We start from the raw sequence: 144,179 nt of genomic DNA on the forward strand, positions 1-144,179 counted from the left end.
TGATGCTAAAGCTGAAACTCCTGTACTTTGGCCACCTCATGCGAAGAGTTGACTCATTGGAAAAGACTCTGATGCTGGGAGGGATTGGGGGCAGGAGGAGAAGGGGATGACAGAGGATGAGATGGCTGGATGACATCACTGACTCGATGGACGTGAGTCTGAGTGAACTCCAGGAGTTGGTGATGGACAGGGAGGCCTGGCGTGCTGCGATTCATGGGGTCGCAAAGAGTCGGACACGACTGAGCGACTGAACTGAACTGAACTATGTAGATGGCCAGTCTGAGCATACATTCTAGAAAGAAAGTACATCTTAAGGCTTTAATATTCAGGTATTTTGAAGGAATGTTTGGAATCTTAATAATTCAAATTCAGTGTGTGTGCATTCTTGCTCACTTGTGTCCGACCCTTTGCAACCCCATGGACTGTAGCCCACCAGGCTCCTCTGTCCATGGGATTTCTCAGGCAAGCATCCTCGCATGGGTTACCATTTCCTCCTCCAGGGGATCTTACCAACCCAGGGATCAAACCCTTGTCTCTTCTGTATCCTGCATTGGCAAGAAGATTCTTTACCAGTAGCACCACTTGGAAAGCCCAAATTTGGGAAAGCCTATGAATAGACGATGAGTTGGCAGGAGTATCTTTCTATCAGTTTCTATGAGATTCTTGAATTCCACTAATGATTCTATTAGATTGTGTAAAGCTGAGTTTGCAGCCCTTGAGACTTGAAGATTTTTTATCAGGGCATGGTAAATAACTCAGTCTCATCCCTCCAAACTTTGACAGTCCTGATATGCTCAATAAAATCACTGGCATTTCTTCCAAGTGTTGTGGGGTCAGTGACCCAGGACATGATGTGGGACTGATCCCATGCTTACTCTTCAAACACTGCTTGAATTTGGATGAATCAGTTTGTCTCATGGTTTCTCATCTGTAAAACAGATATCGTAATAATTATCTCATGTGTCATGGTAAGAGTTACATAAAATAACCACTCACCTTTAGAGGATTTGATAAACATTAGTGCCTTTGAAACTTCCTGTGACCAGGAACTCTTTAAGATGCAAATGCTACAAATAATTCATGTTCATGGAAATTACATTTTTGGGCGGTGTCAACTCAGATATCTTACAGCTGAAAAAACTGTAGAGTACTCAGTGGTAGAAAAATCTGAGCTGGAAATCCTTGCCTCTTCTCTAGGTTAACTGGCTACTTTAGTGAAGTAATTCAGCATCTTTGGGCCTTATTAAAGACCTTGGGACTAAGGACAGTAACACTCTTCTTGTGTCTTTTTTATGGTTCCTGGGTGAGCTAAGTGAATTGTTGGAATGGTTCCAAAAGATTGTTTTATTCATCTGTCAGGGCTTCTTATACTCTCTTGATCTGAGCAACAATGGAGGAAAGGCAGAGAATGAAGCATTGAATAGAATCCATCCTTTCCCCCAAGAATCACAAATTCACATTATGGAGAAATGAGTTCAATATGCCCACCTCCAACTGACACAGAAACAATAATCACTTTGGACATAAAATACTGGGCTAGTCATGGGTGTAATATCAGCCAGAACCTTCGGACTAAAAGCTTCCTGTAAGAGTGACCAAACAATATATCCTATTTTTAAGCTAAATAATAATATTAGAATAATGATGACTATAAGGAGATGAAGAAGAGGAAGAGGGAAAAGAATGGTGAAAAGGGAGATGGGAAGGGGGAAGAGAAAAAAGGAAATTATGAAACTTATCAATTAGTAATAGTAAAATAAGAATAAGAAAGCTGTGGTACATATACACAATGGAGTATTACTGAGCCATTAAAACAATACATTTGAATCAGTTCTAATGAGGTGGATGAAACTGGAGCCAATTATACAGAGTGAAGTAAACCAGAAAGAAAAACACCAATACAGTATACTAACGCATATATATGGAATTTAGAAAGATGGTAATGATAACCCTGTATGTGAGACAGCAAAAAAGACCCAGATGTATAGAACAGTCTTTTGGACTCTGTGGGAGAGGGTGAGGGTGGGATGATTTGGGAGAATGGCATTGAAACATGTATAATATCATATGTGAAATGAATCACCAGTCCAGGTTTAATGCATGATACAGGATGCTTGGAGCTGGTGCACTGGGATGACCCAGAGGGATGAGATGGGGAGGGAGATGGGAGGGGGGTCAAGATGGAGAACACATGTACACCCATGGTGGATTCATGTCAATGTATGGCAAAACCAATACAGTATTGTAAAGTAATTAGCTTCCAATTAAAATAAATAAATTTATATTAAAAATAATAAAGTGTCATTAAAACATCAAAAAAAATATGATGAAGTAATTAGAAACCAATCACTTATGTTTCCACCACACTCATGACATTTCAAATGAGGTGTTTAAGGTTATGAATGCCCCTATGTTAATCTGTGGGTTCCTTGCATACAATTCACAATTTTTAAAGTCAGCTAGAGCAGTGTTTCCCATGATTGACCACTAAGAGTACGTTCTGTTCTCCATTTCCAGGAAAAACACCTCAGAAGATTTTAATATACAGGTATTTCTACAAGAATCTGGGCTTCCCTGGTGGCTCAGACAGTAAAGAATCCTCCTGCATTGCCAGAGACATGGGTTGGACCTCTGGATTGGGAGGATCCCCTGAAGAAGGGAAAGGCTACCCACTCCAGTATTCTTGCCTGGAGAATCCCATGAACAGAGAAACCTGGTGGGTTACAATCCTTGGGGTCTCCCCAGTGTTCATTGCAGCACTGTTTACAATAACCAGGATGTGGAAGCAACCTAGATGTCCATCGGCAGATGAATGGATAAGAAAGCTGTGGTACATATATACAATGGAATATTACTCAGCTATTAAAAAGCATGCATTTGAATCAGTTCTAATGAGGTGGATGAAACTGGAGCTTATTATACAGAGTGAAGTAAGCCAGAAAGAAAAACACCAATATAGTACACTAACACATATATATGGAATTTAGAAAGATGATAATGCTGACCCTACATGCAAGACAGCAAAAGAGACACAGATGTAAAGAACAGTCTTTTGGACTCTGTGGGAGAAAGCGAGGGTGGGATGATTTGAAAGAATAACATTGAAACATGTATATTATCATATGTGAAACATCACCAGTCCAGGTTCGATGCATGAGACAGGATGCTCAGGGCTGGTGTACTGGGATGACCCTGAGGGATTGGATGGTGAGGGAAGTGAGAGGCGGTTTCAGAATGGGGAACACATGGACACCCATGGCAGATTCATGTCAATGTATGGCAAAAACCACTACAATATTGTAAAGTAATTAGCCTCCAATTAAAATAAATAAATAAAATTTAAAAATATATCCTTGGGGTCTCAAAGAGTCGGGCATAACCGAGTGACAAAGCATGCACTGAAAGAATGAAGAGAAAGAAGGCTTTTAGCTGAAGCTCCTCTGTGGGCAACTGGGAGCCGGCGGGGAGAAGAGGAAGGTGCACCCCAGAGGGGTGCCAACAGCTGCTGTAGAAGCAGGTTCTCTCCCAATTTAAAGGAGTGGAAGTGCATACAAAATATTGGAGGGAAAACAAAAAGTCAGAAGGAAAAAGTTAAAAATCACCTCCAATCCCATGGGGGAAAGAATCAAATTTAAAATTATATTCTAATTTTACACATCTGTGTTCATAAAGAAAAATGTTTTCTAAAATTTCTTTTGAAGTACAATGCTGTACATAACATTCTCGTCACTTCTTTATTTTACACCTAGTACTTTGTAGCTCTTAATCCCCTTCACCTGTTTTGCTCCTTGTCTGGTAACCACTAGTTTGTTCCCTGTACCTGTGAATCTGTTTCTGTTTTGTTATATTTATTCAATTTATTGTTTAGAACCACATATAAGTGAGAACATATAATATTTGTCTTTCTCTGTCTGACTTATCTCACTAAATATAAAAATCTCCAGGTTCATCCATGTTAAAAATGGCAAGAGTTCATTCTTTTTTATGGCTAAATAGTGTTCCATAAACAACAGTATTCCAGAAGCCTTCTTTCTCAAAGTGCAGGTTCGTTTTTCTAAAATGTTCTGTAGCTGGAGTCATATGCAATGTCATGCTTTGTGCTTGGCTCATTTCACTCAGTGTAATTATCCTGAGACAATTGTCACATGAGAATTCTCTTTGGTGCTGACTATGTCCCATTGCATAGACACACTTGTTGATGAACACTTGGGCTGTTTCCAGTTTGGGGCTGTCAAAAATAAAGCCTCTATTATAACCTATCCTGCACAAGTTTCTAAAAAGTTTATGTTTAGCCATAAACCTGTATGTTTGGTCTCTGCCATTTCTTGCTATCTTTTATTCTTCTCTTCCAAATACACTACAGCTACGTAAATTCAAAACTTCTCTCCCTAACCCTTAGCCAGTCCAAAACCTTCTTCATCCATGGAACTCAGGCATCTTTTACTCTAGAAGCTTATGCTTACCTTTTCACTTCTGTGCTTGGTAGGGCATAGAAGATTTCCCTTCTCTAGGCTTAACTCATCTTTTAGAACCCCAATCCCTCATCATCTTTTCATTTATCCATTTATTTTTCACTGTGCTGGGTCTTCGTTGCTGCATGTGGGCTTTTCTCTAGTTCCAGCGAGCAGGGGCTACTCTCTAGCTGTGGTGCTCAGGCTTCTTATTGCGGTGGCTTCTTTTGTTGCAAAGGATGGGCTCTAGAGCTCAGGTTCAGTTCAGGTCCATGGGCTTAGTTGCCCCAAGGCATGTGGGATCCTCTTGGATCAGGGGTTGAACCCATGTTCCCTGCATTGGCAAGCAGATTCTTTGCCACTGGCCCACTAGGGAAGATCCCTCCCTGCCCCATTATCTTTACTGAAGTTTTCTACCACTATATTCACTTCCTCCATGGGACTGTAAACTCTTACATGTCAAGGTTGAGGTCTTTTTCACCCTAAGTCTCTAAGTCCTAGAACATAAATGCTTATTTGACTGGGTATTATACATGCAATGATAAGGACAATTATATAAAGTATTTTTACACCCTGAATCACTTTTATAGATGATTCATTTGTAAAAATACAATCTTTAATATTTTAAAGCATTAACCACTGCCTACAGGTTTGCACACTAATTTATTCCTGTTTCACAATCACCAAGGAAAATGCATTTTAGAATATGTCAAGTTCACCATTCTGCAGGAAGGTGGAAGTATTAGCATTCAGTGCAACTTTGTAACTCCCGTATGTCTCCTGAAACATGAGTATCCATGAGCCAGTAGAGAATTCATAGGTTGGTTGCCTTTGCCATTCTGGATCAGGCATTTTACTCCCTTTTCTTTTTGAAGCTATTCTTCTTCCCAAAGAATATTCAGAAGTTAAATTTCTGAAAAGTAGTCAAAGTAACGGAAAAGGCAATGGGACACCACTCCAATACTCTTGCCTGGAAAATCTCATGGACGGAGGAGCCTGGTAGCCTACAGTCCAGGGGGTCGCTGAGGGTCGGACACGACTGAGCGACTTCCCTTTCACTTTTCACTTTCATGCATTGGAGAAGGAAATGGCAACCCACTCCAGTGTTCTTGCCTGGAGAATCCCAGGGACAGGGGAGCCTGGTGGGCTGCTGTCTATGGGGTCGCACAGAGTTGGACATGACTGAAGCAACTTAGCAGCAGCAGCAGTCAAAGTAAAATCCATATTTGGTGGATTTTACTAAAACACTTTGTAGTTAGGGTATATGGACAATTCTATGTGAATTTTGTTTTACCTCTTCCTAAAAATGGTTCTGAGTGTGGCCCTGTCCAACCAGTGAAACAGTTAAGCTCATGGTCGCTCTGCTAACGCACATAAAATATTGTCTTTAACCATGAGTGTGTTACTTGCACCGTAGAATCCAGTTAAACTAGTATTTTTGCATTTTAACTTATATTTAATATGTTTACCCCAGATAAACAGATGCACCATATCATATATTGTTTGTCTTTTCATGTTTTAGTCTTTCCATCACAACTTCATAACTCACCAGTGGAGGAGTCAGGTTTGCAGAGGTTATAGAGTACATCCAAGTCTAGACTCAGATGATGATTTCTGACTCTAAACCCCAGGCTCTAGTGCTGTCCTAGTTCTTCCGCTGGTGCAGCCTTGCCAAACCATGAAAGGTGTTGCAGTACATTTTTCTTCAGAGGTTTTGAAACTTTTTTTATTTCAATGATTCACTGGACATTATTTGGCTAATGTCTCATGGGTGAAATGGGTTATCACTTCCTTTGTGACAAAGATGATGGCATTGAACAGATGATGGCTATTTAGCCCCCAAATCGTGGGATTCAGGTTGATGTTATCTAAGCAAGGGGCTGATTGCCGAGGTGGAATCTAAGACCCCACCACAGCAACCAACAAACCATGATATAGCTCTAGCATGGGCTGGTCACAGCCTGCAGGATGTGACCTGGAGATGCAAAGAGGAAATCCAGTGAATCATATTGTTCAAACGCTAGAAGATTTTTGTTTCTAAATCAAAAAATGAAGTTGCTTGCTTTCTTAACTTCCATCAATTGTAAATGTTTCCCAGAGAGTTTCCAGGATGCTCGGAAAGGAAATTGGACCTGAACAATGGGTAGCCAAGGCATTTATCTTTCATACCCAACATACTGATAAAAGGGAATTAACCAAACATTTCTCTCTCCACTCATTCCTCCTTCAGTTGTTTGCCCCACACACTGTTATTTTCTTCTCAGCTAAATGTCCAAGTTAAAAAGAGTCTTCCTCCCTAATCACATTATATGATGTTTTCTTCCAGAAATATGAGTTTGCTTTCAGAGGTTTCTTACTCTTAAATTGTGAGTCATCAAGATGGTTTTAAGCTGTATGGAGGTTTGTAGTGACTTTTTTCCATTTCCGTAAGCAATTTCAGTCAGTATTAATAAGAATAGGAAAGACACCTTGAGCTAAGTTCTCTCTGTGCATAAAACTTTCAGAAATCCGTTCAGTTTACTCCAGTTAAACACCTTGGCCTGGACTTGAACTTGCAGGTATGGTAGAGTGTCCAGAGCTGACCTGTGCTCTCACCAAGAAGCAGTAGGGAAGGTAGAAATTGTACATCTTCTGCTTGAAGGGTTCAGGAGATGGACAGGCAGGACTAGAAGGAGAACCAACCCCCCTACCCCCACCCCCACTGAAAAGAAGCTTTCAGAGGTGGACTGAAAGCCTGAAGGTATCTTCAGAGTATGCACTGACTCTGGGTGTAGGACCAGATGACAAAGAAACCAGAACAACCTTTGGAAACCCTGTGGATCTAGGCAACAAAGTAGGAGTCTTGAGGGGTCTCAAACACTTGATCAGCTTCTTCTTTAAACCGTTCACACGAAGGTTGAAGCAGAGATGGTAGCTGAACAACCAAGTCCTAATAGCTGCAGGTGTCAATGTCTCCATACTTAGGAGACAAAGGCCTTCCAGGGAGCCCTCTAACCAACTGTGAGGCGAGGTGAGACCCCCTTCCTGAAAGAGTGAATTACAAACGAACATCTCTATCTCCAATCACTTTTTCCTGAGGTATTTGCCAGGGACACTGTTGGGGAAGTTAAAAATTAGCAGAGCCTTGGTGATTGTACACAGCTGGAGTGACAAAATGAAGATTTGCGAGGCTTTAGAATCATAGTGAATCATCCTTTTAATAGATTTGCTACATTCTGAAGCTGTTCTGGGAGGCAGGCTAGGGACTGCAAGAAGCAAAGAAGGTCCTGCAGTTTCTGGGTACTAAGGAGGTACAGACAGAAGTCCTCAAAATCCAGGCTCTTGGCAACAGGAAAAAGCCAGATATAGATGAACTTTTACTAAAACTGAATCCCTTGATCCAGCTAAATTCATGATTGGACTCTGAGATAATGAGCCTCCAACTGGGCTTCCCAGTTGGCACAGTGGTAAAGAATCCAGCTGCCAATGCAGGAGACACAGGTTTCTATCCTTGGATCAGGAAGATCCTTTGGAGGAGGAAATGGCAACCTATTCCAGTATTCTTAGCTGGGAAATGCCATGGACAGAGGAGCCTGGCAGACTATGGTCCATGTGGTCGTAGAGTTGGACATGACTGAGCGACTGAGCACACACAGTGAGCCTCCAGTCTCTGACTAGCAGAGTCAAGTGCTAAGCCCCTCTGGTGTAAGATAATATCAACTGTCCTTCTAGAATTTTCTGTACACAATGACTCGTACACAATTAAAGTCTACTGGGTCTGTTAACACATTATTAACCTGAGACGTATTATGGCCACAGGTGTTAGTTTTGGCAAAAATTCCCTGGTCAGTAATGTGTTAAGTGTATCAGCTCTCCATTGACAAAATAAAGCTACCTGACAAATGACTGTTCAACTTTATGTCCACAACTTTTACCAAGGCCATAATTCTAGAGTCAATGAGTTAGACTGACCTCAAACAAGCAGATCTTGGAGTCTCTCCTGACTGGAAGTTGGCCAGGTGTCTGATTTGGCTGGAATAATTTTGATGCTTTGGTGGAAATTATTTATCAGTAGTTTCAACTTATGAACCTCATCTTCTTCATGGCAAAGGCAGATGAGCAAGAGAGGGCCAGAAGAAACACACGGACACTTTTCAGACCTCTATTGTGCCATTTTGCTAATATGGCTGAAACAGATCATACATCAGAGCCAGGTGGGAGAGCCCTGCAAACTCAAAAACTTAAATGAATGGACACTAAAACTGAAAAAGAAATTACATGATGTAAACAACTCAGTAAGAACCCACTAGGAAGACTTCTCTAGGGTTCCAGTGGTTAAGAATCTGCCTGCCAAGGCCGGGGACATGGGTTCTATCCCTGGTCTGAAAAGACCCCACATAGCTCGGGCAGCTAAGCCTGTGCGCAAATACTGAAGCCCTCGCATCCTAGAGCCCATGCTCTGCAATGAGAGAAGCCACAGCAGAGAGAAGCCTGCTTACCGCAACTAGAGAAAGCCTGCACACAGCAATGAACACCCAATAAATAAATAAACTTTAAAAAAAGAGCCCACTGGGACCTAGAGACATATTATCATACTAAGTGCAGTAAGCCAAAGACAAATATTGTATGATATTGCATATATGTGGAAACAAAAAAATGATACAAATGAACTTATATTCAAAACAGAAGTAGACCCACAGGCATAGCAAACAAATTTATGGTTACCAAAGGGGAAAGGGGTGGAGGAGGGATAAATTAGGAGTTTGGGATTAACAGATACACACTTGTTACTGTTGTTCAGTCACTCAGTCATGTCTGACTCTTTTCAACCCTATGCACTATAGCCCACCAGGCTACTCTGTCCGTGGGATTTCCCAGTCAGGAATACTGGAGAGGGCTCCAATTTCCTTCTCCAGGGGATCTTCTCAACCCAGGTATTGAACCAGCAATTCCTGCATTGCAGGCATGTTCTTTACTGCTGAGCCACCAGGGAAGCTCCCAGAAACACACTATATCTACTAGTAGTAGATACACACCACTATATAAAATAAATAAACAACAGGACCTACTGTATAGCATAGGGAACTATACCCAATATTTTGTAACACCCTATGAGGGAAAATAATCTGAAAAAAATAGCTATTATGTGTGTATAACTGAACCACTTTGCTAACCTGAAACTAACACAACACTGTGAATCAACTATGCTAGCTCTTTGCAGCCAGTAAATTCCCTTGTGGATCTCAGCAAAGATGGCCTGGGGCATGGGCTGATGCAGGCAAAAAGAAGGTGTTCTTCTCTTCTTGTGAGATTATTCTTAGGTTTAAAAAAAATTTTCCCCCCACTGTGTTGCTAAAATTTCTCAAGTGGGCTAGAGAGATTTCCTAGGCTATTTTCATTTGTAGGTAGCTATCTAATTGTTTATCTTTGTAGGGGGGCAAAGGCTGGGCAATGGCTATGTTGACACTTTTGTGATGTCACCCCGGACAATAGGCCTGAATATGGTTTTGAATTTCACAACTGATAGGGCTTGCTACTAGTATCTGGTAGGTAGTGTGTTAGCTGTTCAGTTGTGTCTGACTCTTTGTGACCCCATGAACTATAACCCACCAGGCTCCTCTGTCCATGGAATTCTCCAGGCAAGAATACTGGAATGATTGCCATTCCCTTCTCCAGAGGATTGGCATTGCCATTCCCAAACCAGGGATTGAACCCAGGTCTCCTGCACTGCAGGCAGATTCTTTACTGGCTGAGCCACCAGGGACGTCTATCTTGTAGGTAGAGACCAAGCATTTTGCTAAACTCCTACAGTTCGTAGGGCAGTCCTCGCAACAAGTAATGATGCAGCTTGAAACGTTGAGACTGCGAATACTGACCATCGCTGATCGAAGCCCTTTGTTGTCTCTTTCTTTGCTGCCACTTGGCACTCAATGTAGTTGTCTCTCTCACAAAGCCCCACCAGGTACATATGTGTGTGTGTTCGACAGTGAGGATGAGCACATGCATCTATATCAGTCAGTTTTTTGAGAGGTTATTCTAGGAGGGTCAAATTTAATCAAGTTGATTTCATCCTACATATTTTTACCTAAAGAGGGTAGTGACTGAAAGAGTTTATTATTTAGTATTTGGATTGTTTCTAGAAATTACATTAATCCTATAACCCATTACTAAAGATCACTATAATATCTAGTCATGGGCCTGTCTTTTTCCTCATTTGTTTGTTATGAATTTGAACAGAGCTCCGTATCACTTGGGCTTCCCAAGTGACTCAGTGATAAAAGAATCTACCTGCAATGCCGGAGACACGGGTTTAATCCCTGGGTCAGGAAGACCTCCTGGAGAAGGAAATGGCTACCCACTCCAGTGTTCTTGCCTGGGAAATGCATGGACAGGGTAACCTGGTGGGCTCCAGACACGACTCAGCAACTAAACAACAATAGCAACTGCATCACTCATCAGTAAACACGTGTTGCTTACAAGGTGTTCATTCAACTCAATGTGAAAAGGAAGATCCCATTGCTTCAGAGAGAAAGATGCTGTTATTTGCATTCCTTTCTGAGGTCGGATGTCTCTGTGTCAAGTTAGTTACCTATAATTTCGACAAATATATTTTTCATAAATGGTAGCTACAAAGAGTCCCTTCATATTGTTTACGGAGAGGTTCATCCACTGAAAATGGTCACCTAGCTCTTAAACAAATCTTCATCTGAGAGAAGAAAATAATTCTAAAATGACAATACCTCATGCCAGTTAGAAAGGGACAAGGAAGAGGGAGTTAATGACTGAATATCAGCACCGCAACAAGTTAATTTTCCTAAAGCAGAAACTAGCTCTGCCTTTAGTTACATTTTGCAACCGGCTTCATCCTTGGCTCACTCTCAGGATCCAGCCGCTTCCAAGGAGCCCTTGTGAAGGTGTCAGGACTGCTCACCCTGCCAGCCTTTCTCTGCACCTTGACCAGGAGGTGTCAGTCTCCAGCTCTGGCCTGCGCCCACCCACAGAGAGGACCAGTCTGCCCCACAGGCTTCCCTCTGGCGTGCAAATCATGGTGACATCAGAAAGAGGTAGGACTGGAACTAACTGAGAGCTTTGCACCTGGGTTTTTTCCCCATGGAAGGAAAGGATCCATGGTGCTGTTTTTATCTTGAGAAACTCCTGGGTTGAAAAATGTAACGCAGGCAGGCAGATTTGGATGATAACATATAAAGACTTATTTTACTCTCTTTCTTTTGGGGAATAAAAATTGACCTTTTCCAAAGAGTTTTGTAGGAATGGCTGACTTGTTCTAAATCAGCTGTGCCAACAACCAGAACAACACTCCCCCAGAATATCTAACCAGTGCCTAGAATGATAGATTTTATCAAACTACCCACAAGAATATGTTGTGGGGACTGCCCTGGTGGTCCTGTGCTTGACTTTACCTTCCAGTGCAGTGGATATATGTTCAGTCCCTGGACAGGGAAATAAGATCCCATATGCCTCGCTCATAGCCAAAAAACAAAGTGTAAGACAGAAGCAATATTGTAATAAATTCAATAAAGACTTTGGAAATGGTCCACATCAAAAAAAGAATATATTGTGTATTTATATTCATGAATATAAGTATTCTGATGTGGGTCCCACCTTCAATGAGTTTTGAGTTTGGTAGAAGGATCAAGACTAGTGTTTATAAAACAGAAAGGAATGCAAGAAAGTGTATAATAAATTGCTCAATTGGAAGGCAGAGCTTAAGAGACTATAGGAAGTACAGAGACAAATGACTAAAGAAAATACTAAGTTTAATTTGTAAACCTAGTTCCTTAGAATCTATGGATTCAACCAATAACAGATCAAAAATATTCAGAAAAGAAGGCATCCCAAACAGTTACAGTAAAGCATAAATTGACTTTGCCACTCACCAACTCCTATTTACATAGAACTTACATTGTGTTAAGTATTGTGAGAAATCTAGAGATGATTTAAAGTATATAGAGGATATGTGTAGGTTATATGCAAATATTATGACATTTTCTATAAGGGACTTGAATATCCCCAGATTTTGGTATTATGGGGGGTCCTGGAACCAATTCCCCATGGTGTTCAGGGACCACTAAACTCTCATTTTCCTAAATCCTCATAAAAATTGGTTACTAGTGTGGTGGCCAATTGTATTTTCCAAAAATGCCTGCAAAATGTCTCCTCTCACCCCTAATCTTCTTACAATGTGCCTTTGACACTCCTCCCCTTGAGAAATAAAGTCTTTGTTCCCTCTCTGGATATGGGTGGAATCTTGATGGCAAAAGTGATGCAATGTGATTTCCAAGGCCAGGTCATAAAATAGAGAATTTCCATCTGACTTCTCTCAGACACTTGCTTTGGGAAATTAGCCTCCTCATTGTGAGGAACTCAGTCACATGAAGAGGTCATCTTGAGATATTCAGTTGACATTCAATCTGAGGTCAACTTGTGAACCATGAGTCTTCCCAGCTGAGCTCCCAGACACTGTGGAGCAGAAACAAGATGTGTCCATTGTTGCTTTTTCTGAATTCCCGACCCACAGAATCCATGAGCATAATAAAATGATGGTTCCTTTATGCCACTAAATTTGGGGTTGATTTTTATAAGCAATAGCTGACTAGAACATTGTGTGTGTGGCTTGAATTCTTTAGCAATTTGAAATGTAGAACATGGTATGTTGTTATTGCTTTAAACTGCATTTCATAATTGCCTATTAGGCTAGTTTCTATCTTGCTTGCTTGCTTGCTTTCCTTCTCTCCCTTTTTTTCTTTCTTCCTTTCTTCTTTCTATTTCTTTCTTTCTTCCTCTCTTTGCATTTGTATTGCTTTTGAGAATTGTTTGGTTTATTGTTTAGTCTGTAAGTCATGTCTGATTGTGTGTAACCCCATGGACTGTAGCCTGCCAGGCTCCTTTGTCCATGGGATTTCCCAGGCAAGTATACTGAAGTGGGTTGCCATTTCCTTCTGCAGGGGATCTTCCTGACCCAGGGATCAAACCTGTGTCTTCTGCATTGCAGGTGGATTCTTTATCACTGAGCTGCCAGGGAAGCCTTTTGAGAATTACTTTGTCATTAAGAACTGAAATTTTGGAAAGAATTATATTCTACATCCTCACTGATTCACCAATGTTACACATATACTTCTACTAATAATATCATCAGTGGAACAATACATAACAAGAGAGTGGATGATCAGATCAGATCAGTCGCTCAGTCGTGTCCGACTCTTTGCGACCCCATGAATCGCAGCACGCCAGGCCTCTCTGTCCATCACCAACTCCCGGAGTTCACCCAGACTCACGTCCTTCAAGTCAGTGATGCCATCCAGCCATCTCATCCTCTGTTGTCCCCTTCTCCCCTGCCCCCAATCCCTCCCAGCATCAGGGTCTTTTCCAATGAATCAACTCTTCGCATGAGGTGGCCAAAGTACTGGAGTCTCAGCTTTAGCATCATTCCTTCCAAAAAAATCCCAGGGCTGATCGCCTTCAGAATGGACTGGTTGGATCTCCTTGCAGTCCAAGGGACTCTCAAGAGTCTTCTCCAACACCACAGTTCAAAAGCATCAATTCTTCGGCGCTCAGCCTTCTTCACAGTCCAACTCTCACATCCATACATGACCACAGGAAAAAACCATAGCCTTGACTAGATGGATATTTGTTGGCAAAGTAATGTCTCTGCTTTTGAATATGCTATCTAGGTTGGTCATAACTTTCCTTCCAAGGAGTAAGTGTCTTTTAATTTCATGGCTGCAGTCACCATCTCTAGTGATTTTGGAGCCCAGAAAAATAAAGTCTGACACTGTTTCCACTGTTTCCCCATCTATTTCCCATGAAGTGGTGGGACCAGATGCCATGATCTTCATTTTCTGAATGTTGAGCTTTAAGCCAACTTTTTCACTCTCCACTTTCACTTTCAAGATGCTCTTTAGTTCCTCTTCACTTTCTGCCATAAGGGTGGTGTCATCTGCATATCTGAGGTTATTGATATTTCTCCTGGCAATCTTGATTCCATTTTGTGTTTCTTCCAGTCCAGCGTTTCTCATGATGTACTCTGCATATAAGTTAAATAAGCAGGGTGACAATATACAGCCTTGACGAACTCCTTTTCCTATTTGGAACCAGTCTGTTGTTCCATGTCCAGTTCTAACTGTTGCTTCCTGACCTGCATACAAATTTCTCAAGAGGCAGATTAGGTGATCTGGGTTTCCCATCTCTTTCAGAATTTTCCACAGTTTATTGTGATCCACACAGTCAAAGTCTTTGGCATAGTGGATGATACATACCTGCAATTCAAATAAACAACTTAGATTTATCCCATGTCTCTCACTTTGCTTCACTCTGAATGATGTCAGGCAATTTTCTTGTGACAACTACACTTTCTGAGTTTACTCAGAGAAGCCATGCCAGAGGGCACATTCTCTACCATCGATGAATATCGCTTGCTTGAGCAGGATGGAGGCTGGCACAAAACAACAGATCGTGTTTTCTCAATTTGTAGTAATGCTATCTTGGTATTTTGGATACTGGAATCCTCTCTTTGTAGCTCATCTTAGTCTTAAAATGGATGCTATCCTATCTGTTTTCCTATAAGATCTTTGAGAGAAAAATGACAAAGTGAGAGAGATACAGGGTCTGAGTCTCATTTATTTTTGAATTATAGAGATAAAAATAGAAATAGAAATTTTGTATAAGATCTGACACATCTTAAACATAGCACTGTGAATCCACAAACAACTTCAAAGGTAGAAAGGATCCTGGGAGGGAGTCAGGTGGAATAAAGGTATAAAATTCACAGCATGGTTTTCTTCACTGACCCAGGCAAGATTCTGTGTTTGTGATACTGATCCTGATGACCAACTGTGTGTATTTGCATTTGCACATCCTTCAGGTATGGCTCCCTCAGTTCTTGCTTCTTGTATGGATGGCCATCTGAGGGTGTTTTAGATAGGTAGTACTTGAGGAGCTTCGAGTCCTTGGAACCAGAATCCTGTCCTGATCCTCATGTAAAGGATCCTTCTTGATCGCCTATCTTTTTCCATGGAATATAAGCTCCAGGGCAGAAGACACCCATGTGATTGTTTGTTGGTGCATCACTAGCACCTGGGATAATGTTTGTACACAGCAGGCACATAATCATTATTTAAATGAAAAAATATTATTCCAGACCATTACTACAATTCTGAACCAATCCTGAGCCTATTCAGACAGATAAACCAAGAAAGAGGATGAGATGGTTGGATGCAATCATTGAGATGATAGACATGAGTCTGAGCAAACTTTGGGACATAGTGATGGACAGGGAAGCCTGGAGTGCAGCAGTCCATGGGGGTTGCAAAGAATCAGACACGACTTAGCGACTGAACAACAATGACAAAACCAAGAAAAAGATAATAAGATTAAATAAAGTCTCTAAACAGTTACTAAGCAGTTTAACACTCATATGGACCTATTGAATATTTGCTAGTAGACCATAGCCCCCCATATTTGGATTCTCTTCTTCTTGTGGTATCACTCTGCAATACCCCTAAATCCCAGAAATCTTACTAAAAGCATGACACAGGATTTTAATGTTTTATTAGGTAACCAGGAAATTATATTTCGTTTACTTCAAAAGATTCACATTGAAAGAATTTATTTTTGGTTCTCATTGGAACTAGCCAGTTCAAGAATTCCATTATGTCACTAAGTAATATTTTGAAAGGAGAGAGTTCCAAAAGTGAATAATTATCCTGTGTCATGAGCTATAAAACATATGTATCTGAGTACACATTGGTCCTTCCAGCAAATGTAGTTTTCACTCTACCAACCTGAAGCTACTACAGATAAACGGGCTCTTTAAAAAAAACACACAGAATTAAGACTACAAAAGTAGGTATAATAGTCAATACTAATTTAAAATGTAAAAAGAAATTACTACAAGTTACACATTGATGAAAGCTTATGAACAGAAAAATCTAGAAAAGCAGTATGTTTCTAATTTTTAATTGAAACATTTTCATATTAATTTTCCCCCATATGTTTTTGGCTGTATATCCTTTGATTGCTGATTTATATTTCCATAGCATTTTCTATCAGAGTGTTAGAAAGATAAATTAGTCTTCTTCCTGGCAGAGTTGATCAAAATGTGTATCTTATTTCTCACTGTTTAGAAAAAGTTTATTTCAGCTTCACAACTTGCTAATGGTAATGTAAAGTAAATTTTTAGGATTGCTGTCAAGTTTAGGAAAAGCTCTACTGAGTTTATTTAATTTATGAGCTGCAAGGTTTGGAAGACAAGCTTCTGTCCATGTACATTTCAAATCTGTTTCTTGTACATGTGACCTACTTTAGAGTTGTGCACACTGGGCTCTGGTGGGCCTGTTCTAGTGCACGCTGACCTACATCTTTTGTGCTATAGTGACGGGTGAGTTGGTAGAGTGGACAGTAAGGTTATTTCTAGAACTCATTTCTAAACCAGGAGAGCTAGTAGACACTTAACAGTAACTTCAAACCACGTAAACATAGCACTAAACCCCCAAATTTAATGTGTCTGTAATTCAGCTTCTCCTTAGTTCCCTTAGATGTCCAGGCTGACTTCAAAGCAGCCAGGCCTTAGGGCAACTGTGATGGAAAGCATGGTGAAATGGAAAGATGCAATGGCCTTTACAAACAGCACTTAAAATATGTTTTGGGGGGAGGAAAAATAACAAATCCCCTATTTCTATTAGGTAGTCTATAGTCTAATTCTGATGCTACCATTTATTAGATGTGTAGCCTGAGGCAAGTAAGTTATCTCTTTGTGCCTTGGTTTAATATTACTACCCACCTCATAAATTGTGATAACTAAGTGATTTAATGGATATAAAATGCTTAAAACAGTGCCTGGCATAGAGGAGTCATCACAAGATGTTCTGTGCTTTTATTGTACCAAACACTGTATCTTATTGCCAGGGGGATTAAAATAGCCAACAAAATTTTCTGTTATGTTTTACATGTAACTATGAATGCAAAGATAAAATAATAACTCAAAGTCCAAGTCTCAGAAAATTAAGATGGATACTGGATATAGTTACTGGTCTGTATTACTGGACTTAAAATACTTTGTTCTTGGTTCACAAGTCATATAAGGAAGATGCTTGGAAAATTAAGGCAAAAAGTTGGGAAGCAAGATGATCTTAACCACGGAGACAACCTGTTCTGATGTGATTGCTTGAGCTCCCATCTTACACTTGATTCATCGTTTGCTGTTGACACTGATAACACAGGAAGGAAAAGGGCAAGAAGATTATGTAATGGTGCATCTTTAGGATTAAACTTAGCCTTAGTAAATCTGACATAGAGAACTGGAAGTATTAATGAGATTTTGCCAAAAATGAGTCTCCTGGGCTCCCATGTTCCATAAGCAGTGTTTCAGTTCAGTTCAGTTCAGTCACTCAGTCGTGTCCAACTCTTTGTGACCCCATGAATCACAGCACACCAGGCCTCCCTGTCCATCACCAACTCCCAGAGTTCACTCAAACTCACATCCATTGAGTCGGTGATGCCATCCAGCCATCTCATTCTCTGTCGTCCCCTTCTCCTCTTGCCCCCAATCCCTCCCACCATCAGAGTCTTTTCCAATGAGTCAACTCTTCGCATGAGGTGGCCAAAGTACTGGAGTTTCAGCTTTAGCATCATTTTTTCCAAAGAACACCCAGGATTGATCTCCTTTAGAATGGACTGGTTGGATCTCCTTGCAGCCAAGGGACTCTCACAAGTCTTCTCTAACACCCAGTGTTTAGCTTCTCTCAAAAAGATCATTACTGTCAATACACAGAAAATGTGGCTTTGAGGACTTCCTTGATGGTCCAGTGGTTAAGACTCTGTGCTTTCAATGCAGGGGCCATGGGTTCAATCTCTGGTTGGGGAACTAAGATCCCACATGGCAAGTGGCATGGCCAAAAATGAAAATATATATATTTTTTTTTTTTGAAAAAGAAAATATGACTTTGAAACAGTAGAGGAAAAAAATCAAGAAACCAAGAAACCAAGAAATCAGTTTTCTACTCAAGGAATGGGACCTGCATGTCTATTTTAGATTTGAAGACTGGCATTGAAGACCAAACTCCTAAAATTCCTTCCTTTCTTCCTTCTTTCTCATACACCTACCTCCCCAGGAGAGGGAAGATATGTGGATACAGCCTTCACTGAGAGAGAGAGGGTATAGAAAAGATAAGGAAAAATGAAAGGGAAATAGTAAGAGTTTTTGCCAAAAATATTATGCTTATTACTTTTCAGAGAAAATAGTCAGAAAAGCAAACTTTATTTTTTTAACTTCTTTTTTAAAATTATTATTTTTTACTTTACAATATTGTATAGGTTTTGCCATACATCAACATGCATCTGCCATGGGTGTACACATGTTCCTAATCCTGAACCCCCCTCCCACCTGCCTCCCCATAGCGTCCCTCTGGGTCATCCCAGTGCACTAGCCCCAAGCTTCCTGTATCCTGCATCGAACCTGGACTGGCGATTCATTTCTTATATGATATTGTACATGTTTCAATGCCATTCTCCCAAATCATCCCCACCCCCTCCTACAGAGTCCAAAGATGGTAACGACAACTCTGTATGCGAGACAGCAAAAGAGACACAGATGTAAAGAACAGAAAAGCAAACTTTAAAATGATCTTTGAATGCCTTGTTTGCTAAACTTCATGCCTAATAAGATGTTTCCAAATGGCGCAATATTATTCAAGTGCCATTTGCTTTGCAGGGGTCCACACAGAGAAGTCCTGCATTTTTTCACATGTGTTTATACTTTGAACTGTTGGTAGCCTGTGTTTATTCAACAGATGGCCAGACTGTGAGAGGATCAAACAGCCTCCTGACAAGAGAGCTGCTCATTTTGTGCAGGGAAACTGTCAAGGAGTCCTCTCCACTGGTAAATACATGAGGTGCCAGTGCTGTCCCTAGGGAAATGAACTGCAAGGAGCCACAGAGAGGAAAGAGAGGAACCAGAAGATGTAGCTGAACCCCAAAAGTAATACTGACAGAAAAACGTCTAACAAATGATGACAAAGAGCTAAAAAATAATTAAAATTATCTCCTAATCGTGTTTTTTTTTCTTAAAGAACACTTTATATTTAGAACACAAAATGGGAAATCATCATTAATACACCTTGAGTGTTTCTTTTAAATAAAGGTTAGCATTTCAAAATGACATTTATTAAATCTCCCTTAGAAAAACAATACACACAGTGACCAACGATGGCACAAGGGGACCCCTGCCTTCATTTGGAAAGACCATCAGCTCGGAGTCTGGTCTAAGGGGCCTGAGCCTCAGAGACACCTGCACGGTAGGTCAGCTTTCCTGCTGCCCATCCTGCAGAAAATAAACAAGTGAACCTATGTCAAAGTAAAAAGCTTCCGCACAGCAAAGGAAACCATCAACAGAATGGAAAGATAACCTATGAAATGAAAGAAAATATTTACAAATCACATACCTGATAAGAGGCCAATATCCAAAATATATAAGAAACTCAAATAACAATAAATAAATCACTCAGTTAAAAATGAACAAGGAATATGAATAGACAACTTTCCAAAGAAGGCATAGAAACGGCCGACAGCTATATGAAAGGGTGTTCTACATCACTAATTATTAGGAAATAGAAATCAAGACCAAATGTGAGACATGACCTCACACCTATCAGGATACCTATTATCAAAGACACAAGAGATGGCAAAGGCTGGTGAGGATAAATGGAGAAAAGGGAACCCTTGTACAGTGTTAATGTGAAAGTTAAATAGCACCACCACTATGGAAAACAGTATAGAGCTTCCTCAAGAAATTAAAAATAGAACCGCTATTATGATCCAGCAATCCAATTTTGGGCATATGTCCATTGGAAATGAAATCACCATCTTGAAGAAGTATCTATACTCCCATGTTCAATGGCAGCATCATTCACGATAGCTGTGGGTGTGGGAACAACCTAAGTGTTGACAGATGATTGGATAAAGAAAATGTGGTATATACATACAAGCAAATATTGTTCAACCTTGAACAAGAAGGATATTCAACAATTTACTGAGTTCATTTAGGAGATTCTTTTATCATGAGATTGAACTTCCCTTGCCATCTGACATGTTTCAGATTTATCCCCACAACTTGTTCTTGCTTAAGGGAAGCAAGCTCTCATCCCTTGAATATAAAATAAGGAATGTAAATGTAGTGCCGGTATATACTTCCACTATATATTTATATATTTGTGAATGTGGGTATTTGTGTGGTTGTTCATCACGTGTGAGCCCTTGTGGGATGATCTGAGACCCCTTCTTTTCATTCAGTGAAAAACTTGAGACTGTTAGCCCAAGTCCCGGGCCAACAGGTAGGCCTTTGTGCTCTAGGAGGAAGCAGATACCTGTAGCTCAGTAAACCTAAGGCTGTTGTTAGACAAGGTGTTGCATCAAGTGATGGGAACAAAAGAATATGTTTCCTCACAGAAGAGTACACGAGCTGGAAAAATAGTTCAGTGGAGTAGGAAGTGAGTCCGTAATATAGATAAACCAAGTAGAATTTTGTGTTATCATTTTGAATTACCAATAGCCAGAGATGGTATTTCTTTTAAATATTTTCTTCATTTTTAGGAAGTAGTTTTCAGTCATGCCCTTTGCAGTTTAAATCCTGCCTGCATGATATTGCTTGCTTTTTCCAGTTAGAGTGATTACCCACACTCATGATGTTTACTACATATTACACTCTGATGACACCCTCAACTATCGTGGCCCGACCCACACCACTCTTCCCTGGTGTCTGTACACAGAGGCAGTCAGGTCACACTGAAATCATACCCTGTTCGAAAAAGAAAGATTTATGTCTAAAATTGATGCAATTCTTTCCATTTGAAAATGATGGATTTAATCATTTACTGATAGCAGAAGACATGGAGTTTCAGCTCGTAGGAGGGCAGAGGCAATTGGAGAATTGCTGACTTGTCCACAGAACTGTCAAGGGGGCGTTGACATCAACATACAATGAATTCAAGTTTGACCAACAATTCTGTTCCAACAATGCCCCATAGAATACACTAATTTGACACAGGTTGGCAATGTTCAGAACACACATATACTGTAACACTGAAGCCTGCTCACTCTGATACCAAATTCTCAGACCCTTTAGGCTGAACCAGGCAGCCCCAGGGTTGATGTGTACTCGGGCTTGTAGAAAAGTTAGGAGCTTTCAACGGAGGTCTGCTGTCTAGATGCTCAATAAACATGGCCTGCTGACAGGGTGTGCCCTCTGTGTGACCAATTCTGCCTGCAGGGGATTCTGAATAAGCCATTGTTCATCTATTTTTAATGCTATTCAATCCCCTGAGGAATCAAAAAAGAGGCTTGGCTGACGACTGGGAGGATGGGTTAAGCACAGCATTAGTGGTCTCCTTCTGGGGTTACACACTGACTTCATCAGAAAAGAGATTTAAACTGACTAATTTATTACCCAAAGATAATCTGCACTCCTTCCTCATGTAGCTGCTCACAAACCACAGACACATACGCACACATACTCACACACCCTCGTTCACCATCCAGCTTGGTACAGTTTTAAAATCTGGTTATGCCAGGATTTAACAAGAAAATATTGGGCTGGCCAAAAAGTTCGTTTGGGTTTTAATGCACTTTTTGCCCTGCCCAACATTAACTCATAAACTGTTGTTTGGAGTGCAAGTGGGAAGGGAGAGACACAAGCATGCCAAGATATCTGCATCAAAGTAGTCTGTTTAACTTGTTTGAAATGTCAGTAAAACTTAAAGCAGATGAAACCTGCATCAGTAGAGAAATGATTCGTTAACTGACATATTCTGGAATATTCAGTCAGTAGACAACTGTGATGCATGTTTTAAAAAGAACAAAGAAAATATATATACATATGTGTATACACACACATAACTTGGAGATACATTAAGTGGGAAAAAAGGCAGGTTGTTCAACACACTTAGTGAATCCTGAGCTCAGAGGTGCTGTGTACTGTGTATAGGATGAGGGTGGGGAAGGTGGATGCTCATCCATGCTCATAGAATTTCTAGCTGACAGTCTACCTCTGGGGAAGGAAACTGAGCATGAAGGCTTTTAATTTTCATCTTATTCTCATCTTCACTCTTCTAATATATCTACAGACGTGGATATTACTTTAATGAATAAAAATACTTTTTGTGAAATTGGGCTCACTCTAGTATCAGCTACACCTGGGTTTTCATTGGACTTTCTTGCTAAGTACGCAACTTAAATAATTTGAAGGCTCGATGCTCCCAACTTTTCATGCATACCATGAAGTCAATTAGAGCATCTCTTTCATAAGATTGTTGTGAGTCTTAAATGAAAGAAGATATGTGGAATATTTGAAAGTGTGTTAGTCGCTCAGTTGTGTCCGACTCTTTGTGACCCCATGGACTGTAATCCACCAAACTCCTCTGTCCATGGAATTCTCCAAGCAAGAATACTGGAGTGGGTAGCCATTCCCTTCTCCAGGGGATCTTCCTAACCCAGAGATTAAACCTGGGTCTCCTGTACTGCAGATGGATTCTTTCCCAGCCTAGAAGGGCATATTCTATACTCTCAATGATAGAAGCTAAAGCTAAAGCCATTTTTATCAAAAGATGGCATCATGAGGGACTCCTCTGGCAGTCCAGTAGTTAGGACTCAGAGCTCTCACTGCCCAAGGCCTGGGTTTGATGCCTGGTCAGGGAACTAAGATCCCACAGTGTGTGTGGTGCTGCCAAAAAAAAAAAAAAGACATCATGAGAATGAGTGAATATAGGCAAAGCACCCATCACCTTGAATAGACTATCTCCTTAGTAACAAAAAGACTATAATTGTGATTATTAATGTTAATATAATAGATTAACAATAAAATGGAAAAAAGCCCCTTTAGTGTTGTTACCCAAAGTCACATGGCTAGTGATAGAATCAGGACTGAAATCAACGTGTGATTAACCCGATGCCTTACTCATGAGCACCTAAGACCAAGTACACCACACAATACTGTAAAATAAGATACAAAATGAACACAACCAAGAACAAGCAATCCATGCATCTTAGGAAGAGAAAGTCAAGCATGTAAAAGCAGAGATAAAAATATGACTATGTTTTAGGAAGTATGCATGTGGCGATTGCAAGTCTCCTTATGAAAGGACTCCCAGCAGGGCAGGGTGAAGAGTTGCTCCCGCAGCCACCTAGAGCCACGTCAGAAAGGCTCAGGGGCTTCTCCAGGGGCAGCAATCCATGTTGGATCCCAGTTCACTGGCTGAGGCTATTTTGGTTCTTTTCTAATGATTATAGAATAATCAAGCAAATTACTCTGGAGCAAATGACTTCAATCCAATAATATAATATGACTTTGAAGAATAATCATCCACCTTTCTGAATGGCCCTGTGGTCATATTCACATTTTCCTGTGGGGTGTTTTCCTCAGTGACCAAGTGGGAGCTGTCTTATTTTCCAGGTAGTCACAGAACCTGCCTAATGCCTGGCCTATAGCCCATACAAAGCAAAGGTTTAGTTGATGAATATACTGGTGAATGAGTCAATAGATCTGTCAAGGCAGTAAACACAAAACGGAATAAGCAATGGTTGGAGTTAATGTTTGCCAACCAACGTGAAGTGTCCATAACATCTTATGGAAAAACCGACAAACTTTTTGGCCAACACAGTGTCTGTAGGACAGTTTCACGTTAGTGGAGATCTTTCACAAGTCATAAAAAATTAACGAAGGGTTTGTGTGTGTCAGGGGGCGCGGGGGGGAAGGATGAGTTAGGCTGCTTGAGGTGACAAAGGAGACCCAGGGGGTAGCATCTGGGTAAAAATGCTTTCTTTGAGTAATTTAAAATGGAGAACAAACTGCTTTTAGGATGAGTGTTTTCTTCTCATGTAGCAAGAAAATACAGCTTGGCTTACCATCAGAATTTATCACCACTTTGCCTTGTCCATTATTCCTACAAAATAGGATACTGAACTGACAGATATCTCCACTGAGACTAGGAAAGAAAAACCCAGCTCCATCAAATCAATACAAAGATATACTGTCCACCACAGCAGTTTGTAGGACAGGCTTATACCAGCAGACTTGTTATGGGTGGGAGCAGGGCAGAGAACATCCATAACAGAACACAATACGTATCCAAATGGAATGCTGTGGGAATTTATCAGAGATTTCTCCAATTAGAGCTGGAGACTTGGAGCTTAGCTCTGAATCCACCTGCCAGAGAGCAGTATCAGTACTGGCTAAATAAATGATTGAATTGTCCTAAACACCCCTGACGTGCAGAGCTTAAGAAAGGTTCAGACTTTAACCCAAGGCAGCTGATGCCGAATAAGCAAACTTTGTGATTGTCATTACACACATCAACACACACCACTGTACCACCTGCCCAGAGCAGATGGAAGGTTCCATGCTGTAACAAAACTCAAGGTATCACCAATTGTAAGCTGAACATAAAATGATTCAAGCATTAAACTAGCGTAGAGGATTATCACTTGAATAATTTTAGCCTTTCTTCTATAAACACATGAGCCATTTCTCCATGTATATCCTCAGATGGTTTTCTGCAGTTAATTCAATATCAGAAATTCTGAGTTCTAGTCATCTTCCAAGGGAGCTATTTTAGATGATTTGGAATTGATACTAAGATCTATATCTCCATAATGCAAAAGCATATACATTCATCAAATAGTCATGATCATAGAAGACCCAGAACTGTTATCTGCGGGATAAGACACTGAAATAGTCAAATCCCAAGGGTTTGTAGTGTTAACACTTCCATTTAAGAGGAAATATGATATTAAACTTTAAATAAATTAGAGATTTGAAATGCTTCTCTCCAGGATGAGACAGTATTATCTTTCATCAAAAGTGTCTTATTCTAAGTGGATACTTTAGGAAAGAGAAAATATTAAAATATTTAACATATTCTACTGGATAGAATTTTGGTTGAAATTGAATTTAGGCTCTGGGGAAAACAGACTGATAAATTTGATTACATAAAGACTCAAGGCATGTGCATACACAAAATACAACAACACAGAAAACAAAGCAAAAAGCTCCCCCATACTTCAAAACAAATACTACAAGTAAATGAAAAGAGGAAATTTTTTTAAATTGCAACTTCTTATTATAAAGAGTTAATTTCTCTAATATATAATGAGCTCTAAAAATTGAGATGAGGAAGAACATAATAGAAAAATCTGCAGAGATGAGAATGACTGATTTTGTAGAGAAAGAACACAACATCTGTGAACATGTAAAACAAATGTTCAATCTCTTTTAAAAGTGTAATACAAACTGAAACTACAGTGAGATATAACTTCTCACCTATCAGATTCACAAAAGTTTAAATGTTTGATAACACTGAATGTTAGCATGACTGAACAAAAGCAGACACTCCCATTGCCAGTAGTATTGCAAAGTGTTAAAATCCTTATGAAAGATCATATCTTTCAAAATTACAAGTGAAGTTACTCCATAATCCAGAAATTCCACTCAGGGACTTTATCCTAAATGTATAGCTGCAAAAGTACAAAATAGCATTGGCACAAGATTATCATGGCAGCAAGATTTGTTTGTTTGTTTGTTTGTTTTGGCTATGTGGCATGTGAAATCCTAGTTTCCCAACCAGGGATCCAACCCGTGCCCCCTGCATTGGAAAAGCAAAGTCTCCACCAATGGACCCCCATGGAAGCATGATTTGTAATCACGTGTGTGTGTGTGTGTGTGTGTACTAAGTCGCTTCAGTCGAGTCTGATTCTTTGCGACACTATGGACTGTGGCCCACGAGGCTCCTCTGTCCATGGGGATTCTCCAGGCAAGAATATTGGAGTGGGTTGCTATACCTTCCTACAGGAGATCTTCCCTACCCAGGGATCAAACCTAAATCTCAGTCTCCTGCATTGGCAGGCGACTTTACCAGTTCTTTAAGAACCTGAGAAACACTTTGTACTCACAAAATATTGTAAAGAATTGTCCCTCTAGAGATAATCACTTAAACTATAGGACTTCCAAGGAGAAGGCAATGGCACCCCAGTCCAGTACTTTTGCCTAGAAAATCCCATGGATGGAGGAGCCTGGTAGGCTGCAGTCCATGAGGTCGCTAGAGTCGGAGACGACTGAGCGACTTGACTTTCACTTTTCACTTTCATGCATTGGAGAAGGAAATGGCAACCCACTCCAGTGTTCTTGCCTGGAGAATCCCAGGGACGGGAAGCCTGGTGGGCTGCCGTCTATGGGTCGCACAGAGTCGGACACGACTGAAGCGACTTAGCAGCAGCAGCAGCATAGGACTTCCACACACAGGAATGGAAGTTCTGAACATCTAAATATAAATTATGCTGAAGTTCTCTGTATACTTACATAGAAATTTAGGAAGTGCAGAGTGCCTAAAATCAATGTAGTAAGCCACTATTAATGTAAAGCTGGTAGAAAATAAGTAAATATATTCATATGTATTTATCTTTATATAAAGAAAAAACTTTAAAAATACATGCAAAACTAATAAAGATGATTTCTTATCTGGGCAGAAGGTATAATGAGATGGGCAGAGATAAAAATGGAAGGAAGAGTTTCCAAAATGTGCCTTTCTCTATAGTTTTCTCTGTAGGGAACAGGCAAATACAACCTTCTTAAAAATTAAATTTGCATCAAAGGCTACAGTAGAATATCCATTTTAAAAGAAAAACAGAAAGTACCTACTTTCTTTAGGTCAATTCCCCACATGGAATCCTCTCCAAATCAGGATTTTCCACGACGGTATCTCTTAGATGAATCTGTTTGCCACTTATCACATTACTCATCTATATAGAGGGATTATGAATGGATTGGTTCTCCTGTTTAAACAGTAACCATTGTGAAGCCAGTAAGTATTGTGTTATTATATAAATATTCCTATGATAAACCACATAGAGTGTACGATCATTACTTCTAACTTGGAGAATTACATGTGTGTGTTCACTGTATCTTCGGCTGGTGAGATGGTGATTTGGTTTCCTACTTAATTCTTGAGGGTACTTTTAAATTATCTACTGTAGGGATGTATTAATTTTATAATCAGAAAAAAAAAATCAGTAACAGTTGCAGTCAAGATTTTTTTTCACTGCCAACAAACCCAGTTTAAAGAAAGACACTAATAGATGAGAAGTGCAATTAAAATGAGTGTCCATGTTCCCTGGACAGGAATGTATTGAGGACCATGTGAGCCTCGGCTCTCATGTGGTGTTGCTTCCCTAACAACCTCCAGAGGCCAGCCCACCCCTAGCAGCACAGTTAGAATGCTGAATTGTTTCTAAAATCAGAGAGATTTCCCAGAAACGTCGAATACTGCGGGCCCACCAGTCGAGGCTGAATTCTGAGTCCACTATTGTGCTCTTTGCTAATGATATAGGCTGCCCATTTCCTTAACAAGCTGGGTTTGTTCACTGGAAAATGTAACAAATAATTTCAAGGTTATGTCACTCTTGGCAAGCGCCGTAACGCTGGTGAAAAAAAAGGAAGTTTTCAGAGCAAGGCAAAGACTGAAATCTTGCTTGGAGCCACCAGTCTACAAAGCCCGCAGTGGAACCAGAGTGCTCAGATTCACAGGGGTCTCTGATGCTCCCAGATATGGGATGCCAACTGGCTCTAAAAGGGATGTAAGTTAGAAGAGATAAAGTTGTTCAAATTCAGCCTCTGTAAGTAAGGAAATAGCTTTGAAATAGACATTTTATTTAGTGTGTCTTTTATTTAATACCCTGTCTTTGCTTCTAACCTCAGCCACCTTTCTGGTTGTTCACATGGCTATTTGCACTGACTTGAGTTCTGTATTTCCTTCCTCTTGTCCACTTTTGTAATTTTACTGTTTATTAGTCCTTTCTCCATTATAAAAGCAAAGAGTGGGAAATGGAGTTGAAATAATTAGTTCATTATAAGCCAATTTTGCATTCAATGTGCTCTTCCCTGGCTATAGAGGATTATATTAGCGCTTTTAGGTCAAATGTTATTATTAAATCTGTTGAAACACTTTCTCTTGTGGGTAAGAGAAAGCAGAACGGTCTTGTGCTCTGACCTCAGCTGTCCAGTCCTCCTCTTCTTTTTGTCCACGGTTCGCCTAGTGACCCTGGATGAGTCACACGCCTCATGGTCCCTTTGTGTTTCAGGGGGATGGATGCCCTGCTGATTCTATAAAAACATTTTGAGAAAAGAAATCGGGGAAGAGAATTTAAAATGCCTGTGAAATACACAAACTCCCCAAAGGAAGTTGAATATGAATTCAAGGGCACATGCAAGTAGATAGGTTTCTTCCAAAGAATCCAAAACTCTGGTCCTTGTGCATAACTACTAGCCAATTAGCCATGCATGCAAATCTCTACTTGTTCCATAGCATAAGACATTCCAGTTTTTTAAGGTTCTGTTGGGGTGTATTATTCTGAGACAAAAGCACATCACAATCAACTTTAGTTATTTCCAAAATATGATTGTATATGCTTTAGATTACAACCAGGGCTAGGGAAATATATTTTTTGGAGAATGGTTTTCTGTTCATGGCATATTCTGTAATTGCCTTAATTATGATGGTACTTGCCAATAACATTTGGCTATAGAGATGTCCTAAATCTTCGCTCTTAAAGGAATACATGACTTCCATCAGCTAAAAAGAGCCAAAAAATCATGATTTCGAGAAAGGAAATAAAAATTTTCATCTGAAAGTTTAGTTTTAGCAGAAAGAAAAGGGATATTATTAATGACCTTTTTCTAGTGTTGGCAGGAAGTAGAGAAGGTGTATGTCCATAGAAAGTGAAATTGTCGCTCTTTGTTTCCTAAGATCTGTCTTCCCCGTGCAACAAGGAATCCTGCCATCAGTGAGGATGGTGAAGCCAGTGTAGAGGATGTGTGGGACTTCATCCACTTGACAATCTGCTTTTGGTTTTTGGCTAGTGTTCTTAGATTCAAGAGCCATATATCCATGAAGCAGTTTGAGGGAACTAACTAATACATCCTGCCTTTCCACAATATGCGTATTGACAAATACCTCTCACTTCCTGGCTGAGTATTTTAGTGAACATTTAGCTGTGTCTATCTGGTTAAACTTTTTTTATTTTTTAAAAGTTTTCTTGGAGTATAGTTGCTTTACAATGTTGCATTATTTTCTGCTATAATGGCATGACACAGACCTCAGATATTTAAAATAAAAATAGGTTACCTAACACACTCCATGAGTTAGATTATGATATATAAAAGGAGGAATACACTGAGGCTTCAAAAAAATCTAATGGCTATTGATAAACATGATTTAATTTTTACGACCTGTGAAAAAGAAAAGTTGAGCCCCTTAGAAACAGACAGCACAAGGGTGTATTTATATATTTATACACATATGTGTGGAACTCCACACAACTTATAGATGTGCATATACAAAAACAAAAGGATGTCCTTTCAGGATGACAACTGGGGAAGGGGACATGAGAGACAGCCAAGTGAGAACTCATTGAGCAAAGCTGTTGTCCAGACCCTTTGTGAGGTTAAGTCTGGGAGCACCGGGAAGATTTCCTTCCTGGTGTCAATGATGTCATTGGAAATTAACCCCGGTACTACACGCAGACCTATTCAAACCTTAACTGCCTGGGTCAGGCCATTTCAATCGAGTGAACTTAACTGACCCAGGATGTTCATCAAAATCGCTCTACTGTAGGGTATAACTGATTGTGGAGGGGAAGCAAAAATAGCAACTTTGAAAATTAATTTTAAAGATGCTGGCGATCACCTGGAAATTCAGACATAGGGCATGACAGCCAGGCTTACAACTGAACAGATATTTGAAATCAGAGCTTTTCAAGAAAAATGAAGCCTCTGTCACTGCTAGAGACTTGGTTTGCTCTCTGTGTGATGTACATTTACCACTTATCCCTTTCCCATCACCACACACTGAGCCTGAGCCCAAGCTCTGTGGCTGCAGCCCAGTTGCTCACCTGTTTGCCTGATGTCCTCATACTGAAAGGAGAACCTTAAAATAGATGATCTTAAGAGGTTTTCACATCTAGAATGCATTGACTGTAAGCCCTAGAAACTCATGGCAAGAGAAGTATAAATATAAGACATATAAAATGTAAAAAAATGAGACTTTTTTTGTTTAAGACGTCAACACCTATAAATTTGAATGAGTAACATTATTATTTACTAGTTTTACTAATACTACTAATAAAAAATAAATGGTCAGACTCAAGTAGTGCTAACCATAGACTAGATACAGTCCTTCTGTATACATCCATATATATTAATCCTCATTAAAAGAAAACCCATGAAGTTGACAAACAGCACAGAGAGGTCATGTCACTTGCAAAGAGTTAAACAGTAATTGGCGGGGCTGAGAGGCAAATCTGTAGTCAAGATGGCAGAGCATGCGAGTCATAACCATGTTCTCCTGCCTCTCTCAGCAGACATCATCTGTCCTTAGATGAATTAACCATGTTTCTGGTACACATGCCTTTCTACTTTGCCTTTAGCTGTATCAGAATCTGCTTTCTTCAATTCAGTTTGTGCACAATCTGATGAGTTAAGATTATATATTTCAATTCAACTCTTGCCTTAAGAAACTTCCCTGGTAGTCCAGTGGTTAAGACTCTGCCCTTCCAAGGTGCCCGACTTGGATTCCATCCTTGATCAGGAAACTAAGATCCCACATGCCATGCAGCATGTCAAAAATATGAAAAAAACTCTAGCCTTAAAACTTTCTCAATGCAGCCATGAGGCATAGTGGTTAAGGGTTGGTTTTTCTAGAGTCAGACTTACCTGGTTCTCTTTCATATCTACATCTTTAAAATGAGGGGAAAAAAATACCAGTAATTACCTATAAGTATCTTGTTAGGATTTCATACAGGTAAGCCTTAGTGGAGAGTCTAGTGTATGAACAGGATTGAAAGTTCTTTAGCTATCTTGTCTGATTCTGTCCATCAGAAGAAACTTTCCCTCCTTTGTAGGGGTTCATTCCAGTGGTCATGTATGGATGTGAGAGTTGAACTATAAAGAAAGCTGAGCACCGAAGAATTGATGCTTTTGAACTGTGGTGTTGGAGAAGACTCTTGAGAGTCCCTTGGACTGCAAGGAGATCCAACTAGTCAGTCCTAAAGGGAAATCAATCATGAACATTCATTGGAAGGACAGTTGATAAAGCTGAAGCTCCAATACTTTGGCCAGCTGATGTGAAGAACTGACTCATTGGAAAAGACCCTGATGCTGGGAAAGATTGAAGGCAGGAGGAGAAGGAGCGACAGAGAATGAGATGGTTGTATGACATCACTAACTTGGTGGACATGAGTTTGGGCAAGCTCCGGGAGTTGGTGATGGACAGGGCAGCCTGGCGTGCTTCAGTCCATGGGGTCACAAAGAGTCAGACACAACTGAGTGGCTGAACTGAACTGAACTGAGGGGTGCAGAAATTTATTAGAACCCAAGACATGTCCTTTGGGGTTTATATATGTCATAATCGTTTTTTTCAGTCAACAAACTTTCTTAAGGATCTTTTTTGAAGAAAAAAGGAAGCATAGGAGCCATCCCTGATATGAGCTCACAGTCTGAGGCCACAAACATATGAAAAGTCTATCATTGTAAGTGCTTTGAATGCTGGACTAAGTCACTTCAGTTGTGTCTGACTCTGTGCAACCCTGTGGACTGTAGCCTGCCAGGCTCTTCTGTCCATGGGATTCTCCAGGCAAGAATACTGGAGTGGATAGCCATTTCCTCCTCAGGGGGATCTTCCAGACCCAGGGATTGAACCCCATGTTCTTTACCACCAGCGCCACCTGGGAAGCGGTAAATACTGAGACACATGAGAACAGAAGTCATGAACAATAGAGAGTAGCTTGTTTCCTGAGATGTAGAAAGAGCCTCCTTTTGGAAATGCTCATACCTGCATCAAAATCCTGCCCCCAGCAATTTCTAACTGACTTTGGACAATTTAAGTTTACTGAGATTTCAGTATCTTCATAAATGAAAGTGTTTTCGGAGTTTTTCCTAAGTTGAAGTATCCTGTTCAGGTCAGTTAAACCTGGCATTAAGCTCTGATGATTAATTCAATGGTTCTCTAGTTAGAAGCATTGTGTTTCTAATTGCTTACATTTCTAATTTTTGTGTTAGTTCTCTCAATGAATAAATAGAAATGTTGTTGAAATTCTTTAAGTAACTAAATTTGTTATAGTTAAACTCACTCAATCAGGTCCAGCTATTTGTGACCCCATGGACTATATAGTCCATGGAATTCTCCAGGTGAGAATACTGGAGTGGGTAGCCTTTCTCTTCTCCAGAGTATCTTCCCAACTCAGGGATCAAACCCAGGTCTCCCGCATGCAGGTGGATTCTTAACCAGCTGAGCCACTAGGGAAGCCCAAGAATACTGGAGTGGGTAGCCTATCCCTTCTCCAGGGCATCTTCCTAACCCAGGAATCAAACTAAGGTCTCCTGCATTGCAGGGGGGTTCTTCACCAACTGTGCTACCAGGGAAGCTGAAAATTTGTTAAAGCCCCTCCATAAATGAAAAGCAAATGACTAAATTCTACCCCCAGAGGGCTAGTTTGCAATGATTACCATTGGGCATCTTTGGGTGACTCAACCAGGTTAGACTCACAGGGCACATTGTGAAGTCATGACTCCCTCACTTCATTCCCATTGTGTAGCACTCCCTAGAGGTTTTTCCCCCATGAGACTCTCCTGTCTTTGTGAACCAAATCTATCTCCTCACGTACTGAAGCTGATTTCTCTTGGGTTTTCCTCACTGAGCCTCATTCCCATAGGATGTAAGATAGCTTACAGTGAGATAGCCACAAACATAGAGGACATTGTTCATTTTTTAAAGACTAAGAGTTAAAAACAAGAGTGAATGCTTTGATGATATTAAACCGCATGAGCTGCTTGCAAATTTTGAAGACTAATCCCTAGTCAGTCACATCATTTGCAAATATTTTCTCCCATTCTGTGGGTTGTCTTTTCATTTCGTTTGTGGTCGCCTCTGCTGTGCAAAAGCTTTTGAGTTTAATTAGGTCCCATTTGTTGCTTTCTTTCCTTAATATTTACTTATTGGCAGCATTGGCTCTCAGCTGTGGCACTTGGGATCTTCGCTGCAGTGCACGGACTCTCTAGTTGTGGCTCTAGGGCTCAGGAGTTGCAGTGCGTGGGCTTAGTTGCTCCTCATCATGTGGCTCCTTAGTTCCCCAACCAGGGTTGAACCCAAGTCCCCTGAATTACAAGGCCAATTCTTAACCACTGGACCATCAGGAAAGTCCTATTTATTTGTTTTTTAATTTCTACTATTCTGCTCAATATTATGTGACAAACTACTTGGGAAAAGATTTTGAAAAAGAATAGATACATGTATATGTATAACGGAATCACTCTGTTGTAACCTGAAACTAATACAACGTCATTAATCAACTATATAAACTCCAATATAAAAAGTTAAAAAGAAGAAAAACAAAACGAGGATGGAATGTATACAGTTGAGTCAATGTGAGATTTAAGTCAAATCCTAAAGCTCTGCGTACTTTCCTGGAGCCACACATAAATGTGGGTTCATTTTGTTGAAGCCAACCCTAATGCTGGGAATCTGTTTAGTGCTCAGTGACTCTTCTTGAATGAAGAGTGGGATACAGACAGGATAGGGCCAACTGGAAATCTCCACTCTGACTCTTTCCTTTTCTGAGGAACTTTTGATTTCTCTTTTCATGGCTGATTTTGATTTGTGAGTTTCAGCTCTCCTGGTTCCTAAGCCCACCAGCTTCTGATCTCCTGGCTTCCTGTTTCCAATTACCCAGAGCTCACACTTCCATCTCTGGCTTGTTTTTATTCTTTATATTTAATAATTTGACTTTGGAATTCATGACCCTATACTGGTGAGTAAATATTGACAACACTCAGCCCCTTAGTAAATGAAATGTAACTGAACACAGCAGACTTGCAATTGACTATTAGTGTCGTATGACGCATTACAGTATCTTTTAAAATAATGTGACAAAAAGAAAAAACACCACTAAAATAATTCATAACCTGGCTTCTGTTATGTTGAACAACATTCTGTAGGGACTGGACATAATAGTCAGCATCATTTTCAAGCCAAGTCACATGGATTAATTCTAGATGGAGAGAGAAAAAGAGATGGAGTGAATGAGTGGCAAGCCACGCATAATAAAACTTTAACAACTTAGTCGTTACCTGATAAGCAGGAGTAGGGGCAATTAGTATTTTCTTTCTACTCATGTATTTTTGAAAATTTGGGGGAAGAATTTGAATTTTTTTGGTAATGAGAAAATGCATGTTAAAGAACAAACACCTATTGATGGGTATAGCTAGCCAAAAAGAAATACTGTTAGCAAATAAATCTTCTATAAGTTGTCTAGAAACCCAGCTTTATTTTACTGTAACTAATTTATTGCATCTTATTCAGTAAGATGTTACAGAAAACCCCAAATGAACTTTTTGGCTAAACTCAATATAATAGGCCAAAGGGATAATTAAAAACACTACAGTGAGTGAGTGGACCAGTCAGCATCTCTGTGGACTTTCAGGCCACTGGACCCTGCTGCCCAGTCCACATGTACCCATGCTCCCCTCACACCTGATCGCCTCGCTCACTCTGTTTACATAGACAGATGGTAAAATGTTAGCTTATGTTTCTCTGATTATGGTTCAGGTACAGCAGTGGCCAATGGAGCTGCCATGAATGTTTTATTCTAGACAAATCATCTAAGATTTAAAAAGGAATGAAGTAAGAAAGAAAAAAATGCCCTAAGAGCCCTTATTCTTCCATTCATAGAACATGACTTAGAGGTCAGATTCCCACTGGTGTGAATGGTCCTTCCACGCCCGAGTTTCCCCCACGTTTACTCAGGCTAAATGGGAAAATCTGAGACCCTTTTCCCTGGAACACACACAGCAGCAAAAAAAAAAAAAAAAAAAATCTGTCTTTTCAGATTTTTCTATATGTATCCTCCCCCTACAGCCTGCATTTAATGTGTCACACTCATTAAAATTGATTAGAGGAGAGTTGAATGATTTTTTAAAACTCTCGGCTAATTGTTTCTTCATTAAGTTGGGTAATTTGTGATTCAAAAAGGATGTTAGATTTCTAGTCAGGTAGGACTCAGCTCACAGTTCCTGATGGAAAAAAAGTAAGCTTCAGAATGGAGTTTCAGAAATCAATGCAAAATAATAAAAAATTAAAACAGAGAAGCAGTCTATCAATAGCGCGGTCGTAACAAAGGGGAGGCTTGTTTTATATTGATTAGCTACTGTTAAATAATGCATTCCTGCTTTCCAATAGTGGAGGCTCTGGCAGGGTTGTTTATTGCAAGGGGTAGTTGGACGGGCTCAAGGAATCAATACTGGAGCCGTAAACACACTTGGAAGTGCAGTTTGGCAGCCCATGCTGGGGTAGTTTGGGGGCTATCAAGCTGTAGTGGCCTGGAAAAAGGTGAGGAGACCACTACCTGTGCATAATACTTCACAGTCCCCCACAGGGAACATTAGGATTGGTTTCTGTTAAGATGTAACTAACTCAAGATGTTATATCTGAATGCTCACCTATCCTCATCACTACATTTCATCTACAGATTCCACAGCTTATATGAGTCATGCAGAATTGATCAGCCCTTTGGAAGGTGCTAATCAGATCCACTTTCCCACTAGGCAATTATCAACTATTGCTGGCAGTGCTTTCCTTGGAAAAAAAGAATCATCCTGCAACAGGACCCTTAGCTGAGTGATTCTCCTCCAATTAATTATTCTATCATTTAAAAGCAACAGTATAGATTGGAATTGGAAAACACCATTATTATCTTCCGGACTCACAATGCTAGAAATGTTTAAAACTTAGCAGCAGTAAAAGTTTTCACTTCCTGTGAAAAATAAACACACCCCAAAAAGCACCTAGAGTACCCCAATCTCCTAGGAGAAAGTGCTAAGAATTGTGATTTCTTTGGTTGTGATGCCTAAAAAGCAGGGTTGACGCTTTTGCTACTTAGAAGTTCTATAATTCTTATAAAGTCTTTAGCTTTTTGAAGTATTTTCATCTACAAAATGAAGACAGTAATATCTTCTCTCTTCTTTTTTTAAGATTTTTAAAAATTTGGTCAGAGACCAGGACATTGGAAAGAATTTCCCACAATCTCAGGTAGTCCTTTGTGAGAACCCAAGAAAAAAGTACCTTTATTTAGTAACAAGAATAGCTACAAATTTTGTTTGCAAATTAGATAAAAATTCTCCTATCGTTACTGTGTTAAAAAAAAAAAAATCTTCATTTTACGTGTGTGTGTGTTTTCAGACTTGCCTTGCCGTGTAGGGCAATATTTTATGTCCTTATCATGAGACCAACTTTTCTACAAGTGAAGAGAAATAAAAATTCCATGATGCTGACAAATTTTTCTATCCTGTCCTATAAGCTGATTTAGTCTAGCCAGACAAATTTGGTTTATTCTTCAGTTCTCTTTTCTGTTTTTAATATAAGTGTTATTTGCTCAGACTAGGGTGTCAGTATCATTGGAATTTCAGAAAAGGAAAAGCACTTGTCAACACTTTTACTTTCTTTCATTCTCACTCTTTTATGCATCACAAATTCCCCCAGTCCCATCGGAAGACAAACACAGACACACCTATCTTCCCTGCCACTCACATGTAACACTCAATTTCCAACTTCATCCTTTACTCTGCTGTTAAACTACCAACCATTCACACTCCTGATGAAAGAACACTGCTTAAAATATTGGACAATCATCAACTCTGCCTCTTTTCCATTACAAAGGGTAGTGGGCAAAAAAAGAGATCTTTCAGGAGTTTGCCAAGTGTGTTACTAACTAAAGGGATACAATATATATTTTAAAGCATTATTAGTTGAAGAAAAACAGTATGAACTTGTTATAAATTTTTTAAATGAAGAAATGTATTCCCACTCAAAAACTGTAAAATAAAATTATACAACAAAAAGATAATGACTGCTAGTACTTTGACCAAATATTAAAATTAACAAGGTAATAAAAATAAAAATTAATAAAGTACAGTGGATTTTAAAAACATAATATAGAAATACTGTGTACAAAACACTGAGTAGTAGAGAGTGTTGGAAGTGGTGGCAACCTAGAGGTTATGTGTCTATTCTGAACAGCATACACAAATTTCATGTAACTTTGGCTTTGTGGGTTAAAGGTGTACAGAAATTCTCAGGACTTACAGACCTCTTTAGGGTTTCCCAGGTGGATCAGTGGTAAACAATCTACCAAGCAGGAGACGTGGGTTGGATCCCTGGGTTGAGAAGAGCCCCTGGAGAAGGAAATGGCAAACCACTCCAGTATTCTTGCCTGGGAAATCCCGTGGATAGGGGAGCCTGGCAGGCTACAGAGTCCATGGGGTCACAAAAGAGTCCGACATGACTTAGCAACTAAACAATATCTCTTTATATACACCCAGGAATGAGCCTTTAATTTTACAAAATATTATAATATGGATGTTATTTTGTAAAGGATTTTAGTTGACAATATCATGGATGTTTGTTTATAGTATTGGCTTTAAAGTTTGATTTTTGGTTCATTGATGATGGAAACAGAGCTTATTACTTCCTAAAAAAAAAAAAGTTTTAGTAGAGAATAAACCAAATAATCTGTGATTATGTGTGTATTAGTTGCTCAATCATGTCTGACTCTTTGTGACTCCATGGACTGTAGCCTGCTGGGCTACATGGGATTTCCTAGGCAGGAATACTGGAATGGGTTGCCATGCCCTTCTCAAGGGGATCCTCCCAACCCAGGGATTAAACCCTGGTCTCCTGTATTGCAAGCAGATTCTTTACCATCTGAGCCACCAGGGAAGCCTAATGATTTATGATTAGGATTTATGATTAGGAAATTCCAAATTCCTTTGTCATTCAAAATATTGCTATACTGCCTACTTTGTGATAGGAACAAGGTTGGGTCAGAAGGCTCACATTTTATGCCTCATATCCCATAAAAGAAAAAAAATGGGCCACTGATGAATCACATAGAAAGAGTGAGTGCCACCAAGTCTTCTCTTGATACTTGTCTGGAGCCTCCCAGGAACTGTTGATTGAGTTTACATTAGAATGAGGGGTGGATCTGGGTGCCTGATAGTCCTGTCTTCAAACAAATTGCAGATGAATTGGGAGACAGATGCAAAATAAAAAAATTTAAAAATGTGAAATAAATGGGCTCAAGACTCTTTATGGGTAAAATTGAGGGAATTTGATGGTTGACTGGGTGAAGATGAGTTTTTCAAGACTAAATTTGAAGTTTACAGCTTCAGAGACTCAGGGACTGAATGATGAATGGATAACGCAGATAGAAATAGTGCAGATCTTGTGGGAAAATAAAGACCTCACTTCGGACTATGTAATTTTAAGATGCCTCAGGTAACAACAAAAAGATGCCTGTAAGAGTTCTGGGGAAAAAAGATCCTGTGGGTATTTAAAATTATAGTTCTAGACTTCAAGGCCATTCAGACTTGGAACCAAAAGATCCATTTAACTGGGGCGTAATGATGAAGAGGCAGAATCTAGAGGTAAGGCAGGAATCAGATCAAGATTGATTGGATTTGATGAGAGAGGGAGGGAGACCAACCTGAACAGATGCTGGGGAAGCCACACTGACTTCTTCCTGGAGAATTAGGGAATTATGAAGAGGCCATCATGTTAATCCGGGGGAAATTTTACTATGGTTCATGAGTGGAAACAGTGAGAATGAAAAGAGGTGGATTCGTTTGAAAGGTACTAACAGTTGGTCTGGAATAGCCATGGGCTTTTCCAATTCCATGGCTTTAATCAGGTGCAATATTGGGCCCCAATACATTTTTTTTTCCTAAATAGAAATCTGATTCTGTTCCCAATATATTGCCTGTAGGCTTAGCGGATTAGCTCCTGTAGTCATCACAGCCGTCACTAATTATGCAGCTCGGCTCTCAGGACCCCAGAGAGCATGAGAGCAAATGAGTGAGAGGGTGGTTCCAGGACATCCCTCAACCAGGAGCTGGAGATGCTTGCTTATGACGTTTATTTTATTTATATTTTCCATTTGTTTTTATTTATTTATTCCAGAGAACATTGTTGTTTTTTGTTTTTCTTAATCTTTATTTTTATTGGAGTATAATTGACTTACAATGTTGTGTTAGTTTCTGCTGTACAGCAGAGTGAATCAGTTGTACATATACATATATCCACTCTTTAGATTCTTTTCCTGCTCGGGTCACTACAGAATATTGAGTAGAGTTCCTGTGTTACACAGTAGGTCTCTATTAGTTATTTGTTTTATGTATAGTAGTGTGTATATGTCAATCCCAATCTCCCAATTTATCCCTTCCTTCTTTTCCTCCTTGATAACAATAGCTTTGTTTTCTACACCTGTGACCCTATTTCGTTTTGTAAGTAAGTGCCTTCGTACCGTTTTTTTAGATTCTGCATATAAGCAATATTATACGATATTTGTCTTTCTCTGACTTACTTCACTCAGTATGACAATCTCTAGGTCCATCCATGCTGTTGCAAGTGGCATTATTTCATTCTTTTTGTGGCTGAGTAGTATTCCATTGGGGCTTCCCAGGTGGCCCTAGTGGTAAAGAGCCCACCTGCCAATGCAGGCGATATGAGACGCAGTTTTGATCCCTGGGTCAGGAAGATCCCCTGGAGGAGGATATGGAAACCCACTCCAATATTCTTGCCTGGAGAATCCCCTGGACAGAAGAGCCTGGCAAGTGATAGTCCATAGGGTTGCAAAAGAGTTGGACACGACTGAGGTGACTTAACACGCACCATATTCCATTACATTAATCTTTGTAGACCGCATCTCCTTTCTAAAGCACCACACGATTATTGTCATGCCTCTTGTGCTCAGGTGCCTGAAGGAAGCTGTGCAGAGGACCCTGGCTGCCTTCTGCAGTGCATCTTGTGCCACAGGGAGATGAATCACATCCTCTCTGCATACTTCTGGTCAAGCATATGCAAGCCTGTGGCTGACACACTTCATCCCACATGGCAGAAGACCAACAAAATGCAAAGCAAGTTTGTAACGACAGATTTTAGGAACCCCTGGAAATTGATTAGAAGCATCACATTATAGAATTAATTTCCAGGGGACTTCCTTGGTGGTCCAATGGTTAAGAATCTGACTTGCAGTGTAAGGGGATGTGGGTTCAATCCCTGGGTGAAGAACTAAAATAACATGTGCCATGAAGCAACTGAGCCTGTGCACCACAACTAAGGAGTCCCTGCTTTATATATATATATATATATATATATATATATATATATATATATATATATATATATTTGCATATATATATAATATTTTGCATATATATCTGATCCCTCCCAGCATCAGAGTCTTTTCCAGTGAGTCAACTCTTCTCATGAGGTGGCCAAAGTACTGGAGTTTCAGCTTCAGCATCATTCCTTCCAAAGAACACCCAGGACTGATCTCCTTCAGAATGGACTGGTTGGATCTCCTTGCAGTCCAAGGGACTCTCAAGAGTCTTCTCCAACACCACAGTTCAAAAGCATCAATTCTTCAGCGCTCAGCTTTCTTCACAGTTCAACTCTCACATCCATACATGACCACTGGAAAAACCATAGCCTTGACTAGACGGACCTTTGTTGGCAAAGTAATGTCTCCACTTTTGAATACGCTATCTAGGTTGGCCATAACTTTCCTTCCAAGGAATAAGCATCTTTTAATTTCATGGCTGCAATCATGAAATACATGCAAAAATAAATATATATATATGTATTTATAAATATAAAATTAAAAAATGAGAATAATAAAAATTAAAAAAAAGAATTTGCACTATCAAATGTGTGATGAGGCAAAAATGTGTCAGTGTGTTCTGACAATTTTGTACTTGCCAGGGCTCTAGTAATGTAAATGTGGCCTTTCTAAATGCCATTCAGAATTGTTATTTTACCTTCTGGCTCCACTTTGTCCCATATCCACTGCTTTAAAAAAATTTTATTTTTAATTGAAGGATAATTGCTTTACAGTATTGCATTTGTTTCTACCAAATATCAACATGAAACAGCCATTGGTTTATGGCTGTTTCCCCTCCCATTTGAACATCCGTCCCCATCCCACCTCTCTAGGTTGTTACTCAGCCCTGGTTTGAGTTCCCTGAGTCATGCAGCAAATTCCCACTGATTATCTATTTTACATATAGTAATGTTTATTTCCATGTTATTCTCTCCATACCTCCCACCTACTCCTTCTCCCCCAACTTCCTCCAGTCTGTGTCCATAAGTCTGTTCTCAATATCTGTGTCTCCATTGCTGCTCTGCAAATAGGTTCATCCACTGCCTTTTGAATCTGTGGTCCTCACAGGTCTGCCTCTTCCTCACAAAAATCCACTCTTGAAAGTCAAGTTCATCTCGACTTTCCCACTTCTGTCTCCTCAGCTGTCCAGTTGCATCTTCTCCTTGGAGAGAAATGGCTGTGGAAACTGGGGTTTTTGCACTGGTTTTATGGCACCTTATTTTCTGAAACGAACTCTGAAATAAATGAAAAGACAAACTAGTCAAACATTGAACTCTCCTTGAAAATCAGAATATGTGATTTTCAAAATACTTTCTCATGCAGCTGAATTGCAAAGATTGACCCTTCTCACACAAGAGCAACAGAAATGCTGGCCTTCAGGGTTTGGGCAAGGGACACAGCTGGACCAATCACAGTGGCCCAGAGATCGAAGGGTCCCTTTTATATGTTTTGCTCTGTTTTGCCCACCTGGATTTAAAAAATAAAAGAAAGGTAGACAGGGAACCCCAAAATGACAGGTTGAAATTCCTGCTAATCTAAGAGGGGCCTGGAATGAAATTCCTGGGGGGAAAACTGATTTAAAGAAAGATCATCTGTAAAGGCAGAGTTCAGTTCAGTTCAGTCGCTCAGTTGTGTCCGACTCTTTGTGACCCCATGAACTGCAGCATGCCAGGCCTCCCTGTCCATCACCAACTCCCGGAGTTCACTCAGACTCATGTCCATGGAGTCGGTGATGCCATCCAGCCATCTCATCCTCTGTCGTCCCCTTCTCCTCCTGCCCCCAATCCTTCCCAGCATCAGAGTCTTTTCCAATGAGTCAACTCTTCACATGAGGTGGCCAAAGTACCGGAGCTTCAGCTTTAGTATCATTCCTTCCAAAGAACACCCAGGACTGATCTCCTTTAGAATGGACTGGTTGGATCTCCTTGCAGTCCAAGGGACTCTCAAGAGTCTTCTCCAACACCACAGTTCAAAAGCATCAATTCTTCGGTGCTCAGCCTTCTTCACAGTCCAACTCTCACATCCATACGTGACCACAGGAAAAACCATAGCCTTGACTAGACGGACCTTTGTTGGCAATGTCTCTGCTTTTGAATATGCTATCTAGGTTGGCCATAACTTTCCTTCCAAGGAGTAAGCATCTTTTAATTTCATGCCTGCAATAATCATTTGCAGTGATTTTGGAGCCCCTAAAAATAAAGTATGACACTGTTTCCACTGTTTCCCCATCTATTTCCCATGAAGTGATGGGACCGGATGCCATGATCTTAGTTTTCTGAATGTTGAGCTTTAAGCCAACTTTTTCACTCTCCTCTGATTTCACTTTCATCAAGAGGCTTTTGAGTTCCTCTTCACTTTCTGCCATAAGGGTGGTGTCATCTGCATATCTGAGGTTATTGATATTTCTCCTGGGAATGACAAACGACTTCAGTATTCTTGCTTTGAGAACCCCATAAACAGTATGAAAAGGCAAAGGCAGAGAGATGTCTGCAAATAAAGATGACTCCAAAAACACACATATATAGAATTCATATGTTTTACCCTATTTAAATATCTTCCAGTTGTGTTGAAGTTTGAATAACCAGTCATTGATTTCCAGAAAATGAAGCAAAATAAGTATAAAATATGTTAAAAGTTAATTCAGCCTGTTGAATTAAGTCTAGCTTTATTTTCATTAATTTTTTTATCAGATTTATTATTTGCCTACAAGAGACAAAGGAATAAGAGCTTAAAAGATTTCCTGGAATGGAAGAGTCAAAATATAGAAAAACAAAAGGGATCTCCCTGACAGTCCAGACGCGGTGCTTCCACTGCTGGAGGTTTGATCCCTGGCCCGGGGACTAAGATCCTACATTCCTTGTGGCACAGCCAAGAAAAACGAACAAACAACAACAAAACACAGATAGCTTTTATTCTTAATTCTATGGGGATGAAAAGAAAGTAAATATTAACAGCACCATATATTTCCTTCCACATTCTCATAGTTCAATTAGTCTTCATTTGATTAACTTATTAGATCCATATTCTTAGTCTTGGGTCCCAATACATTTCTTTGACATCTTCTCAAGACAGAATTGTTAAACTAAGTATTCTAAGCAGTGGTGGGGAGAGGGGAGGGGGTTGGGGAGGGGGGAACCTTTTTTCTGCTATGAAGAATGTATTTTACTTGTATAAAGCATTTTGATTTTGTAACTTTGCAAAGCCAAGTATGTGGAGATTAGTAGGTTCTTAAAAAATTAAAAGTATTTTAAGATGTATTTGGTTAACAGAGTACCTTGGTTTCCCTCCCAGTTTTGGCATTTGCCTCATTCTTCACAAACCACTGCTCTTAAATTATATGCCATCCATTATAGACACGGGTATAATGGACAGTTGGTCACAGCAGACAAAAACAGATTTACCCAGTGACTTGTTACATTCAAGACATTCTTCTCTGTTTATGACAAACAGAAACTTTGGCTGCATCTGACTAGTTCTGACTTCTTCGTTAGAGTGATATTGATTTGAAAAAAAAAATAAGTGTGTTTTTAAGGATAGCTGCAACAAGAGTGATGCAATATAATTTGATTTTACATAGTACACTTAGGAACGAAATTATAGTAACTCTACTTTAATTTGTGGGAGACCATGAAGTTATGTGCAACTTTCCAAATTAAACCAATAGACCAAATCCTGCCACAAGATCTTGGCTTCTCTCAATAGATTGCAAACTCTCCAGCACATGACTCCTTGGTGGGGCAGCATTTATAATGAAACATGTCAAATTCTGGCACTGGAGAACCATCATAAGAAAACCTATGCCATGACTGCATGACAGTGGTCTGCATCTCTGCCTTTGAATTTTTATGGTTCATAGAAAAAACGACAGTATGGCATCCCAGAAATGCAGATGAGCAGAACATTGGGAAAGCTAAGTGCCAACCCATCCACCCACCAACTAGCTGTCAACTTGGTGCAAATCTTTGCATTTTTCTTGACCTCATTTTTCTCTTCTGTATAAATAAAGGGATAGATTCCATAATGCCTATACTCCCTTTCAGTGTTAAAAGTCGAAGGTAAAAAATGGCTATATAAGCCAGTTATCTGGCTTCTAAGCACTTTACATATTTCATGTATGAACTTTGTCCTCAGAACCATCCTATAAAGTAGGCATTATCTTATTCCCATTTTACAGATAAGCAGAAGTATTATAAAAAGTTAAAAAGTAAATCTTCCATCTCTACAAATGACCCAATTCCATTTGTTTTTGTGGCTGAGTAATATCCCATTGTGTGTATATAGTATACGTTGGGCATTTGGGTTGTTTCCATGTCTTGGCTATTGTGAACAGTGCTATACTGAACGATGGGGACTGATGTATACACACTGCCATGTGTAAAATAGATAGCTAGGAGGAAGCTGCTGTTTAGTGCAGGGAGCTCAACTCAGTGCTCTGCGATGACCTAAAGGAATGAGATGGGGGTGGTGATGGGGAGGTCCAGAAGGTAGGGGATACATGTATACATATGGCAGATTCACTTTGTCATTCAGCAGAAACTAACACAACATTGTAAAGCAATTATACTCCAAAAAAAAAAAAAGTAAGACTGACAGTTATGTGAATGCTTTAACTGTGTGACTTTGAATTCATTCCATCCCCTCCCTGCCCACCCCTAACACAGCCTTATCCACTTTCTCACTCTTCCACACAGCCCTCAGGTTTATATTCTGGATTGCTAAAACTTGGACAGAATGAAATTCAGAAGAGATTTGGAGATATTCAGTAGAGATTTTTTGACTCATCAGCTTCCAGGAGGATTTCAATCCATGGCTGGGGATAAACTCTGCCAAAAGGATGATACACTTAGGAAACAAGATTCAGGGCAGGAAACACCAACCATAAGCCTGAGAACAAAAGGAAAGCATGGAGATGGCAGTTTCCATCGCCAACAGCTGTTCTGCCTCCACTCCCAGGAAGAGAATTATATTCCCTGGGAGTCAGGCTCCATCATGTGACTCGCTTCCACCAATGAAATGTGACAGCAGTGAAGTGGCAGAAGCTCTAGTGGCTGTTCTGTTCTTTTCTGGGCTCACTTTTCCCTCTGCCACTGTGACCTGCATGCTTCAGAGAGGCTGGCCCGGCTACCAGAAGAGAATGAGACAACACGATGACTGCACAGCCTCCCTGAGGGATCAACCTTTGTTCTCTTCGGCACTGAGATATGAAGGCACTGAGGAGAATAAGAAGGAGGACCCAGAAGGATAAACGCTGAACAAAGGGGAATTGTGTCACCAAAGTCCACATGAGCGAGCCTGGGGAGAGAAGTCAAGAGTGCCAGATGCTAAAAGCCATGGAGCCAGAGAAGACAATGTGAGCGCTTCTGATCTTACAGAGAGCACATTCAGCGGAGGTAGGGGTTAAAGTCAGACGGCAGGGGTTGGTGTCAGTGCAAATGCATGGAAATGAAAACAGTGATGCAGAGAACTATTTAAAAAACATTCAGGGCATCAGAGAGCTAAGGTTACACAGGGAGAGTTGGGCAACACTGGAGCACTGTGCACATGTGGGAAGTGGCAGGGCATCTAGTATTTACTGGGCAAGCATCCCACAGAGCAGGGACTTCATCATGACATTCAGTGATTGAAGAGGATGATATGCAAACATTAAAGATGGTGGCGCTATTTGGATCCATGTTTAGTTCACAATCCACCATTTTTTTTCCCCTAAGCACACACATCTCTTCCATTGAGTTATGGATGCTCCCAAATCCCTCCCCAACATAGATCCCACCTCATAATTTTTGGTAGGCTTACCTTTAGATAATGCACTGTGGGTATAGACGGATGCGGCTACAATGTAATAAAGTTGAGAAAGTGAAAGTGTTAGTTGCTCAGTTGTATCCGACTCTTTGCTACCCCATGGATTGTAGAATAGGTTAGTGTAGCCAGCTAGACTCCTCTGTCCATGTAATTCTCCAGGCAAGAATACTGGAGTGGTTTGCCATGCCCTTCTCCAGGGAATCCCTGTCCTGGGGTTGGAACCCAGGACTCCTGCATTACAGGCAGATTCTTTACCATCTGAGCCACCAGGGAAGCCCACTAGTGAAGTTGCTTGACCTCTTTTTATTTATTTATTACCTCGCCTCAACCAACACACATACACATTTGTATTTATATAATCCCATTTTAAAATGGAAAGCTTATTACCATATGCCCCCATTTTTTTCCATTAGAAAATCTACATGTCTTTAAGATTGTTCACTGGTAGAAAGTAGAGAAGAAACAGGAAATTTGCTGAAAATGCAGCTCCTACAGGACAAAGGCAGCCATCAGTGCTGGAGACCCTCAACCCTACTCACACTTCCCATGCCCTACAAGCACATGGAGGGAACCAAATGGATCAAGTTTTTAAACTCCTGAATAGGAATCCAGAATGAAACATGATGGGAAATTATTTCCTCTGCTGTATGGCACATGAGGAGAAGGCAATGGCACCCCACTCCAGTACTTTTGCCTGGAAAATCCCATGGACGGAGGAGACTGGTAGGCTGCAGTCCATGGGGTTGCTAGAGTCGGACACGACTGAGCAACTTCACTTTCACTTTTCACTTTCATGCATTGGAGAAGGAAATGGCAACCCAATTCAGTGTTCTTGCCTGGAGAATCCCAGGGACTGGGGAGCCTGGTGGGCTGCCATCTATGGGGTCGTACAGAGTCGGACACGACTGAAGCGACTTAGCGATTAGCAATGGCACATGGAACTCTGCTCAATGTTATGTGGCAGCCTGGATGGGAGGGGAGTTTGGGGGAGAGTGGATATGTGTATACACATGGCTGAGTCCCTTTGCTGTTCACCTGAAACTATCACATCATTGTTAATCGGCTATACTGCAATACAACTGGAAAACAACAAAAAAAATAGTCATGCAACATTTTGGTAAACAGTAGAGATTTAATCCCACGGGCAAAAATTCCTAAATTTTATGACACACTTCTTCCTTTTTCTAAAATATATTATATGACTAATTTTTAAAATGACATGAATTTAATGTAGGATTTCCCTGGCAGTCAAGTGATTAAGATTCAGTGCTTTCACTGCTGTGGGCTGGGGGATTGATCCCTGGTTGGGGAATGAAGATCCTGTAAGTTGCTTGGTGCAGCCCTAAAATAGAAATTTAAAAATAGGTGAATTTAAAGTAATTTTAGCTTTTGAGCATCTCAACCTTGAAACATGTGGAAGCAGAGGTGACAGGGCAGCAGCTTTTGAAATGGGTTAATTGTATTTGGTGCTAAGGAAAGAATGACCTGGGTTTATTGAAATATTTGAGAACAGAAACTGAGTCAAAGTATTTTGCTGCATTTTCCCCAAATTTACAACTAAATTTTGACTTTAATAAAATTCCAATATTATAGGGATATTTTAGACCCTGCACACATCACAGAACCATCACAATAATTTTAATGGAAAGATGCTTTAGAAACCATTCTGTCCTTTTCGTACAAAGACACGGAGACCCAGAATTATAGTCATACTTAGAAAAATATCAGTTATTAGGGCTAAGTGTAACACAAACAACCACAAATAGTTTTACTATTTCAGTCTCATTACTGGTGAATTATCTCACAGATGAGGCTATATTTATAGCCCAGCTTTAGTTTCCAGTCTTAGCTTTTTCAGTTCTCTTCTCTTCTTTCGCATAGAGAAAGAGCCCAAGTTTACAAGTCGATCTGGACTCACGTAAATGACATTCCTTTCTTTAAAAAGTAATTTTATTTGTTTATTTATTTTTGGCTGTGCTGGGTCTTCATTGCTGTGCAGCCTTTTCTCTAGTTGCAGCTGTGTAGAGTTCTCACTCTGGGGCTTCTCTTGTTTGCAGAGCATGGGTTCCAGGGTGTGTGGGCTTCAGTAGTTGTGGTTCTCAGGCTCTAGAGCTCAGGCTCAATAGCTGTGGCGCATGGACTTAGTTGCTCTGCAGCATGTGGGATCCTTCTGACATCTGCGTCTCCTGCATTGGCAGGCATTCTTCACCACTGAGCCACCAGGGAAGCCCTTAACGCTCCTTTTGTGTGTGTGTGTGTGATTTTACCGCCTTTCTTCAGACAGAAGTCTCTCATGAACGCCCTGGGATGTTGTGCACACTTGATGCATTGAGAAGGGTACTCTTATTTCACCCAATATTGGTGAGTTCATGACCAACAGGTGCTTAATTTTAAGCAAATAAACAGAGCATGCATTATGGAACAATAACCAAACACACGGGTAAGTAACCTTCCCCACTAGAACACAAAACACAGAAAAGATAGGGGATGGGGGGTGGGGGCCACCATAAATAAGTCCCCAGTTGCCCATAATGTCAGAATACCATCAGGCATGGGGATGGGCTGTTCACATCTATATGCATCCTTTTTTTTTTTTTTTTTTAAAGATTTTTGCGTGTGTGGACCATTTTAAAGTCTTTATTGAATTTGTTACAATGTTGGGTTTTTTTGGCTGCAAGACATGTGGAATCTTAGCTCCCCAACCAGGGATCAAACCTGTACCCCCTGCGTTAGAAGTTGAAGTCTCAACCACCAGACAGCCAGAGAAATCCCTGTATGTGTTTTTTCTATAAGCAAAAATCTGATTAATAAAACATATCTGACATATTCTCTCTCCTATAAACCCTCCCAGAGAGTGAAATTCAAATCACAAAGAATTATTATTATTGTTACTCGTTAACTATTATGAAGAGTTGTCAAGATAGAAATGGGAGGTGACAAGATGGCATTTGATCTATACGCCCATTCTCTGAAAAGAAAACTGTGCAGATAGGAGGCATTGAAGGTGTGCGGGTCCTTTGTTACTTAGGGTCTGTTTCACTCCGAACGAAACAAAGTGTTCAGGCCCATACACTGCTTGAGTGTCCCTCACAGACGGCCAATTAGCATCAGTGCCCAGTGGCGGCCCAGCTCCAGCGCAGCCTGGAGGCACTCACCCATTACACTCAGCAGGAAGTTGTATTGCTCTAAAACCGCAAGCCACTGCTTTGATGGTTCAGGAGACCTTGGCCTTTTAAACGTATAAACAACCTTTCTTTTCTAATCTGGGCCATTAGAGGGAAATGCTGTGAAAGCCTGTATTCTGAAATAACCAGGTTTGCTCAGAGTCATGACAGATTTCAATCTTGCTGCCTGTGGCAGAAGAATAGAGTTCAACTAAAAATAACGTGGGTAAGACTGTGCCTTGGGCACCTACTGAGGCCCAAAGGGTTGCAGATTAATTTGAAACCTAGCAAAAGTGGATTTTCTCTCTGCTTTGGCCCTTTGGTGGGTGTTTTAATCATGGGGAAAATTCGTCTGTCTAATGAGCTCTCAGCACAGAAAGAAAAGAAACTGTTCGAGACTCACGCACTCATCAGGAAACCAATGGCTTTTGTTTCCTAGGCTGTAACAAGCGCTTATTTATTGATTCTGTGCGGGTCCTCAGTAAGAGTTCTCTCCTGTCTGCGGATATTTATTTGCAGTCAAGCGCCGTAATTAAAATAAATTAATAGATGCAGGTTAGGTTTCAATGCTTTGGAAGGTGCTCGTAAAAGTAGACAGCTAATAAGAATCAGATTCTGATGCTTTCTGACAGATTGCTTACAGTGAATGAAGTTGTAACTTTCAGACTCATTTGATTGCTTTGGGGTCCATGGGTTGAGCTGATAGATGATCATTTACGTATTCAAATAAGTCTCTAAATGTTCGGAAAACCCCTGAAACTTAAGATGTTAAAACTATCATTCCAAAATTAGAGCTCTTTTATAACTCTCCTGTCACTCCCAAGAATTCCACTTTCTAATACTTGCATTTACCAGACCTCTGCCTTGTGTATATTAAGAAATGAAAGAAAAAAAAAAAAAAACACTAGACCAAGTCCTTCTAAAAGCAAAATGAAGCATAACCCCAAACCTGACGACTAGGCTCTAAAGCAGGACAGACCGAACAAGAGTCTGCAGAAGAATGATCTGCTCCTTTGGGCTAAATGTGAGATTTCAGTTTCACAATTCAAAGCCAAATTTTTTGTGGCACAGCAGAGGTAGAATGAGAACATGACCCCATATTTTAGGGCCACAGAACCATTGCGTATGAATCTCAGCAAAAAGCGTACCCTCTGTCTAGGCCCAAAATTGACTAGGTGCAAAGAAAGAAGTTTTTATAGCCTTACTGTTGTTGGTCATTTAGTGCTGTTTATTTCATTGGTTAGTTTCCTGTGTAGGACCTATTTATTTCTCTTCAAAAGATATGTCAAAAGAACCCAGGATTTCAGAAGGGCTAATGTATATCATTTGTTTTATTTCAATTTCAGATGGTTGCTGCTGCTGCGTCTGCTAAGTCGCTTCGGTCGTGTCCGACTCTGTGTGACCCCAGAGACAGCAGCCCACCAGGCTCCACCGCCCCTGGGATTCTCCAGGCAAGAACACTGGAGTGGGTTGCATTTCCTTCTCCAATGCATGAAAGTGAAAAGTGAAAGTGAAGTCACTCAGTCGTGTCCAACTCTTAGTGACCCCATGGACTACTGCCTACCAGGCTCCTCTGTCCATGGGATTTCCAGGCAAGAGTACTAGAGATTTAGAAAAGATGTTAAGATGTTCAAACAGGCTATGAGGACTCATCAGTTTACAATGCAGAAACACATTTACCCAAAGACTTAGAAATAACTAAGGGCTGAATATAAACTTTTATTTCACTTAAACCAGGGTTGAAAATCTTTCGTAAATAAGAACAACATTATGAATGTGTGTCTTCATCATCTCTGTACATGTGGAATTAATACAGTACTGGCAAATATTAACAGGAGCTTATTAAGTTAAGCAATTATTTTTTTTTTGATGATCAACATTTGCAAAATGTCTCAGCATACATAATATTGACTTAAATTTGCATTTTCTTATGCAACACAAGATTGAATATCTAATATCTCATTTTTTTTCCTATGTCGTTATTTATTCTTATAACAACCCCTGCAAGTAGGAAGGGCAAGTTTTGCTTTCCTATTTTGGATTGGAGTTGATCACAAATAGTCATACAGAGCAATTTATGCTGAGTTTATATTGAGAAGACATTTAACATCAATTTGCTTTATTTTTTCCGTTTTCCTCTTAAATTTGATCTATGAAAATATAGACCAGTTAATAGACCACCTTCACACCTCCCTTCAGTTAACAGAGTTTACTGTGCAATACACACCCCCACACCCTCTATAATGGTCTATGATAGTAATCCTCAAGCTTTTTAATCTTAGGTCCCCTTACCACCTCTAAGGATTCTTGAGGACCACAGTCAGCTTGAGTTTATGTGGATTATACCAAGCAAAATTTATAATATTAGAAATTAAAACTGAGATATTTAAAAATTATATTAATGCATTTAAAATAAAATGATAAATATATTACATGAACACATTTTGAATGAAAAATAACTATTTTTCCAAACAAAAAGAATTAGGGAGAAGAATGACATTGCTTATATTTCTGCAATGTCTGGCTTAATAGAATTTATCAAAGTTTCATTGTCTACTTCTGCATTCAATCTGTTGTAATATGTTGTTTTGTTTAAAGCATATGTAAAACTCAAATTTCACCTATATATATTTTTAAAAGGAAGCGCATTTAATGACTACTAAGAAATCTTTATGGAAATTTTTCTTAGATATTGCATTAAAGCTTGCCAAATGGTAGTTTCTTAAATGTTAATTGCACAGTGGATCTGAAACCCTTTCAATCAGCTTCTGCCCTCACTTACATTAAAATCCAATGGTCTGTCTCACATTTTGAAGGAGTCTTTAAACTCACACATGATTTTGCAACATCAAGCATTGGTAATTTGGAAAATATTTGATTGCTAAGTTACTTCCAAATGTTGACATAGTTCACTGTTTAGTATTTCAAAATTACAGTTGTTAAATTTGCCACTGATCTCATCAGAATAGTCTTTAAATATTGGGAACCAGTTAAGCTCACAGTGGCAGACACAAATTTTTCAAAATTCTAATTTTCACTTGGAAGCTTCTGTCGTTGGCTACAAATACTGTCAGCTATTTTCTTGAATAGATTTCCTTCTTTCTTCCCCCCAAATGTCAGCCAAACATCCAAATTAAAAGTGAGGTAATGGATGCACTAATTAACTTGATGAGGGGAATCCTTTGACAATGTATACATGTATCAAATGATCACATTTTACACTTTAAATGTCTTACAATTTTGTCAGCTGTAATAAAGCTGACAGAAAATTCAACTTTAAAAAAAATCACCATAGTTTGTCATTCTTTCAAGTAAGACAGTGTTTCATGGGGGGAAAAAAAAAAACAAAAACAAAAAAACTGCTAGTTCAGCTCACAACTCCATCACTCAAGTGCTTTTCCTGGGGAAAGAAAACCATCATTCTGTGTTTGGCAGCAGAGTTGCTTTATGAGTACTTTCCATTTGATCATATGGAATATTGCAAAGACATGTTCTCAGATTTAATAAAATTTATCGTTATCACTGCTCCATCAAGGGCATTCTTAGATGAAACTGGCTTTCTACATCCCTGTGAGTGTGTGGTGGTGAAACATGCAATGAATACTAGTACAGTTTGGTGCTGCTGCTCACTGATTCATGCTTAGGTGCCAGTAGGGTCATAGCTCCCTCCCCCTGCATTGCTTTTGCATCATCATTGCAAATGTCAACACTGTGAGAAAGACAAAGATTTTGTATTATCAGGAAGAGAGTTTGACCTCATGAAACCACTGAAAGAGTTCCACAGAACACAGTTGAAGAACCCCTGGTCTATGAAAACAAAGAAGTCTTTATGAGGGAAATGTAATGTAGCTGAAAGAATTTGGGATCATAATAACCTGAATTTGAGTCCCAACAGCATTTCTAACTAGTTAGGTTATTTAGAGAATGTTTCTTCAGTGCTCTGGGACGTAGTTATTTCATCTGTCAAATGAAATAATGAATGTAACTGATAGAAGGGTTGGCAAACTATTGCCCATGGGCCAAACTTTCTCTACTACTTTTAAAAATTTAGGCTCAGAATCATTGATATAATCTGGATTTATGGTGAGCTCTCATGATTGTCAGTACAATGTAATTTACAAACTGGAATGCATATTTCCATGATACATAATTGAAAGAGAGAGAGAAAGAAAGAAAGAAAGAGATGAAGATAGAAAGAAAAAGAAAGGGAGGGATGGAGGAAAGAAGAAAAGGAGAGAAGGAATATATTAGGTGTTCCAACTTCTAGAGTTATGCTGTCAAGTATGGTGTATGGTAGTCACTAATTACTTGTGGTTATTGAATATTTAAGAAATGTCACTAGTCCAAACTGAAATACATGCTACCAAATAATCATATATTTCCATACAGCTCTGTATTGCTGTCTACCACAACTGCGTTTCCACTGGAAAGATTCTCTTCGGTATTTCTTGCAGAACAGATCTATAGTTGTAATGAACTCTCTCAGCTTTTATTTATCTTGAAAAGTCTTAACTTCTTTATTTTTAAGGACAGTTTTGCCATATACAGTTTTCTTAGTTGATAGTTTTTTTTTTTTTTTTTTTCTTTTTCTTTCAGCAGTTTGAATATATTATTTCATTCCTTTCTGGACTGCAAGGTTTCTGCTGTGAAATCCACTAGTAGTCTTATGGAAGCTCCCTTTGTATGTGATCAATCACTTTACTCTTGCTGCTTTCAAGATTCTTTCTTTGTCTCTGACTTTATGTGTACTCAGACACTCAGTCACTCAAGTCCTACTCTTTGCGACCTGAGAGCCTGGAGTCTACCAGGCTCCTCTACCCATGGAATTTTCCAGGCAAGAGTATTGTAATCTGTTACTATTTCCTTTGGTTACTATCCAGGGGATATTGCTGATCCAGGGATCAAACCCATGTCTCTTGTATCTCTTGTACTGCAGGAAGAGTCTTTATGACTGCACCACCTGGGAAGCCCCTTTGACGTTACACAGTTTGATTACACTGTGTCTTAGCATGGTCTTCTGTGGATATTTCCTTGTCTATTTCTTTGAGCTTATTGAATCTCTCCATTTCATTCCCCCTTCGGATAAGCTCTCTGCCCCTTTCTCTTGCTCTTCTTTTGTAATCCCCATAATATGAGTTAGGTCCACTTGACAGTGTCACATAAATCTCATAGGTCTCTTTGCTTTTTTTTTTTTTTTTTTAAGTTTTGCTCCTCTCTGAATGATTTCAAGTGACCTATCTTCAAGTTCACTGATTCTTTCTTCTGCCTACTAAGTCTGTTATTGAACCCCTCTAATGAGTTTTTCATTCAATTATTGTACTTCCCATTGCCAGATTTGTTTTGTTCTTTTATACAGTTTCTATCTCTTTGTTGATACTCTCATTTTATTCATTTACTGTTTTCTTGTCTGTCTGCACTCTCTTTTAGCTCATTTAACATCTTTATGAACACCTTTATCTTAAATTCTCTGTCAGATATTTCATAGATTTGATTAGTCAGTTTCTGGAGTTCTATTTTGTTTATTTCATTAGACAAGACTAACCCATTTCCTTCTATACTTTGTGATCTTTTGTTGGGGTTTGGGAACTTAAAAAATTCTTTGTACAGGGAAAAATAATTTTTCACTCATCAACCCAGCTGGAGGTTCTAGGACCTCTCACATCTTGCTCGCCCTGGTATCTGTTTGAGGAGTAGCAGTTCTAATGTGCTGCAAGCTTACCTCTGTTTTAAGCAGCTCCCAAACTCGCACTGGTGACATCAATGCTCTGAGTCAGGTGAGACAGAAACCAGTCCCTCAGGCAGCCCTCAGAAAAGGAGAATACTGGATACATGGTTCATTCTTTTGTTTCCCTACCAAAGAAGAGCCCTTACAAAGGGTTTCCCTCTAAGTTGCTCTGCATTAGGCTTCTGGGGGAAGGGAACAGAGATATAACAAATGATGCAAATTTTTCCTACCTCTTTCGCTGGAATTTTTATAATGGCCTGGGTACTATAGTTTCTCAAATTATCTCTAGAGCTCTTCTCACAGAGGTATTCTTGCTTATATATTGTCATTAATTGAGTTCCTTTTCTGGAACTCAATTGGCTTCCTTTTCTGTCACCTTGCTGATGTCATCCCCACTTACTTTTATAAATAAACTTTTATTCAAATATAGCCAAATGTAGCCATATGTATTCATTTTCTTGTTATCTCTGGCTGTTTTTGATACTGCAAGTGCAGAGTTGGGAGATATGACATAGACTGTCCCACAAAGCCTAAATGCCTAAATGCTCTTCATGGAAGAAATTTGCAATGCTTGAAGAATGATGCAGACTTTCCATTCCTTTCAAAATATTTTCCATTTACCACAAGCTCTCTGAAGCCTGGTTTATGTTATGTTTCTGACCATATCCCTCATTGTCCTCCAGTTGACTCTGACCACACCTGACCACACAGCTGTTCTTGCTGTTCTTCAAACTCCAGGCACATTTCTACCTCAGGCCTTTGGCACATGCTGTCCCACTTCCTGGAATGTCCTTCCAGTGAATATGTGGCTAGCTCCATTGCCTTAAGATCTTTACCCAAAAGTTATCTTCTTGGTGACTATGAAATCTGAAATTTGAACTCCCACTCTTAACATTTCATACTTTATTTGCCCCCTAACAGTATTATTTACCACCCCTTTTAAATCCTTCTATCCCCTATAAAGAATGTAATTAAGACATTCATATGTTTTAGTTACTGTTGTTGCTGTTCACTCACTGAGTTGGGTCTGACTCTTTGTGACCCCATCGACTGCAGCAAGCTAAGGTTGCCCGTCCTTCAGCATTTTCTGGAGTTTGCTCAAATTCATGTCCATTGAGTTGGTGATGCTTTCTAACCATCTCATCCTTTGTCACCCTCTTCTTCTTTTGCCTTCAATAGAATCCGTAATACCTAAAGCAGTGTTTGGTATATACTAGGTGTTACCAAAACTATTGATTTAATAAATGAACGAATTTGAGAATATACATATTATTAAAGGGGCTGATAAAATTTGTTCACTCATTACTATAGTCTTGATTCAATATGCCTTAACTGTAAACAGGTTATAATATATGTTGGAGCAGTTAGCCCAGGAAAAAAGCAAACTCAATTTTAAGCTCAGTTTTAGTTGTTTTTGAACTAAAAGTATCTATTTATCCAACTTATAATTTAACAAAAGTTCCAAATCAGATCATCACAGCCTTATCCAAAGAGGGAAATTTTATTTGGGTTCCACTTTTTACTCACCCAAAATAAAGCAAGTGTTTAATCTATGGGAGTAAAATAAACCTCTAAAACAAGGGCTGTGACTTAATTACTTGTATTATATATTTTGGATATTACATCTGTTTGTATCCTGTACTTCTTAATGTCATCTTTGGCATCTGAAATGGTCAGATTTGTTAGGATTTCTGAGAGAGTTTCAACAAAGGCATGTGCATTCAATTCTTTTTTCTCAAAATATCACAGTGTTCACAGCTGAGCTCCAACTATACATCCTGCAATCCATTTACCCCAGACCTCATAGGGCCCACTATGTTGTGTGAGGCTTCTCTTACAATCCAGCCATTAAACTTCAATAGGTTTTTCCTTTCTTTTTTAATTATTTGTCATAGGTTTAATTTCTGTTTAATTCTTTATGCATATTGGATTCTGTAGGAGCACTCTCATTTCTGCAATGTGTCTACCATCTCTTTTTATGAAGAGAACGTATTTTTATAAAGGAGAAAAAGTATTCAAAATTGCACTTGGCATTTGGAGCACAGCAAAAGGTAGCTATAGTCCTGTTTTATTGTACAACAATCATGTAAACTCCAGCTGTCAAGTCGTCTGATCAGTTCTTCAATAGGAAAAAGGGGCTCAGCTAAATCCTGCCCACATGCTGATGTACACCCGCCTCATAACTGTGTTTTCCCCTCTTTATGAATTTCATTTACAATTATTCTGGGACTTTCAAGGAATTTCTTGAAAGAAAGACGTGCCTGGAATTGCTAAGTAATATTATTTTCTGTTAGGGGTGTCGAGAGAACACAATCTGTTTTAGACCATACCACAGTGGTGAAATTGATCTGCTGTCCTTGGGGCAGTTTCCCAACCTCGTCCTCAAAGGTCTTCTCTTTCTTTGAATCCTAGCAATAAAGATCTGTTAGAGACTGACCTTAAGACATCAACAGGATTTAGTTGGCAAACAGACTTAATTAGAGGACATGATCTTTGAGACTTAATGGTTAAAGAAGTCCTCATTAAGTAAAAAACAGAAACATGGAACTCAAGTAACTGTCTCAAGAACCCCCAGAATTTGCTGAGTTTTGTTCCAGATCTGACAGTCAGAGCCAAACTTTGAGGATTACAATTCAAGTCCAGTTCCTTGGATTATACACACACACACACACACACACACACACACACAGATACACACACCCCGTGTGCATAGACACAGGTACTACAAAAATATCTTTGTCATTGAGAAATGAAAGGAAAACTGAAATAAAAGTATTATTGTTGCTACTGCTGTTAAATGTTATCATTAAGGGATAACTGTCTTGGAAAATAAGAAAGAATCGTCATCATTCCTGAAGATTTAGAGCATCTGAAGGCAAAGACACAGTCTTATTTACTTTTGTGTACAAAGAGACTACCTGATATGACACAGAGTACATTGTGAATAATGTGAACACGTGGTGGGTCTTAGCCATTAAAAACTTTTCACTTAGAACAAAAGTTGTTTTAGTTGACGTAATTAGAATTCAGTAGAGATTTTTACTCTTTTCCTTATTATAGATTTGTATTCAGTGACCCAAGTAATGCATAATACTAATAGTTAGGGAGGTTTTATTAATTTATCACCAAGCAAAATCAGGACATTTTCCATGGATATTTTAGTTTCTAATCTTTGGCAGCCATCTAAGCTGTTGCCTTGCCTTAAATGATGAGTGGTTTTATAAGTAATGTAGTTACGTGGTTATTTTACCAATTTCCATTAAGTGAGGCTCAGCAAGACACTAAAGCAATTTTTTTTCTCTTATTAATTTTCTTCTCTAAAGGAAACTGTGATAATTTTGTGTGGGCCAAAGTCATGCAAATGTAACCTGTTGATAAAGAAATCCCTGTCCATGCAAGAAATCTATGTCAATGCAAGAAGGGATATTAGGCAGTGATGAATCAGCAAAGGAAAGATATTGAATATCTTCTATGGGCCCTTCCTTTCAAAGAATTCTTCAAACTAACCAACATTTAAAAATCAGTATGACTTAGTTTCATTTACATTTTGGAATATGATTAAAGTCATGATACTGACTCCACAAAAATCTATTGTGTTTTCATTTGGATACATAAGTTAGTATGTGACATTCTGATCTCCAGATATGCTATGCTGGTTTCTAGTTACTTATGAAATTGCATTTTTCAGTTCCTAGAAATTCTACAGTCCACATAATCTGAGCACAAAAGGTTGTCTAAATAACCTATTGCTGACGGCAAAGAACCTCAAATTTTGGCACTAATTTTCATAGTTTCAATTGTATTTTATAAGTAGCCATCTGAACAGCAAGATTTTCAAATGATGCTAGGAATATAGGAACTATAAAATATCACATGTTAATTACTTTACTCTTATATGATGTCCAATTTTTTGTCATAATTTCATATTCATCACATGTACTTTTGTAATTTATAGAGTTTGAAATATGTTTCCTCATGTAAAATAAAGTAGCCATAGGTACATTGTGCTATGGAATTCCACAGAGATGGTATCATCCTTAGGTTTTTATTTCAAATAAGTTCAATAAAATCCAAAATTATCCATCTAAAATGAAGAAATAGCTTTAAGACATCCAATTCTTATGGACCCTCAGCATTGCTTAGGAATGGAAATTATGTTTTCTAGTACTTTGGTCATGCTTGTGTGGTATTTAAAAACATTTAAATATTATGCCAACTATAAGATTTCTATGACCTTAAATGACATGGTCATACACAACTCCAATCCTAGGGTGGCAGAATTATGTCTCCAAAATAATCTTGAACCCCTGAGGGGAAGCCTCTGCGAATAAAGCGTTGTGGATTTGTAAATCAAGGGAATTTCCTACTAAAGCAGTTTTAGTTCTTTAATTTCTCAAATAAAACTGGATTAAGCTAATAGAAAATTAAATTTGTTTGCAGTAGGATAGTACTCATCATGGATTGCAAAATTGGAAGTTCCCCTCTCATGGGCAACTGATTAAAGTTAACTTTACAATATCTGTAATGATCACGTTCTTCAGGGAAGGATAGTTTCGTTCAAAGAAAACTTGATGGTGTGTATTAGACTGTTAAGAAAAACAGTATATATAGATGTATATAGATTAAATATATATACAATTTAATATAGTTTAATAAAGATATATAGATTAAGATTTAATCTGAATACAGATTTAATATAGATTAAATAAAGATATAGATTTATAGATTTAATAGAGATTTAATAAAGATTATTATACAGAGTGAAGTAAGCCAGAAAGAAAAACACCAATACAGTATACTAATGCATATATATGGAATTTAGAAAGATGGTAACAATAACCTTGTGTACGAGACAGCAAAAGAGACACTGATGTATAGATCAGTCTTATGGACTCTGTGGGAGAGGGAGAGGGTGGGGAGATTTGGGAGAATGGCATTGAAACATGTATAATATCATGTATGAAACGAGTCGCCAGTCCAGGTTTGATGCACGGTACTGGATGCTTGGGGCTGGTGCACTGGGACGACCCAGAGGGAGGGTATGGGGAGGGAGGAGGGAGGAGGGTTCAGGATGAGGAACACAGGTATACCTGTGGTGGATTCATTTCGATATTTGACAAAACTAATACAATATTGTAAAGTTTAAAAATAAAATAAAATTTTAAAAAAATAAAAAAAAGGGAAAAAAAAGATTAAATCTGTATATAGATTTAATAAAGGTATGATTTTCACTCCTTCACTTTGGAAAAGGTAAACTGAAGACAAGTAACCATCTTAGTTTAGTTATGATTAAGCTCAGAAATAAGGATTTCTAGGGACTTGCCTGATGGTCCAGGAGTTAAGACTTTGCCTTTCAGTGCAAGGGATGTGGGTTCGATCCCCGGTCAGGGAGCTAAGATTCCACATGCCTCATGACCGAAAAAGAAAAACATTAAAAAAAAAAAATACTGTAACATTTAATAAAAGACTTTAAAAGTGGTCCACATTTTAAAAAATGTTGAGAGAAGGATTTTTAGGCCAATTGTCCAGTATATTGTGGTTGAGTCCATCTCTATCAATATTAAAGCTTCATAATAAGCCTTCCTTGGGTTTGAGTTTGTTTCCCTCAAAACCCTTGAAAATAACTGAATAGAGAAGAAAAATGAGAACTAGAGCAGAGAAAGGAAACATTGATATCTGTCTCCTCATGAGAAGTAGATGCATGCAAGGATGGGAGATAGACGAGCAGCCTCCAGTCAAGAATTTGCTGTGTGACACAGGGAGCTCAGTCCACTGCTCTATGGCAACCTAGAGGGGTGGGAGGAGGTGCGACATGGGAGGGGCTTCAGGAGGGAGGGGACATATGTATATCGGTGGCTGATTCATGTTGATGTATGGCAGAAACCAGCACAACATTGTAAAGCAAATATCTTGCAGCAAAAAACTTAAAAAAAAAAAAAAGATCTTTCTTTGGTAGCTCAGTTCAGAAATGAGATTGAGGTGTTTTTATACCTGTGACAACGAGGGAGGAAAGAGTGAAGAAAAGCAGCTGAGAAAGTGGGACATCCAAAAATAAGTAATCAACATTGGTGTGATGACCCGATACAGAAAACTGAAAATGGGAAAATATTATATGTGTGTACTCTACCTTCTGCATTTACCTGGACATTTAAAAATTCATTTTAATTTTAAATTAAATATAGATTATACAAATTTTGAGACTGGTCTTGAGCCAATGCTTTTTCAAATCCACTGGTGGTGAACATACATGTAAAATACAAGTGGAAATTACTTCTTGTGCAAACAGAATCCACTTCAGCACAAAACCAGTGGCTGCTTTTGCAAAAAGAAACAAGTGTGGAAACAAATACTTCACAAGTAGCTTTCTACACACCTCCTGATATTCCTTTAACTCATTTGCAATCTTATTTAGAACCATACTTGGTCTCACAAGGTAAGGTCAAAACTTGGATGACTTTCTCTCTCTCAAATATTCATGAAGGCAAGGTATTGATACAAATAACTAAGAGATGATTGGGCATCATTAGTGACTCTTATTCTTTGGCTTTTTTCAATTTATATCTTAAATTTTTCATCAATTTTTAAACCAAAATATTTTAAAAAGTAAAGAAAAAATGATTTGACATTCCAGTGTTCAAAATGTGATAGATGGTAAAAGGGGGCAGAACTCAAAAGATGGGCCGTGAGAAGTTACAAAGAGCAGTAGGGACCTAGATTACACCTATGTGCCAAGAAGTTTATGGATGGGTCTCTGGTATGTAACCCTCATGAAAATAGATAGGATCTAAGATGCACCTTTCTCATGGCAAGTCTTACAAAGACTGAGAAAAGCAAAAAAGGAGAAAGAAAAAAGAGCTAATAAGAAAAGAGTGATTTTTTTCTTAATATATCGAGTAGTCCTACCAAGCAATGCTTGGATGACTTAAAAGCAACCTCATTAAATATCCTTCATTTCTACTTTACCTTGAAGGCATTTACATTTAAAAATTAATGGTGCCTGGAAAATAAATTTGGATTTTTCCCAACTTAACATATTTAGGAACTAAAAAAAAAGATTAAACCGGTAATTTAAGTTTATTACTAAAAAAGGAAGTGGGGAAGAGTCCACATTAAATAAGAGTACTTTCTGTTTCTAGTCAGATTATTTTAACATTTTACTTTTTTTTAATTAGGCATTTCTTTTTGCGATGTTCACTAGCAAAATGCCTGAGTGTAAATGACTATTGCATCATTTTTACTATTCATCATCAAATGAACTTCTAGTTGCCTTTTGTAAGCCTTTCCAAATGCTCCTGAATGGTTATTACAAATTATCTTAGGCATTTACAGTTCACTTTGAGACATTTGACATACAAGAGTTAAAACTTGATTTTGGAAATTGAAACAAAACTGAGACCAAGATGAAGCACTGACAGGAATTCAGAAAGGGAGAGAAAGGAAAAATCTGGGAGACAGTGAAACGCTAAATTTATTTTTCATAAGACTCTTAGAAAAATAAAGTTTTATGTTGCACAGAATGTGATTTCAAAAAAGGAAATGACAATGCTCCCCTAAAAGAAATAAATTCCTCTGGGTAGAAATTCCGGAGAAGGCAATGGCACCCCACTCCAGTACTCCTGCCTGGAAAATTACTTGGACGGAGGAGCCTGGTGGGCTGCAGTCCGTGGGGTCGCTAAAAGTCGGACACCGCTGAGCGACTTCATTTTCACTTTTCACTTTCATGCATTGGAGAAGGAAATGGCAACCCACTCCAGTGTTCTTGCCTGGAGAATCCCAGGGACGGGGGAGCCTGGTGGGCTGCCGTCTATGGGGTCGCACAGAGTCGGACACTGAAGCAACTTAGCAGCAGCAGCAGCAGGGTAGAAATTCAGATTCTAAGAAATTTCAGCTGGGCTCAGGCAACTTATACATAGATCTGACCCTCGTTAAAGGACTCGCTTAAAACAAGATAAGATGTGAGTAAAAGTTCTCACTGGATTGTCTAACTGCAGGTGGGCTATCTGGTCCTCCCATTGAAACACCAAATGAGGAGGGAATCAAAGAAACAACACCTTTTGGTTGCTTACAGTTCTTCATTAGCATGCGTGCCCATTCCTCCCATTTTTTTCCTTAGTATCTTTTTAATCTCAAGTCCATCGGTGCCTAGGGTCTCCCATATGGGGGACCCTTGTGGAGCATAGTAGGTTTCTACAACTACAGAACAGCACTGGGGAAGATACACACAACCCAGAGAAAAGGCCCACAGAGGCAGGGTTACTGACCCCTCCAGGAAGAGGAAGGCAGGTTTACTTTGCATCTTTCGCTTGTCACGTTCTAACGTTCTTGCTGGAGTGTTCAGTTCAGTTCAGTTCAGTTCAGTTGCTCAGTCATGTCCAACTCTTTGGGACCCCATGAATCGCAGCATGCCAGGCCTCCCTGTCCATCACCAACTCCCGGAGTTCACTCAGACTCACGTCCATCGAGTCGATGATGCCATCCAGCCATCTCATCCTCTGGCGTCCCCTTCTCCTGCCTCCAATCCCTCCCAGCATCAGAGTCTTTTCCAATGAGTCAACTCTTCACAGGAGGTGGCCAAAGTACTGGAGTTTCAGCTTTAGCATCATTCCATCCAAAGAAATCCCAGGGCTGTTCTCCTTTAGGATGGACTGGTTGTATCTCCTTGAAGTCCAAGGAACTCTCAAGAATCTTCTCCAACACCACAGTTCAAAAGCATCAATTCTTTGGCGCTCAGCTTTCTTCACAGTCCAACTCTCACATCCATACATGACCATTGGAAAAACCATAGCCTTGACTAGATGGACCTTTGTTGGCAAAGTCATGTCTCTGCTTTTCAATATGCTCTCTAGGTTGGTCATAACTTTCCTTCCAAGGAGTAAGCATCTTTTAATTTTATGGCTGCAGTCACCATCTGCAGTGATTTTGGTGCCCCCAAAAATAAAGTCTGACACTGTTTCCACTGTTTCCACTCTTTCCCCATCTATTTGCCATGAAGTGATGGGATCAGATGCCATGATCTTCGTTTTCTGAATGTTGAGCTTTAAGCCAACTTTTTCACTCTCCACTTCCACTTTCATCAAGATGCTCTTTAGTTCCTCTTCACTTTCTGCCATAAGGGTGGTGTCATCTGCGTGTCTGAGGTTATTGATACTTCTCCCGGCAATCTTGATTCTAGCTTGTGCTTCTTCCAGCCCAGCGTTTCTCATGATATCACTGGCCACTAGACTAGTTTCTTTAAAAAATTTTTTATTGGAATATAATTGCTTTACAATGTTGTGTTAGTTTCTGCTCTGCTATGAAGTGAATCAGCTATATGTATTCCTATACCCTCTCCCTCTTGGACCTCCATCCCAAACCTCTGGGTCATCACAGAGCACCAAGCTGAGCTCCCTGTGCTTTATAGCAGTTTCCCACTAGCTATGTATTTTACACATGGCAGTGCATATATGTCAATCCTAATTTCCCAACTTATCCCACCCTCCCCTTCCCACTGAGTCCACACATTCATTCTCTCTGACTGTGTCTCTATTCCTGACTTACAAATAGGTCCACCTGTACCGTTTTTCTAAATTCCACATATATGTGTTATATATGATATTTGTTTTTTCTCTTTCTGACTTCACTATGTATGACTGCCTCTAGGTCAATCCATGTTGCTGCAGATGCAGTATTTCATTATTTTATGGCTGAGTAGTATTCCATTGTATATATGTACCCCATCTTTCTCCATTTGTCTGTTGGACATTTAGGTTGTTTCCATGTCCTGGGTATTGTGAATAGTGCTACAGTGAACACTGGGGTGCAGTTTCTTATTTAACACCACACACAAGCATGGCCTGAGAGAGTCTTGGATCACACACAAGGACAAGGAAGGATGCAGAGGCCCATGTGAACAGGATCCTTCTTTGTCTCCGCAAGCTTCTAGAATTACCTGCCTCCATCCAGGAAAGCCAGATATATTTTTTGACTCTCTTTTTAAAAACATTTTTGTATTTTTTGGCTGTGCTAGGTTTTCCTTGCTTTGCTCGGGCTTTCTCTAGTTGTGGTGTGTGGGCTTCTCATTGCCATGACTTTTCTTGCTTCGGAACACAAGACTCCAGGCACACGGGCTTCAGTAGTTGTGGCTACTGGGCTCTAGAGTATGGATTCAGCAATTGTGGTGCACTGGCTTAGTTGCCCTCAGGCATGTGGAGACTTCCCTGACCAGGTATCAAACCCATGTCCCCTGCATTGGTAGGCGGATTCTTATCCACTGTGCCACCAGGGAAATCTTGTATTAGCTATTTTAAGAATTAGGAGTAGTCTAGAATTTGGAGCCGATTGAAATACAGGCTCATATCAGCTGATGGTTTTCTCAGGAATAGGATGAGGATGATAAAATAAGTCTGTGACACTTTCCTGAGATTATCAGTAATTACGTTCAGCTCCTGGCACGAAGTCTGGCAATTGGTAAGTAGTGGCTGTCGCGCCTCCTCTTCCTGTCCTTACTGCCAGGACTGTCTGTCACTTCCACTACTAATCATGTTAACAAAATGACCCAAGTCATACAGGTTACACTTGAAAAAACACATTTGACCCTAAATATTAAAAACCTGTAGTGGCAACTCTGAAAGGATCAGCAAAGATACACTTGGCTCATTTCAGTTTGCACATAGGATCTGAAGTCAACACTTAGCCAAGTGACAGAATTGAGCAGCCTCCTTGGAGGGCTGGGTGGGAGGGCTGGATGCCCATGTCTCATTTGTGTAATCACTTGGTGTGAGGTCTGAAAACTTAAGCTTTCCTCTCTGAACCTTACCAATGGAACATTCCCCAAAGTAAAGAGGTTTGATTTCATTCCAGCATGAGCAACTGAGAAATGGCCTTAGTGGAAACTCTCTGAAATGAATGTGCACAGATCACTTTGGATTAATTTCCAGGAAAATGGAGTGCACTGGATCTAGCCATCATCCAGAAGGTTAAAGGTTGCTTCTCTGCTAGAGGTTATCCTAGGTGAAGATCAGTCTGATTTATATCCAGCCTCAGATTTATCTATCTTATCATCCACTGGTCAAATGTTTTATATAAACCAAAGGGGAGAACAAGGATGTAGCAAACCAGAAATTCCTGTGTAAATCAGTTTGTAAGATCTACGAGTAATTGCACATGGTCAAATTGTGGAAAATATATAAGAATTAGGTATTTTACTGACAAGTACATCATTTTGTGTTCCAAATCAACAAAAATAAATGTATTTTTAAATATTCTTATGGGTCTAAATCATAGACCTACTATAACATTTTCCCATTTATATCTATCTTGTTATAAATTAGTTTAACCTACCAAAATTCTATTTTTGTGTATTTTTGAAATATCCGGATAATTCCATTGTGTTTAATGGATAATCTATTCTTTAAATTCCTATAGCTTTAATATTTTCAATCCATTTCTATCTGGTTATCTGTTTACTTTGAAAGGAGAGTCCTATGAAATTTGTAGGACAGATAGTTACTTTCTCTGTTTAATAGGCTCTTAGAGATTGAGTCAGTTGCTAAAGATCACCAGCCAGCTGGGCTGAGGTCAAGTCTACACACAACCATTCAGTTCAGTTCAGTGCAGTCACTCAGTCGTGTCCAACTCTTTGCCACCCCATGAGTCGCAGCATGCCAGGCCTCCCTGTCCATCACCAACTCCCAGAGTTCACTCAGACTCACGTCCATCAAGTCAGTGATGCCATCCAGCCATCTCATCCTCTGTTGTCCCCTTTTCCTCTTGCCCCCAATCTCTCCCAGCATCAGAGTCTTTTCCAATGAGTCAACTCTTCGCATGAGGTGGCCTAAGTATTGGAGTTTCAGCTTCAGCATCAGTCCTACCAATGAACACCCAGGACTGATCTCCTTCAGAATGGACTGGTTGGATCTCCTTGCAGTCCAAGGGACTCTCAAGAGTCTTCTCCAACACCACACTTCAAAAGCATCAATTCTTCAGTGCTCAGCTTTCTTCAAAGTCCAACTCTCACATCCATACATGACTACTGGAAAAACCATAGCCTTGACTAGACGGACCTTTGTTGGCAAAGTAATGTCTCTGCTTTTCAATATGCTATCCAGGTTGGTCATAACTTACCTTCCAAGGAGTAAGCATCTTTTAATTTCATGGCTGCAGTCACCATCTGCAGTGATTTTGGAGCCCCAAAAAATAAAGTCGGACACTGTTTCCACTGTTTCCCCACCTGTTTTCCATGAAGTGATGGGACCAGATGCCATGATCTTCGTTTTCTGAATGTTGAGCTTTAAGCCAACTTTTTCACTCTCCACTTTCACTTTCATCAAGAGGCTTTTGAGTTCCTCTTCACTTTCTGCCATAAGGGTGATGTCATCTGCATATCTGAGGTTATTGATATTTCTCCTGGCAATCTTGATTCCAGCTTGTGCTTCTTCCAGCCCAGCGTTTCTCATGATGTACTCTGCATAGAAGTTAAATAAACAGGGTGACAATATACAGCCTTGACAAACTCCTTTTCCTATTTGGAACCAGTCTGTTGTTCCATGTCCAGTTCTAACTGTTGCTTCCTGACCTGCATATAGGTTTCTCAAGAGGCAGGTCAGGTGGTCTGGTATTCCCATCTCTTTCAGAATTTTCCACAGTTTATTGTGATCCACACAGTCAAAGGTTTGGCATAGTCAATAAGGCAGAAATAGATGTTTTTCTGGAACTCTCTTGCTTTTTCGATGTTGGCAATTTGATCTCTGGTTCCTCTGCCTTTTCTAATACCAGCTTGAACATCTGGAATTCACGGTTCACGTATTGCTGAAGCCTGGCTTGGTTAGGATTCCCCAATAAGCAGACTTTTCACTCTACCATTTGCCCTCCCAGACACTTTAGACAACACAAAGTAAGTTCTCTAAATGAATTGTTAATACTCACTGGGGCTGTTGTTTGTTGTTGCTGTTTAGTTGCTGAGTCATGTCCAACTCTTTCTCGACCCCAAGAAGCCCAATAGGCTCCTCTGTCCATGGGATTTCCCAGGCAGTACTGGAGTATGTTGCCATTTCCTTCTCCAGAGGATCTTAGAAGAGTCATTTGTCACTCCATTGGATTTGATACTCCAATATGGTGGCAATCCAAAAGAAAAGTCTTTATTGGCACCATCTTCATAAGAGCAGTGCAAAACTCTCCTCCTCAAACACAGAAACACACATATGTTTGACATCAGTAAGTGAGCCATGACATAGCCCCAGCTTGACCTACTCTCAGGGTCAGAGCCTAGGCTGACTCTGCACAGAGCCCACTGGAATAGACTCTAGGTCTGTGCTCAGGAACCAAGGGCCAGCCCTGTCCTGATGTGTGTGGTGGTCACCAGGGGCCCAGCAGGTTGCTAACCAAGACAGGGGGTCAGGTACCAAGGACACGAATGCCTCACTGCTCACTGCGCTTCAGCAACCGCTGGCTAAGGCATTTACCTTCAAATTGTCTCAGGGAAGGCTCAGTCCGCAAGCTGACTAAGGCATTTACCTTCAAATTGTCTCAGGGAAGGCTCGGTCCGCAAGTTCAGGCATGACCCAGGGTGTTTCTCTTTTGTCCTTTAGGATACACAGAGACCAGAACTTAACTGCCTTTCCCAAATTACAAGGTCCTGGATTTGGATCTGTTCTTCTGCATTCAGAATACCTCCCATGAAGCGCCAAGGCCACATTCCAACACCTCAGCGGCTTTGGTTACATTCCTGGGGGCGGGGCTTGGGCTTCACCAGCCACTTGATTCCTACCAGAGTTCTGTGTTTTCATTATCTGAAGCTAAACAGATTAATATACATTTATGAAACCCATTCGTGTTTTGGAAAATTTGGCTCAAGAGAATTTTAATAATCCCTCCGGATTGTGGCTTAAATAACCAACCCTTGCATCTGTGCCTTGGCGAGCCAAGGAGCAAGGCAGAGAAGAAGAAAGAAATGTCAGCAAACAGAGCTGTCTCTATTTTGGGGGCTTTCGGGGGACAGCTGCTCAGTGTCATATTTTTATCTAAATAATAGCCCTCCCATGCTTTCTCATGAGGAGCAAGAATTGCTATACTCCAAGCAGATAGAATGTACCAAAAATCAAGAATAAACCTTAATGTCAGAACTTGCTAATTTCTAATTGTTTAATAAATGCAGTGAGGTAATGATATATTTTTACAGGTTTCATCTATAGAGAACAGGCTTTATAGGAAATGTGCCCTGGAATTGGGCAGGAGGTAAGGATGAGAAGAAGGAAAAGGGGAAAATACAAGCAAAGAATCCTTTGAACCTCATTCTGAAATTTCTCAATCACTTCTTTGATAAATTGAAGCTGGATAAATTAGAAGAAACAGCATAGCGATGTAAATAAATTTAGTTATATGCTATAAAAGTCATCTTTATTGAAAAGATATTACATTGAGACTGTTCCATAGTTCATGAACTTTGAATATGAGAAGATTATAAAAGACACACATCATGTTAACTTGAAGCAAATTGCACACTTTGGATTTCATTGACTATTTCACTGACTATTGACAGGTGCTAAGTTGCTTCGGTCATATCCCACTCTTTGTGACCCTACAGACTAGCCTGCCAGGCTCCTCTGTCTGTCCATGGGATTTCTCTAGGAAAGAATATTGGAGTCGATTGCCATTTCCTTCTCCAGGGGATCTTTTCCACCCAGGGATCGAAGCAGTGCCTCTTCCAGTTCCTGCAGTGCAGGTGGATTCTTTACTGCTGAGCCATTGGAGAAGCCCCATTCATTGACCATACAGAGCTTCATTCCAGTTTCTGAGCTTGTGTCTTAGGGGTTGAAAGAGAAAGGTGCGGATGGCGAATGAAGGGCACATGATCCTCTACTATGAGTCGGGAGGGGACAGAGCTTGTCCAGATGCTGGAGTGACACATCCAGCCCCCTGAGCCAACTGGCTCCCATCATTCTTGGCCTCAGTGTTTCCATCTGTGGATGAGGGGACTGGCTTTGCTCATCCTTAGCTCCTCTTCCACTCTACTGCCCATGACTGTGGCTGAACCCACACTGGGGAGGTGGGAAACCCCAATCTTTGGTGACTTATCTCATTTGTATCACCTAACAGATTTAATTCTGGTTCCCCTTGTGTGGCCCCCTGAGCAGGAAACCAAAAAGTCTAGGTTAAGAGGAAGGAAATCACCCCCCATGTTATTCCTCTGAGTTATTTTTATTATCCAGATGCAAGCATGGAACAAATAAGTAATGCTAACTATTTAAACTGTCAATGAAGAGGATTCTTCATAAAATTTTATTAAATTTTAGTAAAAAAAACCATCATTTACTGTCTCATTCAAAAATCTTTCTATAAAGCTAGAGAGAAATTTTCTGTTTGTGTTTAAGTTAAGGAAAAATGTTTCTGCAGACTTATATGCATGCAGTCATCTGTCAGGAAAAAGAATCTATGCGAGATGACATGTTTTCTCTTTCACTTAGCAGCCGGGAAACTGAAAGTTGAATTCAGTCATGAGCTGTGTTAATCAGACCATCTCAAGCACCTAGTTGTATATTTCCTCTCTGCTCCCCTCAAATTATTAATACATCAATCTATTTTTGTTCCTAATTGTCCTGTTTTTCTTATACTTAATTTTAATTATTTCAATAAATATATTGCCTGGCAGGCAAAAGGAGAAGGGGGTGGCAGAGGATGAGATGGTTAGATAGCATCACCAACTCAATGGACATGAGTTTGAGCAAACTCTAGAAGATAGTGAAGGACAGGGAAACTTGGCATGTTGCAGTCCATGGGGGTCCCAAAGAGTTGGACAGGACTTAGCAACTGAACAACAACAGATTTATCTTAAATACATTTGGAAGAAGACAAACACATTGTAATTATAATAAAAATAACAATTAATTGAACAAAATATATAGTTAACATTTCCAGTAAGCTTAAATGATAATACTGATGGACATCTTGAATTCAAAACATCATGTAATTGGAGAACATAACCTGAGATACATAAATCATCTTTATAAAGACATTTTGCTGCATCTGTCTAAGTCATAATGACCAGAAAGCAGGAACAACGGTCATTTCTGGACTTAAACTTAAGGCACAAGATACTTTAGATTACTTCGGCACAACTGAACTCATGGGGGAGGCAGGAATCCTGAAGGACTGACCCTTGATTCAAGCCAGGAAAGGTGGAGAGTGAGACATAGATACTCAGGAACAATTCAGCCCTGAATTGTTTGTTGAACAATTTCAACAAACAGTGGCTTGTTGAAAACACAGAAAAGGAAGAAATTCTTTTTTTGTTTGTTTGTTTTTTGAGTTTTCCAGACATCACTGGCCTAACACAGGACGTGATGTGATCCAGATGTAGGAAGGTGGGTGCCAGAAGTAATAGCAGACCCTCAGAATCACATGCTGGCATCACAGGCCTGACAGTAACAGAGCTCTTACTCTTTGTGGGAAAAGTATCCTATGACTGAATAACGCAGTGTAAAAACAGATGTAAGAAAAGTTGTAATAGAACATACAAAATGAGGAATAATGAATGAAACTCAGGGGGGAAATAATAAGAACAAAAAGCCTATCCCAGTTTGGGCCTCACCTTCTGATAACAAACCACTTTCTGAACAGTTTACTGTTCTCTGAACTGAAAAATGAACCTGACTTAGAAAAATTTTAAGGAAGTTCAAGTAGTATACAGAGTGGACAGTAGTCTAAAAATTGTCTCCCTGGATCCATGTACACAGCCTTTGTAAATGAAGCTTTCTAAAATTCAATTCCAGTTTTTAATTCTACATTTATGCAAATATTTGGAAGCATTTTATTAGATACTATCGGAGAAGGCAATGGCAACCCACTCCAGCACTCTTGCCTGGAAAATCCCATGGACAGAGGAGCCTGGTAGGCTGCAGTCCATGGGATCGCTAAGAGTCAGACGCGACTAAAGTGACTTAGCAGCAGCAGCAGATACTGTGGGAAGAAAGAAAGAGAGTGAGAGAGGGAGGGAATAAGAAAGAGGAGCCAAGCAGGTCATCAACCTTCTCCTTGAGGGGAACGCCAAATATCTATGTTGAGAGTTTGTTTGCTTAACTACATACATGCTTTCACTGGGGTTGGATTTTCCAGGGTTTCTGTCAATGGGAGAGGGGTTTTAGGTCTAGGGGGAGACAAGAAGTTTACTCTTCATGTGTCTCAAAATGGTGACTCTTTCAGAGTGTCTGTGGAAAAAAGTGACCTCTGAAGACTCAGATTTTAATTTTTGTAATCTCTCCTGCTTTGCTAAGTCACACATCACTCCTCCAGCTTTGTCCAAAATTAGTGTAAAGGTGTTGCTTGCTAGACATCTCCCTATTGACTTTAAGGGTTAATAGATTAAAAAAAAATTCTTTGCTGTAATTTTATTTGGGTTTTGGTAGGAAGAGGAATGGAGAAGGCAATGGCACCCCACTCCAGTACTTTTGCCTGGAAAATCCCATGGACGGAGGAGCCTGGTAGGCTACAGTCCATAGGGTCGATAGAGTCGGACATGACTGAGCGACTTCACTTTCACTTTTCACTTTCATGCATTGGAGAAGGAAATGGCAACCCACTCCAGTGTTCTTGCCTGGAGAATCCCAGGGACAGGGAAGCCTGGTGGGCTGCCATCTATGGGGTCGCACAGTCAGACACGACTGAAGCGACTTAGCAGCAGCAGCAGGAAGAGGAAATTGACACATGTCAATACCCCATTTTTAACCAGTTTAAATTTGACCTGCTACAGAGTCTAGCAATATTTTTTTTTTCAGAGTCTTGCAATATTATCGTGTTTATATAGTTAACTTCTCAAGAGACTGTGAAGTCCAGGGATATTAGTATTGCAGGTAATAAAGATGAACCTTAAAGAAGACACATGTGTAAATTGAATACCTATGTTCATGAATGTTGAGCATAAAATGTTTTATTTATATAAATCCAGAGTATAAAATATGTTGTCTCTTTTCATCCATTTCCAATTTCAAATGTTTTTATCTCAATTATCTAGTGGTTGAATAAAAGGGGAGAGAGAGAGAGAGGTGTGTATTTTGTGAGTCTCACTGCTGCTGAGACTGTTTGAGCGTGGCAGAGCTATTCTTAAAAGACATGAATAAAAACGTAGATAGGTGAAGACATTCTTGTCATGGCTGTCAGTTTCCGATTGGTAGATGAGAAATATAGCATAAAATTAAGTTGTTCAGAAACTCACTTCTCTCTCCCAGCTAAGCTGAAAATGGTAGGCTAAAGGAATAGAAATAATAAATGGTGCCAAAGATGAACTTGGAACTGCAAAGCTTCCCTTAGTGGGTTGTACAGCCATTTCACTCCAAACACAAAACACAAAGAACTCTGGGTGTACAACTGTGTACACAGAAAAAACTGGATATGTCATTATGAACACAAAGAACATTGGGTATATCGTTAAGTACACAGGGAGCCCTGGGTATATAACTGTGTACACAGAGAACACTGGTGTGTAATTATGTTTGCATTTGGCTCCCTTTCTCTTTGTTCTTTTTCTTGGCTTCAGACTGTTTGAGAGTTAGAATGTCTTCGCTCTTTTATTTCTTATGATATTCAAAATTGGCAGAGTTTGTAGATTCAGGACTGTAGAACAAACCCTAGATTAACTGAGCTGTTGAACGTCCCTTTGTGAGAATATAAAAGGTTCTATTCCACCCATCAAAACAGATATTAAGTACCTTCCATGCATTAAAACATGTCAACATCTTTCTGTAAGGAAGCACAATTAGGAATCAAGTCCACTGATCCTCTGGTTACAAAAGCAGTGTTTACCCCCTGACAAGATATTTAGATGTTCGTAATATTTAAAGCAGGTTTCCAAAAAAGAATCCAATTAAAGTGCAGAGTGAATTTAAAGATTAGTAAACATCCAAGATACATCTCTATAGTAATGGGGGGCGTCTTCTCAGGACTAAACCTTCAGTTCAGATAACTGAAAATTATGTACAAACCAGAGTAAGTGGAGAGAATTGAGTTACTCTCCCAGACTGTGGTCTTAGAACTTGTGGCAAAATAAAACCTGAAGTTTACTTTTTAAATGGACACATATTTTTATATATGTTTATAAACAGATAAAGTATGGTTTTAATATTGAAATACATCACAAAAGCTATCCTGAAAAGCTAGTTCTCTCTTAGGCCAGATCAGTTTAGATCATTCCAAGGCTGTTTTGCAAATGAATACTAGTCCTTATAGTTCAAGTGGCCCTGCAGCATAGGAGATTGGAAATTTTTCCGCAAGTCTTTCAGGCAAGCTGATTCTTAAATTCCACATAAACTAGGAGCTATATTCTCACAGTTAAAGGAGAAGATTGCCTTTTCTGAAAATTTTCCATAGGCATTCATAAAGTTCAGGCTCACAGGACATTTTTTATTTTACTACTGTCATAGATTTTTTTTTCTTTAAATCATACAGCCTATGCCAATGAAAAGGAAAGAAATCTAATAACTCTGATCCAATGTTTGTACCATTAGCTTTAAAGTACTTTGCATCACTAGCCTGAAACATTTTGATCAAATAAAGGATATATAAGAAAAAATGTTAATGAAAAAATAATTTTTCATTATTTAAAAAATTATTTTAAAAGTATTTAAATTATTAAAAATGATTTTAAAACAAATATAAATGTGAAAGTCATTTAAGTAGTTAACATTCAACTTTCACCTGCTTGGAAAACACATGAAAATGTTCTTATTTCAGTTAAATTAGTTTCCAGAAATATAGATGGAAATTCAAGAAACTGGCACTATTATTCTACAATTTAAGACAACCAATTCCCAAGAGACTTTGGGAGCACTAAGCATCAACAGGGTTAATTTGTGCTCCAAAGTGTCTTATCCTAGGCCTAAAAGGGCTGTTCTATCTAAAAGCTCACCCTGGTTATTTTCACTTGTGATTAGACAACTTAAAGGGCTAGAAGTAATGGCATTTTATATATACCTCTTTTCAAACATTGAAAGGGTTTCTGAGAGAGTACAGGGCTGCTTCCAATTTGTAAACTAAGAAACCTGGGCAAAGTCGTAAATCGTGCACTGTAGCCAATGTTCCTTTGAATTGCTTTGAATTCTGTTTAGCTCAACCAAGGAAAGTGGACAAAACCCTGTGAAAGTGATGACTACATATAGCAAGTTCAGTGTCATCAAAACAGTAACATAGATGTTTGCTGCTTATTTAACTGTGTTGAATAAATGTTCCCAGACAGCCGGGGGCAATTGGAGAGAGTGGGAGAGTCAGTTCCACGGAATACAGCAAAAGTTATCTATGCTGGACGCTGTGTCAGGTTGGAGCTCAAATCTCAGTTCTGTTCCTGACAAATTGTATGGTCTGGGCATGTTTCTTAACCTCTGCAGCTCTGTTTCCTAGAAAATGGGAAGTAAACCTACTACCTCTGTGATGGGGTTACTTACTGATGGAGCCAAGTGCAATTGGTGCAGTTGATGGCTTAACTCGGACATTGTCAGCAACCTGTAGATGTTGGTGTTTAATTATTATAGTTTTACATAAACTGAGTATTTACAGCCGCATGGGAGAAATAAATTGGGCAAGATCCCCTTTTTCAGAGCCCCTAAATTCTAGCCCTCCCTCCTTAGAGGCCATTGGTTGAAACAGGTGTGAAGCTGAATTCTCAAGTGGACACCAACAGAGGAACTCCTAGGTGGAAAACAAAAAGAGATATATCAACAAGGATCCGATTAACTTTGTGGCAATTCAGGAATCTCTCTGGCTCAGACCATCCCTACGAGTAATTTATAAACTAAACCAAGAGTTTCTGCCCAGTAGCCCATCTCCTGCTGGGCACTCCTAGATCCTTCTTCTCCAACAAGGACTACCCCAAAATCAAAATGTATCCTTTCTTCTCCCCAAATTACTTAGAGATAAATGATTCAGCTATAGTGTCTACAAGGTGTCTGTGTGGTTGGAGCGAAGCTCCTCAGCCAGGCAGCATTCAAGTTTGGTTATGTGTGGCACTAGTGAGAAAGAATCCACCTGCTAAGCAGGAGATCTGGGTTCGATCCCTGGGTGGGGAAAATCCTCTGGAGGAGGGCATGGCAACCTGCTCCAGTATTCTTGCCTGGAGAATCCCTTGGACAGAGGAGCCTGGCAGGCTATAATTCATAGGATCGCAAAGAGTTGAACACAACTGGAGCAACTTACTAACCATGCATATAGGCAAGTACCAGAGGGAGGAGACCTGTCTGGTAAATACGGGGGTTCTCCCTATAGGGAGAGCCACTCCAGGTTTGTGCACTACAGAAGAAGATTTGTTGTGGTGGTTGTTGTTCAGTCACTAAATTGTGTCTGATTCTTTGTGATCCGATGAATTACAGCACACCAGTCTTCCCTGTCCTTCATTATTTCCTGGAGTTTGCTTAAACTCATGTCCATTGACTCAGTGATGCCATCTATCCATCTCATCCTCTGTTTGAGGAAGTTCATTTTCAAATTACAGGCAACTACCACATATTCATCTTTATTTACTGCACTGATCCTCATCAAATAATCTATGGTCAGAATTTATCACCATCCCTATCTGAAAAAAGCATGCTAAAAATGTGGCACGGTATCAGTGATACAAATATAAAGGCGAAAGTTCCATTTAAACATGCCTCTCTAAGCCCATCCAGGAAGAAGGACGGGTTCCTTCCTTCTTTCTCTCCTCCCAGTCACTAGAAAATGATGATTTTCAGTCTCAGATGGTATGAAAGAATTTCTGCTATATTCAGGATGAGATTCCTTTAAATACTGTCCTTGGAAATTAACATTGCACCTCCTTTGATGACCACAGTTTAAATTACTAAATTTTCAGCACTAATTAGAATTTTTCATGGAAGTAGGTTGCTGGGTTGTTTTTTTTTTTTTTTTTTCCTCAAGCTCTCTTAATGATCAGCTTCCTGTGAAATTGTTTCTTCAAGCAGCCAACCGAAAAGCACACTTAGCAAGCCCCTGTTATGAGCTGGCTACTTTCTGGGGCTAGTTAAGTACTTAAGAGTAGCACTTCTCAAACTTCTTTAGGGATTCTGTGAGAACAGATTCTAACTCAGAAAACCAGGGGGTGGCCCAGGATCCTGAAGAGTTGATGCTACTACTGCTGGTCCCCAGACCACCTAATCTGCTCTGTGAACTTAAGGGAAGATGGCTCCAAAGAGACCCAGCTGAGCATTTATAAGAAAACAGAGCAAACTCTAAACAGAGTCAGATTTTCGTTGGATTTTTCTATGGATATTTAGCTAATTTAATGTAGTTATCGGAAAGAAGGCTCGAGTGAATGAGTGGGAAATTCTGAAAGGAGTTCTGTTTTTAGGCTACATAGAATCATTATCTAACAATTAACAAAGTGCAGCCAGAAAAGCTTTCTTCTCTTGGATCTCATGAAATGGTAAGATTTACATTTTTCCTCTGTATGCAATGACATTTATTCAACTTCAGTTGCAAAGTGACTAAAATTTGAATGGTACATGAACCACTGAAACTGTGTCTGCTTTCTGAAAATTGCATATCATTGTTTAAGGTTTTTTTTTTTTTTTCTATTGGCATATTTGAAAACAAAATTGAATGTCCAGAACTGCTCTTTGTTTTATACCTGTATTTATTTTTATCTTTTATATTTCTTTTTAAATTAATTTTATTGTAGTATAGTTGCATACACACACACACACACACATATATATATATATATATATATCTCCCCTCTTACTTTGATTTCCTTCCCATTTAGGTCACCTCAGAGCACTGAGTAGGGTTCTCATTCTCACTAGTTATATATCTTACACATAGTATCAATAGTGTATATATAACAATCTCAATCTCCCAATTCATCCCACTACCCTCTTCCCCCCTCTCCTTGAGGTCCAATGTTTGTTCTCTACATTTGTATCTCTATTTCTCTTTTGCAAATAAGATCACCTATATTATTTTTCTAGATTCTATGTATGTGGGTTAATATATGATACTTGGTTTTCTCTTTCTGACTTTCTTCACTCTATATGACAGTCTCTAGATCCATCCACAGAATCGCTCTTTGAAAACACAGATCCACTTACCAGAAGTTTCACAAGGAGGGTTTTCCATCTGGAAGGTGATGTTTGTCAAGCAAAACCCCAGAGAACATAGCATGGAATGATTCAATACATTTCTAGTTTACCACCCAAATGTCCAGCCTGGAGACAACTTTGTTGGAAATTTTGCAATCCTGAAATGAATGCCGAGTACAGCACAATTATTTCCAATTTTTTGGTGGCACTGCAAAACCACCCGGCTAATCAAGATAGGGTCAATTTGATCTCAGTTTGATGAATTCTGCCTTTTTTTTTTTTACACCAAACACTGCAGTCTAGCTCCCTGAAATCCATGATTTTCACAGCTTTTATGGGAGAATAAAAACTCAAGGAGATACTAGCTAATCTGTCCCTGAGTTTACAAGCAGAATGATACCTCCAAATTCAGATTTTCTCTAAAGTGATACAATATTATACTTTTACATATATACTATAGAATTTTTTTTCAGTGTAGCTGTACACGATTCTCTACACTTGTAACATATACTGAATACTCTCAGATTTTCAATATTTTTTGGTGCTTGTGTTTCAAATGCTATCTAAAACTAAATAGCAGCCCCAAATTTGGAACTGTATTTTAAACTATTAAGCCTATAGTTGTTTAGTCACTAAATTACGTCGAAGTCTTTTGCGATCCCATGGACTGCAGCTACCAGGCTTCTCCATCCATGAGATTTCTCAGGCAAGAATACTGGAATGGGTTGCCATTTCCCTTTCCAGGGACTCTTCCTGACCCAGGGAACGAAGCTGCGTCCCCTGCATTGGCAGGCAGATTCTTCACCACTGAGCCACCTGCGAAGCTACTAAGCTCATTGTACTTGTGCTCAGTCACTTCAGTCGTGTCTGACTTTTTGTGACCCTATGGACTGTAACCCATGAGTCTTCTCTGTCCATGGGATTCTCCGGGCAAGAATACAAGAGTCAGTTGCCATGACCTCCTCCAGGGACGATTACTCAATTAAAAAATTATGTTTCCTTTCCCTTAAATTCTTCCTTGGAGCATCTAGCTGTAGTTTTAAAGCCCATGCCCTACACACATTTTCTTATTTATCAAGGAGCACCTTTCATCAGCTATGTCCATCTCCAAAGTGACAGAATAAAGGTTGCTTATTTCCAGGTGTCAGATTTTCATGAAGCCCAATATAATGGCAAGTCATGTTTGCCATTCCTCTAGCAAATGTTTATCAAAATTGGCTACTGTCTGAGAACAACTTTAAAATATGCTAAAAATGATACGCCCACATTTTCCTGTATTCATTCTGATGAGGGAAAAGGGGCTGTACAGTCTTAGCCAGCTTCTTCAGTTTTACTGTGAGAATTCCCCTGTGCTGTAGGTTCATTCAAAGCCAGGAGTATCGCTTTACACAGTTTCTCATTGTACTCAAGGGAAGTTTATGGAAATGTTACAGAAATAAGCTACGGATGGAAACCTGGCCTTCTGCCAAACGGCATCTCCCTCTCCTGCTCAAACGATATTTCTTTTCCTCCTCAGTCCTTAATGTGTTCTACAGCACAGAGAACATTTATCTAGGACTAATTTTAGAAATGGAAGATATAGCAATTACATCCCAAACAGTATTAATAACGGATACTTATATGGTATAGCTGTGTGCCAGACATCTTTCTAAATGTATTGCATTTATTAAATGTAAATTTTTTTTTAAAAAAAAGCCTTACATGGACTAATGCATTGAATCCCCACAAAGACCTATGAGGTGGTGACTGTTAGCACCCTCATTTTACAGATGAGGGTGCTGAAACACAAAGAAGGAAAAGATATGCCCTTGGTCATTAAGTGTGTCTGCCATAGACATAAGCGGGAGCCCACATGGTCATGTGCCAGAGCCTAGGCTGCCTCAATCCCCACCATTACTGTCCATGGCAATTTCCCTCTGTCCACAGTAAACCTGAATATGAGAACTACGGGACCACAAGGGCGAAAAGGATGAGTCTAATTTGCATTTGACTTGCCTTATATTATCTAGATCTTACACTATAAATTTTTAAGCAATTATGATGCAATTTTTTTCTAAGATAGATAAATGTTTTTTTTTTTTTTCATATTTTTGATTTGTGCCATATGACCAAAATAACACATACTACAAAATGACTTTAGAAATTAAAAAAAAATGTGACATCTATTTGGAGGGCCTTCATTTTATAATCACAATGATTTTCTTTAAAGGGTTGACCTCCATGGATTGAAATGCATTTTTAAGGAACAAAAATAAAATAATATAATATAGAGAAAAAAGGAAGAGAAAGTAAAACTATTTTTCAAAATTCTGATCCACATGAATGTATGACACTGGAAATACCTGTGTGATGTTTACTGTGATTCACTTACTTATAAAATTGAGATTGGAAACAGAAGTTCTCATGAGATTCTGGGCCTTCCCAGTTTGATAGGAAACATGAAAACAGGAATATATCCCCAATATGCTTTTCCCCTATGAGTTTCATTTAGTTGAATGGAAGATTCACAGCCAAAAATTCCTGAGTGGCACTCCCAGTCCTGACACTGACTTGTTCAGTCACCTTGGCAACCTGCCAGGCCACTGTGATTTCATTTCCTCCTCCGCAAAATTAGCAGAACATTTACCTACATCCCAGATGTTAGAAGACTTAATTAATGTCAATGTTTGTGTAAAAATGAAATGCTGTTTACCCAATAAATGCCAAGTAATCCAGATTTTTTTACTCCTGCTCTTGGCAGGCAGCAGAGAGTAGAAAGGAAAAAAAATAATTGAACTTAACTAAAATGGTTGGGGTAATAACAAGGATTCTTGAAGCTTTGTTTGCAGTTTACTAAAACTGGGCAATCTACTCTAGCAACGCTGCTGCTGCTGCTGCTAAGTCACTTCAGTCGTGTCTGACTCTGTGCCACCCCACAGATGGCAGCCCACCAGGCTACCCCGTCCCGGGGATTCTCCAGGCAACAATACTGGAGTGGGTTGCCGTTTCTTTCTCCAGTGCATGAAAGTAAAAGTGAAGTCGCTCAGTTGTGTCTGACTGTTTGCAACCCCATGGACTGTAGGCTACCAGGCTCCTCCGTCCATGGGATTTTCCAGGCAAGAGTACTAAAGTGGGTTGGCATTGCCTTCTCCAACTGTAGCAATAGTGATCATCAAAAATCACTTATTAACTCCTCTCATAGTAATGATTCTCTTCACATAGCTCCCTAAATTTGGCATAAATTGCAACAGTTTGAAATTTACAACTAGATATGTCAATTATATACCTCCATAAAGACAAAAAATGTTCATCCTGGTCTCCTTACTCCCTGTGCTGATGAGGATAAGGACTTGGCTTCTATACACAGTGATCCTGCTGCCCCATCTTCTGAAACCACAGACTGGACATTTATACCATCATCCAGGCACTCTGAACATGTATGCAGTTACTTCCAGGGAGACTTAAATCAGTGGATCAGCAGGACTGCGTCCACTTTTCTGAAAAGCAACTTAATGTCTCTGTCTTACTGTTGGCTTCACCCTCTTGTGCCCACATGAGCTCAATCGCTTGTTCATCCGTATACTTGTGGGTGCTTTTTTTGCCATTCCTCTCACCATGTGGGGTCTTAGTTCCCCAACCAGGGGAATTAAGTGCCCCCTGCAGTGTAAGCTCGGAGTTCTGACTACTAGACCACCAGGGAATTCCCTCATTTGTATATTAAAATATATGTTTACTGATGATCTACCATGTGCAAAGGAAGAACTAGGAGTATGTTGGTGAGTGAGACAGAAACAGTCCTTGGTGTTAAGAAACACACTCTGAAATGGAGCACAGACATGAAGTGAGTGTCTTTAATCAAATATGAAGTCATGGTGATGGGCAAGTTCCCATTTTACAGACACCTGGGAGTATCTTTGCAAGGAGATGTGCTTCAGCTCCAATTTGACATTGAAGAGAGTGTGGTCCAGGCAGAGAGAACAGCGTGCACCATGGACCATGAAAATGAGCCAGAACATGAAGTTCAGTTCAGCTGGATGTCATCCTGAAGTGATGTGAGGATGCAGAGCACTTACTCCTAAGAGACTGGGACACTGTTGCAAAGTTTTATGCAGACAGCAGTGGGCTTGGGGAAAGGGGCCAGTTACTCTTCTGCTCCTCGGTGTGGAGCCAGTCAGGAGCTCACAGTCAGCTAACTCCTAGTGCCTTAATCAGGGAAAAGATAGGCTTTAACCATCCATTGGTTTGGCTTGTCCTAGACAGGCAAGTTCAGTTCAGGTGCTCTGGGGTCAGGAAGTCCACCGTTGCAATACACAATCTTACCTGAATCTCAACTTTCTTCTTTTGCGAATTTAAACTCCATCCACCAAAATTTTCTCTTTCTCTCTTCCACCATTCTTTCCATCTCTTAAAATTTTTAACTAAAGATGGTCTTATTTGCTGAGCCTTCTAAAAATCTCAAAATAGTACTAGGTGGGAATAACTACCTTCAAGACGAACGTATCACTGAAGCAACTTTGAAGAAACTTGCTTGATAATTACGCACCAAGAAAGGAGATAAACAGACATGTGAAAACTAATATTGAAAATATAAGTAGTTAACTATCATGCAAGAGAATGTTTATGACACATAATTAACACAGTTTGGTATCTGCAATGAAATTCTATTGTGAGATAAATGGACATATTTGAATTTTTGGCAGCCTTTCTAGTCTCCAAAAAATGATTAATTTAGCAATAAGCCTCCAAATGTCAATCCTAACTTTTTTGCCTTGAATTGTGGAATTTAAGCATATCACTTCATGGCAAATAGATGGGGAAACAGTGGAAACAGTGGCTGACTTTATTTTTCTGGGCTCCAAAATCACTGCAGATGGTGACTGCAGCCATGAAATTAAAAGATGCTTACTCCTTGGAAGGAAAGTTATGACCAATCTAAATAGCATATTAAAAAGCAGAGACATTATTTGCCAACAAAGGTCTGTCTAGTCAAGACTATGGTTTTTCCAGTGATCATGTATGGATGTGAGAGTTGGACTATAAAGAAAGCTGAGTACTGAAGAATTGATGCTTTTGAACTGTGGTGTTGGAGAAGACTCTTGAGAGTCCCTTGGACTGCAAGGAGATCCAACCAGTCCATCCTAAAGGAGATCAGTCCTGGGTATTCATTGGAAGGACTGATGTTGAAGCTGAAACTCCAATACTTTGGCCACCTCATGCAAAGAGTTGACTCATTGGAAAAGACTCTGATGCTGGGAAAGATTGAGGGCAGGAGGAGAAGGGAACGACAGAGGATGAGATGATTGGATGGCATCACCAACTCGATGGACATGGGTTTGGATGAACTCTGCGAGTTGGTGATGGACAGGGAGGCCTGGAATGCTGCGGTTCATGGGGTTGCAAAGAGTCGGAACATTACTGAGCGACTAAACTGACTGACTGAAGGGTATCTATCGATAGGTTTCAGATTATTATGAATTTAGCAACAGATCTGTAGCTGTTGTTTTGGAATCCATCCAAAAAATTTTCATTTTGACCTACGGAACAATGATTGAGATATAAACAAATTAAAAATTAGCATCAAAGAATGTATGGTCAATTTGAGAATCAAATATGTATTAAAGTTTTGATGATATGTATTAAAGTTGATCTTACTACTAGCCAAACTTTAATTTTTCTTTTTAATAAGGTTAAATTGATAAAATATAACTTCTAAATGTCTTCCTATAAAGTCTAAGTATTCTGATAGGGTCTTGATTAAAAATGCCTTTAATAAACTTTAATAAATTATACAAATTTAATAATACAATTATTATTTCTATTTGGTTCAGATTGATTTTATTATATAAAAAAAAACTATTTTTAAAGAAGTTTGAGGTATTTATCAAGCCAGAAAGAAGTGTCAGGTGCTCTCCTTTCCCTCAGTTTGCTCTTATCACAGCAAAAATTCGAAACAACAGACCAGTGTGGCAACTTGGTTACAGCTCAAGATTTTATTAAGCAGACAGCAGATGGTATACCCCCAAGACATGAGGGCAGGCCAGACCCAAAGATGTGGCTTTGACCTTCTTTGCTTCCCTTTTTATACATCTGTCTCCTCTCCCTGGAGCCTGATTGGCTCTGTTTTATGGGATGTACCCCCATCGATCAGGAAGGGGCCATATTTTTCCCATCAGAGGTTCCCACTCTGGTCCTTAGATTTTCTTCTTTGGTCTCTTTTTGCAGGCTTTCTAATCACCATTTTGCACTCCTCTTTTTCCTATTCTGGCTACCTAACAGAAATAAAATACATATTTAAAAACTATAGGAGCTCCAAAAAAAAAAGGAAAAAATAATTCAGTCCAGTTTGGTCAGTTATCTTAATGATGCAAAAGCTATACCCTCTTTTATTCACATTCTCTACTAAAGGCATCATTAATTGTATTTTTTTTTGTTTTTTTATATATAATATGTAGTTAGGACCTATGTGTCTTAATCATTTTTTTCTTGTGAAAGAATTAATTTAACAACAAAAAAGGTGTGTTGGGATATATGATATAATGATATAATTCTTTAATTTTAGCAAAATGTATGAATTAAATATGGATCAATATTTTTATACAACTAGGAGCACAGTTTCTCATAATAGCTATAAAATTGTAAAGAATTTGCCATCATTTTAAATTAGTATTTATATGCAAATCAGATTTCCTTTTTAAAAAATGTTCGGAGAAGGCAATGGCACCCCACTCCAGTACTCTTGCCTGGAAAATCCCATTGATGGAGGAGCCTGGTGGGCTGCACTCCATGGGGTCATTAATTTTGGTTAAATATTTTACTATATTGGAGGGTAATATTTCAAGTGTTAGTCCTTCAGTTGTGTTCAATTCTTTGCAATCCCATGGACTGTATCCCCCAGGCTCCTCTGTCCAGGGGATTTTCCAGGCAAGAATACTGAAGTGGGTTGCCATTCTCTTCTCCAGAGGAATCTTCCCAACCCAGGGATTGAATGCATGTCTCCAGCATTGCAGGCAGATCCTTTATCATCTGAGCCACCAGGGAAGCCAAGGTTGATGTTAAATGGCAATCTCAATGTCTTTATTACAAAGAGAAAGCTTCACTAATTCAATGACTTAAAGATATCAAGGTAATTTTACCAACTGTAGAACACACAGATAAGCTCCAGGTCATGTTTGATACGTTCCTTTTGGTCACTTTATTCTAAGTTCTTGGGTTTGCCTTCTCCCTGATCTTTGATGCCTGGAAAGAATTAACCAGTGTAGCAACTAGGCCAGTCTTTAAATCAAGCCCCTCATAAGTGCGCTGCCTAATATGTAGTTGTTCCTGACCTCCAGAAACTTAAAATCCAGACCTTAGAATTAATCAATTAGACCTTCTTATTTCCTGTAAAAGTTCTGCTCATAAAAGTCACTCATTCCTCTCAGAATATGTATTTGAATTAAAAAAAAAAAAGCTTTAAAAAATCAAAATGTATGAGTAACTCTATGTCATATTAAGCCAAGTCAACTAAGTTTCCTATTTCCTTCATATTTGGCCATACTAGAGTCTTCTGTGTATTTAAACAGTCTGAGGTTGAAATTACCTTAGTTTGTCTCTGCTGCTGCCAAGTCACTGCAGTCGTGTCCGACTCTGTGCGACCCCATAGATGGCAGCCCACTAGGCTCCCCCGTCCCCGGGACTCTCCAGGCAAGAACACTGGAGTGGGTTGCCATTTCCTTCTCCAATGCATGAAAGTGAAAAGTGAAAGTGAAGTCGCTCAGTCGTGTCCGACTCCCAGCGACCCCATGGACTGCAGCCTACCAGGCTCCTCCATCCATGGGATTCTCCAGGCAAGGGCACTGGAGTGGGGTGCCATCGCCCTCTCTGTTAGTTTGTCTCTAGATAATATCAAAACAACCAATTTAGTAGTCAACAATTTCAGCAAGCTCTTTGATCATATACAAACTATGAGTCAAACTATAGTTAGCCAAATTATTTTATATTCAGAATGACATCAGCATTTATAAGCATTTTAGATTGAAAATATTAAAGCTTAAGATAGTAAGCCAATTAAAACACTAATTTTTTTTAATTTAAAGATTTATTTATTAATTAATTTTTGGCTGTGCTAGGTCTTTGTTGCTACATGCAGGCTTTCTCTAGTTGTGGCAAGCAGTGGCTCAATTATTCAACTTTAGCACTGGGCATGACTTCAGGGCATTTTAACAATATCAACTCATAGAAACTTGTATTTTTTTCATGAAAATTGGTTTCAAGTACCTTAGTAGCATAAACGACAACCAAGCATTGGGAATAGCAAAATGCCATTGGACTAACTGAAACAAAATACAGTTTAATTGGAATATAGAGAGGAGATTTGAGGTTCAATTCCGTTCATTGTTCTAGTTTAAATTTATAAAAATCTCCAAAAAATAATAGGGAATTTGAAACTATTTTTTAAAAGCAGGTTTTCAATATCTCTGTGTGTTTCTTCCCAAGGCACTGTCAGGCATTCATTAGTGATGGAATGTGAACTTCTCAGCTCCCACCCACATAGGACCTGGTTCATGAAAAGGATGCTTATATGAACACAAAGGTGACAGAGCTGGTGTTTATTGCACATTCAGATATCATATACATTCGATTTGGGTTTTAGGAAGCAATTCAGACAGTTTAGAAACCCCCAGGAAGATAAATCAGCCTTTGAACTCCTGATGTACACCCATTAAAAATATTTTACAGCATATAAAGTGCAAAAATAAAGTTGACTGAACCTTCACTTAACATTTTGTAAGTAGGAAGTTTGCCACCAGGGATCTGAAATTAAAAAGTCCTATTACAAAAAAAGAAAAAAACTGGGTATTTGAATCTATTTCACTAAGGGAAAGAGTGAAAGTAAATGAAAATGTGAAGGAAAAAACTGAATTCAGTAAAATAACTAATAAATCAGTGGTTTGATCCAATTTTTCACTTTCTTAATAGCTGGATTGACATCATGTAGACACAGACCATGTGTATGTGACAGGTATATGACTTACCTAGGCTTAACAAACTTTTTTTTAATGTAGAAGAAAAAATGTCACCGTTTCAAAGTGCCTTAGTTTCCTGAAAAGCTGACTCCAAGTGGATTACTCAATTGTGCAAAATACTACCCAACACAGTCTCTGATTCATTTCCCAGAGTTTCAGCTTCAAAAAGCAAGGATAATTACAAAGGGGGCTGAAAATATGAGAAATTTGTTTGAAAAGAATACACTTTTCACAAAAAGTTGAAGTTTAATCAGTTTTGCTAAATAATTAGTAATTACTTCTACAAATATACTAATCTTTTCAGGTCTTATTATGATCTTCTGATCATCTTCCTGAAAGGAAATCACTCTCATAACATAACAGCAAAGATGCACAGTGGGAAATCATAGAATCTTAATATTTTCATGAAAATATCACAATTTTATGAACTTCTTGAAAGATTCCCTACCATGCCCAGGGGCCCATTGGACCAGGCTTTGAGAACTTCTGGTCTAGGGTTTTCATGTTTTAACCTTTCTCAGCATATCTGGGGCAAAGAAACTTCAAGGAGAGGGACTTTTCCAAGAAGGGCTACAGTCAAGGAAGGCTCCAGAGGAAATACAGAAATTTGGAAGACTTTGACCAGATGAGATTCTGAACAAGGTCCCAAAACAGAAGATGAGAGGGGGAATTTTGAGTTGATTGGAAATTGGTTCCAATATCTTTGACTTTCCACCTACACAATGAACTGTTCTAAAGGCAGCAGGGTTGAAGGGAGGTGGAGAGAGAGGCTCTGATGTTCATCACAGTCACCTCTTCTCCTGTACAAATTCAGGAGGCTTCTCACGTAGGTCTAATATGGTCCTTGTTCCCCTGTCTAGGTACCCATCTGGATAGTACTTTTACTGTAGCCTTGCAAAATCCATCCTCTGACCTGGAGGTCAACAAACTTTTTCTATACATTGCCAGATAGTAAGTATTTTCTATTTTGTGGGCATCCAATTTCTATCACAACTCTTCAGCTCTCCCCTTGTGGCAAGTAAGTTTCAAAAACTTCATAGACACTGAAATTTTGATTTCATATAATTTTTGTGTGTTACAAAATATTAATCTTTGAATCTCTTTCCAACATTTGAATAACATTCTTAAATTTCAGGCTGTACAAAAACAGCAGTTGGGTTGGATTTGGACAGTGGGCCATAAGTAGCAGAACTTACTCATATAGAAAGGCTTCCCAGGTGGCTCAGCTTCAAAGAATCCACCTGCCAATGCAGGGGACAGGGGTTCGATCCCTGTGTTGGGAAGATCCCCTGGAGGAGGAAATGACAATCCAGTCTAGTATTCTTGCCTGGAAAATCCCTTGGACAGAGCAACCTGGCGGGCTACAGTCCAGAGAGTCACAAAGAGCTGGACGCGACTGAGCATGCATGCACTCTAATAGAAAAGAGTCTAATGAGAGAAATTTGGCATACCACGAAGGATAAGTTGGATGAATGAAGACCTTTTAATAGTCCTTGATTTCTATCTTTATTTCAGGCTGACCTTATGGTCTCATCAGCTAAGTACTTGTGGCATTGTTTTTCTAACATTGCTGATAAAAGTCACAAGGTTCTGTAACAAAAAAGAAGTCATGGGATATAAAATATACAACACAGTGTAGTTTAATTTGTTGTTTAGTCACTGAGTCCTGGGTGACTCTTTTGCAACCACAATGCAATATATTATGATAACAAGACAGTTGAAGTTTCTTTTATTAAATTCTGCTGGTTTTCACCTATAAAGCTGTTCCACAAAGTTGTATTTGCACCCAAAAAGAAGCTAAACAAAGCAACCCTCTGAATGTGGCCTCAGGTAAGATCAAAAAAAGTAAAAACAGAAATATGAATTTTTCTAAGTATCTCAGTTTGAAGGATCTAAACTGTTAAATATGCTGTTGTGGAATAGATTAAGTAATTGGATTTGCTTTATCCCAGGAATACTGTCCTTGCTGGCCTGGCCTTTTCAGAGTTCAGAGCCTCTTCAGTTCATTCATGTCCGACTCTTTGTGACCCCATGGACTGCATCGTGCCAGGCTTCCCTGTCCATCACCAACTCCCAGAGCTTGCTCAAACTCTTGTCCATCAAGTCGGTGATGCCATCTCATCCTCTGCCTTCATTCTTTCCCAGCATCAGGGTCTTTTCAAATGAGTCAGTTCTTCGAATCAAGTGGCCAAAGTATTGGAGTTTCAGCTTCAGGATCAGTCCTTCCAATGAATATTCAGGACGGATTTCCTTTAGGATGGACTAGTTGGATCTCCTTGCAGCCCAAGGGACTCTCAAGAGTCTTCTCCAACACCACAGTTCAAAAGCATCAGTTCTGGAGTGCTTGGCTTGCTTTATGTTCCAACTCTCACATCCATACATGACCACATCCATACATGACCACTGGAAAAACCATAGCCTTGACTATAGGGTTGTTTGTCAGCAAAGTAATATCTCTGTTTTTTAATATGTTGTCTAGGTTGGTCATAGCTTTTCTTCCAAGGAGCAAACATCTTTTAATTTTATGGCTGCAGTCACCATCTGCAGTGATTTTGGAGCCCAAGAAAATAAAGTCTGTCACTGTTTTTATTGTTTCCCCATCTATTTGCCATGAAGTGATGGGACTGGATGCCATGATCTTCGTTTTTTGAATGTTGAGCTTTAAGCCAGCTTTTTCACTCTCCTCTTTCAATTTCATCAAGAGGCTTTTCAGCTCCTCTTTGCTTTCTGCCATAAGGGTGGTGTCATCTGCATATCTGAGGTTATTGATATTTCTCCCAGAGCCTCTTCAAGTTCCATTCAATCTTATCTTCTCTGTGAAGCTTTCCCTTGTCTAAAGCATCTCTTATATCTGAACTCCTGGCCATTTATTCATGGTACTATTTATATGACAGTCACATTGGTTAGTAGAGTCTCTTCCAGTGTTTTCTTAAACTGTTCTTTGACTCTTGAATGTTTAATTGTAAACTCCTGGAGAATCACAACCCTCCTCTAATTTCTTGTAATTTCTAGGTCCCTTGGCATAATGGGTTAAAAAACAATACATTACGTACACAGGTTTTTACAAAACATATTACTTTCCCTAATGGTACAGACAAAACTAACTGTGGTAATATTTGATGAAAAATATTAGAAAGTCAGAGAAGTAGACTTTCACTTTTTATTCAGAGCCTTTGTTTTATTATGTGTTTAAAAATCACCTACTATATACCTATCATGAACATTAAATTTGAACTTACGGCAGCACGTGGCAAATAAAAGATGTGTAACAAATGCCTATTTCTTTTTCCTAACCCACATGTCTAGTCACTACTCTATTTTTCAAAAAACATTCAAAAGTAGAAAAGGCATGAGCTGTGGAATGACTCGACATCCAATCTGTAATGCTATTCTGCATATTTAATTTGCAAGCCTATATTTTTCCCTAGCCATATGCACAACTTTTTTCTTCATTTTCTAGGTATCTTTGAAATTACTAAACAAAATAAATCTGCATTGGAAAGTTTTTTTCTTTTAAAGAATCTTCTAGATTAACTACAGTATATCTTTAGACGGCTTCCCTAGTGCTTCAGTGGTAAAGAAGCTGCTTACCAATGGAGGTGACGCAGGTTTGAGCCATGGGTGGGGAAGATTCCCTGAAGAAGGAAACAGCAACCCACTCTAGTATTCTTGCCTGGGAAATCCCATGGACAGAAAAGCCTGGCAGGCTACCATTCATGGGGTCGCAAAAGAGTCAGACATGACTTAGCAACTAAACAACAACAATAATATTTTTAAACACAAGCACTTTTTGAAAATAGTCTTACTGATATTATTTCTTTAGGTAAAAGCAGAGTTATATGATGCTGGCAGCCTGATGAGAAAATAATATTTCATCTCACATCCTAAGAGCCTGGTTAATTCAAAATAAAAAATGTCCTCACCAAGCCCACATGAAAGAGAACAGAAGTAAATAAAAAGGGAGTCGGGGGAGGTGGGCAGAAGGAAAGAAAGAAAAATCCTCTCGTCTTGGGAGGCCAGCATGATAAAGGCCAGAACAGAAGTCAGATGTGTTAGGGAAAGTATGATCCATTCCATCTGCATTAACTCTTGCTATACTTGAATTATTACCTTTCTACTTGAAGATATTTTTACTGATAAAAATATGGATTTTTAATTATTTAGTCTGCTTTGGGTCAGCTGTCAGAAATCATGATGTAAATCACCTAATCTCAGTGTATTTCTATGGCAACCATTGAAAACCAAATATTATTAAGCCTTAAGTTATTCCAAGGCACTAAGAATAGACTTAGACGCTGTAGATATGAACCACACTGCCATGTGTCTACTGCCAGCCGCACCTCTTGGCAACAAGGAAGGCATTGTAAAAGCAGCCTGGATTCCTCCAGAGCCTGCATAATGCTTTCCTGGAATGTAGGTGGACAAATCCTCATAGATATACGAGGTTTCATCAAACTAAACCTCTGCTAAGGCATGCTCAGGGTGAGGGGGGAAATCGAAAAAGCAGCCTGTCGAAATCCTTTTATAAAAGGGCACAACCTGATATGGTCATGTTACAGAAACGGACTTGCCCACTCTTAGAGCTGGAGGGAAAAAAGACCTACAGAAGAAATCTCTCACACAGCCCTTTTATTTCATGACTAACAGGGCGGGAATTTTACTGGTTTGACAAAGTTGATAGAAGTTAATGTATCTAAGAAGAGAACTTAAGAGTTCCATGACATGACGGAAAGGTTATCTGTTAGAGAATAAATTTATTCTCAACTACTCTAATAAAGGTCATTATGGAATGCTTGGAGTAATCAAATCTAGAGCCAATCCTAAATCCTGTTTGGGCCCATCTGACTGCTTCTCTCATCACCCACTTATTACAGCCACAGTGCCGATATGGATTTGTTGTTGCTGTTTAGTCACAGAGCTGTGTCTGACTCTTTTGCAACCCCATAGACTGTACCCACCAGGCTCCTCTGTCCATGGGATTTCCCAGGCAATAATACTGGAGTCGGTTGCCATTTCCTTCTTCAGGGGATTTTTTCCAACCCAGGGATCGAACCAGCATCTCCTGTGTATCCTGCATTGGCAGGAGGATTCTTTACCACTGAGCCTAGAGGGAAGCCCCAACCTGAATTTACTCTTCTTCTTTTCTTCATGATTTGAAACTATCATGATTCAAAACACTAGAAAGGAGGTCATGGTCTAATGAGCATACTTTTGAAAGATGGGTATGGTAGCTGTTAGAGGTCTGTGTGGAGCGCTATGGCCATACAGTGCAGAGAGCACTGATTTATCTGGGGAAGGGGGTGTCACAAAGGCTTCCTGGAAGGGACATTTCAATGCACTTTGTAGAGTAAGTAGAAGATAGTCATGTAGACAAGAGAGAAGGATATCCAAGTAGAGACAACAGCATGTGCAATGATGACCCAGAGACATGCACGTCTTCATGAAAAATTATATGATAGCATAAGTTACAAAAGAATAATCCCAGGTGATAAGATTAGAGAAGCAGGACAGAATATACAAAGTTTTGGTTGCCATGTTCAATTTCAACTTGATCTGAAGGTTGCCCTGAGATGTTTATGTGTGCATGTATGTGTGTGTTTTAATTTATTTGGCTGCTCTGGGTCTTAGCATGCAAACTCTTCGTTGTGGTGTGCAGGATCTAGTTCCTTGACCAGATATTGAACCTAAACCTTCTGCATTGGGAGCAGAAGTCTTAATCACTGGACCAGCAGGGAAGTCTTCCTGAGACTTTTGAAATGGTCATTCTGCAGCTGTCTGAATGATTTGGTAGAACAATTAACAAGGCATCTTTCTAAAGATCACCAAAGTGAAGTGAGATCAATACATAACCTAGGGACAAGTGAGTGTGATTAGAGAGAAATAATGGTTTTGAGGTAAGTCAAAGGAAAAACATGAATAGCAATCAGGTTTCCTTGATGTGGGCAATGCATTTATAAAGTGGGAATATACATAGTGACGATGGATTAAAAAGCCTTTCCATTTTCACCTCCTGCTCTACCTTGGGTTATAGAACCAGAAGAGTTGTCAGTGTAGTCACATATTTACTCAAAGTTTGCAGAACTTTCATAATTTTGCATTTTAACATCTTCAAGGGCTTTTTAAAAGAAAGTCATGAGAAAGAAAATGATTTGTTGCTATCCATTTGCCATTTTAATGTGAAAGTTCCTGTCTATCCTTTCCCTATTTTTTTTTTAACTCCTTGCCAAACCAAATGTTAAGTTTCTATTTTGTGGGCAAAAATATTATATAAATTTCTATTTCTAGCATAGCACCTTAAGTAATGTATAGTATTAAACTCTTTCTTTGAAATTTTGAGGGGCTATTTGGGAAATGGAAATCTGCAGAAGATATTCATCCAAACCTCTATACTAGAAAAATAGCTTCATGTCATTCTTTAAAGCATAAAAGTGATATGGTACCTGTTTGGCTTTCTCTTCTAATAAGTCATCAGGAAGTCTAGAGCAATAATGGCGTCCACCTTTCTTAACTGTATCAAGTGGTGGGATGGGTATTTGTATATATTCACTTTCACACTAATTGACTCTTTTTTTCACTCAAGTTCATTCAAAAGTTTTTTTAAAATATTTTTTTGATGTGAACCACTTTTAGTCTATTGAATTTGATGCAATATTGCTTTTGTTTTATGTTTTGTGTTTTTTTTTTTTTTTTTTTGTCTGAGAGGCATGTGGGATCTTAGTTCCCCAACCAAGGATTGAACTTGCAACCCTCTGCATTTAAAGGTGAAATTTTAGCCAGTGGACCACCAGGGAAGTTCCTCATTCAAATTTTTAAAAATCTTGGGTTTGTATAAATTGTCTCAAAGCCTTTATGGAAGCAGAGGGGTCTAAACTATGAAATAGACTCTGCATACTGTAACATTCAATAAATATTCATGGTTAGTGATCATAGAATATGAGTACAGCACCAAACCCAAATAAGAGAAAGTAGGGCAAATCTTGGTCATGTTCCTTCCTAGTGGCCATCACTGCACTTGTCTATTCAAGGAACTGTTTCCTCCCATTCTGCTTCACTGAAATAATGACATACCAGTCTTAGAGTTTCTTCCAAGGAAATTTCCTGGACTAAATGGAATAATTAAATATGCTGAGTTTGCTGAGGTTATCTGGGCTTTACTAATGAGCAATTTGTCTGTTTTTTCTCCTTAAAGTCTAAACCTGTTTCAGCTGAATGGGGTTACAAGTGTTATCACAAGCCTTCCCTTTTGAGTTCATATGAAAATAAAATATACCCTCTGCTAAATCAGAGGGAAGATAAATAGTTCCTTTGCCACTTCAAGGGCTGGTTGAGGCATCTGAAATGAGAGAAAAGATGCTATTACACTTCCCAGAAAATGAAAGAATATTAAAAATTAGTTTAGGCCACTGACCTTAAAATTCCTTTGCAGAATCACCAAAGCTCTAATTTTATTATGAGCTAGGAGTGATCTCCATCTGTTCTTTCTTTTCTACTTTTTCCCCTATAATAGATGACTTACTCTAGTGTACGGTATGGTATGTCACCAGGAACCATCTCTCCCAGAACTGAGGCATTCATTCTCCAAGCTACTAGGAATATTGGAACTCTTTGCACACTCAGTCATGCAGTCGTGTCTGACTCTTTGTGGCCCCATGGCTTATAGCCCCGCCAGGCTCCTCTGCCCATGGAATTTTCCAGGCAAGTATACTGGTGTGGCGTGCCTTTTCTACATCAGAGGATCTTCCCAACCCAGGGATTGAACCCAAGTCTCTTGCATCTCCTGCATTGCAGGTGGATTCTTTACCACTGAGCTACCTGGGAAGTTAGATGGGAATACCAGACCACCTTACCTGCCTCCTGAGAAATCTGTATGCAGGTAAAGAAGGAACAGTTAGAACCAGACATGAACAACAGACTGGTTCCAAATTGGGAAAGGAGTATGTCAAGGCTGTATATTGTCACCCCGCTTATTTAACTTATATGCAGCGTACATCATGCAAAATGCCGAGCTGGATGAAGCACAACCTGGAATCAAGATTGTCAGGAAAAATATCAATAACCTCAAATATGCAGATGACACCACCCTTAAGGCAGACAGCAAAGAGGAGTTGAAAAGCCTCTTGATGAAATTGAAAGAGGAGAGTGAAAAAGCTGCCTTAGAACTCAATATTCAAAAACAAAGATCATGGCATCCAGTCCCATCACTTCATGGCAAATAGATGGGGGAACAATACAAGCAGTAACAGACTTTATTTTCTTGGGCTCCAAAATCACTGCAGATGGTGACTGCAGCCATGAAATTAAAAGACGCTTGCTCCTTGGAAGAAAAGCTATGACCAACCTAGACAACATATTAAAAAGCAGAGACATTACTTTGCTGATAAACATCCTTATAGTCAAAGCTATCGTTTTTCCAGTAGTCATGTATGGATGTGAGAGTTGGAACATAAAGCAAGCTGAGCATCCAAGAATTGATGCTTTTGAACTGTGATATTGGAGAAGACTCTTGAGATTCCTTTGGACTGCAAGGAGATCAGACAAGTCCATTCTAAAGGAAATTGTCCTGAATATTCATTGGAAGGACTGATCCTGAAGCTGAAGCTGTAATACTTTGTCCACTTGATTCGAAGAACTGACTCATTGGAAAAGACCCTGATACTGGGAAAGAATGAAGGCTGGAGATAAGGCAGAAAATGAGATGGTTGGATGACATCACCAACTTGATGGACATGAGTTCGAGCAAGCTCTGGGAGCTGGTGATGGACAGGGAGGCCTGGTGTGCTGCAGTCTGTGAGGTCGCAGAGTCGGACACAACTGAGCAACTGAACTGAACTGAACTGACCGATATCTGGGAAGCCCAGTGGGACTCATGCGCCTGTAGCTCTCACCAAATCCCCCTTGAGAAATTAATCTCAGCTGGACATCAAAGGCAACAGTGGCATCCAGGAGCATTGGAATGATATGTTCCAGGACTGAAAGTAAATAACTACCACCCTAGAATTCTGCAGTCTGCCAAATGATGACTCACAGAAATGGGCAAACCACAGAAGTTCAGACAAGTAAAGACTGAGACAAGGTATGTTTAATGGATCCTCATGGAAAGAATAGAAGGAGATACAGCAAGAAAATGAAAACTGAACTCAAAGCAGGGAGTGAGATACAAGAACTGATGAACGGTGGTAACCATGTTAGAGAATCTGCCCAACACAACAGCAACACGATGGCCATGTAGTGAGTGTAAAGAAATACAATGGAAAGAAAGTGCTGGACAGTATCACATAAGGCAATGGGAGGTAATTAGACTCAAGTGTTCTGAGGTCCCAGTGTCTGTTGGGAGCTGGAAAAAGATAGTGATTAACTTCAAAGGCAAATAAGTCAAGTATGCATATTAAAGATGGAAGAGTAGGTACTAAAAATATTGAATGAAAAATTTTCCAGGTAGTAGGAGGAAATAAAATAGGAAGGAGGACTTGATGAATCCATCAGAGAGTATAAAAGGAGACATACAGCAAAAGTAAACTCTTGTGGGTGCTGTTGGAGCCCCAGGGCCTTGCAAGACTGAGGAATTCTCTTCTTCATGCGCTGAAAGTGTGGGCTGTGGATAGGCCACTCTTTTTTTTTAAAAAACTTTAAAACAGTATTTATTTATTTATTTTGGCTGCGATGGGTTTTTGTTGCTGCATGCAGGCTTTTCTCCCTAGTTGTGGCAAGCAGGGGCTACTCTCTAGCTGCAGTGCACTCATTACAGTGGCTTCTCTTGTAGAGCACAGGTTCTAGGGCTCAAGGGCTTCAGTAGTTGCAGTGCGTGGACTCAGAAGTTGTGGCACACGGGCTTAGTTTCTCCAAGGCATGTGTGGGATCTTCTCGGAGTAGGGATCGAACCCATGTCCCCTGCACTGGCCACCAGATTCCGAACCACTGGATAGAACCCATGTCCCTTGCATTGGCCAGCAGATTCTGAACCACTGGAAACCAGCGAAATCCTGATGGCCCACTCTTGAAGGGAAACAACCTTTCACAAATTTACACCCTCTCTCTGTTGACAGTCCACCCAGTAACTGGTCAAATCAGAGATATAAATGTCCAGCTCATTTGACTCAAAATAATATGAATCTTAAGAGCCATCTTAGCTCCAGAACTCCATGGAGGATGAGCTGAGGCTTCTGCTGCACATGCATCACAGTTCAGTTCCCCTCTTTGTTCAGCCCCCCACCCTCCTTTCCCTTGCATGTATTGATCAGAGAAGCCTCTCTCCCTTTCTCTCTCACCCAGTAAACTTCTGTGCATTTATCTCTAAGATTCCTTGGAATCTTATCCAGGAACCTGGCCTCAAGTAATTATCACATATGCGGTAGGCTGTGCTTAGTTGCTCAGTTGTGTCCAATTCTTTGTGACCCCGTGGACCTGCCAGGCTCCTCTGTCCCTGGGGATTCTCCAGGCAAGAATACTGGAGTGGGTTGCCATGCCCTCCTCTAGGGGGTTTTCCCAACCCAGGAATTGAACCTAGGTCTCCCTAGGTTCATTGCAGGCAGATTCCTTACTATCTGAGCCACCAGGGAAACAGAACACAAAGATGAGCAGGAGATAAGGTGTACCAAAGGAGTTGCAGAGCTAATTTATCATAATAGACTTAGGTTCTGGATTCACAATTGCCACTTGCTGCCTGTGTGACACATATGGGCCTCCTTGGGCCTCAGTTCCTTCAGCTGTAGAATAAGATTGCTAAGTGCTAGGGATTGACTGTCCCCACAACGTCTGTATGTTGATACCCTAATCCCACACATTATGGTATTTACTGATGGAGCATTTGGGAGGTCATTGGGATAATTAGGTCACGAGGGTGGAGCCTTCCTGGTGGGAATAGTGCCCTTATAAGAAAGGGCTCTCTCTCCAAGAACACAAAAGGGAGGTCATGTGAGCACACGATGCAATGGTGATCACTTACAAGCCAAGAGAAGACATCTCAGGATAAACCTCCCTTCATCCTAGACGTCTCAGTCTCCAGAACCGTGAGAAATAAATGTCTGTTGTTTAAGCCACCAAGTCAATGGTGTTTTGTTACAGCAGCCCAAACAGACTAAGACACTGTGGTCATTAAGTAGGACATGCTCAGTAGTACTAGGTAATATTCATCTATATGAAAATATAATATTGAGGGTATTAAAAGAAAAAAAGATAAAAATGGAAAGGCTTTGCCTTCACAGATTTTGAAAAGAGCTGATATTGAAGTTTGAGTTTGAAAGATGAATAGGACAATGTCAGGGAAGAGCTGAGATAGAATGCAAGCAGAGGGGAAACCTAAGCCAAACCACAACTGCAGAGAATCCACCTGGGATGTGCATGGATGAAGGTGGTAGGAAGTGCAACAAGAAGGTGTGGAGTTAGCCCACACAGTTTGGATTTTAATCTGTAGTAAGCAATAGGCAATTCCAAAGCCTTTATAAATGAATGTGTGACAATTAGATTTGTATTTTTATTTATTTATTTAAAATATTTATTTATTTTATTTTGGCTCTGCTGGGTCTTCATTGTTGTGTAAGGGTTTCTCTAATTGTAGCAAGTGGGGGTTACTCTTTAGTTACAGTTCCCCAGCTTCTCATTGCCATGACTTGTCTTGTAGCAGAGCACAGGTTCTAGGGTACACGGGCTTCAGTAGTTGCAGCACGTGGGCTCAGGAGTTGTGGCTCTCAGGCTTTATAAAGCATGTGGGTTTCAGTAGTTATGGTGCATGGGCTTAGTTGCCCCATGGCATGTGAGATCCTCCTGGACCAGGGATTGAACTTGAGTCCCCTGCATCGGCAGGCAGATTCTTAACCACCTGACCATTGGGGAAGTGCTAGATTTGTATTTTTAAAAACTAACAGTCTGACCCCAGTGGCAAGGATATGTTAAAAAACCATGGAGAATCTGAATGCCAGGAGGCATGCAAGCAGCCTATTGCATTGGTCCCAGCACAAGAGAACAGGCTGCACATGATTAGTTGCAGAAGAAATCAAGACTGAGTGATTGACTTTAAAACACTGAGGAGGCAAAGTCCAGAGGATTGGGGTTGCACAGGTGAGAGGAGAGGAAGGTAGAGGACTCAGAGCCCATCTCTGAGTGTTCTAACCTGAGTGAGAGATTGAGAAATGGAGGAGAATAGCCTTATCTTGAATATGATCAGTTTGAGATATTAGATTAGCAAAGAACTGGGGAAGAGGACTGGAGTGGAAGGGCTAAATACAGCTCACAAACAATGCTTGAACAGGGGCATCATTGTACTTGGGGGAACTATACTCATCTGTCAGGGTGTCTGTAAAATAAGTTTCTGCCTGGTTAGATCCACATATGGAAAATATGTGTTTCTTTTCCCACAAATGCTTAGGCGGTGAATACATAACTAGTCACAGTACTTCATCCTGAATACCTGAATGTGGATTTTTCAATGGACGATTCAGACTGCATGTCATACACTGTTCACCAATAATTTATAATATGCATAAATAGCCTTCTCTATTAGATTTATATCTTTGCATTTGAATTCAGATCCACTTAGTCTGATGCCTCAGAGTCTAGCTGAAAATATGCCAAAAGTTTGGCTTTCAAGTTTTCAAGCTTTTGGGGGGATTAATTCATCCACCAGAAGCACTATAATTCCATATGTCCAAGTTTAGATATATTCGCTACTTCTGAAAGAAACAATGATGACACTATGTGGACTTTCAAAATGAATCAAATAAAAGGGAAAACCTAATTCAAAGCCAAATTGGGATTCACTTGCACACATTGCAGACTTAAAAAATTTTTGTTATCATTTGACTGGAGCTCTGTTGGAGACTATTTATAAGTCATTTCTAGAGAGTTCTTTTTAGGATACTCAGCTTAAAATTGCACCAAAACCCTGTTTTCCTTTCCCTGATCATGTAACCAACCAAGGGACTGACTTTTTATAATTTTGTCTCTCAAGCCGTGTCAGCAGGAAGACTGCAAAGCCATCTTTAAATCCAGTAAAAACATGAAGCCTGAGATGAAATTTAGCACTTGAACTCCCAACTCAAGAGATCCTATTGTAAGAGAAGATAGAGTAGAATTGAATTATAAAACATTTTCTGGACATAAAGCCATTCATTCTTAAGACCTCAAAATGGCTGCCTGGGAGAAATTATAGCTCTAAAATTTTTAATAGCACTCTTGAATATCAAACAGATTTAGTGGCAAGTCTACAGAAGATGTGAGTATTTAATGACAAACAAAGTGAACTTTACTGTCAGATTGCCTTTATTGGTATTTTTCCATTCATTCAACAATGGATCTCCTTGAAAGGTCACATTGTACCACCTGTGCTGTTTCTCAAAAATGAATCAGAAACATTCACTGAGTTCCTAGGGATGCTGTAATATTCTTGATAAAATGAAGGTAGTATATTTTTATGACAAGCATATAAACACCTGTTCCATTTAAGAACAGTAGACTGTATCAGATAAAGACAAAAGCAGGGAGGGGTGGGCGCTCTGGCAAAGGCGAAGCTACGTCAAATCAAGTGCATCCATCTTTATATACCTAGCCCAGAGTGACCCCCTAGGGCCATTATGCCAAACAAACAGTGCTGTTTTTAGCAATTTTAAATTGCGCATTTTACACATCTAAAAGATACTACTTTATTCTGTATTTCTCTGATTTTCAGTCTTGAATAAATACTGTCATGTCATGTGATACTGATACACGTCATGTGATGTCAGCACACCCATAGAAGTGTGACTCATGTCCCAGTTCTTTACTTTTGTCTCCTTGAGAGGTGGTGTCAACATCCGCTCCTAAAATCTGGGCTCTGCTGGCTTGATGAATACAATACTAGTGGAGGTGATGGTGTGCCAGTTTCTGGGCCAGACTTGAGGCAACTGGGAATTTCCAATTTCTTTTTTTTGTCATACTCTTTCTTGGAACTCAGACATAATGCTCTGAGGAAGTCAAATGATCCTATGGAGACCTCTACATGAAGAAAAATCTCCAGTCAGAAAAAAGTACATACTACATACTGCCTTAGTTGAGTTCATCTAGCCAATGTCAGGTGGAATGGAGATGTGATATCTCCACTGCTACTGCTAAGTCACTTCAGTCATGTCCGACTCTGTGCGACCCCATAGACGGGAGCCCACCAGGCTCCCCCGTCCCTGGGATTCTCCACGCAAGAACACTGGAGTGGGTTGCCATTTCCTTCTCCAATGCATGAAAGTGAAAAGTGAAAGTGAAGTTGCTCCACTGGGCTCTGCTAAACTGAAGGGTCATGAAAAAAGTTATCAAAGTATAAAAATTACTAGAAATATCAAAACAAATAGAATACCTAGAAATTATATATGTATACACACATTCAACATATATATGTGCAATATATAATGCACATTTTATAATGTGTATATGTATATACGTATATATATACACAGTGAAATTTAAAACCCAATAATTTGTTAATTAAGGACTTCCCTCTAGCTCAGTTGTTAAAGAATCTGCCTGCAATGCAGGAGAACCAGGTTCGATTCCTGGGTTGGGAAGATCCCCTGGAGAATGAAATGGCAACCCACTCCAGTATTCTTGCCTGGAAAATTCCATGGACAGAGGACCTTGTTGGGCTACATACAGTCCATGGGGTGGCAAGAGTTGGACATGACTTAGAGAAAAACCACCAACAATTCATTAATTAACTAATTAGATACAGTTGAAGAGAGGCTTAATAAACAAGAAGTTAAAAACTAGAAAAAATGGCATCAAATGTAACATATAATTGAAAAGGAGGTAGAAAACATAAAGGAACACTAAAGGAAAATGGAGCTTTGTGGTGATGAATGAGGAATAAGTGATATCTGAATGGATAATGGTTGAAACCTATCCAGAATTTAAGACAGGTATTCTCCACTAAAATGTCCAAAATACTAAGAGCAGGATAAATAGAAGAAAGTACACTTTCAGAATATTTTATATCTAAGTACAAACCATGAAAGACAAAAGGAAAATTTTTAAAGTATCCAGAGGAAAAGTACAGTTTACTTAACAGTGAACTAAAAAAACTAATAACCTACTTCTCAACACCAGTAATAAAAGACAAAAGATGGTGATAAAGCTTCTTCCACATTCTAAGATAAAAATAACTATCAATATAGAGCTGCAGTCTCAAAACAGAATCATTCAAAACTAAAAAGAAATTAAAGCAAAAAGAAACTGAAAGAGTTTATTATTATTAATGGGAATGACTATTTGCTCACTTGTGATGTATCATTCATTCATTCTAGCATCCTCCAAAGAGATCTAAATTAGTGTAACTCTAGACTGCCTTCTTTCACTTTAATCAAGAAAATTCAGGCAAATTCAAGGGAAACAGCTTTACAGAGTTAATATTAATATCTCTTACTTCTTGGGAGCAAGTTGCCCACAGAAAGCTGTCTTCTGTTCAACTCCACCAAGAACATCACCTTCACCCACTGTTATATAACCTCTCTTGTAGTAAAGGAAATATTGTCCTTTATAAATATTTATCCAATGTTTCTTTCTCAACTGTCAAAACACAGCAGGGAAAAAGTGTGCAACTTACTTGAGGCACTTTGAAAACTTCAAAAATCTCCCACATCCCCTAAGAGAATCTGAAAGGGATAATCACAAAATGACCCCCAAAGGGAACTCTTGGATTCTGCTAATAGAAGGAATTGTGAGTAAATTAAATTATTTAAAATAAATAGTAAACAAATGTTGACTATACAAATAAATTTTGACAATATTTAGTTGATTGGGCCTAAAAAGATTGCCATATATTTTAAGTCTGAATAACATTATTGTTATTTAGAGTAGAAAGGAGAAGGTGGCTGGAATGAACATATCTTAAGGTTCAAGGGGGAATAAGGATTCTGATTGGTTTTATGCATTATAAAGTACTCATCTTATAGTTTCAATGGCAGTGATCAAAAGAATTTAAAAGAAATGATATCTTACAAATATTAATAAGATATATTAGTAAATATATTAGTAAATAGTAAAATATAGAATCAGAAAAAAATGACAGGGAACTCCCTGGTAGTCTAGTGGTTGGGACTCAGAGGTTTCACTGCAGAGGAAGGAGGTTTGATCCCTGGTTTGGGAACTAAGCTCCCTCAAGTCACGTGCTGCAGCCAAAAATGAGAAAGAAAATAAATGTATTAAAAAAGGATAAATCCAAACAAAGCCAAGAGTAGAAAATAAACATAGAAAAAGGGGGATAAGAAAGATGAAAATAAAAAAGGTTAAATGGATATAGAAATGTATAAGCTTAAAAAGAAAAGGAAAGAGAAAGAAAAAGAAATTGAGAGTATGACATGATAATTCACACAAGAATTCTGGGAAGCCTTACAAGTCTCACTTAAACAAAACTCCTTCTACATGATTATGTATTATAGCAAAACTACATGATTATGTTACATTGAACAAGCACCTGCCATGGAGATGAGTAAGTCTTCACCAGAATTTATGCCACTGTCTTGTCAAGAGGTTTCTCATTCCATCACACAGCAAATAACCAGAGATGTAAATTACTCTACTTGGGTGGTCATTCAAAATCAATAGTATCTTCTGCACATCCTGACTTGTAGACTCAATCCAGTAACTGCTTCCTCAAGAGTAAAAGGACATTTACCACAGATTGAATGGCATGATGAACACTGAAGTCTGTGGAAAAACAGGAGCTTTCCTCTTAAAACATTAAATAATAAAAATCTGATTCATTTGTGGACTAACTAGAAATACTAAGCAAAAGCATTCAAAACTCTGATTTTTTCCCCCATCTTATTCCCAGCACAGGCAAGCATATAAGCTCTGGCACTAACCTGATAACTTGCACCCAGAGGCTGACAATACATCTTACTGTGTTACAAATAAATAGCAGACGTAGTCCACAGACTGTCAAATCTCTGCTGCAGAACAAACAGGGCTATGATTGTGCTCCCTAAAATAAAATAGTGCCCAAGGAATGAACTCAACAGAGGCAACTGCCAGTGCAAATCTGTAAAAAGCCTCAGGAAACAGAAGTCCAAAGTTATTATTTTATTGGGGTTGGGTATCTTGGGGGATTAGAGATAAAAGATTTATACCTCTAGGTTTTCTAGCTTAAATGAACTGAAAGCATGAGTAACTTTAAAAATATTAGAAGACAGATTGTGTTGTTCTAGTACTTAGATAAAGATATTTATTTTCTAAAAAAGTGTGCTGCTTTCTCTGCTTCATGCAAGCCTTGGAGGGTTTATTAATAACTGCATAGTTTCCTGAGAAGTATGAGAATTTAGAAAACTTCTTTTCAATTGAGAATTACTCAAAAATGTTAATACTCCAACCAAACCTGTGTTGAAACATGGAAACTTTATCCACAGAAACAGTTCTCTGGACACAGGTTGGGTGAGTAGGTCATGTCTTTTGACAGCAAATGTTTGGCTAGGAACCCCACCATAACTGAATTACATTTCTGTGAGATATCTAATCAATAGTTCTCAGTCAACACTAATTTAAATTTTTATGTAAGTCCAGTAAGTTGTAAAATATTTGCCATGGTGACCATAAGGTATAAACAAGGAAATAAAAAAGTCTACAAACTTGGAATTTTCTACTGCCCTGGTCAACTCAGACAACTGGCATCCTTTCTGTGTTTTTGTTGAATAGTTTGATTCACCTTTTGTGCATTTAATGTAATTTTTCCTTCTTTTTAGAAAAGTTTTTAATTCTCAAGGACTAAAACCCTGTCTTCTGTCTTCTCAGTGGTTTTTTTTCTCCAGCACATAGTGAATAATCCACACCCAGTTAATTAAGGATTACATAAATTATAACCTCATAGTAGCTTTTGGTATAATTATTTTTTTCTCTCTTTAGAACACTAATGAATAAAAATGATTTGCCTATGTTTAGAAAAGAAGGCAGAAAACTATGAAAAACCAATATAGCAATGCATAATTAATTCATGCTCATTGTTAGGAGGAATGTGCAGTTTGAATGAATAGGAAATAGGAATCATAAAATATTTAAAAATATATATAGTATTAGTTCTTTCAATTACATGCTGTATTTTAAAGCAGGTAATGAAATAGTACCAAATTCTTTATTTTTTAAGGAAGATGGATAAATTTGTTTTGTAAAACAGCATAACATGAAGGTCTCATAGGCGTGGAAACCATCTCTCTTTAGTATGTTAAACATTAACCAGCGTTATTATCTTGTCCTTTTCCAGTTCTGTTGCCAGCATGCCACATTCTGAATACCAGTCTTTGTGTATAGTAAAGAAAGCAAATTATTTGGCAAATTAATGCTAAGTTTTGTTTTCTTTAACCATTTGTAGGAGAGAAAACAAGATAAAAGACAGAAAACAATCAATTGTCAGCAAACTTCTCCTGTAAAGAGCCAACTAGTAAATATTTCAGGCTCAGAGTCTCTGTTCAAATTGATCAATTCTGCTGGAAATGAATGAGCTGGGTTCTAATAAAATTTTATTTGTGGATGCTGAAATTTGAATTTTAAATAATTTTCATGTTCCATGAAATAGAATGCTAGATGTCCACTGACAGATGAATGGATAAAGAAGATGTGGTGCATATATACAATGGAATATTACTCATCCATAAAAAGGAACAAAATTGAGTCATTTGATGTTGATGTGGATGAACCTAGAGTCTCATACAGAATGAAGTTGCTGCTGCTGCTGCTAAGTCGCTTCAGTCGTGTCTGACTCTATAGAGTCAGACGGCAGCCGACCAGGCTCCCCCGTTCCTGGGATCCTCCAGGCAAGAACACTGGAGTGGGTTCCCATTGCCTTCTCCGAGAGTGAAGTTAGAAAGAGAAAAAAAAAAAAAAATGACCGTAAGCCTTTGACTGTGTGGATCACAATAAACTGTGGAAAATTCTGAAAGAGATGGGAATACCAGACCACCTGATCTGCCTCTTGAGAAATTTGTATGCAGGTCAGAAAGCAACAGTTAGAACTGGACATGGAACAACAGACTGGTTCCAAATAGGAAAAGGAGTTCGTCAAGGCTGTATATTGTCACCCTGTTTATTTAACTTATATTCAGAGTACATCATGAGAAACACTGGACTGGAAGAAACACAAGCTGGAATCAAGATTGCCGGGAGAAATATCAATAACCTCAGATATGCAGATGACACCACCTTTATGGCAGAAAGTGAAGAGGAACTAAAGAGCATCTTGATGAAGTGAAAGTGGAGAGTGAAAAAGTTGGCTTAAAGCTCAACATTCAGAAAACGAAGATCATGGCATCCAGTCCCACCACTTCATGGGAAATAGATGGGGAAACAGTGGAAACAGTGTCCGACTTTATTTTTGGGGGGCTCCAAAATCACTACAGATGGTGACTGTAACCATGAAATTAAAAGACGCTTACTCCTTGGAAGGAAAGTTATAACCAACCTAGATAGCATATTCAAAAGCAGAGACATTACTTTGCCAACAAATGTTCGTCTAGTCAAGGCTATGGTTTTTCCTGTGGTCATGTATGGATGTGAGAGTTGGACTGTGAAGAAGGCTGAGAGCCGAAGAATTGATGCTTTTGAACTGTGGTGTTGGAGAAGACTCTTGAGAGTCCCTTGGACTGCAAGGAGATCCAACCAGTCCATTCTGAAGGAGATCAGCCCTGGGATTTCTTTGGAAGGAATGATGCTAAAGCTGAAACTCCAGTACTTTGGCCACCTCATGCGAAGAGTTGACTCATTGGAAAAGACTCTGATGCTGGGAGGGGTTGGGGGCAGGAGGAAAAGGGGACGACAGAGGATGAAATGGCTGGATGGCATCACTGACTCGATGGATGTGAGTCTGAGTGAACTCCGGGAGTTGGTGATGGACAGGGAGGCCTGGCGTGCTGCGATTCATGGGGTCACAAAGAGTCGGACACGACTGAGCGACTGATCTGATCTGAACACATATATATGGAATCTAGAAAAATGGTACTGATGAACCTATTTGCAGGATAGGAATAGAGATACAGATGTAGAGAACCGACATGTGAACAGAGGTGGGGAATAAGAGGATGGGAGAAACTGAGAGAGTAGCACTGACATATATACACTACCATGCGTAAAATAGATAGCCAGTGGGAAGCTGCTGTATTGCACAGGGAGCTCAGCTTAGTGGTCTGTGATGACCTAGAGGGAGGTCATCACAGAGGTGGGGTGGGAGGGAGGCTAAAGAGGGAGGGGATACACACACATATATATATAAATATGCATATATATACAGTTGATTCATAGTTGTACAGCAGAAACTAACACATTCTAAAAGAAATTATATTCTAATTTTTTAAATAAATTTAAAAAATGTAAAACCCGTCCTTAGTTTATAGGCCATATAAAACAGGAGGTGACTAGGACTGGCCCTGGAGGCCTATGTTTGCCAGTAGACTTCTAGCCCCTCATATATATATGCATAAAATTCCAGCATTTTAGAAACAAAAAAGACAACAAATACACAAAGACAACCAAAGGAAGGACTGAAAAAATATAGAAGATGGCATCGAGTGATTAAACATATATGTGCAAATCAGATGTGCTGAGTTTTATTTTGCTATGGATTCCCATATCCAAGATTTTGGTTTCTTATTTTTTTTAATGAAAAAAATAAACAACTTTTTACCAGACATTGTAATCTTACTGAACTACTTTGATTCCCTAGGAAACAAGAATAAGCAAAACATTTCTAATACATTTAGCTTTTAAAAAATCCATAATAATTGCTGGTCTAATGCAGTGTTCAGGAAACTTAAGTGAAACTCACTTCGATGGGGAAAAATATCAGTTTGTTTTCACTCTGAAACCAAGACTCAGTTCTTAAGTGCTGGCAAAACAAGTCGGGATGAGGAACATCTCTGTACCAGGAGACGCCCAGGGCTGCCCAGCGGTAGTCACTTTCCTTACATGCTTTCTTGGACCTTAGCAGGAAGAGCAGGTAAGACTCTCCAGAGACTTCCCTGGGGGTCCAGTGCTTAAGAGTCCACCTGCCAATGCAGGGGACACGGGTTCAATCCCTGGTCTGGGAAGGGGCACGCAGCGGGGCATCTATGCCTGTGCACCCCAGCTACTGAGTCTGCACCCTTTAGCCTGTGCTCTGCAGCAAGAGAAGCCCACACATTGCAACTACAGAGTAGCCCCCTTCTCCACAACTAGAGAGAGCCTGTGCACAGCAACAGAGACCCCAGTGCAGCCAAAGATAAATGAATAATTTTGTTAAAGGCTCTTCAAATAGCCTTATTCTTGGTCTTATATTCCTCTTCTTTCTTTGATATCTTTAACCATTTTAAACACTTGTTTTATAGCTTCAAAAAGCTTTATTTGAAGTTCTTGGAAGACAATGCTACTGTTTGCTATGTTTTCTGGCTCTTGTTCAGGGTGTATCACCCAAGCAAATTTTTCATAACTTTCCCCTCATAAGTTCATCTTCAGTGGCATTTTGTCCTTTGAATTCCCAACCAACCCAACCTGAGGAAGTAACCTTTAGCTTCAGGGATTATCCCTATCGTAGAACCATGTGTAATTATCTCTCAGTTTTGAAATCCAAGACAGTGAGGGGTATATAAATCAGAATCCACAGTCACAGAAGGCAAAGGCAAGAACTCCAAACCCTCAGCAAAAGCTTTTTAGTTTTTTAAGAAAATCCACTTACTACATAGAATAAGGTGAGCTTCTCCTGTTTTCATTTTCACCCTGTGTCTCCAGGAGAATTTTTCCAGTGCATAGTTCGACAGATGTTTAACCCTTCAGAGGTCTTGGCTTTATGTGAGGATATTAATCCAACTCAGGGGTTGGGATCCAAGCCCTGAACGTCTCCTAATCCCAATGACCAGCAAATCTTGCTAGAGTGCTTGTTTTAGCTTTGGTGTTTTATTCTCTGTTCTATATTTTCCAGGCTCCCAGTCTTATGCCCCATGAGAATCTTGTTTGTTTCCTTAGCAGCTCAGCCATTCGTTTAAAAGAATTCTTAAATGTAATTTAATATTTTATGCAGATTTTCTAAGTGTGCTAGCAGGAGTTGTCTTGGGTTATCTATGCTCCCAGTGTCCTCCTCAGATGAGTAACATCTCTTAGGTGTATCTTAGAAATGCAGAATCTCAGGCCTCACCCAAGACCTGAAGAATCAGAATCTGCATTTTAACAATACCTCTCAAGTAATTTAAAGTTCAAAAAGTACGTTGCCAAATAATGGCTAAGTCTGGTCACAGCTCTCCTCCAGGAAACACAACAATGTCTGCCCATCACCTGCAGTGATGTTTGGATGTATGTGTCTGTCCCTCTGCTGGAGCTGTATCCTTCCACTCTTTCTCCGCCTCAGCCTCCAAGGTACACACAAAGGCTGCTTCCTTGGGCTGTCCTTCCCACTGCCAAGTCAGGTGGCCTAGTAGCTTCTCCCTCAAGCTACTTTTATTACATATTGCAAGTACAATAACTCCCTTTCCAGTCACCTGTAAGACAGGGACCGCCTTTCCTCAAGCACTGAGCTGGCCACATTGCAGGATTTGATAAACCCATAAGTAAAATGATACTGCATCATCTAGTGAATTTAAGTAAGGAGTGACCTATTGAGTCAAATGGGTTTCCCAGGTGGTGCTAGTGGTAAAGAACCTACGTGCCAATGCAGGCTCGATCCCCGGGTCGGGAAGATCCCTTGGAGAAGGAAATGGCAACCCACTCCAGTATTCTTGCCTGAAAATCCCATGGACAGAGGAGCCTTGTGGGCTACAGTCCATGGGGTCACAAAGAGTCACACATGACTGAAGCAACCTAGCGTGCATTGAGTCAAATGCTTCACTATTGGCTCAGCAGGTAAAGAATCCTCTTGTAATGCAGGAGACACAGGAGACGTGGATTTGATTCCTGGATTGGGAAGATCCTCTGGAGGAGGAAATGGCAACCCAGTCCAGTATTCTTGCCTGCAAAATCCCAAGGACAGAGGAGTCTGGTGGGCTACAGTCCATGGGGTTGCAAGGAGTCAGACATGACTGAGCACAAGCATGAGTTACTGAGTCAAAAAATATAGAGCAGAATTGTGGAAAGTGATGTACAGAAGAGCCTCAAATTAGGTGGTCCTCTGTGGCTGGTTGTAGAATAACTATCAATCCATTCACATCCTACAACTATATCGAGGAAAAGTACCTCTGAACTTCATATGTGCTTAATAAATATTTACTTATAAACATCTTTAATCTTTTCTTCTTCGATATACATTTGAGAAGGTGTGAAGTGCTGGTGTGCATGTAGTTGGACTAATGCTACTTCCGCATTGTTCTAGTTTAATATGGATCAAAGGGCACGTGGATCTTCAGGAAGAAGGAAAGGAGGACAGAAGTTTCGACCTCTCAAGCATCCCACCTATTCTTCATGTGTCTCAAAGAAGACCCTCTTTTTAATGAGTCCCAGTCTAACGTCATCTTTCCAAGAACGGGCTATGAAGACAGTGGCAACAATTTTCTTTCTTTCTTTCTTTCCACCCCCCTTCCTTCCTTCCTTTCTCTGTATTATTTTTTATTTTAACCAAAGCATAGTCTAAAGCCTCCCAGAAAAGATTTCTGTTTTGTTCTCTAATTTGTGTTACAACTTTTCATCAGGGTGTTGATTTTGATTTTAACTTCCACTGAAAATGAAGTTAGACATTGCTAGCTGTGAGCTTTTGCCGTCCGTGGAGCCCTCAATGATGTTTTAATGACTCTTTTGCAATGAGGTAATAGTCCTGTCTCCCTCCTCTGGGGAAAGAAACTCTCTTTCAGAACCCAGTGTCTCACAGTGGATTTGCTTCCTCTCATTACCCTTATCCCGTCACCCCGTTTTCACTCTACTGCTCGGCATTCTAACTCGGTGTGCCAAGGCAAATAAATAACACTGCAGAATTCCCAACGGCTCTAGCCTCATTACCCTACAGCCACCACATTTGAGACATGCCATTCACCAGACACAGAGCATCTCACTTTTTCTTTCTTTCTTTAATTTCCTGAAGGTCTCTGGCGGTTCAGTCTGGAAAAGCCAAAGCTCTTTACCCCAAAGACACTGAGTCATTTTAAGCTCCCCTTTCAGATGGTCTCCAGCAAGAAATGGAGCAGAGGTGGGAGGCGGGGAGGGGGCGTGACTCCAGCTGTTGGAAGCAGTTTTGGCTGGGAGAAGGATTTCTAATCCCACTGCTGCACACTGGGAGCGCTGCAGCTGTCAACATCCGCCGAGCAGTTCCACCCAAGGCCGAATACCCACTGCCCCGGCTCCTCCTGAACAGTTCTCATCCTTGTTCCTCCATGCAGCAGGATCCCTTCTGCAGGGGCTGGAATTCAAACAACAGGAGGCGCTGTCAGCAGCAGTCGAGCCTGCCTCTTGAATCACTTCTGTCTCACCCCTGCAAGCCTCACGCCTCAAATGTGGGAACCCACTGCAAACCCTGCTATGTGAGCCCTTTGATTGGATTCAGATGGCTTCCCTTTCCTTCCCTCCATTACGTGAAGGGTGCTGTGCTGTACTGTCTAAGTCACTTCGGTCGTGTCCAACCCTTTGGGACCCCATGGACTGCAGCCTGCCAGGCTCCTCTGTCCATGGGGATTCTCCAGGCAAGAATACTGGAGTGGGTTACGCCCCACCCCCGCATGCCCTCCTCCAGGGGATCTTCCCCACGGAGGGACTGAACCTGGGTCTCTTACCTCTCCTACACTGGCTGGCGGGTTCTTTACCATTAACGCCACCTGGGAAGGTGTGAAGGGTACTCTTTCTGAAAGGCAGATTAGCAGGTCAACCACTCTGACTACCTTCGACTCAAATCCCAAGAGATTCCCATTAAAAAACCCTCACCGACTTTGGAAGCTGCTATTACAGAGTTGCTACTGTGGTCCGTTTTTCTTTCCTGAAGCCTGGACCAGTGGCTATGCTCTGGGTCTAGTGCAGTCCGGCTGGTGAGGGGCCCCGAGGAGTGGCACCTTACGTCTACCAAGCTCAGCCTTCCAGATTTTATCATGCCGTTCGAGTGCACTGGCGATGTGAGGGCTGGGGATGTGAGGGCTTCAGTTTCTGCATTTTTGCCTCTTCTATCAGCTGCTTGCTCTCTCACCACGGCCACAACCAGCGTCTCCACTGGGAGGCTCCGGAGCGGACCGCACCTCCAGCGGAAGAGCTGTGTGACCGACAGCCAGGACGCCCGAGCATCTTCCAGTAGAGCGGCAACGCCTCAGCTGAAGGTTCCACTGCCTGCAACAGATGTAAAACTCATCTCTTCCCTCCAGAGTCCAACAAAAGAGCCAAACCCCCAGAAACCGCGCTGTATTTTCACCCTGCCCAGCTCGAATGGGCTGAGGGCTGTAAAATAGAGAATATAGTTCCCATTTGTCTTTTCCGCGAACCTCTCTGACAGGGGAAGAGATCCCTCCACTTCTGCAAAGGCAGAGAGAAAAAAGGGAAAATGTGGTTCTTTATCTGGCAGGTTCTGCTACAGCCAAATGGCTCCCTGCTTTAAGAACTCTGGGTCAGTGAGGAAGAGGAGAGAAAAAGCATTAATTGAGCACCATTTATCCATCAGACGCTGATTAGGGATTCGCTATGTGGCAAGCAGTGTGCCTCATGTGGCGGGGCGGGGGGCGGGGGGTGGTTTCTAAGACTTCGTGTGGTTTTTTTTCTTTGGAGTAACAGGAAATTTTGCTTTGGAGTTAAAAATGAAGCAAGTCAAAGGCTAACAGTTTTGTCAAGAGAACACATTGGTCATAGTGAATACCCTCTTCCACCAACACGAGATGACTCTGTACATGGACAACAGCAGATGATCAACACTGAAATTGGACAGATTATATTCTTTGCAGCCAAAGATGGAGAGACTCTATATAGTCAGTAAAAAATAAGACCTGGAGCTGACTGTGGCTAAGATCTTGAGCTCCTTATTGCAAAATTCAGGCTTAAAAAGAAAATGGAGAAAACCAATGGACAATTCAAATATGACCTAAATCAAATCCCTTATGATTATACAGTAGAGGTGATGAATAGATTCAAAGGACTAGATCTGGCTATTACATTGTACAGGAGGCAATTTAATCCCCAAAGTACACTCTGTTCTAGTTTCAGGCAAGGATGGTTCTAGGCACTGGTTGTTCCAGATGAGGAAACTAAGGCTCTTTCAGGCCACGCAGTGTGTGACAGGGCAAACATATGAAGCCAGGCATGTTTTGATTTCAAAGTCTGTAATTTCTAGCTCACTGAGATGCTTTTATGGCAACATAACAGAATAATGTTGAAAATCTATATTACTCTTTTACTGAGTTGTAATGTCAGTTAAATACAACACAATCATGATGGTGACATAATCCAAAGAAAAAAAAAATGCTAGTTGTAAAAGTCATGGACAGTTATGTGCTCACTAATTACCATTTTATTATTAGATATAAAAATAAAAGAAAGAAAATAAAACAGCACTGATGTTTGTTGTGTATCAAGCATCCTTGGTGCTTCCATGATAACTGGGAAGAATCAAGGACACAGCCTCATACATGACAATAAAATCACATCACAGAAAAGGACAATCTAATCAACAACTTCACCCTTTTGGATCCTAAAAATATGAATATTTCTAATTCTATAGGTAATTAATTATGAAATCTTGATACACAATTTTAAAATCTTTAACTGAAGACGGCATAGAATACTCATTTCATTAACCAAATAGTTAATGAGAACCTATTCCATATCAGAAATATGGAGTTGGCCTTGGAAATACAGAGATTCAAGATATTCTTAGTAGTCTGAGGGGAATCATAACTTATAAAAGGTTTAGCAACAAATTTACTTTCAATAGTCTTTAATAAATGTGCTCCAACTGGGTCTTGGTTTGTCACAAGAACTTTGACTCTTGGCAAATCAAGGCAGCATGCTGGAAAGGCTGTCACATTGGGGTTTTAGACTGTGGACCTCAATCCTCACTAGTCTTCAATAAATGGTGACGGTTCTAGTCCTAAAAGTTGTTGTTCAGTTGCTAAGTCATGACGGATTCTTTTGAGACCTAGTGGACTGGAGCCTGCCCAACTCCTCTGTCCATGGGCTTTCTCAGGCAAGAACACTGGAGTAGGTCGCCACGTTCTTCTCCGGGGGATCTTCCTGACCCAGAGATTGAAACCATGTCTCCTGCTATGGCAGACAGATTCTTTACCACTGAGCCACCAGTGAAGCCCCAGTCCTAAAAGTAAGTCCCATTTGTATTTTCAGGTCATAATTTCCTCTTCTATAAATCGAGAGGTATGGTTGATAGGAATGCACTCTTAGAGCTCTAGTATCTATAATTCTCTGAATCTGTCTTTTTAAATAGTCAGGCTCACCCCTGGAAGATTCTAAAGACTGTGTCATAATCAGTCACCAACATCAGGGAAAGAAAAGTAAGTTAAGACTAATTTTTCTACTGCAGCTACTATTCCTAACAGATAATAGAATTTATTCCCTCCTCTCTGCCCATTGTACCTCCACAAGGCTGTTAACCAGACTTCAATTTGACAGGTTGAAAATTCCATCTCGTTTCTTGTTCACCCTAAGCTCAAGTACCTAATGAGCAGAAAAATGACCAGAAGACAGGAAAGAGGATAAAAACCAAATGACTAGGGTGCTAACAGAGAAAGTGACAGCTGAGAACTGGCTGCCACATGTTGACCTTATCAGGGAGCTTCTTGAATAAATACATATAGTTTAATTTTTTAACAAGATTTATTTTTTAAGACCCTCACCCACCAGGATAGGAAAAAAAAGGTTAAACGTGATCCTTTATTAAGATGGTTTCAGGCATTCAAAATCAGAAGAAAGGAAGATGAAGCATTAAAAAAAAAATCTGAGCACTTTTTAGAAAGACAACATACAGGGAAGTTTCATGCTAAGTCTGTTCCTGGCATGAACTCAACCTGCTGTCCTCTGTAACTGTCCTAGGTACAAGCCTGAAGGTGGCTCCTATCAGTGACACCCAGAACACCCTTGGTGGGAATGTGGATCCAATGGAGCCTCCCTACTGCTGGTATTGCCCCTGGTAGCTATCCCATCGCCCATGGCACTGCCTTATAATGCATCACTGGTCGAGGTTATTAGCTCTCCAAGAACCTGTTCTTTACTCTAATTGTCCTTTGGTTCCCTTCATCCCGAAGCTGTAATTCTACATGATGCAGTTCTTCCCAAATCTGCACACCCCCGCTCCCTGCCCCGCCCTGCCCCAGCCCTGCAGAGTGACTCTTCAAGGACCTGTAATGTTAGAATGCTAGCTCTGGACACACACACACACACACGCACTTTTTTTTTCCACAGGGAAGCTGAGCTTCTGCGACACAGAGCGCCTTGACTCAACTGAGTGCACTGTCCCCTCAGTGACCACCCCACCATGTGCATCTCCTGAGGATGGTGAATTTAAAGGAGCTTCTTGGAGAAGCAGCCTCAGTACTCAACAGAATTCCACTAGTGGGGCATGTGGCGCTGCACTCCTTGTTCCTCCCCCCTTCTCTCTTTTGTTGCTGGAAAGAAGCAACCGCAGCCCCATGCGGGCCACAGGAAGTCTTCCAGGGAAACATGAAGGCTGTGTGGTCACTTCATAAAGGCCATGTCTAAACCTGGATGCTAAAGGACAAAGAGTGGTAGAAAGCGTGGTACGGACATAGAGAATAAACTGGTGGTTGTCAAGGGGGAGGAGGTTGAGGGAGGGAGGCAGTGGGAGGTTGGGGTTAGCAGATGCAAGCTCTCATATACAGAATGGATAAACAACAGGGTCCTACTGTAGAGCACAGAGAACTACATCCAATATTCCATGAGAAACCATATGGAAAAAATATTAAAAAGGGATGTATATACATGTATAACTGAATTACTTTGCTGTATAGCAGTAATTAAACATTGTATATCAACTATATTTCAATAAGAAAAAGTGTGATGCTTGGCAACAGAAGGTTACGTCACTCCTACTGTTGTTTTGATAAGTTTGTATAAGTCATGCAAGCATTGTAGTGTTCTAAGGTTAAACTTGGTATATGCAAATCATTTGTAAACAGTGAATGTGTTAGGAAGAGTGGATTAATTAAGCAAAAGCCCCACTTTTCTCCTTTTCTGTTTCTCTACCACCCCTCTCCAGCAGAGCTTCTGAACCCAAGGAAAAAACTCACATCTCTTGCATCTCCTGCATTGGCAGGCAGAGTCTTTACCACTAGTACCACCTGGGAAGCTATCTTCCCTGGTGACTCAGAGGGTGAAGAGTCTGCCTGGAATGCAGGAGACCTGGGTTGATCCCTGGGTCAGAAAGATCCCCTGGAGAAGGAAATGGCAACCCACTCCAGTATTCTTGCCTGGAGAATTCCATGGATAGAGGAGACTGGTGGGCTACAGTCCATGGGGTCGCAAAGAGTTAGCCACAACTGAGTGACTTCACTTTCCTCTCCAGAAGGAACAAAAAAAGCAGATGTGGAAACACGTTCAAGGTACAGTCCTGAATGCTGTATCATCCCCGAGCTCGTCACGCAAACTAATTCCAAAATGGACCCAGAATTGTAGAAAAGTGTGCTTTTTAATCATAGCAGTTTGTCAAATGCACTCTCACCATCATTCAGATTTATGCAGCTCTTTAGAGCTTACAGAGAGCTTTTTCTTTAATGAATTGCAGTCACAGCATAATTCAGTAAATCTGGGCTTGAAACCAGATCTTCTCAGTCTTATTCTAGTACCTTTATCAGTTCATCAGTATCTAAAAATTGTGGTGGGAAACTGAAATAGATTGTAAAATAGAAAGGGTGTCCATGTGAATTTAAGACTGTGGTTTTTGAGTAGACCAAGCAGAATGTTAATGGTCAAAGGCAACCTTCTACTACTAGGAAGTCAGTGCCATATTTTACACAGAGATAAATGGAAGACTGAGTGGGAAAATGACGTTCTCAAGTTCAGTAAGAATCTAATGCCACATCCTTGGCTATAATTCAGTTACCTAGATGCCAGGGCTATAGCCATCCTGGGCATATGAACACCTTCCTGCAGGCACACAGATCCCTGATTTAATCAGATACCCAATTCTCTCCAACCAGGGAGTGGCATCCTGGCCAACTAACCTGGAAGATACCATTTTCCTTACCAGTAATAAACAAGTGTATTGGCATGCAATGTAATTTAGTCCAAGAAGGAGTGAGGAGAGATGTGATGTGGAGCCTTGGGTTAAAGTTTCCTCACAAGGACATAGGATAGAGATACAAGATAAAGGCAGCACTTTCTTCTGTCTCTGCCTGTTGTTGAGTGTAATGTGAGGGCTGGAACTGCTACAGCCAGGTTGCCACCCTGAGGAACCCATCTTAGGATGAAAACAATTTAAGAAAAAAAAAAATTAACCCTGCATTATTTACATTTAGAGCTTTGTCTAGGCAACATATGTGCCTGCATGCTATGTTGCTTCAGTTGTGCCCGACTCTTTGAGACCCCACAGACTGTAGCCCACGAGGCTCCTCTGTCCATGGGATTCTCCAGGCAAGAATACTGGAGTGGGTTGCCGTGCCCTCCTCCAAGGGATCTTCCTGACCCAGGGATGGAACCTGCATCTCTTGTGTCGCCTGCATTGGCAGGTGAGTTCTTTACCACTAATATCACCTGGGAAGCCCATCTAAGCAACATCATACACTCTTATTATTCTAAACTACTTTGAATTGTAGTTTCAGGCATGGTTCTTAAATAATCTATAAAAGGATAAAATATCTAGATGAGTGAATGGATGCATGGATATGTAGATTTATAATAATTATATAACTGGGGCTTCCCAGGTGGCTCAGTTGGTAAAGAATCTGCCTGCCAATGTAGGAGACATATATCTATCATTTAACCTTCATGATAATCCAGAGTGGAAATCATTATTATGTGCATAGGACACAAAAGGAAATTTAAGCTCAGAACATTGGATGAGTTGCCCAAGGTCATACAGTTATAGAGTAGCACAACAATTCAAATCCACCTTATGTGACACAAAGTCTATATATTCTACTGTTCCCTAATACTACCATTTAGAGATATGGGGATGATCTGAACAGTAACAAATTGTTTTGATTTCAAAGTCTAATGGTACAAATAGTTATTTCCTAACAGAAGCAAGGGTAATTAAGCAGAGAATGGCTTGTGAACTCTCTAAATTAAAACTAATTTCTCTTACTGATTGAGAAGTTATCTAACAGTTCAATGGGAGAGATAGCGAGGGGGACCACGGTGATCTAGTTCAGAACACTCTTGAAAGTGGAGAGACACATCATTAAGCCACCATGACAGGCATACACACTCAGATAGTTTTGGGTTAAGTGGGCTCTATGGTCAACCTGGAGTAAGCCAAGGAGAGCACTCCCAGCCTCCCTCACTGCTAGAAACATCACCATAAAGAAAAACACATGAAATGATGAGAATGTCTCATTCTTTCCCTGTGTCACTGAACCACTCTATTCCTGTACGCTTTCATATTCCATTTAATAATTAATAATTTCTTCTGAAATTGAGAGGGAAAAAAAATACAGTTCAGGAATTTGGAGAGGGGGGTGACTTGAGGGTTGGAAGCAAATAGCTCCAGACCTCAAGCTAGAGAAGCAGTAATAACAGTACTTATCATTTTACCAACTGACAGAGAAGAACAATGTCGGAGAGGGGAAACTGTGCCATGAAAAATTGAAATAAAGAAGAAAACAAAATAGAGAGAAAATACAAAAGAGCTGGTCCTGAAAGAGAGCTGGTATCCAGGAGAGTGTTTTACTTGCCCTATTTCACCATAACCCTGGGATACTTTTAATTACTTGGCTCTTTTACAAACAGCGCCTGACTATTTTGTCAGAGGGTCAAGGATAACAGCGGGACCTGCCCTTTTCTTGTGCTTAAAGGGACACCACCCCATATTCGTTCAGGGGCACCCAACCTGGAACGGCTGTCAAGGACACGCAATTTTCCAGGCCGATCTTTCCCCCAAAAAAAGCCTCTTCTGGAGACGGTGCTTGCTAAACCCGTGAGAAAAGTCGGTACCATCAGACACTGTTTAATAACCCAGAATAAGATATTGTCTGAGGTGCAGCAAATGCCTAGTTGATCTCATATTTAATACTCACACTGAGACATGTCCAGACAATGGAATTAGAGGACAGAAAAAAAAAAAAAAAAAAAAGGAAAACCGATGGATAAAACACTGATGATAAAAAAGAAAAATTGAATTTGGGGGAAAATAAGACATAATTTTTTTCTTTTAGTTTTTTTACTCCCAGTTCAGGACATATGTTCTTTAGCTTAAATGATGTTGATTACACTTTCCCCACTAACCCATTAAATTAAAACATTCATTTAATAGTGCCACAAAGATGTAATCTGAGAATTTATTATACACTAGAGCTAATTAAAAATATGCTTGTGTAGAAAAACCCGGGCTGTTTCCCCCATAAGACTAAAAAAATCCAGTCCACAGGAGGGTTAAAAAGAAGGATCATTTTCATATTTGTTATTTCTTCTTTAAATTTTATATTTTGCTTGTCTCCTTAACTGTAAATCTTTAAGATTGCATAACCCTAATTAAGAAAAATAAAAAGCTAATTGAGAGCCAGTATTCACAGAGGAATGCTGTTGGCTAAGGCCCCAGATATTTTTTGTATCTCCAGTGAATTGCTTGTAAAATTTCCAGGAAGTTTGGGAAAACTTTGCATTGACATCACTCAGCAAACTTGGAAAAGTTTTACCAAGGGGAAGAGTGGAGGCCAAACTGACCGTCTGGGGTACTGATCCTGTGATATTTGTAGATTCAGTTAATGCTGATGAATTTTGCAGAAATCTTCATTCTCTCCCTCCTGCCTACATTTCTATTCTCTTTATTGAGGAATAATTTAACCCTGTTTTGTTGTATCTTTGCTCCAGATTTTCTCCTTTCATAGCATTTCCTTGTTTGTCTATGTCAAAACAGATACTTTTGTATTATGATACAGAAAAGAAAAGAAAGTGAATTTTAGATTTATTCCCCTTTAAAGTGTAAGAATATATTGTCAGCCTACATCATTGATCAGTTTATACATGAAAATACCATGAATGACTTTTTATGCTTAAAATTATTTTGTTGGGAGGGGGTCTGTCTATTTTAATTTGAAAAGTCATTTTGAATCACCTTTTTACCTGGATGGGTTTTTTCCTCTCCTGTATTTCCATTTTAATGGGTCCGATTCATGTCATGTTTCACAAGAAATCTTTAAGAATTTTTTAAATAATCTTATAGATTAATTTAAAATAAATTGTTAGAATAATATATTGAACTACATAAAAATATGCTAGTGAAATGGAGAAAGAAGGTGGCCTCTTTTAAAATACTACCCTTAAATGTGTGTCTCTTGGAGAACTATTATAGTAATAAGAATATATTTTGGAGGAAAAACATGTAAACTAAAAAAATTATGAGCCCTTATATATTATAGAGTTCATTACTATTTGTACTTGGTCAAAGATTTTCTTTAGTAATAGTTTTATTGAAATATGTCACATATCACACAATTAAGCTGTGCAATTCAGAGGTTTTCATTATATGTGCACATATACACAGAAAGGAGACCAAACCAGTCAGTCCTAAAGGAAATCAACACTGAATATTCACTGGAAGGACTGATGCTGAGGCTGAAGCTCCAATACTTTGGCCACTTGACGCGAAGAGCCAACTCAATGGAAAAAAACCCTGATCCTGGGAAAGATTGAGGGCAAGAGGAAAAAGAAGTGACAGAGGATGAGATGGTTGGATGGCATCACTGACTCCATGCAAGTTTGAGCAAGCTCTGAAAGATAGTGAAGGACAGAGGAGCCTAGTGTGCTGCAGTCCATGGGGTCACAAAGAGTTAGACCCGACTGTGTGGCTGAGCTACAACAACGTATACACAGATATGAGACCCATCACTGGAACCAAACATAGAATATTTTCAGTACCTTAAAAAGAAATTCCATGCCTTTAAGCTATGCATATCTGTCTCCCATCTGGCCTCCATCTTCTGGTCCTAGGTAACCATTTGTCTACATTCCGTCTCTATAGAGTTGCCTAGTCTGGACATTTCATATCAGTAAAATCAGGTAATGTGTGGTTTTTTATGACTGACTCCTTTCCCTTAATGTTTTCAAGGATCATCCATGGTGTGGTACGTGTTAGTACTTCATTCTTTATAAAGGTTGGATGAAAGACTTTTTCAGTATCTCAATTTGAATTATTTAAGCCTCTTTATTAAAAGGCTTAGCATAAAATTCTATTGAGCTTCTTTTCATCTTGGGATACAATGGTTCTTCAGAAAACAGACCATTTTAAAATTTTTAACATTTTAAATATTTCTGTATCTTGCTAATTCTTTAAAAATATACAATGTATAAGTCAACTAAATTAACTTTTCATTCTGAAATCAATTGGCAAATCACTCAGTATTCAGTAAAACTATATATGACTGTTCAATACAATTGGAATGTATCAAGTGAGATTTACTAGAGATATTCTGAGAGAAAACTTTTACAACTGAAAGGATTCCATGTGTGTTTTATGTTCTGACATGAAAGTTATTATGTATTGAGTGTTTGCATGTGAAATGCTTACCCTATGGCTGTCACACAATGTGCAAACCTCTTTACATATTCATGTTATTTGAGTAGAGCCTGTGCTCAGTTGCTCAGTCGTGTCTGACTCTTTGCAACCACATGGACTATAGCCCACCAGGTTCCTCCTCTGTCCATGGAATTTTCCAGGCAAGGATACTGAAATGGGTTGCTGTTTCCTACTCCAGGGGATCTTCCTGACCCAGAGATGGAACCTGGGTCTCCTGCATTGGCAGGTGGATTCTTTACCACTGCATCACCTAGGAAGCTCCGTTATTTGAATATTAATGCTTATTTAATCCACGCTTTTAGTGATTATATGTCAGTCTCTCTCTCAGTTTACAGATTGGAGAACTGAGACTTGATAATTTTCTGAGAGTTTCTCAGGATCACATAACTAGCAAGTAGCAGAAACTAGATTCAAACCCCAAACCCCATTTCACATCTTAGTTTCAAAACCGAGTCCAAGCTTTTATTCTCCGAGGTTTAGCTATGAAATTTTTCTAACATATAGAATGGCTGAAAGAATTTTACAGGAGATGCTAGCCACCTAGATTCTGCAATTCACTTTATAGACTACCTGGTTTATCACAGTCTATCCATTTACCCATCCCTCTGGCCATCCACCAGCCCATATTATTTCTTAAACAAATTTTGAAGCAGAGTCCAGGTTCTGGTATCCGGCAACTCCAGCCATAAATCATGGCTCACCTACTTTATAACATCTTAGTATATGTCTCTGTTTCCTCTTCTGTTAAGTGGAAACTGTAATAGTACTGGGGAAGATTTATTTATTTATTTTTGGCTGTGCTAAGTCTTCACTGATGCTCTAGTTGCAGATTTTCTGTAGTTGGGGTGCATAGGCTTCTCAGTGGGGTGGCTTCTCTTGTTGTGGGGCACAGGCTAAATAGTTGTGGCACATGGGCTTACTTGCTTAGTTGCACGTTGGATCTTCCTGGACCTGGGATTGAGCTCATGTTCCCTGCATTGGCAGGATTCTTAACCACTAGACCTTCAAGGAAGTCCTTACTAGGTAAGGTTATTTGTAACCTTGGTCATGATACTCCTTCTGGATCTGTTCCCCATTAATAATGTGATTTTACAACTTTCCTACCATGAGGTGGAGTCAGTCTCCCTCCCCTTAAATTGGACTGGCTTTGTGACTTGTGGCTTGCTTTGGGCCATAGACAAGCAGAAGAAATGGTCATTTGCCTGCTCTGAACATAGACTTCGAGCATCTTTTGTTTGTCCATTCTTTCTCTTAAAAACCCACCCCCTGCTATGTGAAGAAGCTTAGGCTGAAATGCTGAAAACCAGACACCATGCAGAGCAGAAACAACATGGCTGAGGACACGCCAGCTCCCAGAGGACCCAGAAACTGACCAGAGGCTCATGAAGGAGCCCCAGGGACCTGAAGAATCACCCATTGCTTCCAGCTTGACTTGCAAACCCATAGACAGCCATGAGCTCAACAAATGGAGATTGTTTTAGCCAATAAGTTGGGGATAGAATGCAACAGAAAACTGATTCAAGAATCTATTTCATAGACATGTGTAAGAACTAAAAAATATAATCCATATAAAATGCTTTGAGCTGTTTCTACCATATGGGAAATTATCAATAACCATGAACCTCAGCATTTTTACTATTTAGGCATAAATAGTTAAATATATTTTTTGGCTTCACTGCACAGCGTGTGAGATCTTAGTTCCTCCACCAGGGATAGAACCCATGCCCCCTGCGGTGGAAGCATGGAGTCTTAACCACTGGACTGCTAGAGAAGTTACTGCTATCTTTTTTTAATGGCAACTCTAAAGTCCACTTTCTCCCTGACTGCACGGTTTTCCCTTTTCTTCTTTCTTAGAAAACATGTCATGGCTCAGTTCAAATGTCACATCCTTGAATAAAACTCCTTTGAGTTACCTACCATATTAGTTTGATCCTCTCTTAAGTACTCTATTTCACTCATCCCATATGCTACTGTGTGCGTCTATGCATCTATATTAGTGTGTCCCCCAGAATCCAGACTGTATCTCATTCACATTTGTGACCTCAGCAATAGCACAGTATTCGGTTAGTATATACCGAATTAATGGATAAAAATAAAAACATGTAAAATTCTGTTTTATGCCAGGAACTCAAAGTCCCTATTTGGTGTCCTTGTTCTATTCGTATGGCATATCCCCTTAGTCAGTTCATTTTTTTCAAAGGGAACCCCTTCTTCAAATTAATGACATGTCAATTCCACCTCCATTTTGCCTGTATAAATACATCACAACCTACCTAAAGATTTCATCAGAGCCCACCCATCCTTTAAATTGCATAAAAGATTTATGCCATAAAATCCAATATTTGCAACTGAAGGCCTCAATGGAGCAACGTGTGAAAGTATTCATGGGTTGTTAAATGAAGCTGTTCACGCCTGTTCAGGCAAGAACTGGTTTATTTACAGTTAGACCTGGTCCTTTCCTCTCTGGAGATGAAGATACCTTGGTTATTTGGTAAATATTTGTTGATTAAAAAAAATTAGTAGAGAAGAAATGGAGCCTAAGTCATTAAAACTCTGGGGAAAAAATATTGATTACAAATCTCATACAGTTCTTCTGACTTGTCCGTTCATCCATAATCATCTGCCTTTACTTCCCTTCCCTTCTCCTACTCTAATTGTCATGTGCAACCAGGTAGCACATTGAAGCCTAGAAAATACGTTCAAATGAGAATTAAGTCAAGGGGGGTGGGGGGAGGAGATGGAAAGTACAGGACAGTGTTAACTAAGGATTTCTGAAAGTAAGCTTACAACACCTTTCACATGTAATACATGTGCAGAAGTTGTGTTTCATCTCTGTGGTTCAATATATACTTTGGATGACTCATGAGTATAGACAGTGGAAATCTGGGGCAGGAGTTGTACCTCCAGGGTTCAGACTGGTTTATCCCGGGGGGGCCTGGGTAACCTTGACTCTTCTGTGGCTCCATTTCATGACCGTCACTTGTCTGACTGCTCTTCATGATCCCATGGAGCATTCTGGGTATTACATTCTCCCCAAACTCTCATCTAAAATATGCCTGATTGATCAGGATCTCTCCCCTAACACCCCTGCTAACTCCTCAATGTACCAGTAGGACTGTAATTGTTTACTCTGCTAGTAAAGCAAGAGATATTGATTGTAGCTTGCTTTTGTTTCTTTTCATTTTTGTTTCCCTAGCTCTCCTCCAACACCTCAAGCAGAACATTATTTGGTAAATCATGGGGAGATGAAGGAGTGAGGGGTATTTAGTAATCCAAAGCTTTGTGAGGGATCCAAAGTGTTTCCATATGCTCAGGAATGCACAGTCTGGATGGGGAGACAGGACATACCCGTACATAAAATCGTGTAACTTCGTATATACATGTCTCTTGACTTTCTTCATGTCTACCAAATGCATTGCTTAGGATCTTACAATTCAATTTTGATAAGGAGATAACATACTCTTAAGTTCTAGGAGACAGGCTTAATTGGTTCTAAAACTGCTGTCAAGTTCGGTAGGCTATATCTAAATGTACAAACTAATTATTTAACTGGGTTCACTTTATCGTTGAAGTAGGTTATTGATTGTTAAGTTAATCGATAAAGTCAATATGGTTACAGCAGGTAGCAAGTCTTATGGGCAATACACAACTCCTGTTTCCTACCCACACAACAATAAAAAGGGATTAGATCAGCATTACCTGCCAAAGCAAGAAAGCAAAAAGAATATGTCTCCCATGTATACTTTGAAAATTCCCCATGTATACTTTATTTTTTATACCATTTTAACTAGTATTAGGTATACAATATGGTGGCATTAAGTACATTCACAATGTGTGAATATGTGATCTTCACCACTATCCATCTCCAGAACTTTTTCATGGTCCCAAACTGAAACTCTGTATTCCTTAAACAATGACTCTTTATCCCTTTACCCCTCCAGCCCCTGGTAACCACCATTCTGCTTTGTTTCTATAAATTTGTTAGATTCTTGGTACTGATATGGGCTTCCCCATGGCTCAGGGGTAAAGAATCTCCCTGCAGTACAGGCGATGTGGGTTCGATTCCTGAGTTGGAAAGATCCCCTGGAGAAGGGAATGGCTACCCACTCTACTATTCTTGCCTGGAGAATTCCATGGACAGAGGGGGCTTGGCGGTCTACAGTCCATAGAGTTGCAAAAGAGTGGGACACAACTGAGCAACTAACCAACAACAATCAGCCAGGTACTGATGTAAGTATCAAGAATTATGTATTTGTCCTTTTGTGTCGGGCCTATTGCAGTGAGAGTATGTTTTCAAGGTTTATCCATGTTTGTAGCATGGATCAAAATTTCATTCCTCTTTAAAGCTGAACATAGACCACATTTGCTTATCCATTCTTCTGTGGATAGACATAGAGGTTGTTTCCACATTTTGGCTTTTGTGAATAATGCTGCTGTGAACACTGGTGTACAATGTATGGCTGAACCCCTGCTTTCAATTACTGGGGGTACATACTTAGGAGTGAAATTGCTGGATCTAGTAATTCTGTTTCATTTTTTGACAAAGTACCATACTATTTTCTACAGTGTCTCTACCAATTTATACTCCTACCAGCAATGCACAAGTGTTTCAGTTATAGTTCCCAATTTTTTATTTACAATTGCTATTCTTATGGATGTGGTGTGGTATCTCATAGTAGTTTTAATTTGCATTTCTCTTATGGTTAGTGATGTTGAGTAACTTTTCATGTACTTATTAATCATTTGTATACTTCTTTGGAGAAATGTCTATTCAGATCTTTGGCTATTTTTCAACTGAGTTATTTGGTTTTTCGTTGTTGAGCTGTAGGAGTTCTTTATGCTTTTTGGATACTAATATCCCATATCAGATATGTGATTTACAAATACTCTGTCCCATTTTGCGGGATGTCTTTTCATTCTCTTGTTAGTACCCTTTGATGTCCAAAATGTGTGATTTTGATGAAGTCCACTTAACCATTTTTATTTTGTTGTCTATGCTTTCATTGTCATATACAAAAAATTATTGCCAAATCCATTGTCGTAAAGATTGTCCCCTATAATTTTGTCTAAGAGTTTTACAGTGTTTGATTTTTGTATTTAGATTTTTGATACATTTTGAGTTAATTGTTGTATACAACATAAGGTGAGGATTCAACTTTATTCTTTTGTATGTTAATATCCAGGTTTCTCCATACCATTTGTTGAAAAGACTGTTCTTTCTTCACTGAAAGATAGGTCTTGGCAGCCTCAATGAAAATCATTTGACCATACATAAGAGAGTTTATTTCTGGGTTATCTCATCTATCTGTATCATTTTTTTCTTTTATTGTTTTCTAGGCATCCAGAAATTACATGTACTGGTACTATGCAATGTGGAAGATAGAAAATCAAATAGAGAAGAATTGGAACTTTAAAAAGATGCAGAGGTGGTGAGAAGAAGGTGTCTGTTACTTTTTATTCTGGAGAATATCCAGAATAGCATCATTGCACATTCCATAGACTGGAAACAGTAAAGAAGGGACTCTCAAGATGAATGACTCTATGAGATCATTGAGAGTTGCCAAGTATCCAAATCTTGGCCTGAAAAGTTGAGTTCATTGCTCTTCCTGTATTATTTTTAAAAACTGTTTTTCAAGGATAATTACACATGAAAAACTATTCCCTTACTGTTTTCTGCCACTTACTTCCTATATTATTCTACATCATGAGAACAACTTGTCCTGACTGATTATAAGCATCTCCAATGAAAATAAGATACACATGAGAGGAGCAGCACAAAATTTAAACTGTCTTTATATGCCTTTATTTCTCTTCCCACCACCAATATTTTCATTTACTATATCGCTTATGTGTGTATGTGTATCTGTGTGTGTGCACACATGCTTAGTCATGTTTCTTTGTGACACCATGAACTATAGCCCATCAGGCTCCTCTGTCCATGGGATTATCCCAGGAAGAAATGCTGGACTGGGTTGCCATTTCCTCCTCCAGGGCAATCTTCCTGACCAAGGGATTGAACTCACATCTCCTGCATTGACAGGCAGATTCTTTACTACTGAGCCACCTGGGAAGCCCCATTATATCGCTTAAGCAGTTATACATGTGGAGACAAGAAAGGACAATTTTACTCAATTTATCATAACTCATTTCACATAGCATCCTTAAGTCTATTATCTGAGAAGAAGACTGAATTCTTCAGCGTTGTGTTTGATACAGAAATTCTGACTCTTAATGTGTTCATTGCTATTCTCTCTGGCCACACAGGCTGGAAACCCTGGTGTAGTTGACTAAAGCCAGCCTGGTTAGGATTCTGCTGGAAATCTTAACCATTACCCACAGCATCCTTCTCCCTGTGGCCCGAGCACTTCCTACCTAAATAATCAGCACTTGTCAAACACTAGAGTCAATTTCACCCTTGTCTGCTGGTTCACAGGCTCACACACTCAGAGTGGTTGTCACCCTTTATGTCTTACCATATGCTTCTCCACATTTCAGAAGAATTTCTCCAACATTTCCCATCCAAAGCCATTGTTCAAAGCCCACAGGTGGCTTGGCACTCAGCACACAGTGGAATTTTAGATTCCTCGGCTCACTTCCTTCCCTTGAGTGCACTCTTGACCTAGTCCTGGGCAGACAGCTCCTCAAGGCTGGGATTGTGCTCATCTTTGGCACAATTTCATCCATTGTGCTTGGCCCTAGATGTCTCTGCCCTTATATAAATATTAAATAATAACAAGACAATGACTGTTCTTTCCTCTGGAGGGAAGGGGATGTTTTCCACTCTTTACTTTCACCTTCCTCTCTTTTCATTTACACATTTCAACTTTAATTTTAAAAGTAACTGAAAAGCACACTTGTACAAACGACATCTAATTTTCTGCACTTTGTTCTAGTGCCTTTAAGACCAGTTCTATTTTCTGTTGCATTCTGGCAGATCATCAGCTATTCTGCTTTAGATACTTAAAAAGATACTGGGGAAAAAAAAGCAGAAAAGAAAATATTAAAAATTAAATGTAACTTTTTATAACAGTCCACGAGTACTCCATACATCCTCTCGAGACCTGGGCATTCACTGTTGCAAGTAAAAGCAAAATTAAGAGGTGTGGAGTTCGTTTTGCTCACTATCAAGAAAGGAACATAGGTCTGAACTAAGGGAGGAAAATGTGAGCATTGTGAAATGTCATGACTTCCTGTCCCTGGGAGATTTATTTATTGGAATTATATTGCGAGGAAAAAGTCTAAATAAATTAAGTCCCTAGTTATTATGTCACATGTAACTGCATCGTAGACTATAGCCACAATTTTGCACTTATGTAAACTAAGCTGTCAAGGACTTGTTGTTTTAAAGCTGGAACCAGGCAGCTCCCCTGGCAGGTCTGTGGTCCCAGCTTCCAGTTTGATTCATGGCCGGCGCTGAGACACAGGAAGTTCGTGTCTGCTGTAATCTAAACACCATGAAAATGGAACAGAAGAAACAGTGCAGAAAGGTAAAAATAGGCGAAACCCCATAACCCAGACAAGAACCATGTAACACACTGGGAGGAAGAAGGAAAAAGTAAGACAGTGAACCACAGCATCACTGCACAATTAGGGAGACCTAATAATGGTTGGTCCAAGATTTGCAAGTCTCAGTGCAAAGTGAAATAGAAGGGCTCCCTGTTCAAAAATGGTTAAGAATTTCAAGACAGGGACAGCAGAGTATTAAACCAAGTGTGAAGGCCTCTCCATGCGGGAAGCCGGGTGACTACACAGATCACAACCATGTAGCTGGCCCTAGGGGTACCTTTAAACAGCCTTTAAGAAGCCATGAAATGGCATCGCCTCTGCTGGAAGGAAACAGTATCCATCATCCTTATTTTGTTTTGACAGTGTCATGCATTTAAAAAGTAAATACCTAATGATATGCATTCTATACATTTTAAAGTATTTTTTTTAAACATATGGTTGTACACCAAATGCTTACAGTTTAATACTTTCCGTATTTTTCTTCTCAGACACAGTAATCTGGATTGTCCCTCAATTCAACAGCAATAAAATCTGGACTCAGTGTTTAGCTGGAAATCAGGACAGTGTTCACTGCTCCAAAAACAGCCACTGGGGGAAAGGGACTATTTAAGATACACCGCTATAAATCTGTTTGATTGTTTGTTTGGGGAGAAGGGAGTTTGAGCATTCCTACCCTGAGGCTGGCGGGCTGCAGTCCATGGGGTCTCGAAAGAGTCGGACACAACTTAGTGACTAAACAACACCACCACCATCCTAAATAAAGTCAAGCTCTGATTTATTTTTCTATAACAGCAACAACAACCAGAAGGTATATTTAGCTCCTCATTGAAGAGGAAATTACCCTCTACTGTTATTATTACACTGTGCAAACAAAGAAAAGGGGACAAAATCTTGTCTTTAATCCAAAGCAAGAATTTACCAAAGGGAAGAGCAGAGGAATCTAGAGCAACAAGTCTGATCCTTAAAGCATCTCTTTTTAGCAAGAAGGTGAGTGTTTAGCACTCTGGGGGCCTCTCTGTGCAGCTCAGAGACTGGGCGCCCCTCAGGAAGCTCGCTGGAACCGTAACATTATCTGCCATAATTCGCACACCAGAGGATCTGTCAACAGGCAGTGGTGGGCCGTTCTGTTTCAACTGAAGTAATTAAATCTCTCTGCTCCCATAAAAGTAAAATAAAATAAAAACACAACTGCTTGCTGCTGGTCAGTGGAATTACACTGAGTGGAGGTAAATTTTAATTTCACGGTGCAAGTGTTAAATTATTGCCCTCTAAGCTGACTGCCAATTCTGCATGAAATCTCCCCACATTTTAATAATTTGTCTTTTGTTTAGGATGGAGAGAGACTTGGAAATAACACATGTGTTATGATTTGGAAGGAGATTTTATGTGCAATTAGGGTCCTGAGAACCACAATAGCATAACCACATTTAGCTTTCCTAATTGGACCAAGAGGAAACTATCATTTCTGAAATAATTCGGGGGCCTTAACCTTTGTTAAACTTCTCTAAAACACTTGGAATTATTTTGAGAGTGTCTGCTTAGTTTTAAGGTTTCAATTCAATTTGAAAACTGTGCCCTTTAGAGATGTGCATCTCCATTAATATGTAAAACTGGTTAATGATCAGTCTTTCATTACATTGTGAAATTGTGAAGAAAAGTCCTTTATAAGTGATTCTATGTGATAATTTTTTGAGTTATTTTTTAATATAACACTGACAGAATCCCACTCTGCCAAAACTCAGAGCCAAATTAAGTATCAACTGGGAAATTATTTCTGTACGACTCATCAATAAAAAGTTGACCATTTAGAAAAAGTCACTTTTGAGATATTGAAACAAGTCTCATAGATTCTTACTGATGGGCATTGAAAGCGTCTCAAATATTTCTCATCACTTTTGCATATCTCTATCTAACTAGTGAAATCAAATGTTAAATGACTTTAAGTGAAGAAAGTGAAAAAATTGCTTTAGTTTGTTTTAATCAATATTTTATATCTTGCAAAGCACTCTGACTGCTGTGTTCAAAATCAATGATTCAATACATCCCTTGTAGTTCAATTGATTTGCTGCTCTTAGACATTCTGCATAGCTATTAATGGAAAATGGAATGAAAATAGAATGTTGTGCAGTCAGACCTGAATAATCTATACATAGTTTATCCTACACCCCAGGGTATGTGAAAAGACTGCTCAGGGGGTGAATCAACCTGACATCCTCCATATGCTATTGACTTGTCGAATCCCAAATTCTTTAATCTGGTATAAAAATAGCATTTTAAAACTGACTCACATTGGAGAGGTCCAGCTGCATCCAAGTCAATAAATCCTCAGAGACAGAAGAATGCATACTAACCAGATAGAGGATGGTACACAAGGCAGAGGTGAATATATATATGTATATTTAAATATATGTTTGTGTGTACACACACATATACATATAAACGATAAACATCTAGATAACTAGAATTGAATTTACAAAATCTTTGGAATTGGAATTGGAAGAAAGTACCCTATGTATTACAAGTAGGGGTGACAAGTGAAACCTGGTAAATCAGTTCAGAGTAAAATGTCCTGAACCATATACCAAACTTTACTCATTAGAGTTTTACATTTCCAGGCAAGGAATGATAACCTGTGTTTATTTCAGAGTTCCAAACTATATCCTGACAGATGCTTCCATGTTTCATATATGTTTATTTTAATCATTTTCTTCATCTTCATTGCCTTTGATTTTAGGAAATTCAAAGATAAAATATTAGAATGGCCATAAGCTTAAATCCAGTTTAGATGCCTCAATGCCCTATAGCAAATCATCTCCATTCTTTAGCTCCTCACAATAAAATAGGACCCACAGAATATAAAGGCAAACATGCACAAATCTGCATAAGCATGTATGTGTCTGTATCTATGTATATGTATGAGCACATATGTATATAGGCATATCTATATATATATTTTGAATACATATTCATTCAAGGTCTACTAAGCAACAAATTTAAAAATCATAGATCCAGAAGAAACATCCAGAAATCTTTGGACCTATCATTTTCTCTTTTTTAAAATTTTAATTAAAAAAAATTAAGTATAGTTGATTTACAATGTTTTGTTCATTTCTGGTGTACAGCAATATATATATATATATTATACATGTGTGTGTGTGTGTGCATGCATATTCTTTTTAGGATTCTTTTGCATTATAGTTTATTGTAAGATATTGAATATAGTTCCCTATGCTATATAGTAGGATCTTTTTGTTTATTTAATGTACAGTAGTTTGTATCTGCTAATCCCAAACTCCTAATTTCTTCCTCTCTACCCCCTGCCACCTTTCCTCTTTGGTAACCATAGATATTTTTATGTCTGTGAGTGTGTTTCTATTCTTTAAGTAAATTTATTTGTAACATTTCTTTCGATTTCACTTGTAAGTGATATCATACGATATTTGTCTTTCTCTGTCTGACTGACTTCAATCAGTATGATAATCTTGAGGTCTGTCCATGTTGCTGCAAATGGCATTATTTCATTCTTTTTTATGGCTGATAGTATTCTATTGTCCGCATTTTTTTTATCCATTCACCTGTTGATGGACTGGACACTGATAATGTCATTCTTATTATGGACACATCAACACATTACATTGTCTAATGTTATGGTGTATATGTAGCAGAAAATCCTTTATACTCATTTGGCTCTTAGTTTCCTTCAAGTTTGGGCTCCTGGTGTTCAGTTTGTCTGTTTAATGGATTTGTTAAGTCAAATATCATACAGGATGGATTAATCATAGTTGCTACAATCTCTTATAAACCAAGTTAAATATGTTTTCAAAACTAAATTATGTTGAGACGACTTCCCTGACAGTCCAGTGGTTAATACTTTGCCTTTCAATGCAGGGGGTGAGGGTTTAGTCCCTGGTTGGGCAGCCAAAACATCAAAACATATTAATGAAACAGAAGCAATATTGTAATAAATTCAATAAAGACTTTAAAAGTGGTCCGAGTCAAAAAAAATCTTTAAAAAATCCAAATTATGCATAATTTGGTGAGTATTCACTGATTTTCATTTGCTTTAAGAACACAAAAGTATAAAAAGTACAAGTAAATTAAGCTACACATGTAGATAGATAGTTTCCAGTTTTATTTGATCATCCTGAGTGCATTCATTTATTTAGTAAATGTTTCCTCTATATACACTCTGGCCAGATGCTAGGCAGTAAGATGCTATACAGTATGGACTAAGCTTACAGAGAAGAAGCACAGTGAACAAAAAGCAATAATGAAAAATAATAGATTGCTACCATAGCAGCAGGCTGTAGAAACACAAAAAGGAAGCATCATAATCAACCTAGAGGTTGAATAAAGGTTTCCCAATTAACGTCCTAATAATATTTTAAAAGAGAGTAGGAGTTAGTTATACAATGAAGGGGGAGGGAGGCAGAGAGAAGACCTTATGGAAATAATAAACATTTATAAAGTATTTACTATGTATGTATTATATCACTAATCATCAAAACAACTCTGTTGATCATAGATCAATATCCTATGATTGCCCTTATTTTCTCGATGAGTCTGTGGAGACTCAGAGAAGGCAAGAGCACATGTAAATAGCGGAGGTAGGGTTTACACTGATAGGGAAGTAAAGAGATATGAAGTAATCTCTTAATTGCATTAAGTGGATGGTCAGGTTTTTAGGTCTGGTTGCACAAGAGAGAATATGAGATCAGGAAATGAAATCAAGAGGCATTTTGAAGCCAAATCATGAAGTCTCTATATGGAGTTAATGAGCTTGAACTTCACCCAGATTGAAGAATGACAAGGTTAGATTTGTGTTCCAGCAAGACTCTCTGATATCAAGGTGAAGAACATAGAAAGGCAGTCAGGAGGTTGTTACAGAATTCTGAGCTATACGCAGTATAAGTGCTGGAACTAAAGTAGCTGGCAGAGGTGAGGAGAGAGGAGACAGATTTGGAAATAATTAAGCAATAAAATCAACAGTACCTTATGTCCAGTTGGCAAAAGAGAAAGTTACAGGACAGTGTCTACCTGACTCCCAGATTCCCAGCTTAGAAGTTTGATATATTTACTAGATAAACCTAAATAGCTACAGAGTTTGCAAGAAAGATTTTTAAATATTGAATCTTAAAAATAATAGAATTTTGCCTAGAATATCCATGTTACTATTTCTTAAGATCTTGTGACATGATTTAAATTTGAGTCCAGAGTTCCGGTCTGTTGCTACATTTCTTCCCATGCTTCCATACGTTGCAGACCTGACTTCATTTGTTTTTTTTCCCCCATCTTGTCCTATTTTTCAAGAGTTGGGGGGGACTTTTCTGACAAGTCAGCTCTCCTTGAGTATTAGTTATCTATTACAAAGAAGAAACTTTCCTGAAACAAAAAGCTTACATAACAATGGACATTTATTATCATCTATCATTTCTGTGAGTCATGAATTTGGGAGCAGCTTAGGTAAGTGGTCTGGCTTGGCTTTTCTCATAAGGTTGCTATCAAAATGTTGGCCTGGGCTACAGTCATCAGAAGTTTATCTAGGGCTGGAGACTCTGCTTCCAAGATGGTGTACTCACATGGCTGTTGGCAAGAGCCTCTATTCCTCACCATGTGAGACTCTTCATAGAGCTGCTTGACACGGTGTCCTTGTGACATGGCAGTTGGCTCACCCCAGGGTAAGTGATCCAAGAAGCTACAATGCCTTTTACAACCCAGTCTTGGAAATCGCACACCGTTATTTCCACACGTGGCTCCTTAGAAATGAATCACTACATCCGGTCCACACTCAAAGGGAAAGGAGCTTATAGATTTTGGTTAATAACAGAGGAACAATATTGGCTTATGGGTGGTAACAAATGTACCCACACTAATGCAAGATGTCAAATAGAGAACTTGGGGACAGGAAAGGGAGGTCATGTGGGACCTTTCTGTGATTTTGCTAAGTTTTTTTTCTGTAAATCTAATATTGTCTTAAAAATAAAATTTAATAATTTTTTAAAAGGAATTTGGAGACCCTGGTAAAATAGACAATTAAGTTTTGTATAGCAAGAGAATGTCAAATATAAGACACTATAAAAGGAAAGAGGGAAAAAAGGAAGAACACAAGAAAGAAGTTATGGACATATTTACCTACTAAATTTTTAAAAATTGTTCCTCTTTGATAATTTCTGCACCATTAATAACAGATTGTGAAAATTCTGTATCTATTTATGCAGTTGACCAAATATTATATAAGACACAAGCTACATGACAGAGACCTCTGAGATCTGGAAGAGAGTCCAGTTAGACCAGAAGGTGTTTCCATGACTCACTGCCTTGAGCAGCACTCTTTTTTTTATACAGTTTTTTAAATTGGGATATAATGCTTTACTTTGTTGTGTTGAGCATCCTACTAGCTCCCATCTTTTCATAATAAAAGAGAACCACGCAACTTCATAGTTAACAAAGCTGTGATTGCTGGCATGTTGTTGTTATTGTTTTAGTCTCTAAGTCATCTCCGACTCTTTTGCGGCCCCACGGACTATAACCCACCAGACTCCTGTGTCTATGGGATTTCCAAGGCTAGAATATTGGAATGGGTTGCCATTTCCTTCTCCAGGAGTCTTCCTAACCCAGGGATCAAACCTGCACCTCCTGCATTGGCAGGCAGATTCTTTACCACTGAGTCACCAGGGAGGTGTTCTGAAAAGTCCTTCTTCTCCCAGTATGATCTTAAATGGATTGAATTCAGATTTGCTAACCACGTCTTTCTTAGGATATTTCTAAAAGATTCTTTTTATTACTACCCCTTATGAAAACTCTTTTTACTTCTAATTAAAATGTTCCATTTTCTGTCTCCCAGGTTCTCAGTGAAAGTCATTTAGTTTTTAAAGTCATTTAGTTTTTAACAGATAAATCTTTAGTTTTATCCTTCTTCCTCACAGAACAGAAAAAGCCTATCATTCTTTAATTATGGTAAACATGGGAGGCAAATCCCGTACAGCAGGACCCAGCATAAGTGAGCCATTGAACCCAGATGCCATAAACACTGTCCATGAAGCTACCAAGATAGTGACCTCAGCAATACCACCTCTAGACAGGCTGGGGGGAAATGAAGTGTGACAAATTAAGATCATACTTGGAGAAATACAACTTTTCACAACGTGGTGCCTATAATCATGGACATTACATGCAAAGCTTCCCTTTTTGATGGAGTACTGAGTTCAAACTCCTAGGAAGCCTGGCTGTGAGAAGCAACACATGTCCCCAGAAGGTTGCCCTTACATTTCAACTTTCCAGTTGTGTCAAGCAGCCCTGAATCCACAAATTTCAATGACAGATATTATTAATTGATACTAGTTATACTCTTTCTGTTTTCCAAAACAAACAGAACTCCTGAAGATTTTTATTTCTCTGGAACAGCCTTGATTTTATTACCTTAGCTAATATATTTTTGAGAAAGCTTAAATGATCGAGCCAAAAAGAGAAAATAAATTTCTGTCGGGTGACACATAAGATTCTGGGTCCAAAGACAGGTTTTTTGGTGTTTTAAGATAGAAGGTACTGAAAACCCAGGAGCTATGAATGGGTAATGTCTCTATCACACACAGCACAATTTGCTTCTATGAAGTATTTGCACTAATTGCATAAAAAGCAAAGGCTATTTGTTCCTTCCTTTAAAATACATTTGATTAGATTTCCATCCTCAGCTCAGTATTTTTTATGCTAGATATGCATCTTACTTTTCTGGAGCTCTCAAAAGAGCTTAATAATTCTCTGCAAACTGAGTTGCCAAAGCTACACCAGAATTTTGATGTTTCCATTAATAAAAGATATATGCCTGCAGGAGGTACAGATTTGTGGTCTCGGAATCCAGAGTTTAGGGGGAAAATGGCTTGCATCTGTGCAATGATTAAATGTGTGTTCTGAGAGAGGGCTGTGAAGTGTCTCCACAGATCTAACAAGACCTATTTGGACCTGGGGCCTGCCCCTGCAGGGTGTTTTTGATAGCTTTATCTGTGTCAGATGCTGGGGCTCTATCCATTCCCACTTGTCAATATGCCCTGGTGGCTTCAGAGCTGGAAACGGGGATATGATGGACCACACCAAGAGGAACCTGCCGGTCAGAACCGATTCAGAAGCCCACCCAGGGACCGACTGAAATGCAAGGCCAGAAAAGAAGACAAATCAGAAGTAAGGGGGGAAAAAATTAAATAAAAGGATGACAATCAAGCCTAAAAATAGAATCTGTAACCAGTGAAGAACTGAAATTACTCTAAAGGAAAATAGGGATAAACAGACTTAAGGTTGAAATAGTGCTCCTACATATCCGCCTTCTGGTAAGAGGTGGAGGGACACTGCAAAAATAGAGCCTGAACATCCAGGACTAGAATCTGAGGATGCTGTCTCATGAAGGTCTGTGTGTTTTGAGTCATTTACCAAAAACAAATCTGTCGATTCAGATAATCCATTCTTTGTTTTAATCAATACATTTTTCTTGTGCCTTTTCTATGCATGAGGCATGAACTAGAAATTATTAAAAAAAAAAAAAAAAAGAACCCGGGACTTCCCTGGTAGTTTAGTGTCTAAGACTCCAAGTTCCCAATGTAGGGGCCCAAGTTCTATCCCTGGTCAGGGAAATAGATCCCATATGCTGCAACTAGAGATCCCGAATGTAACAACTAAAAGGTCAAAGATCCTATGTGCCCCAGCTAAGACCCAGAACAGACAAATCAATAAATAAAAATAAATATTAAAACAGAATCAATTGAAAACTGTTTTTCTTTTTTTTCAAATTAAAATGACTATTCTTGTTCTTATAAAAACACATGCTGATTATAAATATCTAGAAAAATACACTAAAAAATAAAATTAATTTCTAGAAATAACCCCTACTGACATTGTGCAATGTATTATTTTCTGCTCTTTCATTAACAGGAAGTCCTCAAGCCCATCTCCATTCAGCGTGATTCTAGCTACTGGCTCAGACGAAACATCTCATCACAGAGCTATTCCTAGTTTTCCATGAATTTTTTTTTTTTTTAATGTGTATAAGCATGGATGCTGCATTATATCTAATGTTGGTCTGCTTGTTTTTAGTTTGTCACAGTGAACTGTATTGGCCAGTGTTTTCTGACCCTAACATTCTTAGACTGAGTAAATTCTAATATGTGCAACCTTCTTTACTTTTTTTATTCTATTAAAAAGAAAGATTAAGGAATATATTACTATATATTTGATTACATTTTAAGTATATTAAGGTAATATTTATTACATACAAGGGAACATAAGTAATTTTTCTGTAAGTTATAGAACATAACTTCAGAAAAAACTCTCAAATCTCCACCCAGGATGAAGGACATTTCCAGTATCTTATGTCTTCCCTCATATATGTCAGTCACCTGTCTGTGTTCCACCAAATCAGCCACCACCCTGACCTGCATTATGTACTCTTCTTCAAACACACTCTCTGACTGAACATGCTAATGATTTTTCAAAATGTTTCATCTGTATTCTTATGGGAGGGTAGTTTATGTTTTCTTTTCTATGCTATCTGAGTGATGTTTAGAAATATCAAGCCTCAGGAAATTGAAAAGCTTTCAATATCATTCTAATATCATAGGATTTATCTGTTCCTGAGGGCTTGACAGAACTCACTTTTAAAACCAAAGTTTTGGGGTAGTTCTTTCATGAATTTTCTCGTTTTTTATACTTTTTATTCTATCCAGGAGTGTTTTCTTTTGGTATGGTTTGTTTTGTTGGAGGGTTTTCTCTTTAACTCTTATTGCTTCACTTTTAGTGATGCATGTTGCATACACACAATGCTACTGCTGCTGCTAAGTCACTTCAGTCGTGTCCGACTCTGTGCGACCCCATAGATGGCAGCCCACCAGGCTCCCCCGTCCCTAGGATTCTCCAGGCAAGAACACTGGAGTGGGTTGCCATTTCCTTCTCCAGTGCATGAAAGTGAAAAGTAAAAGTGAAGTCGCTCAGTCATGTCTGACTCTTGGCGACCCCATGGACTGCAGCCTACCAGGCTCCTCCATCCATGGGATTTTCCAGGCAAGAGTACTGGAGTGGGGTGCCATTGCCTTCTCCCATACACACAATACACCCACACAAACATATTGGCCCAAAAGCTCATTTTTGCTGTCTATTAATGATTTCCAGATAGTCTAACTCCTAATGTTGTTGGGACGTGAATTTTCACTTGGCTTTCTTGTTAGATCCTATAGCTCTGGATTTCAGTTGTATATTCTACTCTGGTCTCCTTTTTTGATTAATTTTCTATATTTACTGTTTCATTCCTTTTTAAATTAACAAATTGTTCTCTCTAGGTTTGGGAGTTGATTCTTAGTAGTGGAACTTTTCATTAAAACAGAATGTTATCAAGAACTTTAATGCAAGAGGAAAAAAGATAGGGATGTGCAGGAACAAAAAATAGACTGGAGCAGATGTAGAGTCAAAGACAGCACAGATTGAAAACAAATACCAGGGAGCATATTATGCACTTCACCCATTGCCATGAATAGCTAAATGGATTGAAATGTTAGTTTCTGTTTTCTCACTGAACAGATATACTCTTACAGGGTATTGGTTTAAAATGATTTGCTAAGGGAAAATGTATTTTAACCTTTAATTGAATTTACAGCTCTGTTGCAATAGTTAGAGAACACTAGTCTGGGCTCTTCTGGTTAGGTCTATGTGAAATTACTTTGTGCAGTTTTGTATGTTTCAAACTATACTTTGGGGAACGTGTTCAGTTATCCTTCTTCCTAATTTTTGTAAATGTGTCATAAATATGTTGAAACAGCATGTGTTTTCTTGGTGAAATAGACTATCTGTATGTTTAATTGACTGCATTATTCAGATACTACATAACAGTGATATTTCAACTTGTGGTCATCAACCCTTGCTTTGTATATCAAACTGTACAATGTCTATAATTTGAAATGGTTATATTAACATCAATTCATTTTTTAAATTAAATTTATTTATTTTAATTGGAGGCTAATTACTTTACAATATTGTATTGGTTTTGCCATACATCAACATGAATCCGCCACGGGTGTACACGTGTTCCCAATCCTGAACCCCCCCCACCTCCCTCCCCATACCATCCCTCTGGGTCATCCCAGTGCACTAGCTCCAAGCTTCCTGTATCCTGCATCGAACCTGGACTGGCAATTCATTTCTTATATGATATTATACATGTTTCAATGCCATTCTCCCAAATCATCCCCCATCCCTCTCCCACAGAGTCCAAAAGACTGTTCTATATATCTGTGTCTCTTTTGCTGTCTCCCATACAGGGTTATTGTTACCATCTTTCTAAATTCCATATATATGCATTAGTATACTGTATTGGTGTTTTTCTTTCTGGCTTGCTTCACTCTGTATAATTCAATTTATTTTAATAATAATCCAATGTATTTTGGGGCTTCCCTGATAGCTCAGCCGGTAAAGAATCTGCCTGCAGTGTGGGAGACCTGGGTTTGATCCATGGGTTAGGAAGATCCCCTGGAGAAGGAAAAGTCTACCCACTCCAGTATTCTGGCCTGGAGAATTCCATGGACTGTATAGTCCAGGGGGTCACAAAGAGTTAGACACAACTGAGCGACTCTCACTTTCAATGCATTTTAAAAATTAAAAATGTAATTTTTAAAAATTTCAATGAAATTTTTAATAAAGTTTCAAGAGGATGTGAGATTGTTATGTTTACCAAAAGGGATAATTGATTTTTAAAACTGTAAGAATCACCACTTAATAATCATTTGGGGTTACTTGATTGGTAAAATATAAGACATGTTTTGTGTCTTCTGATTGTGAGATTTCTTCATTTTTCCTTGTATTTATAGGAGTTATTCCTTTAATAAATATGATATAAAACTTTAGGTTCAAAGTGGTATGTATCTGTTCATCTTTATTGCAAATCATAACTTCTACCCTAAGATAATATTCTCTTCTCCCAGTTGCTATGTTTATTTTGAATTGTTCTTTGTCTAATGTTGGTCTTGCTTACCTGCTTTCTGTTGATTTTCATGGCATGGGATAGCATGACTTTTCTAATTTTGTTTGAAGAGCCCTGTCTTGTAAACAAAATATATCTGAAATTTTTCTATTAATATAAAGGTTCCTGTGTTTTAATAGTGTAATATATTCTATTTACAACTGTTTTCATAATTGTGTTGTTCTTTTCAACCTTTTCATGTTTTTCTTTATTAAAATGTCATGTTTACTTTCTTATGCTTTTCCATATTCATTAAATCATTTGAAATAGTTCTTAAAAGCACCAGTAATATTTTCTTGCCCAGTCAATTTGTCTTCCATGTAATGATAACTATAACAGTAATACCCAACATTTAGTAAAAGAGTAAGAGAGGTATGGTCCCAAATGTTTTACATATTTAATATTTGTGACAGGTAAGTTACCATTATTATACCCATCTTAAAGAGGAAAAAACTGATGCCCCCCAAAATTCAGAGCCCATATACAGTGAGTAGTTCACAATGATGGAGAAAATAAATGAGAATGAATGGGTCTGATTCTAGGGAATGGGTCTGATTCCTGGGCTCTCTAACTAGGAAGATCACTCTCTAATTTATGCCACATTTTTAAACCTATTGGCACTTACGTTTAGCAACAGAAAAATGAAAACAGAGTCTGTGTTTATTATCTTCTAATTTCCTTCACTCTCTTTATTTCCGTGAGTGTTGGAAGAGTCTGGAGCCAGCTCACCCTGTAGATTTTAAGCTCTTTCTCCCAACAAATAATTTGTTTATAACAAATAATTGTGAATGTTTCATTAGATTTACTCTCTGGTTTTCTGAAATACCTAACTTTTTCTTCATTACTTCTATTGAGTTGCTTAATTCCTTGAATATGTTTTAATTTCCTTGTACTGTTTCACATTTTCAGGTCACTCTATCTTGTTACAATTAGAAGTACCATTTGATTCTCAATATTTGTCCCATTTCATGCAGTAAGTAACTATATTTCTGCTTTGTTTGAATGGTCCCTCTCTTTAGAATATATCCTTTAGATAGAAATCTGAGAACAGAATAGCTCATGATTTCAAGTTGTGAGATTTTGGTAAATATTTGAAATATTTTTGTTATTCAAAAGCAAACAGTACCACATGAATTACAGTTGGAAGAGCTAGACAATTTTTTTTTTTCAGTTTGAAAAAGTGAAAATGTTAGTCGCTCAGTTGTGGCCGACTCTTTGCGACCAGATGAACTGCCCACTAGGCTCCTCTGTCCATGGGATTCTCCAGCAAGAATCCTGGAGTGGGTTGCCATTTCCTTCTCCAGGGGATCTTCCCGACCCAGGGACTGAACCTGGGTCTCCTGCATTGCAGGCAGATTCCTTACTATCTGAGTCACCAAGGAAGCCCTTTCCCCCCTTTTTTTGTATAGTTAATTTACAGTGTGCTAGTTTCAGTAGCTTCAGGTACACAGCAAAGTGATTCAGTTATACATGTATGCTGCTGCTGCTAAGTCGCTTCAGTCGTGTCCGACTCTGTGTGACCCCATAGATGGCAGCCCAATGGGCTCCCCGGTTCCTGGGATTCTCCAGGCAAGAGTACTGGAGTGGGATGCCATTGCCTTCTCTGATATATGTATATAGAGAGACAAATATCATATGATATCACTTGTATGTGAAATCTAAAAAAAAAATGGTACAAATGAGCTTATTTACAAAACAGAAACAGACTCACAGACATAGGGAAAAAAATCAAAGGGGAAAAGGAGAGGGATAAATTAGGGAGTTTGGAATTAACGTATTCATATTACTGTATATAAAATAGGTAAACAAAAAGGATTTACTGTATAGCACAGAGAACTATATTCAATATTTTGTAATAATCTATAATGGAAAAGTCAGAGAAGGCGATGGCACCCCACTCCAGTACTCTTGCCTGGAAAATCCCATGGATGGAGGAGCCTGGTAGGCTGTAATCCATGGGGTCACTAGGAGTCAGGCACGACTGAGTGACTTCACTTTCACTTTTCACTTTCATGCATGGGAGAAGGAAATGGCAACCCACTCCAGTATTCTTGCCTGGAGAATCCCAGGGACTGGGGAGCCTGGTGGGTTGCCGTCTATGGGGTCACACAGAGTTGCACACAACTGAAGCAACTTAGCAGCAGCAGCATAATGAAAAATAATCTGAAAAAGAATATATAGAGGCAAATTATTTTTTAACCAGCAGCTCTCACTAAAACATGTATAATTTCATTAAAAGAATGTTCCATAGTTTTGTTTCACAAAACCATGTAAACGTACCAATGATTGTATAAAACTACTTATTCCTTTAATACTGGCTGTTCTTCAACTCTAGGTAATCTCATTGCACATATAAAAAATGATAGGGCACAAATAATCAGTTACTTGAAGTAGTTTAATTGCCTTCTGCAGTCCCATGTCATCATAGTTCGTCTCAGTCAGTACACCTCCTGGGTCAGTATCTCTTTTCCTCATTGATACATTTTGTGCAGCCATTGAACACACCAGGACAATACTGAATATTGAAAAAATCTGCTGATTTTCTCCCAATGCCTAAAAAGTGTATTATTGGCACTCTCTCTCTTCCCATCCAATTACATGTCATTTATATCATTTTCTAATGGTTTCATATGAGTTTTAGGAGCTCCCAATTAGCCAGAATAGTTGTTGTTTTTTTTTTTTTTACCTGGACAAATCACAGGGCTCTTTTCAAATTGCAGGTTAGATTAG

Source organism: Bos indicus x Bos taurus, chromosome 13 (assembly GCF_003369695.1).
Source record: "Bos indicus x Bos taurus breed Angus x Brahman F1 hybrid chromosome 13, Bos_hybrid_MaternalHap_v2.0, whole genome shotgun sequence".
Taxonomy (NCBI): domain Eukaryota; kingdom Metazoa; phylum Chordata; class Mammalia; order Artiodactyla; family Bovidae; genus Bos; species Bos indicus x Bos taurus.